Source organism: Schistocerca americana, chromosome 5 (assembly GCF_021461395.2).
Source record: "Schistocerca americana isolate TAMUIC-IGC-003095 chromosome 5, iqSchAmer2.1, whole genome shotgun sequence".
Lineage (NCBI taxonomy): Eukaryota > Metazoa > Arthropoda > Insecta > Orthoptera > Acrididae > Schistocerca > Schistocerca americana.
Genome location: NC_060123.1, coordinates 765,490,607 through 765,634,785, shown reverse-complemented (window position 1 = coordinate 765,634,785; position 144,179 = coordinate 765,490,607). Strand labels below are relative to the sequence as shown.

At 41.0% G+C, this 144,179-nt stretch overlaps 1 protein-coding gene across 1 annotated transcript; it reads right to left on the bottom strand.

Moving 5' to 3' along the window:
* Positions 1-22,625: 22,625 nt before the first annotated feature.
* LOC124616668 (molybdenum cofactor biosynthesis protein 1-like) lies at positions 22,626-135,225 on the bottom strand. The gene is made up of 7 exons (XM_047144997.1): positions 135,118-135,225; positions 82,516-82,735; positions 78,550-78,776; positions 64,613-64,837; positions 55,267-55,412; positions 44,977-45,062; positions 22,626-22,681 (listed from the first exon to the last, which is right to left on the bottom strand). Exons 1-7 carry the CDS (start codon positions 135,223-135,225, stop codon positions 22,626-22,628), a joined length of 1,068 nt encoding a protein of 355 aa, XP_047000953.1.
* Between the last annotated feature and the right edge of the window lie 8,954 nt (positions 135,226-144,179).

Genomic DNA, 144,179 nt, shown 5'->3' with positions numbered 1-144,179 from the left:
GTGAATCTTCTAATAGTTTGTGATTTGAGAGCTCCTGGGAGACCACTATTAAATTCCAATCCACCATTGCAGGTTTACTGTATCCCATGGACCGCCACATTCACCATGAAATTCAGAAATAGAATTGGGATTGAATACAAAGGGAACAATGCCGTCTTAAGTACAAGAATAGTGAATCTTCTAAGACTTTGTGCTTTGAGCGGCTCCTGGGAGACCAGTATTAGATTCTGATGCACCAGTGCAGGTTTACTGTAACCCTCAGACCTTCATATTGACCATGAAACACAGATATTGCAACGGGATTGAATACAAAAGGCACAATGCCGTCATAAGTACAAGAAGAGTTAATCTTCTAACAGTTTGTGCTTTGAGCGGCGCCTGGGAGACCAGTATTAGATTCCGATGCTCCAGTGCACGTTTACTGTATCCCTTGGACCTTCACATTGACCATGAAACACAGAAATCGCATCGGGATTGAATACAAAAGACACAATGCCGACTTGAGTACAAGAAGACCGAATCTTCTAAGGGTTTGTGCTTTGAGCGGCTCCTGGGAGACCAGTTTTAGATTCCGATGCACCAGTACAGGTTTACTGTATCCCTTGGACATTCACATTGACCATGAAACACAGATATTGCATGGGGACCAATACAAAAGAAACAATGTCGACTTAAGTCTAGAAGAGTGAATCTTCCAATAGTTTGTGATTTGAGCGGCTCCTGGGAGACCAGTATTAAATTCCGATGCACCAGTGCAGGTTTACTGTATCCCTTGGACCTTCAATTTGACTATGATATACAGAAATTGCATCGGGATTGGATACAAAACACACAATGCCAACTTAAGTACAAGATGAGTGAATCTTCGAAGAGTTTGTGCTTTGAACGCCTCGTGGGAGACCTGTATTAGATTCCGAAGCACCAGTGCACGATTACTGTATCCCTTTGACCTTCACATTGACAATGAAACACAGAAATTGCATCAGGATTGAATACAAAAGGGACAATGCCGACTTAAGTACAAGTAGTTGAATTTTCTAAGAGTTTGTGGTTTGCGCGGCTGCTGGGAGACCAGTATTGGATTCCGATGCACCAATGCAGGTTTTCTGTATCCCTTGGACCATCACATTGGCCATGAAACACAGAAATCGCATCGAGATTGAATACAAGAGGCACAATGCCGACTTAAGTACAAGAAGAGTGAATCTTCTAAGAGTTTGTGGTTTGAGCGGGACAAGGGAGGCCAGTATTCGATTCCGATGAACCAGTGCAGGTTTTCTGTATCCCTTGGACATTCTCATTGACCATATAAAATAGAGTTTGCTTCGGGATTGATTACAAAACGCACAATACCGACTTAAGTTCAAGAAGAGTGAATCTTCTAAGAATTTGTGCTTTGAGCGGCTCCTGGAAGCCCAGTATTAGATTCCGATGCACCAGTGCTGGTTGACTGTATCATTTGGACCTTCACATTGACCACGAAACACAGAAATTGCATCGGGATTGAATACAAAAGGGACAATGCTGACTTAAGTACAAGAAGAATGATTCTTCTAGGAGTTTGTGCTTTCAGCGGCTCCTGGGAGACCAGTATTAGATTCCGATGCACCAGTGCAGGTTTACTGTATCCCTTGGACCTTAAATTGAGCATGAAACACAGATATTGCACTGGGACCAATACAAAAGATACAATGTCGACTTAAGTACAAGAAGAGTGAATCTTCTAATAAATTGTGATTTGAGCGGCTCCTGGGAGACCAGTATTGAATTCCAATGCACCATTGCAAGTTTACTGTATCCCTTGGACCGCCACATTCACCATGAAATTCAGAAATCGAATCGGGATCGAATACAAAGGGAACAAAGCCGTCTTAAGTACAAGAGTAGTGAATCTTCTAAGACTTTGTGCTTTGAGCGGCTCCTGGAAGACCAGTATTATATTCTGATGCACCAGTGCAGGTTTACTGTAACCCTCGGACCTTCACATTGACCATGAAACACAGATATTGCATCGGGATTGAATACAAAAGGCACAATGCCGTCATAAGTACAAGAAGAGTTAATCTTCTAACAGTTTGTGATTAGAGCGGCGCCTGGGAGACCAGTATTAGATTCCGATGCTCCAGCGCACGTTTACTGTATCCCTTGGAACTTCACATTGACCATGAAACACAGATATTGCATCGGGATTGAATACAAAAGGGACTGCCGACGTAAGTACAAGAACAGTTAATCATCTAAGAGTTTGTATTTTGAGTGGCCCCTGGGAGACCAGTATTGGATTCCGATACACCAGTGCAGGTTTACTGCATACCTTGGCCCTTCACATTGACCATGAATCGCAGAAATTGCATCGGCATTAAATACAAAATGCACAATGCCGACTTAAGTACAAGAAAAGTGAATCTTCTAAGAGTTTGTGCTTTGAGCTGCTCCTGGGAGACCAGTATTAGGGTCCGATGTACCAGTACAGGTTTACTGTATCCCGTGGTCCTTCACATTGGCCATGAAACACAGACATTGTGTCGAGATTGAATACAAAAGAGACAATGACAACTTAAGTACAAGAAGAGTGAATCTCTTCAGAGTTTCTGCTTTGAGCGGCTCCTGGGAGGCCAGTATTGGAATCCGATGCTCCAGTGCAGGTGTACTGTATCTTTTCGACCTTCACATTGACAATGAAACGCAGAAATTGCATCGGGATTGAATTCAAAAGGGACAATGCCAACTTAAGTACAACAAGAGTAAATCTTACAAGAGTTTGAGCTTTTAGCGGCTCCTGGGTATCCAGTATTAGATTTCGATGCACCTGCGCAGGTTTACTGTATCCCTTGGACCTTCACATTGACCATGAAACACAGAAATTGCATCGGGATTGAATACAAAAGGGACAATAGCTACATAAGTACAAGAAGAGTGAATCTTCTAAGGGTTTGTGCATTGAGCGGCTCCTGGGAGACCAGTATTACATTCCGATGTACCAGTGTATCGGTACTGTATCCCTTGGACCTTCACATTGACCATGAAACACAGAAATTGCATCGGGATTGAATACAAAATGCACAATGCCAACTTAAGTGCAAAATGAGTGAATTTTCTAAAAGTTTGTGATTTGAGAGGCTCCTCGGAGACCAGTAATAGATTCCGATGCACCAGTGCAGGTTTACCGTATCCCTTGGACCTTCACATTGACCATGAAACACACAAATTGCATTCGGACCAATACAAAAGATACAATGTCGACTTAAGTACAAGAAGACTGAATCTTCTAATAGTTTGTGCTTTGAGTGGCTCATGGGAGACCAGTATAAGATTCCGATGCACCAGTACTGGTAAACTGTATCCCTTGGCCCTTCACATTGACCATGAAACACAGAAATTGCATCGGGATTAGAACATAAGGCACAGTGCTGTTTTAAGTACAAGAAGAGTGAATCTTCTAAGAGTTTCTGCTCTGAGCGGCCCCTGGAAGACCAGTATTAGATTCCGTTGCACCAGTGCAGGTTTCCTCTATCCCTTGGACCTTCACATTGACCATGAAACACAGAAACTGCATTGGGGGATGAATCCAAAAGGGACAATGCCGACCTAAGTACAATAAGAGTTTTTTTCTAAGAGTTTGTGGTTTGAGCGGCTCGTGGTGGGCCAGTGATAGATACCATGGCACCAGTGCAGGTTTACTATATCCCTTGGACCTTCACATTGACCATGAAACACAGAAATTGCATCGGGATTGAATACAAAAGGGACAATGCCGACTTAAGTACAAGATGGGTGATTCTTATAAGAGATTGTGCTTTGAGCGGCTCCTGGGAGACGAGTATAAAATTCCGATGCACAAGTACTAGTTAACTGTAGTCCTTGGACCTCCACATTGACCATGAAACACAGAAATTGCATCAGGATTGAATACAAAAGAGACAATGCCGACTTAAGCACAAGAAGCCTGAATCTTCTAACAGTTTGTGCTTTGAGCGGCTCCTGTGGGACCAGTATTAGGTTCCAAAGCACCGGTGAGGTTTTACCGTATCCCTTGGTCCTTCACATTGACGATGAAACACAGATATTGCATCGGGATTGAATACAAAAGGGACAATGCCGACGTAAGTTCAAGAAGAGTGAATCACTTCAGAGTTTGTGCTTTGAGCGGCCCCTGGGATACCAGTATTAGATTCCGATGCACAAGCGCAGGTTTACTGTATCCCTTGGAACTTCACATTGACCATGAAACACAGAAATTGCATCGGGATTTAATACAAAAAGGACTGCCGACTTAAGTACAAGAAGAGTTATTCATCTAAGAGTTTGTACTTTGAGCGGCTCTTGGGAGACCAGTATTAGATTCCGATGCACCAGTGCAGGTTTAGTGCATCCCTTGGCCCTCAACATTGACCATGTAACACAGAAATTGCATCGGGATTGAATACAAAATGCACAATGCCGATAAGTACAAGAAGAGTGAATCTTCTAATAGTTTGTGATTTGGGCGGCTCCTGGGAGACTAGTATTAAATTCCAATGCACCAGTGAAGGTTTACTGTATCCCTTGGACCGCCACATTCACCATGAAATTCAGAATTCGAATCAGGAATGAATACAAGGGGAACAATGCCGTCTTAAGTACTAGAAGAGTGAATCTTCTAAGAGTTTGTGATTTGCGCGGCTCCTGGGAGACCAGTATTAGATTCCGATGCACCAGTGCAGGTTTACTGTATCCCTCGGACCTTCACAATGACCATCAAACTCAGATATTGCATCGGGATAGAATACAAAAGGCACAATTCCGCCTTAAGTACAAGAGGAGTTAATCTTCTAACAGTTTGTGCTTTCAGCGGCGCCTGGGAGACCAGTATCAGATTCCGATGCTCCAGTGTAGGTTTACTGTATCCCTTGGACCTTCACATAGACCATGAAACACAGAAATTGCAACGGGATTAAATACAATAGGCACAATGCCGTCTTTAGTACAAGAAGAGTGAATCTTCTAAGATATTGTGCTTTGAGCGGCTCCTAGGAGACCTGTATTAGATTCCGATGCACCTGTGTTGATTTGTTGTATCCCTTGGACCCTCACATGGACCATCAAACACAGATATTGCATCGGGATTGAAAACAAAATGCACAATGCCCACTTAAGTATAAGAAGAGTGAATCTTGTAAGAGTTTGTGCTTTGAGCGGGTCCTGGGAGACCAGTATTAGATTCCGAAACACCAGTGCAGGTCTACTGTATCCCTTGAACCTTCACATTGACCATGAAAAACAGAAATTGCATCGGGATTGAATACAAAAGGGACAATGCCGACTTAAGTACAAGAAAAGTTAATCATCTAAGAGTTTGTGCTTTGAGCGGCTCCTGGGAGACCAGTATTAGATTCCGATGCTCCAGTGCAGGTGTACCGTATCCCTTGGACCTTCACATTGACCATGAAACGCAGAAATTGCATCGGGATTGAATACAAAATGCACAATGCCGACTTACGTACAAGAAGAGTAAATCATCTAAGAGTTTGTGCTTTGAGCGGCTCATGGGAGACCAGTATTAGATTCCGATGCACCAGGGCAGGTTTACTGTATCCCTTCAACATTCACATTGACCATGAAACACAGAAATTGCATCGGGATTGAATTCAAATGGGACAATGCCGACTTAAGTACAAGAAGAGTGAATCTTACAAGAGTTTAAGATTTGAGTGGCTCCTGGGTGTCCAGTATTAGATTTTGATGCACCTGTGCAGATTTACTGTATCCCTTACACCTTCACATTGACCATGAAACACAGCAATTGCATTGGGATTGAATACAAAGGGAACAATAACTACATAAGTACAAGAAGAGTGAATCTTGTAAGGGTTTGTGCTTTGAGCGGCTCCTGGGAGACCAGTATTACATTCCGATGTACCAGTGCAGGTTTACTGTATCCCTTGGACCTTCACATTGACCATGAAACACAGAAATTGCATCGGTATTGATTACAAAATGCACAATGCCGATTACGTACAAGAAGAGTAAATCTTCTAAGAGTTTGTGATTTGAGCGGCTCATGGGAGACCTGTATTAGATTCCGATGCACTAGTGCAGGTTTACCGTATCCTTTGGACCTTCACATTGACAATGAAACACCGAAATTGCTTCTTGAGGGAATACATAAGGGACAATGCCAACTCAAGTAGAAGAAGAGTGAATTTTTAAGAGTTTGTGCTTTGAGCGGCTCCTGGGAGACCAGTATTAAATTTCGATGCACCAGTGCAGGCTTACTGTATCCCTTGGAATTTCACATTGATCATGAAACACAGAAATTGCATCGGGATTGAATACAAAAGGCACAATGCCTACGTAAGGACAAGAAGAGTGAATCTTTTAAGAGTTTGTGATTTGAGCGGCTCCTGGGAGACCAGTATTAGATTCCGATGCACCAGCGCAGGTTTACTGTTTCCCTTGGACCTTCACATTGACCATGAAACACAGAAATTTCATCGGGATTGAGTACAAAATGGACAATGCCGACATAAGTACAGGTTGAGAGAATTTTCCAAGCGTTTGTGGTTTTAGCTGCTCCTGGGAGACCAGTAGTAGATTCCGTTGAACCAGTGCAGGTTTATTGTATCCCTTGACCTTCACATTGACTATGAAACACAGAAATCGCATCGGGATTGAATAAAAAACGCACAATGCCGACTTGAGTACAAGAAGAGTGAATCTTCTAAGAGTTGTGCTTTCAGCGGCTCCTGGGAGACCAGTATTAGATTCGGATGCACCAGTACAGGTTTAATGTATCCCTTGGACCTTCACATTGACCATGAAACACACAAATTGCATTCGGACCAATACAAAAGATACAATGTTGAATTAAGTACAAGAAGAGTGAATCTTCTAGTAATTTGTGAATTGAGCGGCTCCTGGGAGACCACTATTGAAGTCCGATGCACCAGTGCAGGTTTACTGTATTCCTTGATCATCCACATTGACCATGAAACACAGAAATCGAATCGGGATTGAATACAAAGGGAACAATGCTGACTTAAGTACAAGAAGAGTGAATCTTCTAAGAAATTGTGCTAATGAGTGGCTCCTGGGAGACCAGTATTAGATTCCGATGCACCAGTGCTGGTTTACTGTATCCCTTGGACCTTTACATTGCCCATGAAACACAGAAATTTCATCGGGATTGAATACAAAAGGGATAATGACGACTTAAGTACAGGATGAGTGAATCTTCTAACAGTTTGTGCTTTGAGCGGCTCCTGGGAGCCCAGTATTAGATTCTGATACACCAGTGCAAGTTTACTGTATCCCTTGGACTTTCATATTGACCATGAAATACAGAAATTGCATCGGGATTGAATACAAGACTGTCATTGCCGTTTTAAGTACAAGAAGAGTGAAGCTTCTAAGAGTTAGTGCTTTGAGCGGCTCCTGGGAGACCAGTTTCAGATTCCAATGCAGCAGCGTGGGTTTACTCTATCCCTTGGACTTTCACATTGACCATGAAACACTGAAATTGCACCAGGATGAATGCAAAAGGGACTGCCGACTAAAGTACAAGAGGAGTTAATCATCTAAGAGTTGTACCAGGATGAATGCAAAAGGGACTGCCGACTAAAGTACAAGAGGAGTTAATCATCTAAGAGTTTGTAATATGAGCTGCTCCTGGGAGACCTGTATTAGATTCCAATGCAGCAGCGTAGGTTTACTGTATCCCTTGGACTTTCTCATTGACCATGAAACACAGAAATTGCATCGGGATTGAATACTAAAGGGACTGCCGACTTAAGTGCAAGAAGAGTTAATCATCTAAGAGTTTGTGCTTTGAGCGGCTCATGGGAGACCAGTATTAGATTCTGATGCACCCGTGCAGGTTTACTGTATCCCTTCGACATTCACATTGACCATGAAACACAGAAATTGCATTGGGATTGAATTCAAATGGGACAACGCCGACGTAAGTACAAGAAGAGTGAATCTTACAAGTGTATAAGATTTGAGTGGCTCCTGGGTGTCCAGTATTAGATTTCGATGCACCTGTGAAGATTTACTGTATCCCTTAGACCTTCACATTGACCATGAAACACAGAAATTGCATTGGGATTGAATACAAAGGGAACAATAACTACATAAGTACAAGAAGAGTGAATCTTGTAAGGGTTTGTGCTTCGAGCGGCTCGTGGGAGACCAGTATTACATTCCAATGTACCAGTGCAGGTTTACTGTATCCCTTGGACCTTCACATTGACCATGAAACACAGATATTGCATCGGGATTGATTACAAAATGCACAATGCCGATTACGTACAAGAAGAGTAAATCTTCTAAGAGTTTGTGCTTTAGCGGCTCATGGGAGACCTGTATTAGATTCCGATGCACTAGTGCAGGTTTACCGTATCCTTTGGACCTTCACATTGACCATGAAACACCGAAATTGCTTCGGGAGGGAATACATAAGGGACAATGCCAACTCAAGTAGGAGAAAAGTGAATTTTTAAGAGTTTGTGCTTTGAGCGGCTCCTACGAGACCAGTATTATATTTCGATGTACCAGTGCAGGTTTACTGTATCCCTTGGACCTTCACATTGACCAAGAAACACAGAAATCGCATCGGCATTCAATACAAAATGGACAATGCCGACTTAAGAACAAGAAGAGTGACACTTCTATGAGTTTGTGCTTTGAGCGTCTCATGGGAGACCAGTATTAGATTCCCATGCACCAGTGCAGGTTTACTTTATCCCTTGGCCCACAACATTGACCATGAAACACAGATATTGCATCGGGATTGAATACAAAAAGGACAATGCCGACTTAAGTACAAGAATAGTGAATCACTTCAGAGTTTGTGCATTGAGCGGCTCCTGGGATACCAGTATTAGATTCCGATGCACCAGTGCTGGTTTACTGTATCCCTTGGACCTTCACATTGTCCATGAAACACAGAAATTTCATCGGGATTGAGTACAAAATGGACAATGCCGACATAAGTACAGGATGAGAGAATTTTCCAAGCGTTTGTGGTTTGAGCTGCTCCTGGGAGACCAGTAGTAGATTCCGTTGAACCAGTGCAGGTTTATTGTATCCCTTGACTTTCACATTGACCAATAAACACAGAAATCACATCGGGATTGAATAAAAAACTAACAATGCCGACTTGAGTACAAGAAGAGTGAATCTTCTAAGAGTTGTGCTTTCAGCGGCTCCTGGGAGACCAGTATTAGATTCGGATGCACCAGTACTGGTTTACTGTATCCCTTGGACCTTCACATTGACCATGAAACACACAAATTGCATCGGGATTGAATACAAAAGGCACAATGCCTACATAAGTACAAGGAGAGTGATTCTTCTAAGAGTTTGTGCTTTGAGCGGCTCATGGGAGACCAGTATTAGTTTCTGATGCACCAGTGCAGGTTTACTGTACCCCTTCGACATTCACATTGACCATGAAACACAGAAATTGCATCGGGATTGAATTCAAATGGGACAATGCCGACTTAAGTACAAGAAGAGTGAATTTTACAAGTGTATAAGATTTGTGTGGCTCCTGGGCGTCCAGTATTAGATTTCGATGCACCTGTGCAGATTTACTGTATCCCTTAGACCTTCACATTGACCATGAAACACAGAAATTGCATTGGGATTGAATACAAAGGGAACAATAACTACATAAGTACAAGAAGAGTGAATCTTGTAAGGGTTTGTGCTTCGAGCGGCTCGTGGGAGACCAGTATTACATTCCAATGTACCAGTGCAGGTTTACTGTATCCCGTGGACCTTCACATTGACCATGAAACACAGAAATTGCATCGGGATTGATTACAAAATGCACAATGCCCATTTACAAGAAGAGTAAATCTTCTAAGAGTTTGTGCTTTAGCGACTCATGGGAGACCTGTATTAGATTCCGATGCACTAGTGCAGGTTTACCGTATCCTTTGGACCTTCACATTGACCATGAAACACCGAAATTGCTTCGGGAGGGAATACATTAGGGACAATGCCAACTCAAGTAGAAGAAAAGTGAATTTTTAAGAGTTTGTGCTTTGAGCGGCTCCTAGGAGACCAGTATTAAATTTCGATGTACCAGTGCAGGTTTACTGTATCCCTTGGACCTTCACATTGACCAAGAAACACAGAAATTGCACCGGGATTGAATTCAAAACGGACAATGCCGACTTAAGTACAATAAGAGTGAATTTTCTAAGAGTTTGTGGTTTGAGCGGCACCTGCTAGACCAGTATTAGGTTCCGATGCACCAGTGCAGGTTTACTGTACCCCTTGGTCCTTCACATTGACCATGAAACACAGATATTGCATCGGGATTGAATACAAAAAGGACAATGCCGACTTAAGTACAAGAATAGTGAATCACTTCAGAGTTTGTGCTTTGAGCGGCTCCTGGGATACGAGTATTAGATTCCGATGCACCAGTGCAGGTTTACTGTATCCCTTGGAATTTCACATTGATCATGAAACACAGAAATTGCATCGGGATTGAATACAAAACGCACAATGCCTACGTAAATACAAGAAGAGTGAATCTTTTAAGAGTTTGTGATTTGAGCGGCTCCTGAAAGACCAGTATTAGATTCCGATGCACCAGCGCAGGTTTACTGTTTACCTTGGACCTTCACATTGTCCATGAAACACAGAAATTTCATAGGGATTGAGTACAAAATGGTCAATGCCGACATAAGTACAGGATGAGAGAATTTTCCAAGCGTTTGTGGTTTGAGCTGCTCCTGGGAGACCAGTAGTAGATTCTGTTGAACCAGTGCAGGTTTATTGTATCCCTTGACCTTCACATTGACCATGAAACACAGAAATCACATCGGGATTGAATAAAAAACGCACAATGCCGACTTGAGTACAAGAAGAGTGAATCTTCTAAGAGTTGTGCTTTCAGCGGCTCCTGGGAGGCCAGTATTAGATTGGGATGCACCAGTACAGGTTTACTGTATCCCTTGGACCTTCACATTGACCATGAAACACACAAATTGCCTTCGGACCAATACGAAAGATACAATGTCGACTTAAGTACAAGAAGAGTTAATCTTCTAGTAATTTGTGAATTGAGCGGCTCCTGGGAGACCAGTATTGAAGTCCGATGCACCAGTGCAGGTTTACTGTATCCCTTGGACATCCACATTGACCATGAAACACAGAAATCGAATCGGGATTGAATACAAAGGGAACAATGCTGACTTAAGTACAAGAAGAGTGAATCTTCTAAGAATTTTGGGCTTTGAGTGGCTCCTGGGAGACCAGTATTAGATTCCGATGCACCAGTGCTGGTTTACTGTATCCCTTGGACCTTTACATTGCCCATGAAACACAGAAATTTCATCGGGATTGAATACAAAAGGGACAATGTCGACTTAAGTACAAGAAGAGTGAATCTTCTAGTAATTTGTGAATTGAGTGGCTCCTGGGAGACCAGTATTGAAGTCCGATGCACCAGTGCAGGTTTACTGTATCCCTTGGACATCCACATTGACCATGAAACACAGAAATCGAATCGGGATTGAATACAAAGGGAACAATGCTGACTTAAGTACAAGAAGAGTGAATCTTCTAAGAATTTGTGCCTTGAGCGTTTCCTGGGAGACCTGTATGAGATTCCGATGCACCAGTGCACGTTTACTGTATCCCTTTGACCTTGACATTGGCCATGAAACACAGAAATTGCATCAGGATTGAATACAAAAGGGACAATGCCGACTTAAGTACAAGAAGGTGAATTTTCTAAGAGTTTGTGGTTTGGGCGGCTGCTGAGAGACCAGTATCAGATTCCGATGCACCAGTGCAGGTTTACTGTATCCCTTGGACCATCACATTGACCATGAAACACAGAAATCGCATCGGCATTGAATACAAGGGGCACAATGCCGACTTAAGAACAAGAGGAGTGAATCTTCTAAGAGTTTGTACTTTGAACGGCTTCAGAAAGTCCTGAATTAGTTTCCGATTCACCAGCGATGGTTTACTGTAACCCTTAGACCTTCACATTGAGCATGAAACAGAGATATTGCTTCGGGATTGAATACAAAAGGGACAATGTCGACCTAAGTACAAGAAGAGTGATTCATCTAAGAGTTTGTGCTTTGAACGGCACCTGGGGGCCAGTGTGAGATTCCGATGCCCCAGTGTAGGTTTGCTGTATCCCTTGGACCTTCACATTGACCATGAAACATAGAAATTACATCGGGATTGAATACAAAGGGACAAACCGAACTTAAGTACAAGAAGAGATAATCTTCTAACAGTTTGTGCTTTGAGCGGCTCCTGGGAGTCTAGTGTTAGATTCTGATGCACTAGTGCAGGATTACTGTATACCCTTGGACTTCCACATTGACCATGAATGACAGATATCGCATCGGGATTGAATACAAAAGGCACAATGCCGACTTAAGTACCAGAAGAGCGAATCTTCTAAGATTTTGTGCTTTGAGCAACTCCTGGGGGAACAGTATTAGATTCCAATGCACCAGTGCACGTTTACTATATCCCTTGGACCTTCACATTGACCCGGAAACACAGAAATTGCATCGACATTGTATACAAAAAGGACAATTCCGACTAATGTACAAGAACAGTGAGTTTTCTAAGAGATTGTGGTTTGAGCGGTACCTGCGAGACCAGTATTAGAATCCGATGCACCAGTGCAGGTTTACTGTATCCAATGGACATTCACATTGACCATGAAACGCAGAAATCGCATCGGGATTGGATACAAACGGTACAATTCCGACTTAAGTACCAGAAGTGCGAATCTTCTAAGAATTTAAGCGGCTCCTGGGAGATCAGTATTATATTCCGATGCACCTGTGCAGGTTTACTGTATCCCTTTTGTCCTTCACATTGACCATGAAACACAGAAATTGCATGGGGATTGAATACAAAAGGGACAATGCCGACTTAAGTATAAGAAGAGTGAATTTTCTAAGATATTGTGGTTTGAGCGGCTCCTGCGAGACCAGTATTAGAGTCCGATGCACCAGTGCAGGTTTACTGTATCCCTTGGACCTTCACATTGAACATGAAACACAGAAATCGCATCGGGATTGAATACTAAATGCACAATGCCGACTTAAGTACAAGAAGAGTGAATCTTCTAAGAGTTTGTGGTTTGAGCGGCTCATGGGAGACCAGTATTAGATTCCGATGAACCAGTGCCAGTTTACTGTATCCCTTGGACGATCATATTGACCATGAAACACAGAAATTTCATCGGGATTGAATACAAAATGGACAATGCCGACTGAAGTACAAGATGAGAGAATTTTCTAAGATTTTGCGGTTTGAGCTGCTCCTGGGAGACCAGTATTAGATTCCGATGCACCAGTGCAGGTTTACTGTATTCCTTGAACCTTCACATTGACCATGAACCACAGAAATGGCATCGGGGTGAATACAAAACTCACAATGCCATCTTTAGTACAAGAAGAGTGGATCTTCGAAGAGTTTGTGATTTGAGCGCCTCCTGGGAGACCAGTATTAGATTCCGATGCACCAGTGCACGTTTACTGTATCCCTTTTGACCTTCACATTGACCATGAAACACAGATATTGCATGGGGATTGAATACAAAAGGGACAATGCCGACTTAAGTATAAGAACAGTGAGTTTTCTAAGAGATTGTGGTTTGAGCGGCTCCTGCGAGACCAGTATTCGATTCCGATGCACCAGTGCAGGTTTACTGTATCCCTTGGACCTTCGCATTGACCATGAAACACAGAAATAGCATCGGGATTGAATACTAAATGCACAATGCCGACTTAAGTACAAGAAGAGTGAATCTTCTAAGAGTATGTGCTTTGAGCGGCTCCTGGGAGACCAGTATTAGATTCCAATTCACCAGTGCAGGTTTACTGTATCCCTTGGAGCTTCACATTGATCATGAAACACAGAATTGGCATCGGGATTGAATTCAAAAGGCACAATGACGACTTAAGTACAAGAAGAGTGATCGTCTACGAGTTTGTGTTTTGAACGGCACCTGGGGGCCAGTATGCGATTCCGATGCACCAGTGCAGGTACACTGTATCCCTTGGACCTTCACATTGACCATGAAACACAGAAATTTCATCGGGATTGAATACAAAAGGCACAAAGCCAAAGTAAGTACAAGAAGAGTGAATCTTAAAGAGTTTGTGGTTAGAGCGGCTCCTGGGCGACCAGTATTATATCCCGATGACCCAATGCGGGTTTACTGTATCCATCGGACCTTCACATGGACCATCAAACACAGAAATTGCATCGGGATTGAAAACAAAAACCACAATGCCGACTTAAGTACAAGAAGAGTGAATCTTCTAAGAGTTTGGGCTTTGAGCGATTCCTGGGAGACCAGTATTAGATTCCAATGCACCAGTGCAGGTTTACTGTATCCCTTGGACATTCACATTGACCATAAAACACAGAAATTGCATTGGGATTGAATAGAAAAGGGACTACCAACTTAAGTACAAGAAGAGTTAATCATCTAAGAAATTGATTTGAGCGGCTCCTTGGAGACCAGTATTGGATTCTGATGCTCCAGTGCAGGTGTACTGTATCCCTTGGACCTTCACATTGACCATGAAAGGCAGAAATTGGATCGGGATTGAATACCAAATGCACAATGCCGACTTACATACAAGAAGAGTAAATCTTCTAAGAGTTTGTTATTTGAGCGGCTCCTAGAAGACCAGTATTAGATTCCGATTCACCAGTGCAGGTTTACTGTATCTCTTGGACCTTCACATTGACCATGAAACACAGAAATCGCATCGGGATTGAATACTAAATGCACAATGCCGACTTAAGTACAAGAAGAGTGAATCTTCTAAGAGTTTGTGGTTTGAGCGGCTCATGGGAGACCAGTATTGGATTCCGATGAACCAGTGCAGGTTTACTGTATCCCTTGGAACTTCTCAATGACCATGAAACACAGAAATTGCATCGCGATTGAAATCAAATGCACAATGCCAACTTAAGTACAAGAAGAGTGAATCTTCTAAGAGTTTGTGCTTTGAGCGGCTCCTGGGAAACCAGTATTACATTCCCATTCACCAGTGCAGGTTGACTCTATCATTTGGACCTTCACATTGACCATGAAACACAGTAATTGCATCGGGATTAAATACAAAATGGACAATGCCAATTTAAGTACAAGAAGAATGAATCTTCTAGGAATTTGTGCTTTCAGCGGCTCCTGGGAGAATAGTATTAGATTCCGATGCACCAGTGTAAGTTTACTGTATCCCTTGGATCTCCACATTGACCATGAAACACAGAAATTGCATCGGGATTGTGTACAAAAGGCACAATGCTGACTTAAGTACAAGGAGAGTGAATCTTCTATGAGTTTGTGGTTTGAGCGGCTCCTGGGAGACCAGTATTAGATTCTGATGCACCAGTGCACGTTAAATGTATCCCTTTGACATTCACATTGACCATGAAACACAGAAATCGCATCGGGATTGAATACTTAATGCACAATGCTGACTTACGTACAAGAAGATTGAATCTTCTAAGAGTTTGTGCTTTGAGCGGCTCCTGGGAGACCAGTATTAGATTCCGATGTACCAGCGCAGGTTCACTGTATCCCTTCGACCTTCACATTGAAGATGAAACACAGAAATTGCATCGAGATTGAATAGAAACGGGACAAAGCCGACTTAAGTACAAGAAGAGTGAATTTTCTAAGCGGTTGTGGGTTGAGCAGCTCCATGGAGACCAGTATTATATTCTGATGCACCAGTACTGGTTTACTGTTTCCCTTGGACCTTTACATTGCCCATGAAACACAGAAATTTCATCGGGATTGAATACAAAAGGGACAATGCCGACTTAAGTACAAGAAGAGTGAATCTTCTAACTGTTTGTGTTTTGAGCGGCTCCTGGGAGACCAGTATTAGATTCCGATTCACCAGTGCAGGTTTACTGTATCCCTTGGACCTTCACATTGACCATGAAACACAGATATTGCATCAGGATTGAATACAAGAGGGACAATGCCGACTTAAGTACAAGAAGAGTGAATCTTCTAAGAGTTAGTGCTTTGAGCCGCGCTTGGGAGACCAGTATCAAATTCCAATGCAGCAGTGCGGGTTTACTGTATCCCTTGGATCTTCACATTACCATGAAACACAAAAATTGCACCGGGATTGAATACAAAAGGGACTGCCGACTTAAGTACAAGAAGAGTTAATCTTCTAAGAGTTTGTGCTTTGAGCGGCTCCTGGGAAACCAGTATTACATTCCCATTCACCAGTGCAGGTTGACTCTATCATTTGGACCTTCACATTGACCATGAAATACAGATATTGCATCGGGATTGAATGCAAATAGGACAATGATGACTTAAGTACAAGAAGAGTGAATCCTCTAGAAGTTCGTGCTTTCAGCGGCTCCTGGGAGACCAGTATTGGATTCGGATGCACCAGCGCAGGTTTACTGTATCCCTTGGACCTTCTCATTGACCATGAATCACAGAAATCGCAACGGGATTGAATACAAAAGGCACAATGACGACTTAAGTACAAGAAGAGTGATCGTCTAAGAGTTTGTGCTTTGAGCGGCTCCTGGGAGGCCGGTACTACATTCCGATGCACCAGTGCAAGTTTACTGTATCCCTTGGATCTTCACATTGACCATGAAACGCAGATATTGCATCGGGATTGTGTACAAAAGGCACAATGCCAACTTAAGTGCAAGGACAGTGAATCTTCTAAGAGTTTGTGGTTTGAGCGGCTCCTGGGAGACCAGTATTAGATTCTGATGCACCAGTGCACGTTAAATGTATCCCTTTGACCTTCACATTGACCATGAAACACAGAAATTGCATCGGGATTGAAACAAAAGGAACAATGCCGACTTAAGTACAAGAAGAGTGAATTTTCTAAGAGTTTGTGGTTTGAGCGGCTCCTGGGAGACCAGTATTAGTTTCCGATGCACCAGTGCAGGTTTACTGTATCCCTTGGTCCTTCACATTGACCATGAATCATAGAAATTGCATCGGGATTGAATACAAAAGGCACAATGCCAATTAAGTAAAAGAAGAGTGAATCTTCTAAGCGTTTGTGGTTTGAGCGGCTCCTGGGAGACCTGTATTAGATTCCGATGCACCAGTGAACGTTAAATGTATCCCTTTGACCTTCACATTGACCATGAAACACAGAAATCGCATCGGGATTGAATACTTAATGCACAATGCTGACTTACGTACAAGAAGATTGAATCTTCTAAGAGTTTGTGCTTTCAGCGGCTCCTATGAGACCAGTATTAGATTCCGATGCACCAGTGCTGGTTTACTGTATTACTTGGACCTTCACATTGACCATGAAACACAGTAATTGCATCGGGATTGAAAACAAAAACCACAATGCCGACTTAAGTACAAGAAGAGTGAATCTTCTAAGAGTTTGGGCTTTGAGCGATTCCTGGGAGACCAGTATTAGATTCCAATGCACCAGTGCAGGTTTACTGTATCCCTTGGACATTCACATTGACCATAAAACACAGAAATTGCATTGGGATTGAATAGAAAAGGGACTACCAACTTAAGTACAAGAAGAGTTAATCATCTAAGAAATTGATTTGAGCGGCTCCTTGGAGACCAGTATTGGATTCTGATGCTCCAGTGCAGGTGTACTGTATCCCTTGGACCTTCACATTGACCATGAAAGGCAGAAATTGGATCGGGATTGAATAACAAATGCACAATGCCGACTTACATACAAGAAGAGTAAATCTTCTAAGAGTTTGTTATTTGAGCGGCTCCTAGAAGACCAGTATTAGATTCCGATTCACCAGTGCAGGTTTACTGTATCTCTTGGACCTTCACATTGACCATGAAACACAGAAATCGCATCGGGATTGAATACTAAATGCACAATGCCGACTTAAGTACAAGAAGAGTGAATCTTCTAAGAGTTTGTGGTTTGAGCGGCTCATGGGAGACCAGTATTGGATTCCGATGAACCAGTGCAGGTTTACTGTATCCCTTGGAACTTCTCAATGACCATGAAACACAGAAATTGCATCGCGATTGAAATCAAATGCACAATGCCAACTTAAGTACAAGAAGAGTGAATCTTCTAAGAGTTTGTGCTTTGAGCGGCTCCTGGGAAACCAGTATTACATTCCCATTCACCAGTGCAGGTTGACTCTATCATTTGGACCTTCACATTGACCATGAAACACAGTAATTGCATCGGGATTAAATACAAAATGGACAATGCCAATTTAAGTACAAGAAGAATGAATCTTCTAGGAATTTGTGCTTTCAGCGGCTCCTGGGAGAATAGTATTAGATTCCGATGCACCAGTGTAAGTTTACTGTATCCCTTGGATCTCCACATTGACCGTGAAACACAGAAATTGCATCGGGATTGTGTACAAAAGGCACAATGCTGACTTAAGTACAAGGAGAGTGAATCTTCTATGAGTTTGTGGTTTGAGCGGCTCCTGGGAGACCAGTATTAGATTCTGATGCACCAGTGCACGTTAAATGTATCCCTTTGACCTTCACATTGACCATGAAACACAGAAATCGCATCGGGATTGAATACTTAATGCACAATGCTGACTTACGTACAAGAAGATTGAATCTTCTAAGAGTTTGTGCTTTGAGCGGCTCCTGGGAGACCAGTATTAGATTCCGATGTACCAGCGCAGGTTCACTGTATCCCTTCGACCTTCACATTGAAGATGAAACACAGAAATTGCATCGAGATTGAATAGAAACGGGACAAAGCCGACTTAAGTACAAGAAGAGTGAATTTTCTAAGCGGTTGTGGGTTGAGCAGCTCCATGGAGACCAGTATTATATTCTGATGCACCAGTACTGGTTTACTGTTTCCCTTGGACCTTTACATTGCCCATGAAACACAGAAATTTCATCGGGATTGAATACAAAAGGGACAATGCCGACTTAAGTACAAGAAGAGTGAATCTTCTAACTGTTTGTGTTTTGAGCGGCTCCTGGGAGACCAGTATTAGATTCCGATTCACCAGTGCAGGTTTACTGTATCCCTTGGACCTTCACATTGACCATGAAACACAGAAATTGCATCAGGATTGAATACAAGAGGGACAATGCCGACTTAAGTACAAGAAGAGTGAATCTTCTAAGAGTTAGTGCTTTGAGCCGCGCTTGGGAGACCAGTATCAAATTCCAATGCAGCAGTGCGGGTTTACTGTATCCCTTGGATCTTCACATTACCATGAAACACAAAAATTGCACCGGGATTGAATACAAAAGGGACTGCCGACTTAAGTACAAGAAGAGTTAATCTTCTAAGAGTTTGTGCTTTGAGCGGCTCCTGGGAAACCAGTATTACATTCCCATTCACCAGTGCAGGTTGACTCTATCATTTGGACCTTCACATTGACCATGAAATACAGATATTGCATCGGGATTGAATGCAAATAGGACAATGATGACTTAAGTACAAGAAGAGTGAATCCTCTAGGAGTTCGTGCTTTCAGCGGCTCCTGGGAGACCAGTATTGGATTCGGATGCACCAGCGCAGGTTTACTGTATCCCTTGGACCTTCTCATTGACCATGAATCACAGAAATCGCAACGGGATTGAATACAAAAGGCACAATGACGACTTAAGTACAAGAAGAGTGATCGTCTAAGAGTTTGTGCTTTGAGCGGCTCCTGGGAGGCCGGTACTACATTCCGATGCACCAGTGCAAGTTTACTGTATCCCTTGGATCTTCACATTGACCATGAAACGCAGATATTGCATCGGGATTGTGTACAAAAGGCACAATGCCAACTTAAGTGCAAGGAGAGTGAATCTTCTAAGAGTTTGTGGTTTGAGCGGCTCCTGGGAGACCAGTATTAGATTCTGATGCACCAGTGCACGTTAAATGTATCCCTTTGACCTTCACATTGACCATGAAACACAGAAATTGCATCGGGATTGAAACAAAAGGAACAATGCCGACTTAAGTACAAGAAGAGTGAATTTTCTAAGAGTTTGTGGTTTGAGCGGCTCCTGGGAGACCAGTATTAGTTTCCGATGCACCAGTGCAGGTTTACTGTATCCCTTGGTCCTTCACATTGACCATGAATCATAGAAATTGCATCGGGATTGAATACAAAAGGCACAATGCCAATTAAGTAAAAGAAGAGTGAATCTTCTAAGCGTTTGTGGTTTGAGCGGCTCCTGGGAGACCTGTATTAGATTCCGATGCACCAGTGAACGTTAAATGTATCCCTTTGACCTTCACATTGACCATGAAACACAGAAATCGCATCGGGATTGAATACTTAATGCACAATGCTGACTTACGTACAAGAAGATTGAATCTTCTAAGAGTTTGTGCTTTCAGCGGCTCCTATGAGACCAGTATTAGATTCCGATGCACCAGTGCTGGTTTACTGTATTACTTGGACCTTCACATTGACCATGAAACACAGTAATTGCATCGGGATTGAATACAAATGAGACAATGTAGCCTTAAGTACAAGAAGAGTGAATCTTCTTATAGTTTGTGCTTTCAGTGGCTCCTGGGAGACCGGTATTGGATTCTGATGCACCAGTGCAGGTTTTCTGTATCCCTTGGACCTTCACATTGACTATGAAACACAGAAATTGCATTGGGATTGAATACAAAAGTGACAATGCTGACTTAAGTACAAGAAGAGTGAATCTTCTAAGAGTTTGTGGTTTGAGAGGTTCCTGGGAGCTAACTCGTTACAATACACCCAGGAAGTGGAGAGGAACCCGCACTGGACACCTCAAAAGGCTGAACATTGGGAATAATTGTAGATGTAGCTAAATGGAATATCTGAAGGGAAGTAACAAAATAATGTGTACTAGGATATGACAAACCTGCCCAAGTCCTCTACAAAGGATACCAAGGGTCTAAATAATTTTTTGATAACATTTTGTATTTAAAAATATTTGTGTGTATAAATTGTTCATGTTGATGTAAATTTGACAATTTAAGAAATGGTCATGCTTAGGAACAATATAAGAAATAGGCGTTATGTAAAAGCCAGTGTGCTTTTGTTTGAAACGAAAATGGCTATGGAGAGTGGAAAAGGTTCGGAAGGCGAATTGGCGTGCTACCTTGAGCAAGTGCGGGAAGTAAGTCACACAGTCTGTAGGCAGCAGTGATTGAGGTAACTCCTTTGTGGAGCAGAAGCTTTGCCTGCAAATTTTCATAAAAATGCCTCGGTTGAAGACTGCAAACAGCTTGCAGCATAGCTGCGAGTTGTTGAGCTACTGTATGTAGAACTGAATGAAGCCAAGTAGAGAAATTGAGCCCATACAGCAAGAAACTTGCAGGCTGTTATGTGGGTAGTTTAGCCGTCATAACTGTTCGCCACACCCAAGCCTACAGCCCACAGATAAGATATTTTTCTATTTTTACCTTTGTAGGGCATGAACCATTAATTTAAACTGTGTTTTAATAATCATTCTTGAACTTTACGGAAACTGGTTCACCCTGTTATCTCATCCTAATCATACATCTGTATAGGGTTCCTTCCTGGTGTTTGATTAATCCGAGTGTCCTGTTTTACAGACTTATGAAGTTCCAAGTTAATATAAAGAGGCACCATTTAAATAGCTTTAGTGTAAATAATAAAAATGTTTTCTTAACTATTGCAAAGTGTTGTAGTTTGGTTACATAAAATTCAATCACAGTGAAGCCAAGTTACTAAAACCTGTTAGATGGCTATACAGAATTAGTTCAAAGAATAATAGCTTTTGAAAGTTAATTCCACCATGAAAGAGGTTTTCTTTAAGTGAAATGTTCAGTTAAAAAGTGTGTGCTTTAGTGTCTAAGTATTTAAGTTTCTTGATTATGGAAAGTGCTTTTCTAAAGGTTGTCCCCCCCACCCCGGCTAATTTTTTTTACCTTCCTCGAAGTTATCTACTGGGCTTTTTCTTTTTTAAAAACATAATGCATAAAGATGTAGCCCAAAATTGTTTAAGTGGGGTAATTTATTTGAAGAGCCAAACTAAACAGTAGCAAGAAAGTAGGCAAAATTCACATTTCTGCTTCTCCAATACTTCACTATTTCATTGCCAGGATAGGTTGGTGACCATTAAGTACATGTTTCATACCACTAAATGAACTTGGAAATGAGTTGTCCTAGCTTCAGTATATTATTATTCATACTGTGTTTCTATCTAGCCACTGGGTAAGATCTTAGGAAAAGAAGTGAATAGTCAAATTTTCTTATCCATTAGATGCAACACATGGTAAATCCTGTAAGAAGGATAACTCTATTGATTATCTTTTCCTATAAACAGGACTATCCTTCCATAGTGTATTTTATTTGGAAACTAAATTAAATTTTAGTAAGAGGGTTATACGTGGCAACATAGAGACAGGGTTTCTGTTATTTACGTAAAAGCATGCTAATATCATAATGGTAGTGTTATAAGGTCCTATTAATGTGTGGTCATGACATTTGTTAAATGTCTCACCACATTCCTATTGAAACTATTTACTCTTCTTGTAAATAACACCTATGACAATTTTATACAAAAGACCACTAAGACTTTGCTCGTCAACTTTCATTTAGGTAACAGCGATCTTTAGATGTATTTAAATCAGTACTGTTAAGAAATACTGACTAGCTTTATTTTCAAGAATCTCAAGTTTAAGTTATACATACTGTTATCCTCCAATAAGAATCATTGTCCGATTCTTCATCTTTGACAGGTTTAGCATGCCTGCAATGCAAAACATTATCTTTTGTATTAACAGATGAAATCCAACTTTTTAAATTTAATAAATGCTTATACAAACATAAAGTTTCTTCAAAAAATGTATTTCTGACAACTTCCTGTCACAGATAATTTTCACTGAATGTTGCAACCCAGTTATATTGCTGATGAGAAGCAAATGTTGATCTTTTCCCTCTCTTCCTTCACCATCTCCTGTTTTCAGAATGAGATTTTCACTCTGCAGCGGAAACGAGGTACTGGCAGAAGTAAAGCTGTGAGTACCGGACGTGAGTCGTGCTTTGGTAGAGCACTTGCCTGCGAAAGGCAAAGGTCCCGAGTTCGAGTCTCGGTCGGGCAAACAGTTTTAATCTGCCAGGAAGTTTCATCTCCTGTTTTGTTCACCTTGACATATTTCTACCAAAAAGACTACCCCAATGGATCCACTGCTTATATTTAACACACAGTAAATTCAGTTCAAATATTTCCTTAACACAGGATGTGCATTGACGAGCTTGAATTAATCAGAAAAATATAAACAGATACTAACCATTCCACAGCTCTTACAAAATACTTGCATTAAGTAATCATCAAAGCTACTTTTTGTACAGCAAGAGGACTAACAGTCAAAATGGTGCTACATGCTACAGGCAGTGCAATACAATTTATTTTACTCATTGCTACAGCAATAAATGTACTTATAAAAATATTCAGACTTAGACTATAATCAAATACAGAGAGAGAAAATATTCTAACTAAAGAGATATAGCAGCCATAGGCAGAAACAAATAAAAAAACTGATACTAATCTTAGCTTTGAGGACCAAAAGTTTCTTCATCTGGAAAATGTAAAAAGAGAAATGAGACTGTTCAAGAATTACGGATGAAAATTCAGGATCTTGAGTCAAGGAAGATGGATGGTTAAATGAATGAAAAAACTAGACTGGACATGATGAAATTGAGTTGCGAAAGAGCAGCAGATGATGTAATTTTAAATGCTGAGAAATAAGATCTCTTCAAGAGGAGCCACCAAAAGGTCAAATAAGTGAAAAACAAGCTGAAAATACCGGTAAATGGGCTAAAATGGCGGCAAATAGATAAACGAAACAGAAAGATAGTGCTGAAGAACAGGCAACCAAACAACCACAACAACAACAACAATAATAATAACAGCACATTGTAGCAATATATAATAGCAGTCCCACAACATCTGGAGGAAGATTTTCCACTAACAGAACAATAAATTCATGAAGCCATCAAATCATTCCAACACTTCAAAGCAACAAATGAAGACTCCACTACAGAAAAATTATTGAAATAGTCAGAAGACACAAATGATCTACGACTGCTGTTTGAGAACATTTGGAAAGCTGAAGAGATTATGGAAAGCATTAATCCACAGCTATGAAAAAAAGGGGACACACAAAATGTCAACAATTGCAGAGATGCCTCACTTCTGCCAGTGGTATACAAAATATTATCAAAAATTCTCTGGACAGAGTTGTAGAAACTTTAGACAAATAACTGGGAGAATCTCAAGGAGCTCTAGAAAGGGAAGACCCTGCACAGAGCAGATGTTTATTAGAAAATTGATAATTCTCCACATACTGTTAATCACCAAACCTATAATAGTATCATGTATTGGTTTCAAGAAAACATTTGATTTGGTAGGCAGAGAAATTATAGGTAAAATCATCAAAGAATTTTGTGTTAAAGCAAACATAATCCTCAAAACACTAGCAAATAGGATGGCAGAAGCTAAATTTATGGGAGAAGTATCTCAACCATTTGAAATAAAAACTGATGTTAGACAAGGGGACAGTTTATCACCTTTACTGTACACTGCATTCTAGAAAAAATAGAAAGTATCTGGAATTTGGAGAAAAAAAAATCACAAAATTGAACCAATAATTTTAGGATGAAAAACAAATGGAATTAAGGTAAACTGCCTGGCTTCTGCAGATGATTCTGATATACTTTCAAAAAATCTGGCAGACAGTTATTGAAAGAAATCTTTTGGAAGAAATAGCAAAGGGAGCTGGTCCCAAAATTTCAGCCGAAAAAACAACATTGATGACAATTTCAAACAATGCATCAACACTCTTAGAAAAACAAAAATGTAAAATAGCATTAGGAAGTAAATTTAAATATATTGGACAAACTGTACAACAAAATGGACTAGAAGAATTAACAGTAGATGCAAGAGTCAGAAAACTGGAGAGAGCAAATTGTTTGACAAAGGATATTTACAACAAGAAATGTACAACTAAAAAAACAAAACTAAGACACTATCCCACAGTGGTATGACCAGGATGTTTATATGGTTGAGGATGCCTAATGATGAACTATAAGCTGGACAGAACAGAGGTTCCTCAAAGGAGCATTATTAGAAAATAATGGTTGCAATACAAGCTACAGATGGCTGGAAAATGAGAAGTAATGAGGAGATCTACAAAAATTTTGAGAAAATATCAGAAGTAATGGCTAAAAGAAGATTAATCTTTTTTAGAGACCTCTACTGAATGAGTAGTTCTGGAAGAAGGAATCAATGATAGCATGGATTACAGAAATAAGAAAGAAACAACATCAAACAATCAGAAATAATAGAAAGAAACCTTTTTACAGATAAAATACTGAATTTAAAAGGATCATCACCTCTCCAAGATCAAAATTAATTTCATCCCTCTCAATAAGACCATGAAAACCGGAAATAAAATTCATAAATATGATATTGCGAAGCTCAAAATCAATCAAAACATATTGGAACAATGCCACCAGTAACTGACAGTTGAATCCCATAAATGGGCAGACATTGACTCCATGATCCAACAAGCAGCTAATACTAAAATCCTGACAGCTAAAAAGAGGAATCATACATGGTGGAATGAGGTTTGTGGTGAGGTGGTGGGCCAAACAGCAAGTGCATGGAAAAAGTGGAACTCTACCAGGAGACCTGATGATTTTGATGTATTCCATGAAGTTCGAAAATATGCAGCCAGAACTCTACGAAGGGCTAAGCAGTTGCATGAGAAACAGCAGTTATAACAGATCGATCAGCGTTTCCAGATAAACAATGTCAGAGACTTCTATCAGACGTTCAAATCGAATTTGAAAGGATAGCAAGCCCCTAGTTTTTGTTTTAGAGACGAAAATGGAAAGCTCAGTGTTGTGTACATAGTTCCACATATTCAGCGCGTACACAAATTTCCCACTAGAGTGAGCCCCGCTAAGCACAACAGCGCAGGCGCAGCACTCGTCCATCTCCGCACTACGAGATGGCGCTGCCACAGAGACGGACCAAATTCTGCTTCCGCCGATCCGCGTATTAATATGTAACACAGCCAATGAGATTGCTGCTAAGATAGAACACTTTCTCCTCGCGCATCACACTCGCGCAGTGATACATGAACGTGCGAGGTATTATAACGAGTGTAAAGACCTTCGACCAGTCAGTCTGCATTTGTCTGCACCAGTCTGCATTAGTCTGTACCAGTCTGCATAGTCTGTACCAGTCTGTACGAGTTCTACAATTGTCTGTACCAGTCCATAGTCAAGATTCAGTCTGCGCCTAATAAGATTACCATATTCCTGTACATTGCCATGAAGATAAATGTATAGACACTTTCGTCAAGTACCCGAGATATATGTGAGAATAAGATTAATGTATCAATACCAAAGGAACTTCAGATTGTCAATTGTAAATAGCATCCAGAACCAAGTTAAGTAATTTTTATATTTGTTATTATTTTAATAAATGTATGTGAAAATTAATCAAGTTCTGTTTAAAGTTGGTCACCGTCAATCTGCTACTCTCAGCGTGCAAGTGGCATTTCTATCGTCTGACCTAATGGCAGAAGATAAATACGCCATGATAAGACCACGAGACATATTGCTGACACTCGCTTACTTTGTTAGAGCAACAAGTCAAATAATCTGATGGTGTGTGCACTGAAGGTCTTACAGTACACACACCACACTCGGCCTGACCAACAAAAAAACTGCAAGATAATGTCTCGTTACTTTGAAAACCTACTTAATTGTGATGAACCGAAAGAAAGATTCCCTGTATGTGCCCCAATCCACAAACTACCCCTCATCTCCATCTAGTAAAGAGGAGACCAAAGAGATCATCAACAACTTTAAGAATAATAAGGCAGCTGGAGAGGATTCAATAGTCGTGGAACTACTAAAGCTGGCAAATAATGAAACTCTAGATATACTAGTCCAACTTTTTGAGGAGATCTGGAGAGCTAGGATGATACCAACTGAATGGCAGTCAGCTTTAATCCATCGTCTACACAAAAAAGGTGATAAATAGAATGTCAATAACTATAGGGGTACCTCTTTAGTATCTGTTCCATATAAGATTCTCTCGAAAGTGATACAGAATAGAATAGAAGATCATTGTAACCAACTGATTGGGGACTATCAAGCTGGTTTCCAAAAGGGTGATTCTTGCGCAGAACAGATCTTTAACCTGAAGAACATCATGAGGTACAAAAAAAAATTGGAAGAAATAACTATGTGGTCATGTTTGTTGATTTTCAGAAAGTATATGACTCCATCGACTGACATGCATTAATGAATATTTTGGAAAAGTTTGGGGTGGATAATACATCAAGAAAGCTGATCAAACAAACTCTTGCTAACACAGTGTCGAAAATTAAACTTATGGGTGAGGTATCTGAACCCTTTACAATCAGAACGGACATAAGACGAGGAGATGGACTATCCCTCTCCTTTTCAATTGTGTCTTGGAAAAGGTCATTCGAGAGTGGAGAAAGTTATTAGCCCAAGAAGAAACAAATGAAGAGTGGTTCAGACTTGGTCCTAAGAACAAAGGGGTGTGCATTGACTGCTTAGATTTTGCGGCTGACCTGGCCATTTTTGCTAACAACATAGAGTCAGCAATCAACAAGATAAATAGGCTGTCAGAAATTGATGAAAAAAGTTAGACTCCAGATCTCTATTCAAAAGACAAAATATATGACGAACATCTGTGACGGACCTGAATGGAAGATAACCAACCTGGGAAAAAATCGGATGAGTTAAGAATTTCAGGTATCTCGGTGAAGTCATCCACCAGGAGAATGGATTAAAAGAAGAAGCAATTGTCGGGATGAGGAAGTTAGACCAAGCATACCAACTGACAAAGAATACTTATAACAAAAAGTCTATGAGTATATGGGCCAAGTTCCAACATTATAATACAGTTGTACAACCTGAGGGCTTATAAGCATCCAAAACTTTGACCACGAATAGACAAGGTCAAGCTGAGTGGCTGGAAAAGCGTGAGTGTAGGATATTAAGGAAAATCCTAAGGTAATAGATGGGTCGATGGACAATGACGAATGAGAGCAAATGAGGACACGTGCAGTGAGACAGAACCTATCACAGCATCCATTACAAAGAAATGATTGTTATTTTATGGTCATCTCATGAAAATGGACGGTGATTGACTAACAAAAAGAATACGGAGTTTCATCCTATCTAAGAAAACGAGGCCGAGATGGTTCAAAGAATGTGAAAAAGATCTTAAGCAGATTGGTATCTCAGAGAGAAATTCCTGAAAGGAACAAATTTAGAAGATTGGTGACCAACTACCAAGGTTTTAACATGGCATCAACATCCGAAAGACAGTGAGGACCATTATCTGAAGAGCATAAAAAGGCACTTCTTGCAGGGGCTCAGAAGATACTGGCAGGAAGTCAAAGCTGGAGCAAGAACAAGACCTGGACACTAGAGTGAAGTCGGTTGTTACCACGCAGTCCGTAGAGACTCACCTCAATAAAAAAAATAAGTAAATAAAAATAAAAGGCTTTCAATGCAGAAGAAATAGGGGATTGAGAACAACACGAATAGAATAAAGGGGGAAAAACATGAGGAGGAGATGGACGAGTACTGGAAAAACAGGAGACGACAAGGGAAGAAGAAGAAGTGAAGTTATTACATGACGAGAGATGGTGATTGGATTTGATTTGATTCAGTTTTCATTACATACACCGAAAAAATGAGATGATTCTCGAGGGTGTGGAACATGTCAGAATGTATAACACAAAACATTTTAATATAATGAATACTTCCCTGATCATTTGTCACGAGATTGTCAAAATAGGTGAATACAATACAGTAAACTGGAAAAGCTAATATTTACAGAATTAATACACTGTCAGAATGAAACATTGTTATGCACTATTGATAAATTTATCATACACAAAATACTTAATATTGACTGTTGCAACCAAGTGCTGTCAAATCTTAAATCTAACATATTTTTACTTAAGCTGGCCTTTCAGTCTCTGTTAGGATATTCATCTATAGAGTAGAAGGCATTGCCTATCAAAAAGTCATTCAAACTCTGTTTAAACTGTGCTTTATCTGAAACCAAGTTTTTAATGGGTGCTGGTAATTTATTGAAAATGTGTGTTCCTGAATATTGGACCCCCTTTTGGACCAACATAAGTGATTTTAGGTCTTTATGTAGATTGTTCTTATTCCTAGTATTGATAATATGTATTGAGCTATTTGTTGGAAATATAGATATGTAACTTGCAACAAATTTCATTAAGGAGTAAGTATACTGAGAAGCAATGGTCGGAATTCAAAGTTCCTTGAATAGGTTCTACACAATGTTCTTCAAAGACTGGTCCCAGATACTCCATTGCACCATTCACCGAACCTGATAACCCCGAGCCGTCAGTAACAAAAATTAAGTCTTGCTTAAGAGATTTACAACACTACATGCACTTGTTACCAAAGCCTCATCTACTTTTAGAGCTATCTGTTCCACTTCCTTTTTGGCCCCACTTCTATCTGTCTTCACTATATCCCATACAGTTCTTATTTTGTTGATACAATTATCTTTTTCTCTTAATAAAGCTACTTCAATTTCTGGATTACTTGATTCAATATTTTGCAGTATTCTTTGCAATGCATTACAATTCTAATATCAGAAATGTTCCTAGATAGTAGATACAGTCTCCTTTTTCCCCACATGATATCTTTATTCCTTGTGTAATCCATGGTTTATCTTTTGACTTCTGTGTGATTTGAGTTACGTTTAGGGGAAAACAATTTTCAAAAGAGGAGGTAACTTTATTAATAAATGCTTTGTATTTTCCATTTGAGTCAGGTAAACATCTCTCCAGTTCATGTCTTTGAGCAATTTCCTGAATTCCTCAATTTCTGGCTTATTTATTATCCTCCTGTACTCAGATTTAATATTTTTTTTATCCTGACAAGTTTCAACATTTAACACAGGATGCTGCACGTTGTGATCAGATAGTCCATTTACTATTGGTTTTGTGATATGACTTTTTTCCCCTAGATTTGTTCATAAAGATATTATCAATAGCAGTCTCAGAGCATTTACATATCCTAGCTGCAAAGTTCACAATAGGAACTAAATTGAATGATAGTGTTAAAAACACCAGCAACCACTATTTCCTCTTTTTTTTTTTTTTTTTTTTTTTTTTTTTTTTTTTTTTTTTTTTTTTACACACACAAGCCATTCCTTTCGCTTTGTGAAATGAAGCACTGCCTAGTTCCAAAACACAGGACTACTATGACAAGGTGAAATGTTCTCAGAGTGCTACATGTATGATAGTAAATGTAATCAGCACTATAGTTGTTTTCTGAGTAGTTATGCTGTGTGTGTTTCATTCAATCAGATGAAATGGAATAAAATCATCTATTTATTTATTTGGGCTCTTTATCACCAAGATACATTCAATGTTGGTTGAGGTTTATCTTTTGAATTCACTCCAGTGTAGATTGTCAAAATTTTATCAGTTGTCAAAGTACTTGTAACACAGTTTTCGAATTTACTGCCATCCAGGAAAGTCTCGCACTCAAATTATTCTCAGAGACTGAGAGCTGGCTGAAACCCAGAGTTGAAAGCTCTGACATATTTAGTGATTAATGGAATATATATCGGAAAGGCAGGTTAGACACTGTAGGAGAGGGAGTGTCTATTGTCTCTATTGAGGTCAAAGCTGATTGTGACAGTGAAGTTATCTGGTTGCATATAACAAGTCTACGTGAAATCAAGTTAATTAATGAATGTTTTAATCAGCCACCCGGTTCTGCTATGACAGTTTTGGAGCCATTCACAGAAAGTCTACAGACAGTAGCACGTCAATACCTAGATCATGCAATACTAGTTGGAGGTTAATTTAGCCTACTGAGTATAGATGGTAGCCTATGGCTTCATTGCAGGGGGTGCAGTCAATCTTGTGAAGCACTTTTGAATGTGGTTTTCAAAAATTGTCTTGAGCACCTAGTTTGGCATGCCACATGCAATGGAAATATCTTAGACCTTGTAGTTACAAACAGGCCAGATATCATCAATGACTTCAGCATAGAAATGGGGATTAATAATCATGATAACATCATAATAACTAAGGTTACAAAAATTAATAAATCAGTCAAAAAGGCTAGGAAAACGTTCATGCCAGAAAGAGCAGATAAGCAGATGTTAGCATCTCACTTAGACAGAACTGACATCACTTAGTTCCATTAAGATGGACGTAGAGAGATTATGGTCAAAGCTTAAACAGATCGTGAATTGCACTCTCAACAAGTCTGTACCTAGTAAACGAATTAAGGATGCAAAAGAGCCACTGTGGTTTAACAATGAAATTCGGAAAATACTGAGGAAGGAAAAGCTACTGCACTCTTGGTTCAAAAGAGAATGCCAAATGGCAACAAGGAAAGGTTACTACCACTGTCATACCTCAGCAAAAGATCTGGCTGAGAAGCAGGGGAAATTATTGTCCTATGTAAAATCACTAAGTGAGTCAAAGGTTTCCATCATGTCACTTGACCAGTCTGGTGTGGCAGTAGGAGATAAATGTTTTAAATTTTACATTTAAGAAATAATTCATGCAAGAGAATCATATAAACATACCGTCATTTGACAATAGCACAAAGACACCTAACAACAATCACCTGTAAACATGTGCCATGTCAGTGCTCTTGGAAGAGAGCTGTGGCAGTGACACGGCTCTGTTGTTGTTCCTGTGTAGTGATCTGCAAAGACGGGGGGGGGGGGGGGGGGGGGGGGAGGGGGGGGGGGCGGGTAGAGATTCAAAGATTCAAGCAGTGATGAAGTACTTCATAAAGATAGGTATAAAAGCGAAGGACATTCATGCCGATTTCCAGAATACACCAGGGGCTCTGCTCCTTTGTCTTCAACTGTTGTCAAGTGGATAAATGAATTTAAATTTGGTCAGGAGAGCTTAGATGATGATCATCCATGAATAGGTCAGCCAAGATGTGTCACTACTCTAGAAATCATCGCAAAAGTGCGCATAATGATCAAGGAGGATAACCAATTTAGAGTGCATGAAATTGCTCACGCTTGCCAGATGTCATCTGAAAGGTATTCACAAGATGGGTGCCGCGACTCTTGATGCTGGGTCAAAAACACATGAGAATGGACATATCACAACAATGTTTGGCCTGTTTTAGGAGAAACAAACAAGAACTTTTGTGCTGGTTTGTGACCACGAGGAAACTTTGGTTTACTACTATACCCCAGAGACAAAGCAACAATCAAAGCATTGGAAACATGCTGAATCTCCGCCGCCAAACTCCTTCAGCGGGGAAGGACATGGCGTCAGTGTTCTGGGATGCGCCACCAAATTCCTTCAGCGGGGAAGATCATGGCATCAGTGTTCTGGGATGAGAAGGGGATTCTGTTTGTACTTTATCTCCCCACTGGGCAAACAATTACTGGAGAATACTATGCTAACCTTCTGGACAAATTGCAACAAAAGATATGAGAAAAAGGCCAGGTTTAATAAGGAAGAAAGTCATCTAGCATCAAGCCAATGCACGCTCGCACGCATGTGCCATCGCCATGGTAAAATTACACAAACTAAGGTATGAATTGTTGCCACACGTGCCTCTTCCCTAAACTGAAAATTTTTCTTTGTGGATGAAGATTCACTTAAATTAAGAATTGGTAGCCTGAGTTGACAACTATTTTGTAGGCCTGGAGGAAAATCATTGTCGAGATGGGATCAAGGTATTGGAACACTGTTGGACCAAGTGAATTAATCTACAAGCAGGGTACATTGAAAAACAAAAAAGTTTCAGTGACATAAGTACTTTTTTTCTATTCTGTTTCAAGAACTTTTCAAACCACCCTCGTAAGCATCCCTGACACCTGAAATAATTAAAAACAAATAAGTCACCAGTTGCAGATGGAATCTCAATTTGGTTTTACAAAGAGTGCTATATGGCACTAGACCCTTACTTAGCTTGTATTTATTGTGAATCTCTCACCCAGCAGAAAGACCTAAGCAACTGGGGAAAAAATACAGAGGCGTCTCCTGTATGTACGAAGGGCGAAAGAACAGACCCGCGAAATTACAGACCAATACCCGTAACATCAGTTTGCTGCAGAATTCTTGAACATATTCTGGGTTTGAATCTAATCAGTTTCACAGAGACCAATAAGTTTATGTCCACAAATCAGTACAAAGCATCACTCATGGGCAACTCAGCATGCCCTTTTGTCATACAATGTCTGTTCAAAAAATTCCAGAACTTTGTCCACAAAATTTTCTATGCTTATCTTTTAGTTACTATGGATTGTCTCCTTCAAAATACTCTACTCCAAAATTGATACACTGCTCCCAATATCATTTCCACTTCCAGGAGCAGTCTTGACACACATCTTGCTGGGTCGCATAAAGTGCCGTCTGCGAATTTTCTTTTATCTCATCTACCATTGCAAAACTTCATCCTTTTCACCTTTGGAAATAAAAAGAAGTCTGCAGGGGTCATACTATTCTCACAAGGAACATCTCAGTCTCATTTGTAAGATCCAAAAAGTTTTTTTGGTCTTGACTCATGAGTGTGGAATGAACTTGACGGCAACACAATGCATTCCAAGATGCTGTGTCATTTCATAACATGATCCAATTGAAATGTTACATTCTTCTACAATCTCTCGGACAGTGAATCTTCGACTGGCACACACAATTTCGTTGACGTTCCTGACACAAGCATCATCAGTGGACATCTAAGAGCGTCCTGAACAAGGATCATGTTTGACTTTTGTAAAGCCATTTTTAAAACGTGTGAATAATATGTAACACCGAGTATGGCTTAAGTACTCATCGCTGTAGGCTCCCAGCATCATTTGGTGTGTCTCTGTAAAGGTTTTCTTGAGTTTCACACAAAATTTAATGCAGATGCATTGCTCCTCTAACTTTGCCATCACAAAATTCACAAACCCAGATTCCATATTTCTTGATTTCCGAGAAGCATTTGACATAATGACTCAATGCAGACTTTTAACAAAGGTACAAGCACATGGAATACATTCCCAGACATGTGAGTGGCTCAAAGACTTCTGAAGTAATAGAACCCACTACATTATCCCGACGGTGAGTGTCCATCAGTGACTGGGGTATCATTAGGATCGTTCCAGGGATGTGTGATAGGAGCACTATTACTCATATTTTCTATGTGCATAACTGATTTGATGGACAAAGTGGACAGTAATCTATGGTTGTTTGCTGATGATGTTGTGGTGTATGGAAGGTGTCATCGTTGAGTGATTTAGGAGGATAAAAGATGACCTGGACAAAGTTCCCAGTTGGTGTGATAAATGACAGCTAACCCTAAATGTAGAAAAATATAAGTTACTGCAGAGGAGTTGGAAAAACAAATCCATAATGCCAGAATCCAGCATTAGTAGTGTCATGAATGAAGAAGTCACATTGTTTCAATATCTGGACGTAACATTGCAATGCGATATGAAATGGAACAAACGTGTGAGGGTCATGGTAGGGAAGGCGAATAATCATCTTTTGTTTGTTGGGTGGATTTTACTACAGTGTGGCTCAGCTGTGATGGACATCACATATAGGATGCTAGTGTGATCTCTTCTTGAGTACAGTTTGAGTGTCTGGTATCCGCAAGGGGTCGAATTAAAGCAGACATTGAGGTAATTCAGAGGCAGGATACTAGATTTGTTAACAGTAGGTTGAAACAACAACATACAAGTATTATGGAGATGTTTCTGGAACTCAAATGGGAATCCCTGGAGGGATTTTGAGGAACACTGTGCTGACTGCAGAACAATTCTGCTTGCACCAACATACATTATGCGTAAGGACCACAAAGATAAGAGACAACAAATTAGGACTCATAGAGAGGCATATAGACATTCACTTTTTCCTCACTCAATTGGCAGATGGAACGGGAAAGGAACTGACTACAGTTGAAATAAAATTACTTGATAGTTGGCACTTCAAACGCCAATAAGAGTAGTCAGCGTCATGCTTGAACTGTCTGCTGTTGCCAAACTCCACCAAAATTGGCCAGTCACTTCCAATTCCTGGTTCAGCATTCTTTCTTGATGTATTTGTATCCCGAATTACGAGCCCGACACTTTTATTATGTATTTCATGACACGCGATAGCTACACCAAAAACAACACACATTAACAATGCTAATGAAAGACACACATTTCATTCATAGCACTAACCAAACACTACTGAATAACTCAGCACAAGGTGTGATTCAGTATCATACATATAGTTATCATATTCACAGAGATCATCTTACATTAGATAAGCTTTTCACTACACTGCGTGAAACTGAAATTTTTAAGGTTGCAATTCATAGTTGCAACTGGGTCACTACATTCACATATATAAATACTTCATGCAGTGCTGTGGCATAGCACAATGGTTGGCAGATTAATCTAATATGTAGCATGTTGTAGGTTTGAATCTCATCAATGTAGCAAAATTTTTATTTTTAAATCTAACCAAAAGAGTGTGATTATTATTTTCATTCAATTAATTGGTTTAAATATATTTTTTTCTATTTTTAATAATTTGCTGCATCATTTTTCATCATTGTTTTGACTGTTCTATTTGGTCTTATTTTTCTTCCTGTCATTATTTCTTCATTTGGAATCTGCCTCAGTCATCTATAATCCACGACCAAGTGCCCACATGGACTGTTCACTGGTTTCTAACATGGCAGCATGTGCAGCTAGTGTAAGGATAGTTACAGGTAACAAATGACATGGAGAAATTTCAATTTGCTTTCAGCCCTGAAATTGAGTTTTTGTTGTCGTGCGTTTACCCTTAAGGGTTAGCTTTAATTGCCATGAACAAAGCGATCATGATATTAGTACTGCTGCAGACTGTTGACCACAATTTTCTCGGCTGGGTTAGGACACAAGTTTACAGTCAGGGATACAAAACGGGTCGTCTGCCCCAGTTCAGTCACTGGTCACTTTAAATCAATAGTCGACAGAGTATCCAACATTTCTGACATACCTTGCACCAGCCACTAGAAAAATTGCTCTGTGTTAAACATTTAACATAATTTGTGAAGTGAGCTGCTTGTTTGTTGTCACCTGTAACCAAACGGTAGCTGGTAGCCAATGTGGCAACATTGTTGCAGCAAGTGATTGATGTCAACTATCAAGTAATTTTATTTAGACTATTGTAGTGAGACAGGGTACCTTCTGCCATGCACCATATGGTGGCTAGTGGAGTATGTATGTAGATGTGGAATCACATCCCATCTGGAAAGTCAGCCCTTGATCTGCAGTTCTGGGTAACTTTCTCAAAATCTACCCTTTTTCCTAGACCTATCCTTCACCCCTCTTCCTTCAACTTCAACCCTTCTGCCTGAAGAATGAGCTACTGGCTCTGAAGCTCGCCTAATTATAATCTTCTTTTATGTGTGTGTTCTGCCGCCACTTAGCAAGTAGGTTGTTTATCTATCCAATTCAATTATCATGTAAACAAAAGCTGCATTTAACACACCAAGTCTCTTTTACCAATCACTTTTAATATGTCCTACAGAATGTACTGTCTATCCTGTCCTTTTTTGAGATTACTGTTTTGTTGTACTTTTCTACAGGCATCATCTTACTTATTAGGAGTCAGTTCCTTCATGTTGTTGTTGTTGTTGTGGTCTTCAGTCCTGAGACTGGTTTGATGCAGCTCTCCATGCTACTCTATCCTGTGCAAGCTTCTTCATCTCCCAGTACCTACTGCAACCTACATCCTTCTGAATCTGCTTAGTGTATTCATCTCTTGGTCTCCCTCTACGATTTTTACCCTCCACGCTGCCCTCCAATGCTAAATTTGTGATCCCTTGATGCCTCAAAACATGTCCTACCAACCGATCTCTTCTTCTAGTCAAGTTGAAGAGCTGCATGTCCTCGGGAAAAATTATGGCTGTAGTTTCCCCTTGCTTTCAGCCGTTCGCAGTACCAGCACAGCAAGGTGTTTTGGTTAATGTTACATGGCCAGATCAGTCAATCATCCAGACTGTTGCCCCTGCAACTACTGAAAAGGCTGCTGCCCCTCTTCAGGAACCACATGTTTATCTGGCCTCTCAACAGAAACCCCTCCGTTGTGGTTGCACCTACGGTACGGCCATCTGTATCGCTGAGGCACGCAAGCCTCCCCACCAACGGTAAGGTCCATGGTTCATGGGGGGAGTTCCTTCATAGTCAACAGTTAAGTAATGGGTGGCTGAATTCATATGTGGCATATGTCTCTGTAAGATGACTCATGAACTACTTCCTAGAATTACAATCAAATATGAAAATGCTGAGAAAGAACACAGTGTGATATTGCAAGATCAGTAATTAAAAAGATGTGCAAAACAGTTGATGCCGTGGCCATACCAGAAAGTGAGTGGCATGTCTGTTGAAGCCTGACTACAACCTAATGTGAAAAACAATTTGGGACAATCTGACACACAACTGATTCTATGCACCAATCTGTTCCCGTGGATGAAATGAAACAGCAGTTGCACAAAAATAGCCAAGGTGACTTAATCGGAGAGAAAGAGTGGTCATTGTTTTCTAGGATGCTAAAGGGATTGTATTTTAGATTAGCTTGCAAGACTGAAACAATACCTCACAAATACTATGCAAGTATTCTGACTCAACCGGATGAAAAAATATGGAGCCAAGACCCAGGGGGAAAAAAAAGTTTATCATCAGTGAAATGCATATGGTCACAAAGGCACTTTCACAATAGGAAAACTGGGAGTTTCAAGTGTGAAGTCTTCAAATATCTATTCCATTCTCCAATTTTTTCACATTCTGACTTTAGCTTCCTCTTCTTTTCTTTTTGTATGAATGATTCACTTAAGACTACATGCGTCACAGCTCAAAACCGCTTTGTGAGTCAACAACTGGATATGTTTTCACTGCTCTGTCTCTTGTAACTCCGTTGGACATGGAGGTAGCAAATGAGGATGCTGTGCTGTCAGAGTGACCTGAAGTCATATCCGATGCTGCCCCACACGCCCTCTCCCTATGTCGTTGTCATACTCACTGACAACTGTCATCGCGGGTCTTGTAGAATGTGACTCACTGCTGATCACATGACAGGTGCAGGTGTGAAAGGGTTACAATGTGCTCGGCGTACTTGCAGCAATTCTCCCATGGGCTCGTCAGACACGGTCAACCGGAAGCTTGCTGACAAGCAAACCGCCCTTACGTACCCAAGCAGTCCAACATGGGGACACTACCACATCTGAATGTCTCACAAATCTGCATACTGCATAATTCAATCAGCCTGGCAAATGGAGACACACAATTAGGCCCCTTCAAATTTTGTTACGTGCTGATAATGCTGACTCACAGAAGTACAGGGCATCTGTGTCCTTAACAGGGATCACTCGACATCTTACGCTCTTCACATCTCTTATAGCTCCTACCAGTCACGGTAACAATCCGAGACACAAACAAAGCTAATGCAATCTGGTGACCTTTTTATCCATTTCAGAGAGTTGCGACTCTCATAATTTACCACTGGTATGCACACTCGTGAAACTACGTTGCTTCAGGGAGCTTCCCTTTTTTTTCTTCAAGCAGTTTAGTTCTTTGAATCCATTTTTCTTGTAGCTCAGAATAATTATTTTATTGTGTAGCAAACTTACAGGCTAGCATTCTGGCCTGAGCTGTCTGAGTTGGTGGTCATGTGTGTGTGTGGTGTGCTTGCTTGTGTGAATGAATGGTGTGTATTTCTATTTCTTTTTCTGATGAAGGTTGTGGCCAAAAGCTTATGTGTAAGTGTCTTAACTGTGCCTGTCTGCATTTTAATGTGCCATCTTTATGGTAATTAGCACTCTATCTTTTCCTACACTGCTGATATTCCAACCTGTAGTTTCCATTGTTTGAACTTACGGTCTACTGTTTTATGTTGCAGTGCACTTCTACAAGTGTAATACACAAATGTTGCCTTAGGAAAGTGTCACAATAACATCCATGTCTACCGTTTGCTATTTTTTACGAAATAGCATGTCACACTCGAAATTTAACTTAGCCAATGAAATAAGTTTGAAGATTTATTGTGTGTAAGAGACACGAGGGCCCACTGTGTGGGAAATGTGGGAAGTTCTGTGCAGAGACGGAGTTATCCACAGACGCAGTAAGTCTTGGGAGCTATACAGGTGTTTAAACATCGCCACCTGCTGGGATGAGGGGCCACTTACTCTGAGGTGGCGCTGTGCCAGCAACGAGCTCGACCCATTGATTAGCACCACAGATGACAATGAGCAACCAGCTGCTTCTCTGTGCAGAGATATAAAATTTATCGATTTTGGACATCGGGTGACAATCTGTCACATGGAGAACAATGTTTACTCTGGCAATTTTAACACTAATCTAGTGTTCTGCAACATATTAATGTGAAATGTTGTCTATGATGTTGAAGAGTTTAAGTTAAACTGATATCTGAGAATTTGTTGTTTTTGTGGCACTATCCGGAAAATGGCCTCTCTTGCAGCTCCAAGCATAAATGTATAGTGAAGAAGAATAATTAGCACAGCACACTGGAACCGAGTAGGGATCCGGTTTACTGCTCGGCCATAAATTAGCATATTGTGAGTACACCAGAAGAGACGCTGTACACACTTGCATATACTACATGCACAAGTACAAGCATCGATCAAGCTACTGTGAAACTGCACTCTGTGTGACTCATCACTACATCAGAATACTGTAAATGTGGTGATTCCAATTTCGTAAGGTCTCTTCCTGTTTGTTTTCATCAGTTGGATCTTATTTTTCAAGTATGTGGGAATCCAATGAGCTGCCTGTTTGGATACATTCTTTCTGTATGTCCCACAAGTTGGATTCTTTGGAGACACATTGTAACAAGAGTTTTTAGGAATTTGCCTGGAGATTTCACACTGGGTTCTGTGTGATGTATTCCATCTTTTATTCTTGGACCTAAGATTTTTACTACAATTTTACATTCTTCTAATTCAGTTTGCTGTTTTCATGTCTTGTGTTGGACAAAGAGTCTCTCTCATGCATAAAGAAATTCTAATTTGATCACTGTTGTGCAATGTTAGATTTTAGAGTTCCAGGAAAAATACTTTTAGTTAACTGAGAGACAGTTTGTATTTTCTGAAGTCTGGATTCTATGCCTTCTTTTCATTATGATGTTCAGTGGTCTTTTTCACCTAATTATTTAAACTCTTTATCACCGAATACTATGTTGTTGCCTATATAAGTTCACCCAGTGCCATTTTGGTATCGTCCATTAATTTTTTATCCAGGTGAAATTATTAGTCCAATTTTCCTAGATTGCTCCCTTAATATTTCAATTTGCTTTAGCACATCAGTGATGTTTTTGTCAATTAGTATTATGTCATCGGTATAGGTTACACAATATAATTCTATCTTTAAGTTTACGTTCTAGTCAGTGTAATAGTGCACCTGCTCTTCTCCATTATCTTACAATTTTCTTAGGGGCATAGTTGAATAGCAATGTGTTATGCCATCCCATTTTCATATACTTATGTCTGTCTTAAATTACACTGCTTGAAAAAAAGTGAGACACTCAGAAGGTGGGGAGAAAACAAATTGAAACATAGCTAATTTAGAGGGTATGTGATGTTATTTCAGTGATAAGAAAACAGAGTCAAATTTACACAGAACTTATCAGTTTGAGCCCACTTATCAACACAGCAATGCACCCTGTCTGGCCTGGACAGTGCGGGAGGATGTCGTAAAGCTGCTGCATACCCTCCTGAGAAAGGTGATCCACAACTGTTGTAACTGGACATTGCAATCATGGATACAGGCAGTGGGATGGAGTTGACATCCATGTTGGTCCCATAATGTTCTATCGGGGACAGATATGGGGATTTTTCTGGCCACAGGAGTATATCAACATCACGCAGACAACTTAAAGAGACACACACTACATGTGGACAAGCACTGGCCTGTTGAAAAATAGCACCACAATACTATTACACACTGCTGTACCATCAGAGTTCCCTCGGCCATTACAAGCCGTGACCTGAAGTCATACCCAATGGCTCCCCACACCATGGGACTGCTTTGTGACCCCCCCCCCCCCCCCAAAATGTGGAAGAATGGGACCTCTCCCCATCTCCCCGGGTCACTGTCGAACTTCTCCACGATAGTCATTTGGAGCAGTGCAGGACTGGGACTCATTAGTGAACATAATGTGACACCATTCATTAGCAGTCCGTACTTCTCGATCATGGCACCACTTCGCATGCAGTCATTTGCTTGGGTGTTAATGGCAGCCTATGTGCAGGACGGCAATTCCATAGTCTGGCTGCTCCTAGCTGTATGACACAGCATGTTGCAAGGAGTCTATTACAGTGAACTCCTGTTTATCCTAAATGATCGGGACGGTGGCCGGTTCCGATAACAAAAATTTCAGATAAATCAAAGTCCCCCTGTTTTCACATGTGAACACTCCAAATTGCATCAATATTGCGAAATACGATCGTAAAACGTGCGTAGGGTATGTAAAACATTACTGATATGGTTGCAAATAACCCTGCACTTTTTTACTGAAAAAATTGTGTTGACATGTTAAAAAGGCACCAAACTATGATTGAAAACTCAAAGTTTTTAAGTGCTGTATAACAAAGCTCGTTTATTTTGCATTCTTACAGAAAAAATCTCCCTTATTTGGCAGCAGGAAATAACAGGAGTTTTAATATTATTACCTACTCTTTTGAGTAAAAAATAAACTACTGAACAAAATTATGAAACAAATCTAAAGATTACTCAAAGGAACAAAAAGTCTGTCTAGAGGAACTTTCAAGAAAATTAAAAAAAAAAAAAAACTTTTTAAGTTATGGACATAGAAGTTCTAGGATGCTTCATTAGAGTTTATTTTTTGGTAACGAAGTCACAAACGTCTTTTTTTTTGTTTTTTTGCTTGAGAAACTATTGCTGCAACAATACATCTCCAACGTTGAAATCAAACTATTTCAAGATAAATCGTCTCCGCCTGTTGGCTGATGTACTCCAGGGCAGTTTGGATCACTTCGTAACAGAATGTGTGAGGAATATTTTTCTCTGATTCATCATCAGAAACATAGTCTTCTGACACTTTATGATCGGTCACAATTTGGACGATTTCATCCTCAGTCACATGAAAAAATGCCATTTTCTATCCACTCTTCAATGTCTTCGAAGTGTGTGTCTTTACAACCAGCTTCTCCAGTAAATTCACCAAAATTATGTCAGCTTGAGTTTCGGTGTTGCCTCCTCCTTCCCACCACTTAGGTTGCCTTACGATCTAAGAGTTTTTTCCAAGACCTAACAAGAGGAACTGGAGGAATTAGATTCCAAGCTTCAGCAATCAATGAATGACACTTAAAACATCGATTTTTTTAAGAGCTTCCACAAAATCATCTGCAGCATCAATCACACCTATTAATTATTCCAGCATCTTGCGTCTGTAATGTTTTTCCATCGCCTCAAGAATACCTTGGTCCATTGGTTGACATAGAGATGTGACATTTTGTGGGAGAAATACAACTTTGATATCCCCATCTTGCAGGTCACCTGGGTGAGAAGGAGCATTGTCCACAAGAAGTAGCACTTTTCAAGGAAGTCCTTTTCCTTCCATGTAATTTACTACAGTTGGAACAAACTCTGCCTGGAACCACTCTCTGAAGATGGCACTGTTCATACATGCCTTAAGACTGACTCGTGTACCTCAGTGGCAAACTGGTTGGTTGGTGTCTAAATGCTCTTGGTGTTTTGGATTTGCCAATTAAAGTAAGACACAGTTTATGATTGCCAGTGGCATTACTGCAAGCAAGGACAGTAAATCTTTCTTGGATTTTTTTGTATCCTGAAGCCATTTCTTCTTCTTTAGAGGCAAGGGTTTTCATTGGCAGCATTTTGTAATTCAACCCAGTTTCATCACATTTGTAAAGTTGATTGCCAGTATAACCTCCTTTGTCAATGATTGTGTGCAGTTTCTTCTTAAAATCAGTGTAGCAGCTTCATCCCCAGATAATGATTTGGCACTGATGGCAATTTCATGAATGCCATGCTGCTTCTTGAAACGATCCTGCTGGCCATTACTTCCGAGCAATTCTTGCTTCTTTCCTTCAATCAGCTCATCAGCTCATTTTGACAAAGTAGAGGACCTGAAACTGACACACCTTTGGCTCTTATTTATTCGTGCCACAAAAATAATGCCTCTTCTAACTGAGGATGTGCACCTTTTCTCATTGCTTTTCAAGATTTCACTGCGCTGCCCAATGCTTGGATGGAACAAAATTTTTAAATTCCTGATCAATTTGTCTTCCAATCAGTAATTGTACTCCTACTCTGCAGCAACTTTTGTGGGTGGCTCACCAGCATCAATTCTCTGCAAAGTGTGAAGCTCTTTTTCCAACAAGATCGCATTCATTTTATGTTTCGTGCCTGTAGTCACGTTCAGTGTTCTTTCTACAGACACTCGACTGAGTCCTTTATGGTTTTTGGCCCCTTTTATCTCTGGACACTTTAAGGCACATAGTGGGAGCACGAAACCTCAAATCAGAAACACACAGATGCACAACTTGACAACACTCGAGATGCACTAGACAAACTTTTGACTTTTGAAACCAGGCTGTGGCAGCCATCAAATGAAAGCATTCGATACATCTATGCCATTTCCTCTGTTCTACCCAAGCCCACGTGGCAACACAACAGGGTGTTGTACATTCACTGTTAAACACTCAGCTTTGATGTACCGACAACAAGTGGAAAGTGTTAGGGGGCGCACTCTAATTGTCGGTTTTGACAGGGCTACGTTGCGCTGCATAGAACAATACTGTATGTACTGTACTACCAAGGAGTTCCAATAGATGGCAGTGGCATGAAACCATGCAATATGAATAAGAAACACACTAGAGCTTCAACCAACACACGCACGAATTGACGATACTTGGACTTTTGACACGCACCAGTGCACTGATTAGCAGTAGATTGCCAAAAAACACCAGCAAATGCTTGGCTCCAGGTGCACGCAAACTGAAACTTGTCAAGTGTCAATCTAGCTAGCCAAAAGTGTAGCTGCACGAGAGTTTACTGTACTTGTTCTCAGATGGCAGTCACAGATGTGAACAGGTTACAATGTACTCAGTACACTACACAGTGATGCTCCCTTGTAGTGGTCTCATGTAGTCAACTGGAACATTGATGATGAGTATGCCCTTACTTTCCAACATCAGGCCACTGTCAGATCCAAATACTCCAAAAATACAGATGTTGCAAGGTTTAACCAGGCGACCAAATGGACATCCACAATGAGGTTTCTTTCAAACTCTCATCAGATAATGCTGTCTCACACCAATATGCAGCACCTTCATATCCTCCAGAGTGATGATTCATCTGACGCTATTTGCATCCCTTATATACCACATGATGCTTGCTAAACAGCAATAAAAACAAAGAACACTAATGAATAATGAAGGAAAAGACAGACTGTTACTTACCATAAAGAAGATACCTTAGGCTGCAGATGGGCAGAATTAAAAGACACTTACATAAAGCTTTCAGCCACAGCCTTCACCAGTAAGTAGTAATCTGCCTTTTCCAATATTGTTGATATTCCTACTGGAGTTTCCATTGTTTCAAGGACACTGATGCTTTTCTGTGAGTGTTTGCTTTTTGATGTTTTCTGCATTTTAGCTTTTTTTTAAAAAAAGAAAAAAAAAGAAAGAAAGAAAGAAAAAAAAAGGATTTGTTGCTGGAAAACTTCTGAAGTCCAATAAAGGAGTTACAACAGCCATATATGGTTATCTGGTGGACCTTGCAGAACCAAATTCTAGGGCTGAAATATCTTGTTGACCAATGGGCATTAATCAGAATGAATACTAAATAAAAATTAAATCCAAGTTTACACAAAAAACACAGGTTCTATCACTGTTGTTTTTCGTTCTATTTTGCTCTTATGTTTGCTATGACTTGTTAAACAGAAATTTTCTTTCTATCTATAGAGTTACATTTGCTGTAATGTATCTTACCTCGATGTTGTTTCTTCCTTCTTCTCACTGCTGCCCCAATCATGGCAAGCAAGTCATCCTCACTGCATTTGCTTCGTATTGCATCTCTGAAACAACTGTTAAAACACCCGTTAAACAGTACCAGGCAATTACCACACAGTGAAATGTTGGTACACTAAAAAGGAAGAAAAACTTTGTAGAAATCTTCAACAGTAATCTTGTAGTCTGCAGTAGGCAACAGCAGGATAACAAACCCACTGGACAAGAATGGGAAAGTCATGATAGAAGTTACTTTTATTTTTATAAATAAACAGGTATCTTACACAAATGCTCAAGAGTGTACATAGGATCTTGGGCTGAAGAGGTGGAGCAGAAACTGACATTAGTTTTGTTGAAGAGGGAGTACTAGAACACAGCACAATTTCTTGCAAAATGAAGCCAAATTTATTGATAAACTCTTAATTAATTGCCAAGCTCACTAATGTGATCATTTTACGACAGGTACTTACTGCTTGGAGTATATGTGACTTTTCAGGCTTGCCTGATAGATCTGTTGCAAAAACACTTTGGGTTCCCCACCAGATAACATTATGCAAGTCCCTCCCTCAATATTTAAGTGACACAACGTTTTGGCATCTACAGGTGGTGGTGATTTCCACCATCACTGCTGCAAGATGCAACTGGCAATTTCCACATGACAGCTTTGAAATTTATCATGTGGATGACTATGACCATCATACACTCCGGGAAATGGAAAAAAGAACACATTGACACCGGTGTGTCAGACCCACCATACTTGCTCCGGACACTGCGAGAGGGCTGTACAAGCAATGATCACACGCACGGCACAGCGGACACACCAGGAACCGCGGTGTTGGCCGTCGAATGGCGCTAGCTGCGCAGCATTTGTGCACCGCCGCCGTCAGTGTCAGCCAGTTTGCCGTGGCATACGGAGCTCCATCGCAGTCTTTAACACTGGTAGCATGCCGCGACAGCGTGGACGTGAACCGTATGTGCAGTTGACGGACTTTGAGCGAGGGCGTATAGTGGGCATGTGGGAGGCCGGGTGGACGTACCGCCGAATTGCTCAACACGTGGGGCGTGAGGTCTCCACAGTACATCGATGTTGTCACCAGTGGTCGGCGGAATGTGCACGTGCCCGTCGACCTGGTACTGGACCGCAGCGACGCACGGATGCACGCCAAGACCGTAGGATCCTACGCAGTGCCGTAGGTAACCGCACCGCCACTTCCCAGCAAATTAGGGACACTGTTGCTCCTGGGGTATCGGCGAGGACCATTCGCAACCGTCTCCATGAAGCTGGGCTACGGTCCTGCACACCGTTAGGCCGTCTTCCGCTCACGCCCCAACATCGTGCAGCCCGCCTCCAGTGGTGTCGCGACAGGCGTGAATGGAGGGACGAATGGAGACGTGTCGTCTTCAGCGATGAGAGTCGCTTCTGCCTTGGTGCCAATGATGGTCGTATGCGTGTTTGGCGCCGTGCAGGTGAGCACCACAATCAGGACTGCATACGACCGAGGCACACAGGGCCAACACCCGGCATCGTGGTGTGGGGAGCGATCTCCTACACTGGCCGTACACCACTGGTGACCGTCGAGGGGACACTGAATAGTGCACGGTACATCCAAACCGTCATCGAACCCATCGTTCTACCATTCCTAGACCGGCAAGGTAACTTGCTGTTCCAACAGGACAATGCACGTCCGCATGTATCTCGTGCCACCCAACGTGCTCTAGAAGGTGTAAGTCAACTACCCTGGCCAGCAAGATCTCCGGATCTGTCCCCGATTGAGCATGTTTGGGACTGGATGAAGTGCCGTCTCACGCGGTCTGCACGTCCAGCACGAACGCTGGTCCAACTGAGGCGCCAGGTGGAAATGGCATGGCAAGCCGTTCCACAGGACTACATCCAGCATCTCTACGATCGTCTCCATGGGAGAATAGCAGCCTGCATTGCTGCGAAAGGTGGATATACACTGTACTAGTGCCGACATTGTGCATGCTCTGTTGCTTGTGTCTATGTGCCTGTGGTTCTGCCAGTGTGATCATGTGATGTATCTGACCCCAGGAATGTGTCCATAAAGTTTCCCCTTCCTGGGACAATGAATTCACGGTGTTCTTATTTCAATTTCCAGGAGTGTATTTAGAATTCAGAGGATTTCATAGAATACCTGAAGATGCTTAAACTAGAACTTTCAGATCTTTTAGTTAGCTCAAATGTTATATCATTACTTACAAAAGTGCCCCTGCAGCCCTCATTAGAGGTTATTAACAGCAAGTTTGAGAAAGAAATTGTGGTGCTGTTTAAACATGTGCATACCTCATCCTATTTCTTATGTAACACCAACTACTTTAATCAAGTGGACAGTGTTCCCATGGGAGATCCTCTATTTCCCTTAGTAAATATCCAACATTCCTCCTTCTGGCAGAATGCTGAAGAGACATTTGTGGTGTGGCCCACATAATACAGACACTACCTATGTCCCTGCAGCATTTGCACTCGCTCCATCTGAATATTCAGTTCACTGTGGAAGTACAAAAAGATAGCAGCTTACCATTCCTGGATGTCACAGTTAGAAGAAAAGCTGACAGAACACTGGGGCATAGTCTCTACTGCAAACTGATACACGCAGAGTTATATTTGCGGTCCAAAAGTTGCCATCACCCTGCACAATGTGGTAGTGTCTTACACTCCCTGGCACATAGAGCACACGTGATCTCAGATACCAACAGTCTGCCTGGTGAACTGTAAAACCTAATAACAGTGTTGCAGCAGAACGTTTATTCTTGTAAATAGATTTGCAATGTGTTCTGAGCAAAGCAAGTTCAGTGTAGGGATGTAAATGAAGATACTTAGACAAGCATTGCAAATGGCTTTCTTACCATATTTCAGTGGCATGTTTTCAAAAATAGAAAGAATCGCTAGGAGAAACAGAATCAAGTGTGTTTTTCGTCTACCAGCGAAACTAAGGAAGTGTTTGTGTTAAGTTAAAGACAATCTTGACCCTAGAAAACATAGATCATATATAAGATCTGATGCCATTATGGGAAATCTTATATAGGGCAGACACCTCACATTGTGCAAGAACACTGTGTTCAACAGCACTGACAAAAATGCCACCCAGTAAATTAGTGGTAGCAGAGCACTGCCTGAATACAGGGCACCACACGTTTCCCAAGAGGCCATACGGTGGGCAATCTTACCAACAGGAATATGGAATTTTGACTAAGCACTGCCCAGAATCCAGCACTGACTGCCATGAAATTAAAACAGTAGAAACCAGATCCTCCGATGTATGACCTGATGCAGCACCTTGCAGAGAGTTAATTCAGCTTTTAACCACACGAGTGTCCAGAAGTGCAGTCATTGCCCACAACACATAAGCAGAAGGCTACTATGAATGGCATTTCCATCCAACTGGGAGTGCCTGTCCACACATTCATACTCCTGCTTCTAGCCTGACAAATTTCAATTCTGCTGTGCGAATATCACCAGTCACATCTTGCAGCAGTGATGACAGGACCCACCACTACCTGAAGATGACGAACAGTTGTGTTGGTGAAATATTGCGAGGCTTGCACAAAGTTATTCAGTGGCCAATCTGAGAAGATTTGTATACATTATTTTTCTGTGACACAGGTATTGTGCAGCAAAATGTGATAACTTTCTGCATTTGCCTTTTTGTAAATTTCAAAATACCCCAAAAATTGGTGAGAAACACTGAACATATGACGTAACCAGATGACATACCCCACAGCATGTGCAGCAGTCGGGGTTGAGTGTAAAGGAATGATTGAGCAGTGCAATACTTTCATTTGAGAAAACAGAGCAAATTTCAAAACATTTTGTAAATATGATCTGTTGTAAATGTAGATGTTACAAAATTACTGTCCTTGCTGTAATCAAGCAAAAGCAGTTCTGATTTTGTGTTTTTTGCTTCTGTCACTTCTCTTTTTGTTTACAGACATTAGTTAGTAAAGAAAACAAAGGTCATTTAATGGCGATGATGCTATTCTGAAGTTTACACTCATCTACTTATGGTAGGTTTTCATTGTACTGTACTTTGCAAGAAATCAAGGAAACTGCAAGACCGGTAAATAAAATAATAAACTTCAATATAAATACATAATTGTTTAACACAATGAAAAAATACTGCCTGCCAGATGCAAGACGCAAATCCTGAACGCCATCACTAAAGTCGCACACATGTATCCGTAGCCACAACGATATGAATACTTGACTTGGGTTGGGATGATCAAGTGTGACAGACCAAGAGGCTCAACCACTGCAAGCATGGCAAGGTACATCATCTGGTGACATTTGTCATTCGCTTTTGACACATTTCCCAACATTTGTATCGTATCCAACATTTGTGATCCACTGTGTCTTGTATTAAATTACTTGTCTCAGGGTCATCTACAGTGCTTTGGAGGTTTTTAAATGTTAATACGCATCACCCTGTGTGTGTGTGTGTGTGTGTGTGTGTGTGTGTGTGTGTGTGTGTGAGTATGTGTGTGTATGTGTGTGTTTATATATATGAAACAAATACTAACAAAGAGATAGAGGGCCTGGTGAGTACTTACCTCAGCTCAGTACAGCCGATAGATACACAAAACAGAACAGAAAATTGACGTATCCTAGCTTTCGGAACTTCGTTCCTTCATCAGGGAGGACAGAGGGGAAAAAAGGGGAAGAAGGGAAAGTGGATTCAGTTATTCACAACCCAGGTTATGAAGCAACAGGGGAAAGGTAAACAGGGAGGGTAGCAAAGATGGAGGCATGGATGTCAGAGGGAAGCCAAAGATATTCTACTGTAATTACTGTGCCAGCTTCAAACCAAGGAGGATGAATACAGAAGTAAAGAGGTACATAGTATAAAGATAAACACAACTATGTAGGATAAAAAGATGCGTGAATGGCTAAAGTGGAAAGGGAAAGAGGAGAAGACTAAAGAGTAAATGGGAGTGAGGTTGGTTAACATAGGTTCAGTCCAGGGGGATGGCGGGATGAAAGGATGTGTTGGAGTGCAAGTTCCCATCTCCGCAGTTCCGAGGTACTGGTGTTGGGTGGGAGAAGCCAAATGGCACATATGGTGTAGCAGGTTCCTAGGTCCCTAGAATTATGCTGGAGGGCATGCTCCGCTACTGGGTATTGGACATCTCCTAGGTGGACAGTTCGTCTGTGCCCATTCATGCGCTCAGCCAGTTTAGTTGTCGTCATACCAATGTAAAAGGCTGTGCAGTGCAGGCATGTCAGCTGATAAATGACGTGCTGTCTCACATGTGGCCCTGCCTTGAGTTGTGTATGTTATACCAGTAGCGGGGCTGGAGTAGTTGGTTGTGGGGGGATGCATGGGGCAGGTTTTGCATCGGGGTCGGTTACAGGGGTAGGAACCGCTGGGTAGAGAAGGTGGTCTGGGAATATTGTAGGGTTTGACAAGGATGTTACGGAGGTTAGGGGGTCGGCAAAAGGCAACTCTGGGTGGTGTGGGGAGAATATTGTCAAGGGATGATCTCACTTCAGGGCTTGACTTGAGAAATTCATATCCGTGGCGGAGTAATTAGTTGATGTATTCGAGGCCAGGATAATATTTTGTGACAAGGGGGATGCTTCTGTGTGGTCTGGGGGTAGTAACATTGTTGTTGGGTGGGGAGGAATGTATTGTTTGGGAGATCTGTTTGTGGACAAGGTCTGCAGGATAGTTGTGGGAGAGGAAAGCACTGATATATAATATAATACAGGGAAACATTCCAAATGGGAAAAATATATCTAAAAACAAAGATGATGTAACTTACCAAACGAAAGCGTTGGTATGTTGATAGACACACAAACAAACACACACACAAAATTCAAGCTTTCGCAACCCACAGTTGCTTCATCAGGAAAGAGGGAAGGAGAGGGAAAGACGAAAGGATGTGGGTTTTAAGGGAGAGGGTAAGGTGTCATTCCAACCCTGGGAGTCGAAAGACTTACCTTAGGGGGGAAAAAGGACAGGTATACACTCGCACACACACACACACACACACACACACACACACACACATTTATCCATCCGCACATATACAGACACAAGCAGGGTATATGTGCGGATGGATATGTGTGTGTGTGTGTGTGTGTGTGTGTGTGTGTGTGTGCGAGTGTGTGTGTGTGTGTGTGTGTGTGTGTGTGTGGCATACTGGTCTGAACTATGCAGCCTTCAAATGGAAGTTTTTTGATCACTCCTTATTTTGCACCCTGCCACCTTGGCAATATGTACCGCAAATCATCAGACAGACGACCTTCCTGCATGCTTCGAGCATCCCCCGGTGCTGTTCCGAACCAATGCTAATCTTTGTAACTGTGACGAGCAGTGTGCAGATTGCATCTTTGTATCCCACAAAGAGGTGATAGTTCCCAGTGGCATGAATGGTTACTGTTTATTGACTGTCACTGAGTTGGTGAGTCATTTGCTACATTGTGGCCCACCTGTTCGCTGCTAAAGCCATGCTAGTCAGTGGTAACCCCTGTCAATGATATCCTGTTGCCCATAGCAGTTCACTCTGCTGATTGTGGTAGTATTTTCCTTGAATAAATCTGCTCACAGTACACCTTTGACACTGTGGTACAAGAAAGCCCAATGACTACACACCCATATAGAATAAGTGTCTCGAGCCATGGTTACCCACGATATGGCAGTGATAAAATCACCCTGTGATCAACCGTCACACTGCAGCTGTAAGCTGCACCTCCTTTTTCAGAATACTCAGGTTTATTAATTTGAAGTAAATCAGATCTTTTGCAGGAAGGTTTAACAAAAAGAGCACATCCACGAAAGGATGAAACCATGTCTAATTAACTGGAACACAAAATTAATAATTAGTGGTGGCAAAGATCCTCTGCAATAAAAAATAATGTCCACTTACTTCATGTATTAGTCTTCAAGTGACAGAATATATGTAACTGTGTCCTTCTTATTTACACTGATTAAACAATGGAAATTCCAGGTAGGAATATCAACAGTGCAGAGAAAGATAGATCACTATTTACCATAAAGAAAACAAAGTTGCACACAGGCACAACACACAAGCAAGCACTCCACGCGCGCACGCACGCACACACACACAGAGAAAAAAAAACTGCCAAGTCCAGCAGCTAGGGGCAAGCTACTGGAGTTGTCAGTCATATGTGTGTGACACGTGCTTGCCTGTGTGTATGAATGTGTGTGTTTCTCTGTATCTCTTTTGCTGACGAAGGCTGTGACCGAAAGCTTTGTGTAAGTGCCTTTTTAATTGTGCCTGTCTACAATGTAACATGTCTCCTTTACAGTAAGCAGCAATCTATGTTTTCCTATATTTTTCATTTACACAGATGTAATTAACAAATCAGAGTCTATTTATTCCAGAGAAGTGACAGTTTGTTCATGACAGTTCAGCACAAATCTGATTTTTTATATACAGCAAGGCTACCTATAAATTATTCTGTGTGCCAGTGTTCATGCTGACTATAGGGATTCACACGGATCATGTGTAATTTGACATCTGGTCCTGTAAACTTACTTCTGCTCAACGTGAAAAATTCTCCAATCCACATTTTATAATTAACCTTAGCATATCAAATAATGCACCCTTCGATATAACTGCTTATTGTCCACTTCCCATCACTCTATTCCCAATGTCAACCCAGTTGACCTCTTCTTCTAATCCAAAAACCATGGTTGACTCAATGTTTGCTATTGCAAGCTATTGCTATTGCAGCACAAAAGTGCCAGAGGCACCAGTAATGATATATAATTAAAAATACTAGAAAGTAAGGCTCACTGGTCCGTACATGCTAAGACAAACACTACAAGTGTGTAAGACACCGCGCTCTCACACAACAAGTACAAGGTCTGAATACATTCCATTTACGATACACTAAACTGTTTCATTCACGGTGCAATATACATACTCTCTCCCCAATAAACAGAATAGTTATAACTCAATTGTTCACAAGTGTATATTATGACTCTTGCCACAGCTATGCAGTCAGTATGCCACAGGGGTGCCATAGAAAGGGATCAGGTTCAATTCCTTGTAGAGCCGGGAAATTCTGCTCGGTGGACGGACTGGAATAGGGTACACTCTGCTTGTAGTTCCAGCTGAGGAGCTACTCAAGTGAGAAGCAGTGTCTTCAACTTCTGGAAGTTGATAACAGCCTGGAGAGTTGTATACTGACCCCCTAACTCTCCATAGATACGATATAGTAGAGGACATCTCTCGAAGGGCATTGCGTGGTCTTCTGGGCCCAATGCAGAGTTCCTTTATCAATGTATATTGTATATCACCACTTGTACACACTCATCAGCACAGTACTATATTGTCTCTTCGCGTGGCAAATTTTTATTCCCTTGTTTCCAGATCAAGATTTTTCCTCTTCCTCCTCTTCTTCTTCTTCTTCTTCTTCTTCTTTTTTTTTTTTTTTTTTTTTTTTTTTTTTTTTTTTTTTTTTTTTTTTTTTTTTTTTACCACACATATTCCACACGGTTTATGCTCACTCCTTCAATGATACTTCCTATCCTCCTCTAGTGTCCGAGTTGTCCCTGCTTTCCTGCGTGTTTGTTGGTTTAAACACCCTTGTTTCAAAAGAGAGTGACAGCTTCGATACAGTCTTGTCAACATTTTGTATTTTTATTTAGCAATTATTGTTTGAGCCTTATAGGCGAATGTCACAAGATATTGTCAACCACTGCATTCACTAGATTGGAATGGGGTTCATGGTAACTTATCAATTCATTTTTTAAGTTGCTGTTATCTTTTTCATCTTATCTTGGACTAGCTTTTCCATACTCCCACTCTATTTTACGTAGTCAAACAGTTATCTGCCCTTGCAAACTTGCTCCTTTACTACCAAGTTAACTAATACTGGGCAGCCTAACAGAAGTTCCAATATCCAGTCTTTCACCACAATTCACCTACACACACTTTTCACTCACTGATTTTCTTTTTTCAATGTCATAAATATTTTGCTTTCACAGACTGCTGTGCTATGAACATAAAATTGTAGGAACATCTGCCTCACAGGTCATTTTTTTTTTTTTATTAAAGAATATGTTCCTTGCTTATTCCTATTTGCTTCTGATACATTTCCATTCTCACTTTTATTTTGTTTTGATCCATTTCTTTTTTCTTTGATAGACAAGTCAAACAACAATGGCAATATGTTGCAGCCCCTTGTGTTTCACCCTACTTACTATGAACTTACTTTTCTTAGCTTCCAATTTTATTAGTCATTTGGTTTTTAAGATACTTAAATTAATTGTTTGTCCCTGTATTTTTATATCTTATTTTACCTTCGGTTGATAAAGGATTTCTGGTATGCTCACAAAGAGAGAGCTGATTCTTCCCACCCCTCACCCCCCTTACCTTGTCCTGAAGCAAACTTATCGCCAAGTATCTTGCAGTTTTTTTCCTATTATTAATCTCTTAGTCTAGTCATCAATTTAAAAGTGTCAGTTGATGGTCCCATTGTCTAATAATTTGTACATTTATACACATGAAGTTCCAATTTTTATTTGGAACATATAGACTCTGATAATCATGAATCACAGTTCAAATGGCTCTGGGCACTATAGGACTTAACATCTGAGCCAAGGCAGGATTCAAACCTGCGACCGTAGCAGTCACGCAGTTCTGGACTGAAGCGCCTAGAACCGCTCGGCAACAGTGGCTGACGAATCATAGTTACCATCACATGGACAGAAATATTGTGTTAACTTTATTACAACATAGGGACATAACTAAAAATGTCTTTACATAATTTCCAGTTCTGATTACTTTCCTTTAATTTAATCTCACAAATAGGTTAGTGTAACATGATGTTGACAGAGGCAAATTATATATACTCACAAATTATTTAGCTAGAGGTATCTGGTTTGTATGTCTGGGAGGGAGGAGGGTGCAAGCTGAAAACTTCAAGAAAAGATTACTCATTTCATACCTGCTGGATTTAACTGCAGTTTATCTCTTCCATATACCAACCACATACCTAATGTGCATGGCAAACAGTTTGAAAGTATTATTCTATACTCAGCATTTGGAACTATCAGTTCCTTAATGAGAGAGGAAAGAGGGATAAGTTTCTGAAGGTCTCAAAGGTCACTCGGACTCCATGACTAATGTGAGGACAAGAGGAACAAATGTGTCTATAAGAAGTTTTGGAATTTCACCTCCTGGAGGTAAAATACTGATCAGTCTGTCAGTCTTCTAGTAATTTTATGGTTTCCTCACATGAATTTTCACTTGGACACGATTATTCTATGTTTCATCACTCACCTGAGAGATATCTCTGAATTCCCAAAGAGACACACCTTCAAATTGCCATCAGCTGTTATCCGTAAACGGTTGCACGTGCCACAGAAGTGTTCACTCATTGAGGTAATAAATCCCACATGTCCCTTGAAGCCCGGCACATGGTATGCCTGCAAAAAGAAATTGTAAGAAAATAGCTACTGCTGTTGTGAAAATACTATAAATGTGTTGCTCACCAAGTGGAGGAAGGAGAAAATGTGCATTAAGGGGAGTTTGAACGCCATATCCTGACAATGTTAAATTTAGTGACTTAACTTCCCCGTATTTCAGGAACAACTGTAGCCATTGACAAGAAACTTTTACAGGACATTAAACTATATGTTCTGAGTCTTACAATAATTGCATTTCAGCCACTGCTTTTGGAAATACAATTTTTTAATTACACAGTTAAAATTTTGTGTACTTTTTTGTATGTTATTCTAAATAATTTTATTTATACATAACATTATGTTCTTCTTTTAGTTCAGAAGGCTCAGGATACATACTGAAAATTTGAATTCGCTATTCGAATTAGTTACTGAGATTTAGGGAAAAATGCAAGACAAAATGTAAATTTTCAGGAAGAGTTTTTAAAGTTTTAATAGACTGTAACTCAATATATGCTTAACATTTTATTTTTAGTCACTCAGAAGCACCCTGCACCATACTGTATATCATCCTCTTGATCTTTTTTAAGTTTTTTCTTGTTTTCTTCTTTCTGGACTCTGTAGTGGCCAACTGTGCTGCATACTCTGCTATACCAGTGCAAACCTTGTCCATCCATTCAAATTCTCTGATGCAGTTTGCTCCAGAATTAATTCCCATATGTTGTAGCACTTTCACGCTACCAATGTTGCCATCAGTAAAAGCAATAACAGCATGACTGACCCCCACTTTAGTGTCTTCATTACAAGAAAAACATTTTTTGGTCTACATCTACATCCATACTCCTCAAGCCACCTGATGGTGTAGGGTACCTTGAGTACCTCTATTGGTTCTCCCTTCTATTCCAGTCTCGTATTGTTCGTGGAAAGAAGCATTGTCGGTATGCCTATGTGCGGGCTCTAATCTCTCTCATTTTATCCTCATGGTCTCTTTGCGAGATATACGTAGGAGGGAGCAATATACTGCTTGACTCCTCGGTGAAAGTATGTTCTTGAAACTTCAACAAAAGCCCGTACCGAGCTACTGAGCGTCCCCCCTGCAGAGTCTTCCACTGGAGTTTATCTAACACCTCTGTAACTCTTTCCCGATTACTAAATGATCCTATAACGAAGCATGCTGCTCTCTGTTGGATCTTCTCTATCTCTTCTATCAACCCTATCTGGTACGGATCCCACACTGCTGAGCAGTATTCAAACAGTGGGCGAACAAGTGTACTGTAACCTAATTCCTTTGTTTTCGGATTGCATTTCCTTAGGATTCTTCCAATGAATCTCAGTCTGGCATCTGATTTACCCACGATCAACTTTATATGATCATTCCATTTTAAATCACTCCTAATGCATACTCCCAGATAATTTATGGAATTAACTGCTTCCAATTGCTGACCTGCTATATTGTAGCTAAATGATATGGGATCTTTCTTTCTATGTATTCGCAGCACATTACACTTGTCTACATTGAGATTCAATTGCCATTCCCTAAACCATGCATCAATTCGCTGCAGATCATCCTGCATTTCAGTACCATTTTCCATTGTTGCAACCTCTCGATATACCACAGCATCATCCGCAAAAAGCCTCAGTGAACTTCCGATGTCATTCACAAGGTCATTTATGTATATTGTGAATAGCAACGGTCCTACGACACTCCCCTGCAGCACACCTGAAATCACTCTTACTTCGGAAGACTTCTCTCCATTGAGAATGACATGCTACGTTCTGTTATCTAGCAACTCTTCAATCCAATCACATAATTGGTCTGATAGTCCATATGCTTTTATTTTGTTCATTAAACGATTGCGGAGAACTGTATCGAACGCCTTGCGGAAGTCAAGAAACACAGCATCTACCTGGGAACCCGTGTCCATGGCCCTCTGATTCTCGTGGACGAATAGCGCGAGCTGGGTTTCACACGATCGTCTTTTTCGAAACCCATGCTGATTCCTACAGAGTAGATTTCTAGTTTACAGAAAAGTCATAATATTCAAACATAATACATGTTCTAAAATTCTACAACTGATCGATGTTAGAGATATAGGTCTACAGTTCTGCACATCTGTTCGACGTCCCTTCTTGAAAACGGGGATGACCTGTGCCCTTTTCCAATTCTTTGGAACGCTACACTCTTGTAGAGACCTACGGCACATTACTGCAAGAAGGGGGGCAAGTTCCTTCACATACTCTGTGTAAACCTGAACTGGTATCCCATCAGGTCCAGCGGCCTTTCCTCTTTTGAGTGATTTTAATTGTTTCTCTATCCCTCAATTTCAATATCTACCATTTTGTCATCTGTGCGACAATCTAGAGAAGGAACTACAGTGCAGTCTTCCTCTGTGAAACAGCTTTGGAAAAAGACATTTAGTATTTCGGCTTTAGTCCACCATCCTCTGTTTCAGTACCTTTTTGGTCACAGAGTGTCTGGACATTTTGTTTTGATCCACCTACCGCTTTGACATAGGAGCAAAATTTCTTAGGATTTTCTGCCAAGTCAGTACATAGAACTTTACTTTCGAATTCATTTAACGCCTCTCGCATGGCCCTCCTCACATTACATTTCGCTTTGCGTAATTTTTGTTTGTCTGCAAGGTGTTGGCTATGTTTATGTTTGCTGTGAAGTTCCCTTTGCTTCCTCAGCAGTTTTCTAACTCGGTTGTTGTACCACGCTGGCTCTTTTCCATCTCTTATGAGCTTGATTGGCATATACTCATCTAACGCATATTGTACGATGGTTTTGAACTTTGTCCACTGATCCTCAACACTATCTGTACTTAAAACAAAACTTTTGTGTTGAGCCATCAGGTACTCTGAAATCAGATTTTTGTCACTTTTGCTAACCAGAAAGATTTTCGTACCTTTTTTAATATTTCTATTTATGGCTGAAATCATCGATGCAGTAACCGCTTTATGATCACTGATTCCCTGTTCTGCGTTAACCGTTTCAAATAGTTCGGGTCTGTTTGTCACTAATATGTTATCGCCATGCATCAGTTCTCTGTTTAACTGCTCAAGGTAGTTTTCAGATAAAGCTCTTAAAAAATTTCACTGGATTCTTTGTCCCTGCCACCCATTATGAAAGTTTGAGTCTCCCAGTCTATATCCGGCAAATTAAAATCTCCACCCAGAACTATAACATGGTGGGCAAATCTACTCGAAATATTTTCCAAATTATCCTTCAGGTGCTCAGCCACAACAGCTGCTGAGCCAGGGGGCCTATAGAGACATCCCATTACCATGTCTGAGCCTGCTTTAACCGTGACCTTCACCCAAATTATTTCACATTTCGGATCTCCGTCAATTTCCTTCGATACTATTGCACTTCTTATTGCTTTAAACATGCCTCCCCCTTCACTGTCCAGCCTGTCTCTGCGGTATACACTCCAATCTGAGTTTAGAATTTCATTACTGTTTACATCTGGTTTCAGCCAACTTTCTGTCCCTAGTACTATGTGGGCATTGTGACCGTTTATTAATGAGAGCAGTTCTGGGACCTTTCTATAGACGCTCCTGCAGTTTACTATTAGCACATTAATATTGTTATTCCCTGTTGCATTTTGTCTACTCCTACCTTGCCGCATCTCAGGAGGTGTCTTGTCGGGCCTAGGGAGGGAATTCTCTAACCTAAAAAACCCACATGTGCACTCCACACATACTCCGCTACACTTGTAGCCACTTCCTGCATGTAGTGCACGCGTGACCTATTCAGGGGGACCCTACATTTCTCCACCCGATAGCGGATGTCGAGAAATTTGCACCCCAGATCTCCGCAGAATCGTCTGAGCCCCTGGTTTAAGCCTTCCACTCGGCTCCAAACCAGAGGACCACTATCGGTTCTCGGAACGATACTACAAATAGCTAGCTCAGATTCCACCCCGCGAGGCTTTCCGCCTTCACCAACTCCACTAACCGCCTGTATGAACTGAGGATGACCTCTGAACCCAGACGGCAGGAGTCATTGGTGCCGACATGAGCAACAATTTGCAGTCGGGTGCACCCAGTGCTCTCTATCACTGCCGGCACGGCCTCCTCCACATCTCGGATGAGACCCCCGGCAAGCAGACAGAGTGAACACTGTCCTTCTTCCCCGACCTTTCCGCTATTTCCCTAAGGTGCTCCATCACCCGCCTAACGTTGGAGCTCCCAATAACTAATAAACCCCTCCCCCCATGTGCCTGCTCAGACCTTGCTGAAGGAGTGGCCACATGTCCACTCACAGGCAGAACAGGCGATGCCACACAGCCAGCCTCCACACTGACCCTCCGCCTCGTGCGCCGCGAATGCTGCTGAACCCGCCACTCCCCTTGGGAAGAGGGTGGCCCAACCGCGCCCGGTACCCGCAAAGATGTGTCGACAGAAGGGTCAGTGGGTGAAGCATGTATCACCTGGGGTGTACCATGCAAAGCACCAGACTCCCCACTGCCGCTACACTCCAAGGCAGCAGCCTGAAGATGGGTAACCGCGGCCATCAACACGTTCAGCTGTTCGCGAACAGTGGCCAGCTCCACCTGTGTCCATACACAGCAGTCACACATCCTATCCATCCTAAGAAATCAATTTACTGTAGAGAGTTAATCAACTTATAACTAGACTGCTAATTCACTAAAGGTGGCTGATAGTTGACTAAACTGTGGTTACTAGACACTTCCTGTAGAAAACAATGAAAATAGCCCTACCTGTCTCTGGACTGTATTGAAAACAAACACTAGCACTACTGGCACTATGGCTTACTAAACGGACTCTCTCTGACTGTATTCAAAACAAACACAAAATCTATGGAACACTATTACTAGCACTCGACAATAAAAAGCTTCCTAAAAGCAAAAACACATGGAAGAAGAAGTGACAAGTAAGAAAAATAGAGTTAATACTTAAATTAGCGTAGCTCGCTGCACAGCAGACATGACGCAGACGGCAGTTACGACAACACTGACACTATAAGATTATTGAACGACTCATTGGGATTTTGAGTCTGACAATGCAGACACTTCTTCAATAATTCCAGATTGCCAGGTCTCTGTAAACAGGTTTTATGATATCCACAACTGCTGCTGGGATAGAATGTTTATGGCTGTATGACCTGTTTAAGTACTGGGCATTGGGGTAATTGCACCATGAACCAGATCCAGGAGGGCAAAGATGGTGTACTGGTTTATCATCAGCTGACAGTCTCTGGAAGAAGGTAGCCCGTACTGCCTGCTTCAATTTCAACAAATCCTCAGTATTATTTCTAATGGCAATCTCATAATACTGTTGTAATTGATCAATCATTTTGTCTGTCAGCCTGCTTCTTATGGTCTTACCACCTGAAAGTTTCTTGTCTCTCAAACTTTGTTTCAACTTCCTCAATCTGGTACCCATCCTCTTCTGGACATGACCAACACATTCCAGTTCTGTGATAGGCTTCTCACCATAAGGCTGAGTGGCTACTACACTGTTATATGCATTTGAGTCTGCATAACCTAAGAACTTAGTGTAACACACTCGCCTTTAGTTTACAGATCGATTATAAATTTCAACAGCTGCACAGGCCTCCGTACGACTAGTTGTCCTTCATAATTTCTGTCACAGATATGCCCTTCTTCATGCCCTGATTTATACTTATAACAATGTTTGGTTAAAATCTGGAAATCTATTAGCTTTCCAGTATCCACACTGGTCACTGTAGCAACAGAATTCTTAGAAATGCAGCTGCGCTTCTACCAAGTGCCCCAAAAGCTACGGATATGTCAATCATACCATCGTTTATTTCAGCAGCTTCATTTGCAGCACACTTAATTGACTCACATGCAGCAGATTTCACAGCAGCTCCAATAAATCCTGCATACTTGTCCATTTTACAAAGTGGGCGTGGCATATACATCATGACACACATTGTTTCTGCTGCAGTGTAACCTTTGCCAATAGCTCTCAATCCATAAAACCACCTAACATTTATTTCAAAATAATTATCTTTACACTTATCAGAATTCCAAAATGAATGAGTATATTTACAACTGGCAGAATTAATGATACGTTTCCTGGCTAGTCCATTTGATACCTCAATGTCTTCATGTAAACTAACTGGCCCTCCACATACATACAGCACGCACATTCACATAACACCCCTGTTAGGTTGTGTAAATGTATCAGAATATAACCTAACCTACCGTTTACATGAGTTTTGTTTTGAGATAACTGTGTTATCACTATGTTTCATTTTAATCTTCGAAGCACTAATGGGTGTTTCGCTAGATACTCATGAGTTTGCCAGTATTTCGTTGTCTGTAACTTCACACACCACATGCTGAACGCAAAGTTTCTCTTTATACAAAAATTTATTACCATGAAACCCACATTTCTTAAAAACACTTCATTTTGGAGTCATACTTTTTGAGAGATTTACCAGTCTATTCGTCACTTTTCCTCGGAAGAACGTTAGCACTTCGATATACAAAGCATGTTTATACTATGAAAAGATACGATACTATTTTTGACAGTGCTACCAATACAAACACATAATTTAACATTTGTAACACAGTAATCCACAGCATTCTACAGGGTGGTCCATTGATAGTGACCGGGCCAAATATCTCACGAAATAAGCATCAAATGAAAAAACTACAAAGAATGAAATTCGTCTAGCTTGAAGGGAGAAACCAGATGGCGCTATGGTTGGCCTGCTAGATGGCACTGCCATAGGTCAAACTCATATCAACTGCATTTTTTTAAAATAGGAACCCCCATTTTTTATTACATACTCATGTAGTACGTAAAGAAATATGAATGTTTTAGCTGGACCACTTTTTTCGCTTTGTGATAGATGGGGCTGTAATAGTCAAAAATGGTTCAAATGGCTCTGAGCACTATGGGACTTAACTTCTGAGGTCATCAGTCCCCTAGAACTTAGAACTACTTAAACCTAACTAACCTAAGGACATCACACACATCCATGCCCGAGGCAGGATTCGAACCTGCGAACGTAGCGGTCGCACGTTTCCAGACTGTAGCGCCTAGCACCGCTCGGCAACTCCGGCCAGCTGCTGTAATAGTCACAAACATATAAGTATGTGGTATCACATAACATTCCGCCAGTGCGGACGGTATTTGCTTCATGATACATTACCCGTTTTAAAATGGACCGTTTACCAATTGCGGAAAAGGTCGATATCATGTTGATGTATGGCTATTGTGATCAAAATGCCCAAGGGGCATGTGCTATGTTTGCTGCTCGGTATCCTGGACGACATCATCGAAGTGTCCGAACCATTCGCCGGATAGTTACATTATTTAAGGAAACAGGAAGTGTCCAGCCACATGTGGAACACCAACCACAACCTGCAACAAATGATGATGCCCTAGTAGATGTCTTAGCTGCTGGGGCAGCTAATCCTCACATCAGTAGCAGACAAATTGCGCGAGAATTGGGAATCTCAAGAACGTCGGTGTTGAGAATGCTACATCAACATCGATTGCACCCGTACCATATTTCTATGCACTATGAATTGCATGATGATGACTTTGAACGTCATGTACAGTTCTGCCACAGGGCACAAGAGAAATTACGGGACGATGAAAGATTTTTTGCATACGTTCTATTTAGCGATGAAGCATCATTCACCAACAGCGGTAACCTAAACCGCCATAATATGCACTATTGGGCAACGGAAAATCTACGATGGCAGCGACAAGTGGAACAGCAGCGACCTTGGCAGGTTAATGTATGGTGTGGCATTAAGAGAGGAAGGATAATTGGCCCCCATTTTATCGATGGCAATCTAAATGGTGCAATGTATGCTGATTTTCTGCGTAATGTTCTACCAATGTTACTACAAGATGTTTCACTGCATGACAGAATGGCGATGTACTTCCAACATGATGGATGTCCGGCACATAGTTTGCGTGCGGTTGAAGCAGTATTGAATAGCATATTTCATGAAAGGTGGATTGGTCGTCAAAGCACCATACCATGGCCCGCACGTTCACTGGATCTGACATCCCCGGATTTCTTTCTGTGGGGAAAGTTGAAGGATATTTGATATCGTGATCCACCGACAATGCCTGACAACATGCGTCAGTGCATTGTCAATGCATGTGCGAACATTACGGAAGGCGAGCTACTCACTGTTGAGAGGAATGTCATTACACGTATTGCCAAAGGCATTGAGGTTGACAGAAATCATTTTGAGCATTTATTGCATTAATGTGGTATTCACAGGTAATCACGCCATAACAGCATGCGTTCTCAGAAATGATAAGTTCACAAAGGTACATGTATCACATTGGAACAACCGAAATAAAATGTTCAAATGTACCTACATTCTGTATTTTAATTTAAAAAACCTACCTGTTACCAACTGTTCGTCTAAAATTATGAAACATATGTTTGTGACTATTACAGCGACATCTATCACAAAGCGAAGAAAGTGGTCCAACTAAAACATTCATATTTCTTTACGTATTACACGAATATGTAATAAAAAATGGGGTTCCTATTTAAAAAAAAACACAGATGATATCAGTTTGAGCTATGGCAGCGCCTTATAGCAGGCCAACCATTGCGCCAGCTGGTTTCCCCCTTCGAGCTAGACAAATTTCTTTCTTTGTAGTTTTTTCGTTTGACACTTATTTCGTGAGATATTTGGCCCGGTCACAATCAATGGACTACCCTGTATATAAAAAATTACCGATTTTATTAGGTCTTGACGTAATGCATGTAAAAATTTTAACATTTTCAACTGGTGTAGATTATATTTTAGAAAATAAAATAAAATACTTCCCACACAAGTTTATAAGTAATATACATATCATTTTAGTTGGAGAATTGCAAATTTTATAATCAGATAAAAACCCAAAAAAGTGAAAAAGAATGTTTTCCCCTTCTAACTCCCCTTAAAGTTATGGAAATGTGCAAGCTTTTGGAGTCAGTGGCTTCTTCTTCTGGCAGAAACAATGAAGGGGAAGGAAAAGGGAAGAAATAAAAGGATTGTCAAGGTTTAGGAAATGGGGAGAGTTGCAAAGAAGCTGCAGAGAAACCCAGGCCAGGACAGACTTACTGAATGGGATGAGAAATATGTAACTAAACCAGTCCATCTCTCATACCACCAGCAGATGTGAAGTATTCTTGTGATCGGTAGTAAGTCATAAACATTAAATTATTTTCAATGTATGTTCATATGTAATACTGCACGTACCTTTGAGGTATCATTGGGCCCATTGGGAAGAGGATCAAAATCAGGCCACTGCTTTCTAATTATTTGGAGCATTTCACTAAAGGAGACCATTATCCCATCATTCCATTTGTTGCCGCTGAAAGGCATGTACTCGATAAATCTTACATCAACATTTTTCTCTTTTGTTAACTCCACAAAACTGCACACTTCATCTTCATTAAAACCTTGCATTACAACACAAATTATCTGTGGAAGAAAGACACCATTAAAAACTTGGTATCAGATAAAGCATGGTTTAAACAGAGTTTGAAAGACTTTTTGATAGGCAACTCATCCTACTCTATACATGAATATCTTAACAGTGGCTGTTAGGCCAGCTTAAATAAGAATGTCTGTTAGATTTCAGTTCTGAGAGCACTTTGTCATAACAGTCAAGATTATGTACTTTTTGTTTGATAAATTTATGAATAGTGCATAACAATGTTTCGGTCTGACAGCGTATCAATTCTGAAAATATTAGCTGTTACAGTTTGTATTGTATTCACCTAGTTTGACAATCTCCTGACAAATGATCAGGGTATTCAAATGTTTTATATTTTTTATGTTATACTTTCTGGCATGTTACTCACCCATGAGAATCATCTCATGTTTTGGGTCTTGGAACAAAAGCTGAATCTAATCTAATCTAACCTACAAAATAATGGTTCTACAAGTCTGTTGTTATATTTGTATACCTCACTGATTCTGTTAAATTAATCTTTTTCTCTCTTTTTAGAGAATGTGGGAATTTATCTTAGCATGCCAAACTGTTAACCTTCTTAACAATTTAAGAAAATTAAACTACATACGTCTCCAATCCTTTTTCCCACTCCAACGCACACATCTTTTGCTGAAGGTATTATTTTAACTATTACATTAAATTATGAAGCTTTCTTGAAACTGTGCTGCCATTTGTGAAACAAAGTTAAAAGTGTTCTCAAGATAAAAGGTCTTCACAAAAGGAGCATTTAGTATCTGTGCAGGTAGTAACACTGACAACCTTCATATAAACAAGCCCATATGGTAGAACATCCTGCTTGACACATACACGCAATGGCAGAAAAAAGGAAAAGAGCACACCTTTCATTCAAGCATTGAATATATAAACTGATGAGACAAAACACTATGACATCCTGTTTGATAATGTGTTTGTCCACTGTTGGAACACAATACAGCAGTGATTTTGTGTGGGACAAGTTCAATAAATTTCAGGTATGTTCCCAACATTATGTGAGGTATGTTCCCAGCATTATGCAGCACCGCATGTCTAAGCACAGGTCATGTAATTCCCATAAATTGGAGATCAGTGGTTTCTGGGTGCAGAACTGGTATCTGATATCATCGCAGATGTATTCCATCAGATTCAGAAGGGGTGAATTTGATTCTGGCCTCGTGACACTGAAAGTCATATTGTTGAAACATGTCACCTTCATTAGGGACAGAGTGCGGACAGTGCACAATAATGTTCACACAGAACAAAGCTGTTATGGAGCCTTCAGTTCCTACCACAGGACCCATAGAAGACCAGGTGAATGTCCTCCATAGCATAATATTGCTCCCACTGGCCTAAGTCTGTAGCAAAGTGCACCTTTCAAGCACCAATTCACTCTGTTGACAGTGTATGTGCACAAAACCGTCAAGCAGGTGTAATGCGAAACACGAATGATTCAACCAGATGACACATTTCTATTGATTCACTGCCCAATCTCAATGCTCCTGAGCCACAGAAATTGTAATTCAACAGTGTTGTCAACATGGGAACATACAGGGGTTGTCTACAGCAGAGCCCTATGTTTAACAATGTGCAATGATTGGTGTGCTCTGAAATACTCGTGCTTCCACCAGCACTGTGTCATCAGACCTGCCACAGAAATTAGCTTCCTCAACCGAATGTCATCTTTTTCAAAGGAACCATCCCAGCATTTGCCTTAAATCAATTAGGGAAATCAAGGGAAACCCAAATTTTGGTGGCCCGATGGGTCTCGGGTCCGTTGTTCTCTCGAAGGCAAGTCCACTGTCTGACCACTGTGGTGGCATGACCTAGTCTTAATTAAGCCAGAAAATCCTGGGAAATGCTGACATACTTATTGATTTAAGATATAACAATTTAAAACAATCCTTTCATGAATTTCACTACAATTTTCTGCTCTTTTGAAAAAAAATTTCTTTTGACTGTTTTGATGTTGTTTAGTATGTTTAAATAATGATGGCAGTCTCTATAAAAGGGCAGTTTGACTTTTAAGTTTAGTTATACTGTTTTAAACTACATCCTTCATCTATTTGTCCACCCAGAAGTGCTATAGGATATAACTTGAAGACTATGGTGAGATGGTGGGGGACAGTCATGTGTTGAGAAGGAGGTGCTGCCAGAAACGAAGTGTGTGAGGTGACGTTATTGACACTGCATACAGGGAGAATAAAAATACTCTATTCCATATTCATTTACAATCTACGTCTGGCCCCCATATGGTTTTACTTTTCTCCAATAAGAAAAAAAGAAATTGTCAGTAACTGTCTTTATAAGGTATTAAAAGGAAACAAACAATAGAAAATCTAGGCTGGAATAATGACCATATTATAAAAAAGATACATTGCTATTCACTGTATACAGGAAATGTTAGGTCACAGACAAGCACAACAAAAAGACTACTAAACAAGTAAGCTTTCGATCAGAAAGTCTTCTTCCAAAGTGGACAACACACACACACACACACACACACACACACACACACACACACACACACACACACACACACACACACCATGACCGTTGTTTCTCCCATTATGCGCAGTTGCTCCCAGTCTGGCCCTAGCAGCCAGAGACAGTGGTCATGTATGTGTGATCTGCATTTGCGCGTGTGTGTGTGTGTGTGTGTGTGTGTGTGTGTGTGTGTGTGTGTGTGTGTGGGAATGGGGGGGGGGCGTTTACACCAAAAGCTTACGTGTTTAATAGGTGGTGTTTCCCCCCCCCCCCCCCCCCCCCCCCCTGCCAGCAACACAACATCTACACTATACAGTGAGTGCCAATCTATCCTTTTCATAATACTGTCGTTACCACCTTGCCAAGAGGCATATTGTGGAGTAATCCGAAGGGCTCTACTAATTTGTACAAGAGGAAGGAGAGCACAATCTCAATGTAAGTTTTTAGAAAACTGGTATGTGCGTTACTTCTCCAAACCTTTCAGAAAAGACACGGTATGCTCTTCATTCAGCAAGATGCGTAATAAACAATATTAGCAATACTGCATCAAACTTGTTCACTTTCATCTTTGGATTAAACATTCGATTTCAGAGAGTACAGAATTTGGCAGAATCAAATTTTGGGGATATGTGGAACTGGGACAATGGCAAATTTTTTACCCATTCAACAAACTAAGCACTGCTGATTGCTACTTTTATTGTGTCTGCTGCTGCAATGCATATATGAAACTGTAAGTGCAGCATCTATGATGGAATAAAATGTTATACAAATGAAACAAACAGGCACAGTGAAATAGAGTAGTATGGCTCATCATTTCGGTCTCACAGATTAGCAGGTGTTGACTTGAAAGATAATACTTAAGAAGTATTTACTCAAATCCAAGCCGCACTTTTTTTCCGGTTTTTGTAATCCAAAAAACCGCCTGCGGCTTAGAATCGAGTGCAAAGCAAGTGGAAGTTCTGAAAAATGTCAGTAGGTGCTGAAACAACTAACTTCTGCCGTCGAATATATGTAGCGCTACACAGGCATGCTTCATAGGCACAAAGATAAATACTGGCGCCAAAACCTCTGCGTCAGTAAATAAATTAAAAAAAAAAAGGTGGAAGACAATTTTCATACATTATCCAAAGAAGTAAATACAAATTCCGTATTGTTCATCTTCGAATGTAGCAGAACTTCAATGTATTACGAAAATCCGACTGGCAAGACTGTTTGGGATGTTTGTCAATATGGCCAACTCTACGTTCTGAATGTTTTCCTACCTGTGAGAAGAGATGGTTGCTAATAGGAACCTGATGAAATGTGAATCACATGCAGTATTCTCTTCATCATAAGAGTAATACGAATATAAACATTTTGCCACATATTCTTTCGTGTTTGCTGCTATCTTATTTAAATCCTGTCTGCCTAATAAACTACGAAACTAGAGTGAGACAACAGCAAATGCGGAAGAATATACGTATCGTGTCATGTTTATATTCGTATTATTCTTATGCCTAATAGTGATACAGTCAGAAATGAAGCATGGCAACTGACTAGATTTTTATATCTAAGATGACTCTAATTTCTGTTCAGAATTTGATGTACTAAAGAAGCGGCCGCAAAGATTTTCAAATGGAGAAAAATTTTCGCCTAACTCTCGTTCAGAACATGTTCTATCATACGCAGTCTATTATTTGGTTCTTGTTGACCATTATCAAAGAAAGCAGCAGTGTAAGTAACAAGAAATAGTAGTCTCTTGCCATTGTTCTGCTAATGAGACAATTTCTCTCTCTCATTGTTTTTTAAAAAAATTGTAAGCGGCGGTAGCGTGCACAAAAGCAAGCCATGCCGCGAGCGACGAAAGGCTGCAAACACGCACTATCAGAATGCGACAAACAATGCATGACACAGTACAGTAATGCATTTTCAGCTTAGAGTGACATAAACGCCTATAACAAGGAAAATGGCACTTATCAGATCAAAGCAAAATAAGCAATCGATTCAAACCAGATGAAGCACGTGAAAAAGGAAGGGTACCAGTATAAATACGGACGGAGCGCCTGACGCATAGCAATGGCTACCTGGTAAAGCTTAAGTGCTACGCTTACGACTCGAACCAAACTACTGTAGCTGTATCGTCATTCACTCGAACTAAATTGTGTCTCATATTACAATGGACTGACTTTGTTTCGATTTGGGGGTGCGGCCTAAAACTTTTCTCTCCCCTTCAACTTCGAGTCTCAAATTTCAGGTGCGGCTTAGATTCGGGAAATTTTTTTTTTCCTTCCTTTATTTCGAGTCTCATTTTTCAGGTTTGAGTGCGGCTTAGATTTGAGTAAATACGATAGGTGGTATTTCAACTAATTCTGACTATGAGATAAAACAAAGTACAGCAGGGAGCTCTGACGAATTAAAGAGCAGCGATGAAGATTCTGATGAATAGTAAAGTATGAGTTAAGAAATAAGATGCTACTGAGATCATAAATTTTTCTTGTGTTGATGAATCTGTTAACAAACATATTCAAAAATGCACTGAAACATTGGCACATGTAGTGTTGGGAGGTGATAAACTGTCATTACTGTTAGAGGAGCTACGTATTTCTTGCTGTTCTACTCCTACATGACACTGTATCTGAAGGTATAGAATGAATCTTCACTGGCTAGAGAAATGGGTAACACAATTTTACAAGTCTCTGCTGTCATGTAATCTCGTCAGGGAAATCATGACTGTACTACGATTCGGTTTGTGGTTGACAAGGTCAGAGTCATTAAGAAATGCAAGGCAGCTACCATATCAGTCCTAGAAGAAAGAGACGTAGCAAACTGTCAAAGCATGTACATCCCTGGTCCTTATGTTTGTGGTGATGTACTAACCAAGTAATACTGAAGTGTGATCCAAGTCGCACAAATATGGCTTTAATAATAACCTCCGAACTATATGCCTCTAAGGACTCAACAAGACACAGAACGCTGATGTGCACATTACAAACTAGAATCACACAGAGAGTCAGTCAGCACTGTTCCACACTTACATATGTGCAAGTCGCCAGCAGATGGCATGGCAGGGACCACACGGCACGCTTGGCTCCCAGAGACGGCCTCCAGCAGCCAGCCTGCAATGATCAGTCGGTGACCAATTTAAAGACGCAAGTACGGCAACACCACTCTCGGTGCACTCACACAGACACGTACTAGTAGCACGATACAGCAGTGATGAGCAGTAGTACCCCTCCTGTCTTGCGCGCCTTTTATCTGGCCCTACAATTTACTTTCCTAGACCCACACAAATGCCTGATCCTCCTAATTCAATTTGCTCTGCAGACTATTTAAAATTCATAAAGAAAAAGGAGCCACAATTGCACTTTGTGTGCCAGTTACTTTCCAATACATTGGCACCAGCTGATCTTATTTAAGAATACTCAACTTTCGTAGCCATACTTACAGCACATCCTTTGCTTCCTGGTCTAAATCCAAGTTAACTCCCAGCCCCCTCCCCCCCCCCCCCCCCCCCACACACACACGCCCCTCCCCCCCCCTCTCCCCCCCCCTCGCAATCAGCTAGTTGTGTGCTGTTATCTCACGTCACACCCTAGTCTATGAGTACCCAGCTGTCTGTCACCTGACCCCTCTACCTGCACCCCTAGCTAGCCCACAGATGGCTCCCCACTCTCCCACGAGCCACTAAATGCTTCCCTCCAAACCCCTCCCATCTCTCTCCATCCCTCACATTGCCTCAACCCACCCCATCCTACCCCACTCTAAAGCCCCACCTCACTCCAGAACACTCACTGTGGGCCAGTAAAGAGCTGGCAGTTGAGCGACCACAAAATAAGGAGACGTGCATGCGCATGTGAGTGTGTGTGTGTGTGAGTGTGTGTGTGTGTGTGTGTGTGTGTGTGTGTGAAAGTGTGCTCGTGCTCATGTTTTCCCTACAGCTAGAAAAAGAAAGTGCATTCTGGAAGCTCGCCAAGCAACGTACCTTTTAGTTTGGAAGGTAGAAGACGAGGTACTGGTGGAAGTAAAGCTGTGAGTACGGGTTGTGAGTCGTGCATGGATAGCTCAGATGGTAGAGCACTTGCGCATGAAAGGCAAAGGTCCCAAGTTCGACTCTTGGTCCGGCACACAGTTTTAATCTGCCAGGAAATTTTCATATCAGTGCACACTCCACCGCACAGTGAAAATCTCATTCTACATACCTTTTGTTCATGTGCCTATCGATGAGACAGTGCTTCTGCCTTTTGGTGAGCCATCTCCTTTATTCCTAAATAATTCGTAATTTTCAACAGAAACTTTCCGTACGTTATTATTGTATCCTACATTACAATATGCAATTTCCACAATATGTGGTCCTCTGTGAATATAATGGGGGTAACAACTGTAGGAGACCAAAAACTGACTGCAGTAAGCAAGTTCAAGTTATTGTACGCTGCAGTAGTTATGCAGAGGTGAAGAGGGTCACACAGGATAGGCTAGCATGGTCAACTCCATGAAACCAATCTTCAGATGGAAGATCACAACAATAAAAACATTTGATTCAGCATACACCAGACTCCAAACAGCGTACACAACCTGTATGCTCAGAAACACAGAAAATCATATTGGTTCCATCAGCAGGAAACTTCAGCCCGTAATTGTTATGGAACACTGTGGCGATTTTGTTCATTAATAAAACCCAAAACTGGGGAGTAATAAGAGAGGATTGTTGTAACTTCTTATCAACCTGGTTACCAAAATACATATTAAGAACACTGGTAAAGTGTTATTTTAAAGGGGTCACTCCAAAGCGCCACGAAAGTATTTGAGCAATGTATAAAATTAGAGAATCAGTGCACAATATTGAAAGCCTATCTACATAATCTATATCTGCATGACTAGTCTGTAATTCACAATTAAATGCTGGCAGAGGGTTCAGAGAACCACCCTCAACCTATTTATCTACCATTCCACTCCCCTACAGCATTTGAGGAAAAACAAACACTTCAATATTTCCGTACAAGCTCTGATTTCTCTATTTTATTACAATGATCATTTCTCCCTATGTAAGAGGGCTCTAACAAAATATTTTCACATTCGGAGGAGAAAGTTGATGATTGAAATTTTAAGAACCTGCTCCAGCAAATTGCTTTTGCTTTAATGACTGCTACCCCAATTCACATGTGATATCTGTGGCATGCACTTTCCTGTTTGCCAATAATACAAAATGAGCTGCCCTTCTTTGAACTTTTAAATGATGTCCCCTGTCAGTCCTATCTGGTAAGGATCCCACACCATGCAGAATACTCCAAAAGAGGACAGACAAGTATAGTTGTAGATAGTCTCTTTAGTAATCCTAATCTTCTAAATGTTTTACTATTAAATCACAGTCTTTTGTTTGCTTTCCCACCGCATTATCTATGTGAGCATTCCAATTTAAGTTATTTGTAAATGTAATTCCTAAGTATTCAGTAGACTTCACAGCCTTTAGATCTGCGTGAATTATCACGTAACCAAAATTTAGTAGATGCCTTTTACTACTCATGCGGATGACATAACAATTTTTATTATTTAAGGTCAGTTACCACTTTTTGCATCATATGGATACGTAGCCTAAATCATTTTGCAGTTCATTTTGATCATCTGATCACTTTACAAGACAGTAAATGATTTGCAAGACTGTAAATGATAGCATCATCTAAGAGGACTGCTCAGATTCTCTCTTAAATTGTTAATGTAGATCGGCAACAGCAGGTGGTCTATAACACTTCCTTGAGGAATTTCAGATATCACTTCTGTTTTACTTGATGATTTTCCTTCAACTACTATGAACTGTGACCTTTCTGACAGGAAACCACACATCCAGTTGCACAACTGAGACAATACGCCATAGGCACACAATATGATTAGAAAATGCTTGTGAGGAACTGTTTCAAAAAGTCTTCTGGAAATCTACAAATATGGAATAAATTTGAGATCCCCAGACGACAGCACTTATTACTTTGTGTGACTAAAGAGCTAGCTGTGTTTTAAAAGGTCGATATTTCTGAATCTATCTTGGCTATTTATCAATGAATCATTATCTTTGAGATAATTCATAATATTCAAACACAATATATGTTCCAAAATCCTAATGCAAATCAACATTAGTGATATGAGTCTGTTATTTAATAGATTACTCCTCTTTTCTTTCTTGAGCATTGGTGTGACCTGTGCAACTTTTCAGTCTCTAGGTATGGATCTTTATCAAATGAGCAGCTATATATGATTTCTAAAGGAGCTATTGTATCAGCATTCTCTGAAAGAAACATAACCGCTTTATTACACTGAGGAGAGCTACTACTAAGTTACTCACAGTTGCAGTTGTTCTTGATTTGAATACTGCAATATTTACTTTGTTGTCTTTGGTGAAGAAATTTCAGAAATCCGTGTTTAGTAACCCTGCTTTAGTAGCACTGTCATCAGTAACATTACCACAGCTATTGAGCAGTGAAGGTATTGGTTGTGTCTTGCCATTGGTGTACTACACATGCAACCAGAACCTCTTTGGATTTTCTTCCAGATTTCAAAATGAAGTTTCACTATGGGAACTATTAAACACATCTTGCACTGAAACCCACCCTAAGTTTCGAGCTTCAGTAAAACATCGCTAATCTTGGAGATTTTGCATTCTTTTAAATTTTGACATGCTTTTTTTCATTGCTTCTGCAGCTGAGTTTTGACATATTTTGTGCACCACCCTTTTAATTTATTTGGTATCCTTTCAATTGCACAAACAGAATGTGCAAAGTAAGTGGAAATTACTCGTCTCTTCCCTGATTACAGTGCAATAGAAGATACTACAAGATGTTGACAGATTGCCATATCTCGGTAGCTTTATATGTAATAATGAGGTCACAGATGCAGAAATCACCAGCAGAACTGGAAAATCAGTCCATATGGTAATTAGGTCTGTAATATGTCAACAAAGCTTTGACTGTACTCCTTTATCATTTATATGTGTGAGACTTGGAAAATATCAGTAAAATCAGCACACAGTCTCCATATTTTTCACCAACAATGCTAGAGACGAATTCTGAAGATGTTAACCCAACCAAGTTACAAACGATGAAGTGCTGAGAATACGAGGTCTACACAGCCTGCACGTAATTATTGTTGAAAGAAGACTGAAGATTGCAGGTTATGTTCTACGCATGTAAGGTGGAAGAATCCCAAAATCAACACTGTTGTGGAAATCAATGGACAGATACAGATGTACAGGAAGACCTTTTAACATCTGGAACTTTTGCAATGAATCTTCAATGCATGGACACAAACTTGGAGGAAGGTGAGAACTTGGCAGCTGATCGAGTGAACTCTGTGAAACCAGTTCCTTGTATGGTACACAGCAAATCTGAGTAAGTTAGTAAGTAAGTAAGTAAGTAAGTAAAGTAAGTACAACTGGGGATTTTGCAAAACTGCTGAATGATCGATATTATTGTCTAGATTTGTCACTGTTGGACTTCTACCTTTTCCTTGATGTGTATTCTTCAGATTGTGAGTTTTATGAGAAAGCTGATAGGTACTTACCAATCAACCTTCCCTCACATGAACTGACATTGTCTCTTTATAAATTCTACTGTGCTAACAATTATCTACTGAGAATCCTCAACTAGGTCTCCGCAGCTCAAATGAGCCAGTTTCTTTTAAATTTCTGTCTTTGGCTATAATTGTCTTCCAAGTATGGTGACACAACATCCTGTCATGAAACTTTTGCCTTTACATTTGTTTACTTTTCTGGACACTGCCTTTTTCTGCACTGTGCACCAAATACACTATGTGAGTAACGCCCAATCTCCAACAACCAATCGTGAACTGTAATCAGTTGTGAACTCTACCAGGGCACATAACAAACAATTAACATTTGCGTTTTAGTGTTCTAAGCTGTGAAGTCATCAGCGGACAAATAATTTAGTACCTATTCCTGGACAGCCGGAGTGGCCGTGTGGTTCTAGGCGCTACAGTCTGGAACTGAGTGACCGCTACGTTCGCAGGTTCGAATCCTGCCTCGGGCATGGATGTGTGTGATGTCCTTAGGTTAGTTAGGTTTAATTAGTTCTAAGTTCTAGGTGACTGATGACCTCAGAAGTCGCAAAGTGCTCAGAGCCATTTCAACCTATTTCTGACATGCTGTTGTTTGGAACAACAACTGACATGATCCAAAATATTACTTTTTTTTATTATAGCTTCACTTTTATTTTGTCTAATGATTACTAATTTCAGTATCAAATTCCATCATCAAGCCACTATATGATTGGAAAGCAAAGTGTATCGTTAAAATATTGTTTATTAAACAGATTACCATTATATCATCATTCCTTAAAGTAATGTCCAAAGTGGAAGGACAGATGATTGATTTTGAGTATATACAAAAGTCAGAGTACTGAACCGGATATGAAAGAAGGAAAACCAGAAGGGCAGTGAGAGACGGGTGCCTTCTATCACCTTACTTCCTTAATATTTTCATCAAGGAAGTAATAGCAACAACAAAGAAAAGATGACAAGAATCAAAAGGTAATTTCTGGAATACTCCAAGGAAATGTGATAGGACCGTTACATTTACAATGAATATAAATGATCCAGTAGAAAGTGTCAGAGGCTCCTTAATATTGTTCACAGGTACTCTCACTTGTCCATCAGAAAGTAGCAACAACAGAAGGCAGTATCAATTTGCACAATGACCTGCAGAGGATTGGTGAATGATGCAGGCTCTGGCAGTTGACCCTGCACATAAATAAATGTAACATATCACTCACACACACACACACACACACACACACACACACACACACACACAGGAAAAGAAATCCAATACTGTACAACTACACTATTAATGACAAATTGCTGGAAACAGAATCTACCATAAAATATCTAGAAGTAACTATCCAGAGCAACCTTAAAGTGGAATGACCACATACAACTGCAATAGAAAAGCAGATGCCAGACTAACATCCACAGGAAGAATCTTAAGTGAATGTAAATTACCCCTGTGTCCTTACCCAGTAGGACTGACAGAAGAGAGAAAGAAGATCCAACGAAGTGCGGAGTGTTTTGTCGCAGGATCATTTAGTCACTGTGAGATCATTACAGAGATGCTCAGCAACTCCAGTGGTAGATGCCATAAGAGAGCAGTTGTGCATCACGGAAAGATTTACTACCCAAATTTCGAGAGAGTAGTTTCCGAGAAGAGTCTGACAACATAATAGTTTCTCTCATATACAATTCACGAAATGATCACGTGAAGAAAATTTGAGAAGTTAGAGATAATACAGAAGTGTACTGACAGTCACTCTTCTCAGGCACTGTTCACAAGTGGAACAAGGCAGAGGGGATCAGTTGGTGGCATGAGACGTACCCCCTGCCACACACAGTTAGGTGGTTTTTGGAGCATGATGTCGATATGGAAACTTAATTGCATGCATATACACTGCAGATTGATGACATCACAATAGTAAATCAAAGTAGGAACTAAATAAAATGTTTCAGGCCTTAACTCTAGAAATGGTAAAACTAAAGCTAAAAATGAATACAAAGAAGACAAAAGTTATGGCTACAGACAAGAAAGGAGGTGGAGGTAGGACTGACACAAGAACAGGCAATGAGCAACTCAAGAAAGCAACTGAAATTCAATATCTCAGTAGCTTTTTGAAAGAAAACAATCAATATTTCAAGACATTCAAGAAAAGAATAGCACAGGTGAAGAATTCCTTCCAAAATAAGAAGAAGCTGCAACTGAATAACCATATCAGCTTCCACATTAACAAAATATTTGTAAAGACCTTTGTGTGGAGTGTTCTGACACACAGATGCAAAATCTGTACATTAGAAAAGCCAAAGGAAGCTCGCCTCAAACCTGCTGAAATGTGGTTCTGGAGGAGAAGTACAAGAACTAGCTGCATTGACAGAAAAATTAAAGGAAATAGGAGAGAAGAAAAAACCACTGAAAGTTATAGGCCAGGGCAAAGCAAAATACACTGGACACTTAACTGGAGACGATAATCTTTTAAAAAACATTTCTGAAGGCAAGATCGTAGGTAAGAAAACAAGGGGATGACTGAGAACATCCTACTTAAACAATGTGATCAATGAATGGGATTTTCTTCACACATGGAGATGAAGACAACTGCTGAAGAGAGGAAGCTGTGGCTGCAGAGACAAGGTTTAACCTTTTGGAAGAGTAAGGACAAACAAATACGAAAAAAGTGAGTCTACATGGTAGCTACATACGGAATAAATGACAACTTCTTGTGTGCAGTCATCAAGTCACTTACCCCAGTAGGTGTCTTATCTACTAAAAGTAAAGGTCACTGTTGTGCTTTCAATAGATGTGAACTGCACCCTGAAAATGGTATGTCTAGTTTGTAGTTGTACAGAAGCTTTTTATTTTGCAAAATGGTTCAAATGGCTCTAAGCACTATGGGACTTAACATCTGAGGTCATCAGTCCCCCAAATTTAGAACTACTTAAACCTAACTAACCTAAGGACATCCCTGCCTGAGGCAGGATTCGAACCTGCGACCGTAGCAGCAGCACGGTTCCGGACTGAAGTGCCTAGAACCGCTTGGCCACAGTGGTCAGCTTTTATTTTGCAAAGAAATTTTTGATAATAAGATGAACTGATGCTGGTACTTGCTACTGAAACCAGTAGTACTTAGATACAACAAAAGTGTGACTATAGAATTAAGAATAATTTTTCCAAACAATCGAGTATTTTTTTCAAAATGGCACCACAATAGTGGATACTTATTTTAAACTAAAGACACAAAAGAAAAAAAGAGAAACTGTAAAGATCTTGAGTTTCATAATGCTCCCTTGGGAGGAAAATATAAGATACCAATTACAAATTATTTGTTTCAGTTGCTTTAGAATAATTTCCTGTTTCACAGGTGCCTTGAAGAAAATAAAGATCTCAAAAGTGTCTTAATGACAACCGATGGCCTCATGTTGACAATAATTGGTAAACTTGCAAGCCATACTTTTTTATGTTGTATAAACTACGAAACTGTTAGCATCGTCAGCTAAAATTTACTTCTTCTGTCTTAATATACCTTCCTTCACTTACAGCTGCAGTGTGGAGACAGCGGTGAGGGTGGGAGCGGGGATGGGGGTGAGGGTGAGGGCGTACTGCTTTAAAATGGTGATTCTTGTATTGATATTCTTAACAACAGATTTATATCTTTTGTTTATGAAAGTCTGCATGCGATGACAGCTGCACTAGTAATACCTTCACAGGTTCGTATTCAAGTTGCAAGGCTAGATCTATGCCAGCCATGACACGCTCCCAGCCTTTCCTCCTCATGATCTGGTTGTAGCGTTGGGACTGCAGGGTGTCTAAGCTGATGTTCAGACCGTCAAGCCCTGCCCTCTGCAAGGCAACCAGCTGTCTTGTCAACATGAGGCCATCGGGTGTCATTAAGACACTTTCGAGATCTTTTATTTTCTTCAAGGCACCTGTGAAACAGCAAATTATTCTAAAGAAACTGAAACAAATAATTTGTAACATTGTTGCTGCATATGAAACAAAACTCCAGTTGATAAATTGAAAATACAAATTCCTTAAAAGTTAACTGTACATTTGCCCTAATACAAAGAGATAAGAAGGGTTAATAAACTGAACTGGAGAATGCAAGTTAAGATAGCAATGAAAAAATAATTAGAGGCATAAGATCACCTACTGCAACAGGGAAATGGGAATCAATATGAACCATTACCCAGCTACTGTCAACTGATTCCATGTCTCCATGCACACTGTATAAACCACTGTGGGTTTGTCCGACAAAGTACATTGTTGTACCACACATTATGGCTTATCCTCATTCAATGCTCATGTGGAGTGTGGGAAGAATGATTCTTTAAATGGTTCTGTGCATGCTGTAATTAATCTTGCCTTCATGGTCCCTATAGGAGTGATACATATGTAGTTATTGTATAATCCCTAAATACCTCGCTTAATACAGGTTCCTGAAATTTCATAAGTTGGGTTTTGTCATATATTTGGCGTCTATCTTCACTTGTCTGGCATTTCCAATTTTTAGTAGCTTCTTGATGCTCTCCCATGCATCAAATAAATCTATGATCAATCATGCTACACTATTTTGTATACATTCAATGTCTGCCATTAGCCTTATTTGTTATGGGTCGTACTTAAGCAATATTCTAGAATGGGCCACACAAGTATTTTGTAAGCAATGTCCTCTATAGACTGTTTGCATTTTCCAGTATCTTACCAATGAATTGAAGTCTGCATTCTGCTTTGCCTACAAGTGAGTCTATGTCACCATTTCATTTCATCCAGATATTTGTATGAGTTGACCAATTAAAACTGTGATTATTTGATAATGTAGTCATACAATACTGTCTTTTATTTGTTTTGTGATGTGCTCCAATGTACATTTCTGAAAACTTAAACTCAGTTGCCTATCTTTGGAGCAATTTGAAATGTTATGATCTGACTCAAATTTGTGCAGATTTTTTTCAGGCAATAATTCATTATAGACAACTCTATCATCCAGGAAAAGTATGACGTTCCTTATAATATCATCTTCCAGAACATTAAGGTACAACATTAATGTAATAGTATAAATTACTATAACTGTATAAATAAGTTTATAAGTGTGTAAAATACATTGAACTATTTGTTACAACAAAACATTGTACTGGTATACTCAGCAAGATGTTAAATCAGCAGATAGCTACATTTTATGTTCAACATTTTGTGTACAGCATATATGCTGGAAAGGATTTATACCCAAATTAAATAAATCTGAAGAAATGGTAGTGTGTCTCTGGAAAAATAATCCATAAAAACTTGTACAGTCCAATTTGCTATTATGTCACTGTTGCTGAAATATAATACAAAGTAACTGAATTCGATGAACATTCTCAGAGTGCAATATGCCTCAGAGTGAAATGCACAGTAATGTCAACATTATTTTTCAAGGCTATGTTTGTGAAAATGGATGAAAGCAAACCACACATTTTGTTCTCAATCTGCGGAAGCATTATGCACTGTGAAACACTGTACTGCTGTTATACATAAAAGCTGTCTCATTGTCAACATCTTTCCCCTGCTGGCTGTTCTACACTTCTCATCATTGATTCAACACATTGTAAGATATTTTATGCTGTATGACACCACAGTCCAGTCTGGTTAGGACAGCATAAAAATAATATATGAATTTCAGTATTGAAACTGGAACAGCAGAACAGCTCTCATCACACTGGATATTAAATCGAGGTTGGATTACAGCCGTGGGTACATCATTTCATGCTACTCAACTGTATGTCATATGTCAGAGTTCTTCAACTGTAGTAGCTGGTGACTGGTGGCTGGCGACTGGTGGCATACCCATCTCTTGGCATCCTGTGAACAGACGTTCTCCACAGGTGACAGATTTGAAGGAAATGCTGGATACGGCAACAGTGGAACACTCTCTGTATCGAGGTAGCTCAGTACAGATCAGGTGATGTAAAGTCTTGCATTATCCTGTTAAAAGATAACATCACGGAGCCCTTGAAAATAGGGTACAGCGATAGGCCTTAACAAAACACAAATGCAATGGCTGCTGTCCAAATTACTGGCTATGTGAACCAGAGGTTGTGACATGTATCCAGTTGCACCCCAAACCATCACATCACATGCTGGACCTGCATGTGAATGACAGGTACAATCTGGCCAGGTCTGTTGGCATCAGAGCCTCCACACACAAGTACATCAATTGTGACGATGTTGCAGAACCGAGACTCATCTGATACAATGACACAGTGAAATTCCTGTGTCTGGCATTGTTGTCAGTTGCACCGCTGTCAGTTCAACTCTCTCTAGAGCTGCATTAATGGCTTGACAGTCTGTGCTGCTCCAGATGCCATCACATTGTATGTGTGGATACTTGTCTCACTGTATACAAGCCCACTTCCTGACTAAATGTACACAACTTCACTGCAGGATCATGTACGCATGAGCGAACACTTGTCTGCCCTCTCAGGTGCTAGTTGGATGGCACTACGGAGACCCTGCAAGGCATTTAGCATGGCCCTCCTGAACCTACCAATTCTATGTTCACACAAAATGAGATTCTGAGCAATGCAAGCAGCAATATAGTGAAACAATAAACCAGAGTCTCACCAGACCATGAGCCTGCCACTGCCAAATCTGGAATGCTGATAAACATTTCTCCTTCTTCCATTATGCTTAACACGGTCTTTGTGTACACAACCAACACTGAAATAGAATTTCTGAATGAGAAACCTGCTTTCTTGCATACAGAATATGCATGGGAGTGCTGAAAAGTAATGCCTCTGAATTTTTTATTCTGTTCTCAATATCGGTCGAGGTATGACACGTCACGCATATTACTTGGTCAACTTTCCCACTTCACTGACTCGTGGCACACCCCCCTCCCGCTAACAGATGGAGTCGCAATAGGCAGCCCACTCTGACCAGAGATTGTGAATATGTTTACGGTGCACTTCAAGGAAGAGGCCCTGATGTCATCCAAATGGAAATCCATCTTCTTCTTCTTCTTCTGTTATGTGGATAACACACTTGTCATCTGGCCTCATGGAAGAGACAAACTTCTTGACTTCTTTGTACATCTGAACTCCACACGCCACAAAATCAAATTCACTATGGAGACCAAAGAAGAAGGAAGACTACCATTCCTGGACATCATAGTCAGGAGAATAACAGACAGCACCCTGTGCCACAGTGTGTATCTGACTCTATAAAACACATAAACTCAGTTCTCCCTATGGCACTGTGAATAATTTCAATAACAAAAACTGAGATGAATGTTGCAGCGTACATTTAATTTCCACTTTGGCTTTGCATTCAAGATCAGTCTTACCTGAGAGTGCAACATTACATCTTTGTTTAATTTAATTATATGTTCATTAGATTTTGTTTGTAAGGCACGTTTTGCTTCCTAATGTTTCATCTCCAAATGCTGGAAACAATCCATGGAGGAAGAGGAGTATGTAAGACATTGGTGGACCAGGTTGGAAGTATCTGTGAATTTCAATACTCTGTAGAAGAGCTCAATCATTTGAAAATAACTTTCAGACCTTGTGGCTATTCTAACAGATATACATAGGGCACTACATTCTAAAATATTTGCATCTTTCAGTGACAAAACAAGCAACAAGATTAAAAGTTCTCTTGCCACTTGTAAAAACAGTCGCAGATCGCGACCTCTGAGTGCTATAAAGACTTGCATGCCAACAACAACACCATCTATCCAATCTGTTTTTATTTCACTTTCATGTAAAGCTTTCTCCACAAAGGATATCATCTGCCATGTAGGCAGTGCAAGAGGAAATTCCACACTCACATTTGGGTAACCAAGTGGATTCTGTGTCTTGTCAGAACCAAGTACAATCAACCCAATTTCATCTTTACCACTGGTAAATATCTGGAAACATATTAAATGGTAAAAATAAGTTTTGTTTATAACAAGTTGTATACCAATAAAAACAGCACACACAGGTACTCTTTATAAAATCATTTAATTCGATAGATAAAAAATCTACTCACCAAGCAATGGCAGAACACACACATAAAACACTGTTGTGATAGGCAAGCGTTTGGAGCCAGTGACTCCTTCTTCAGGCTGAAGGGTTGCAGGGGAAGCAAGAAGGGTGAAGGAAAAGGACTGGAGAGGTCTAAAAAAAGGGGTAGATTTTGGTAAAGTTACCCAGAAACATGGGTCATGGGTGACTTACCGTACAGGATGAGAAGGAGAGACTAATTGTTGGGGAGTGCATCGGGCAAGATTCGGAAACCTGAGAGCTTAAAGGTGGAAGACAGGGTAATATGCAAGACAGAGATTACTACTAAAACTGTACATGAGTTAATAAGAGTGAGAAGCTAAGTGTATTGTATGCAACAGCTGTGGGAGGGGGCAGTGAAAACAGACGGGAAAGACAATGAAAGATGTAGAAAGCTAAAACGGAGTGAAGCAAAGAGTAATTACAGTGAAGAATAGCTGAGACAGGAGAAATTAACGTAAATTAAGGCGAGGTGGGTGGTGAGAACCAAGGACATGTTTTAGTGCTAGTTCCCACCTGCGGAGTTCTGAGAAACTGGTGTCTGGCGGAAGAATACAGGTGGCATGTGTGGTGAAACAAGTGCTGAGGTCACGTATGCCATGTTGAAGAGCATGCTCTGCAACAGGATATTGCGAGTTCCCAGTATATACACTACGCCTATGCCCATTTATCCTAACTGATAATTTGGTGGTAGTCATGCAGATGTAGAAAGCTGAACAGTGTTTACATAATAGCTGGTATATGACATGTGTCGTTTCTATTTCTCGCCTGATCCGCAGTTCTGTGTGACTTTCCCAAAATCTACACCTTTTCATGGAACTCTCCAGGCCTTTTCCTTTACCCTTCTTCCTTCCCCTTCAACGCTTCTGTCTGGAAGAGCCACTGTCTTTTATGTGTATGTTCTGCTGCCGCTTGGTGAGTAGATTTTTTATCTATTCAATTAAATAAATGTATCAATAATTTATTGTTTTTGTTGTTATAGTTACTCTTTATAACCTACTTAAAATACATCACGTACCCTCCTCTCCACAATTCTTCGAACACATAGTTTTGCCTTTTGTAAAAAATCACTGCGTTTCTGTATAACATACTTGGAGTCAAAGCGTCCAACATCTATTACAATTATAAACAGATGAAAGAAAGTCATTGTATTTATTGGCAGTATTACGCAATCAAATATTTTGAAAGAGTTCCAGTGGTATAAATTTACAATATCCTACAAATAAATATATACGTTTATTCTTTAAATCAATTCTTAGCAATAATATAATAGTATAAATTGCAGAATCAATATAGCCAATTTTAATGTAATGACTGCAATACTAATACAAAATAACAGCGGTAAGTTATTACAAATGAGAGGGAGAGAGAGAGAGAGAGAGAGAGAGAGAGAGAGAGAGAGAGAGAGAGAGAGAGAGAGAGGCATTTAGACAATGTTTCATTACAGTGTGAAACTTATTAGAATTAAAATGAAGCCATAGTGAATTATTACATTCCAAAAATAATAATTATTGTGTTCTTTCACATCAAAATAATACATTCATTAGGCAATGTATACTTTTAATTTCAGAAATTTTTATAACAGCTCTGAACTTCACTGTTTTGATGAATTTATTACATGTGTCAATGAATGAGGGTTGATAACATTGCTTTAGTCATTCATTGCTTTGTTCATCATGTGATATGCACAATGTTCTTAATAACTTCTTATGTAAAGTTCTATCATCAAAAAGATAATCTACGTAAGTTTTAAAAGTCGCGAATCTTTAAACAACAACTTGAAAATGGGTATATCAGTATTTTGTATACATTCTAGCATTGCTAGATTTACTTTTAAATTTTAAAGTATATGAGCAGATTGAGCGACTTTCCATCCAGAAAATTTGCTGTTGGCAAGACCTCACTACAAAGAAAAATGGTCTTTCCGGAGTCAAATGCTAAAAAATTCATAAATACCAGCATTGTAAGTTATACAAACAGGTATTAAGCAATGGGCATAAATATCGTTCTGCTTGACTTGAAAAAAAGTAGGTAGATGAAAGAGTAAATTGGGTGCAAGGATTGAACATAAACTCACCCAAATTGCAAAGGTTTTAAAAAAAAAAAAAAAAAAAAAAAAAAAAAAAAAAAAAAAAAAAAAAAAAAAAAAAAAAAAAAAGGACCAAGAGGGTCACTGCTCAAGAATTGAGAACAGCCCCCCCCCCCCCCTTCCCTTTCTTTTACAGGCATGCTTTCACTTTTCAGATGAGACCATGTCCCCCATATGTGAAGAAAATAGCCAATACGTAAAGAGAATTACAGATAAAGCTTTTTCTAGAATGAGATTTTCACTCTGCAGCATAGTGTGCACTGATATGAAACTTCCTGGCAGATTAAAACTGTGTGCTGGACCAAGACTCTAACTTGGTGATCTTAACCCCAGATCTGTGTTGCCGATTTGGGAGGTAGATCTCGTATCTGGAAAGAGGAGATGACAGTTAGGGTACTATGGGTGAGCAGCTGCCATCAATTTTTGATGGTGCAGAACCCACAATAGTGGAACTGCTCCCTAGTCCAAAGGCACCTGTTACCAGTCTTACCCCACAATAGTGTATCGAATCCAGACGTAATGTCGAAGCTGATGAAAAGTCATATGAGAGATTCCTGTAATCTAGGTGTGACTTCACCAATGCTGCATACAGCCATATCAAAGTAGAGTGGGCCACACCGTGGTCAGTGTCGCTGAGGCATAGAAGAGCATTCAGGTGCAACCTACATGTCTACTTTAGTTGACAAAGACGGGGAACCCATGTCAACTAGGCATCTAAGACCGGTCCTAAAAAACACAATGACAGAAATGCATAACATAGGTCATGGCAGGCAAAAAATGGATGCTATGAGTGAAAGCCCAGGATTGTGCTTGGTGTATTGCTCCCTGCATTCTGCCTCCAGCAATAGCCGTCGTGGATGAACAGGAAAGATGGGGACACCATATGCCATGCAGCTGCCACCAGATCATTGATAGCCACAAAAAGGAGAGTGGCACTCAAAACAGAACCTTGTGCAAGCCCCTTCTCCTGCAGGGGGGGATGCTACAGGAGGCACCAACCTGTACCCAAAAAGTGTGACATGGAAGAAAGTTCTGGATAAAAATCAGGAGTGGGCCATGGAGGCCCCACTCCTTTAAGGTGGCAAGGACGTTATGGCACCATGTGGTATCATAAGATATACACGCAGATCAATGAAAACTGCAACAAGGAACTGATGCTGAGCAAAAGCTGTTCAGCTAGCACACTTCAAGTGGACTAAATTATCTTCAGTAGAGCACCCTTGGCGAAAAGCACCCTGGATCGAAGCCAAAAGATCCGGGGATTCAAGGACACAATACAGCCTTCGACTAACCATATGTTCAAGTAACTTGCAGGACACTGAGTAAACAATCTGGACGACAGCTGTCCGTTTGAAGAGGCAATTTATCTGATTTAAAAACTGGAAAAACGGCATTTTCTCGCTACTGGGAAGAGAATTCTGCATTGCACCAGGGATGGTTAAAGAAAGGCCAGGTACTCTGACGGAAAAATTTGCAACACCCAAAAATAATTAATGTAGAGTAATGAAATACCAGGAATATATTTGTTGAGACAATGTATGTAAAGTGATTAACGTTGCAGGATCAGAGATCAATGTGAGTGTGAGATAAGCCACTGCAAATGTAAATGTAAATGCTGATACGCTGTTGTACATGTGTCATGTGTGTGTGTTTGTGGGATGTAGTTCCATGCCTGTTGCACTTGGTTGGCCAATATAAGGACAGTTAATGATGTTTGTGGATGGGTTGAAGCTGTCATCAGATGATGTCCAATATGTGCTCGATTGGAGGTAGAGCTGGTTATCGAGCAAGCCAAGGCAATATGTTGACACACTATAGCATGTTGGCTTACAACAGCAGTATGTGAGCAAGTGTTATCCTGTACGAAAACACCTCCTGGAATGCTGTTTGTGAATGGCAGCACAACAGGTCAAATAACCAGACGGACATACAAATTTGCAGTCAGCGTTCGTGGGATTCATACAGACAGTTTTGTCAGTGGAAAAGCGAAAGCCATTGTTGATGCTCCAGGAGTAAAGACAATCAAGACATTGCTGAAGATGCCACTAAGTGAGACAGGTTCATAGAGAACTGCAATAGAAGGCAAAATCGTCAAAAAAAAGGGAGCCGGAGATGCCCAGTGGGAGACATGCCATTATAGGGTTAATGGTGATAGCAAAGAGAATGACACTCAGAATGGAACCCTGAGACACACCATTTTCCTGGATAAAGGTGTCCGACAAGGCAGACCTTTCATGAACCTCGAAAACTCGGTCTTTTAAAAATGTCTGAAGGAAACAGGGTAGGTGGCCATGGAAGCCCCACATGTGAAGAGTATGGAGGGTACTAGCTCTCTAGCAGGTGTCATAGGCCTTCTCACAAATCAAAAAACACAGCGACAATCTGGGATTTCTGCAGAAAACCATTCATGACATGGATGGGCAAAATAATGAGACGGTCCACTGCAGAATGCCGTGTTGAAAGCCACACTGTGCATTCATCAAAAATTGTGAGACTCGAGCCACCATATCATCCGGGCATGAATCATATGTCCCATCACCTTGCGAACACACTGGTAAGAGAGATGGAGTGGTAGCTAGTAGGAAGAGTGTGTGTGTGTGTGTGTGTTTTTGTGTGTGTGTGTCAGAGAGAGAGAGAGAGAGAGAGAGAGAGAGAGAGAGTGAGAGAGAGAGAGACAGAGACCTAATTTCGGCAAGAGCTGGATTTCAATCAATAAACTGAGTTGAAGTCTGCTGTTGTGGTCTTCATCCAGCTACTGGTTTGGTGCATCTCACCAGCCTATTCCAGCCTTTGTAAGCCTCTTCATCTGCATAGTATTTCAACCTAAATCCACTTAGAATGGAGAACCACCATTCAGAGAATAACTTTTTAACAACACAGTTCGACTTCTCTAAAGGCTTCTATACTGAGAATCCAACATAATATCTCACAAATTCAATTCCAGTAGAATTAAATAGTGGAAATTAACCCCTCTGTCATCTTTCCAAAGCCTTTGACTGTTTAGATTAAAAAATTCTGTGAGGGGAAGCTAAAATAGTATGGCATTAAAAGTCTTCCCCTTGCATGGACTGAGTTGTACTTTAACTACAGAAAATGGAAGGTCACATTAACAAATGATAAGACAGGAAGTGGGCGCCATGTGTAGAGAGTACAAACGATACTAGTCCCCAACAAATGTCGTAGGCTTTCTCCAAATTGAAAAACACAGCCAGTCTGGGATTTCCACAGAAAACCATTCATGACATGGGTAAACAAAGTGGGTGATAGCCAGAAGGAAGTTGTTTGTCCTTACCGGGCTTAGGTGTGGGTATAACAGTGGCTTCACAACAGTGGCTTAATAACATGCCCTCTGCCCAGGTCCGGTTGTACGTATTAAGCAAAAAGTGCTTGCCCACAAGAGAAAGGTGCTGCAACATTTGAAAATTAACAGTGTCTGGTCCAGGGCAGAGGATTGAGATAAAGTGAGAACGTGAGCTAGCTTCCTCATAGTAAAGGCAGCACAGTAACACACACGATTCTGAGAAGAGAAGGGTATTGCCTGAGTCTTCTCTGCCCATTTCCAATAGAGGTAGGCAGGATGATAGTGGGAGGAGCTCAAAATTTCTGCAAAATGGCGACCCAAGGTGTTGGAGATAGCAATATGGTACACGATGATACTGTCTGCTACTGTCAGGATGAAAATTGGGGAATGGATCTTGCTCCCAGAGAACCATCGGAAGTTGGTGCACACGATGGAAGAGGGGGGTGAAACTGTTAAAAGAACTAGTGAACGAAGTTCAGCTACCTTTTTGGTTATCCTGAAGAATGCGAATTCCATCGCAGCAGGCTTCAGTCCACCAAAGGATTGGGACACAGCATGGTAAAGAGGAAGTGTGAGGAATGGAATGTTCTGCGACGGTAAGGATAATGTTTGTAAGAAATTCCACCTGTGACAACTGTGGAAATCATGTTCGTTGAAGGTCGCCAGGGCGGGGTAAAGTCTCCAGTCAGCCTTAGTGTGCTGCCATTTCGATGTGCACGGAGGTGGGGTAGGAGTCAGCAAATGGATAGCACACAGGAAATGGTCGCTCGAGTAGGTGTCAGAAAGAACGGACCGTTCAAGATGATGTGCAGGACGGGCAGTGAAGAAGGAAAGGTCCAAATGGGAATGGGAGTGCGACGAGTCTGAAAGCAACATGGGTGCTTCTGTGTTAAAGATGAAAAGGTTAAGTTGATTAAGAATGGCAGCGAAGAGGGCACCTCTCGGATAGGTTCTGGAAGAGCCCCAAATGGGATGGTGTGCATTAAAGTCCCCAAGCAGCAGAAATCGCCGAGGAAGCTGTCCAATAAGCTGGAGGAAGTCGAACCTGGTGACATCAAATGATTGAGGGATGTAAATGGTAGAAAGGGAAAAGTTCAAGTGAGGAAGGAAAAGACAGACTGCAACAGCTTGATGACAGGTAGTCAGGGAGATGGATGGGTTGACTATGAATGTCATCCCATATGAGCAGCATGACTCCTTCATGAGACAGAATGCCAACCTCGAGCGGAAGGTCAAAACAGACCAGGAAGAAATACAAAAGCTCAAAGCAGTCGCGAGGATGCAATTTTGTTTCCTGAAGGCAGAGTACAAGTAGAAGCTGCGATTCTAAAAGCAGTCATAAATCCTCTTTGTTGGATCAAAGTCTGCAAAAGTTCCATTGGAGGACAGTCACGATGAGGACAATAGGAAGGGGTGTCACCTCGGCAGCTGCCAAGTGTCAGTCTGCGAAAACTCACTGCTACAGGGCACAGAGGCAAGAGGATCCTGCTCCATGAGGTCCTACAGAAGTGTCGGCTTTCTTCTGCTGTCGACATGAGGAATTCAGGGCATGTTGTCTGTAGTTCAACAATGCCTAGATGATCCTTACTGCAGTTTGATTGCATCTGCATTATTACACTTTGCCAAGAAGGGCTCTCAGCAAGGGTAGTGTCCAGACATCGTGGAGTGAACCATGGCAATGTTGTTCGGACATGGAAGAGATAGAGAGGGACAGGAACTATCAGTGACATACCTTGCTCAGGCCACCCGAGGGCTACTACTGCAGTGGGTGCCTGCTACCAACAGATTATGGCTCTGAGGAAGCCTGACAGCAATGCCAATGTGTCGAATAATGCTTTTCGTGCAGCCACCGGACGTCTTAGGCTTGTTGCTCTTCCATTCATTGAAACTACAAAATTCCTGAAGCTCCTGCTTTATACAAAACTATCTTGGTCCTCCGACTTCATGCTCCCTGCAGCTTTTTCGATGGGTGTGAACCCTTCACCATCTTGGCTTCATGCGGCAGCCCATCTTCACCTTGACCTTCAGGCTCGCCTTCAGTTTCACGACCTATGCATGGATTTTTGCAACAGTATCTTTGTGTACACTGATGGCTCTTGGACTGACCATGGTGTCAGGTGTGCCTTCAACGTCAACCAACATTTTTTGGTACTGACTTCCGGCACATTCTCAGTATTTACAGCAGAGCTCTTCACCCTGTATCAGATCATGGAGTACATCTGGTGACATACTCTTTTCAACTGTGTCACTGCTCAGACTCTCTCAGCACCCTTCAAAGCCTCTGTGCACTGTAGACTGTCCATCCCTTAGTGCACCGGTTCCAGGAAAGCTTCCACTTGCTCACTTTTTATGGAGCCACTGTGATGTTTACGTCGGTTCCAGGTCATATTGGTCCAAGAGGTTGCTGACACTGCTGCCAAAGCTGCATTCCTCGTACTTCAGCCCAATAATTCTTGCATTCCCTCTGATGACCTCTTGTTGCTTTCTGTCAGGAGGTGGTGTCACTTTGGCATCGCCACTGGTCCTCCATTCATAGGAATAAGCTCTGGGTTATTAAGCCTCTTCCAGTGGCTTGGACAACCTCCTCTCAGTCGTCCTGGGGCGAGGAGGTCATTTTAACTAGGTTGCATATTGGGCACTGCCTTTTTAGCCATCACCATTTGTTAAGTGGTGCTCCCCCACTACTTTGTGTACATTGCACCCAACTTTTAACTGTCTGCTGTTTCCTCAGAGGGTGCCCTTTTTTTTTACCGTTTACGTTCCCGTTTGGGTTTGCCATCTGAGTTATTGGCCATTTTAGTGAACAATGCGTGGGCTGTCGACCGTGTTTTACTTCTTATCAGTTGTAGCAATATGGTGAAGGCCATTTAACTTTTAGTTCTGGGCCTCCATTTACCTATTGCGTACTTCATAGACCTTTCTCCACATCCCTGATTGTAGCTGTCCTCTCTCCTGTCATTAAACGTTGACATGTAATCATTTTTAACTCCTCTCCTCACCTTTGTGTTTCACAGTTTTGGCATGGACACATATGACCCTAGTTGTTTTTGCGCCCTAAAACAAAATGGGGGAGAAATACAAAGCCCTTACATTCTTTTGTCGACTTATGTCTTTACCTCCCCTTGAGACCTCAAAATTTGTCGGGGAAAAATTCTAAAATGTGTCTGTGGAATCAGAGATATCAGGGAATTTCACTTGGAGAAACTTGTGGCAGCCCTGATTTTAGGTTTTTATATATGGAAATTATTTTTGCTTCTAGTATTGCAGTTCTGAATTGCTGAGTTCATGCTAAACTCACACGTGAGTGGTATCTGCATACCCAGGAACTTAGAACACGGGAGCCTAATTGCCCATTTATCCCTACTTTTGATATTCGTATCTGTAAGTCACTTTCATTTCTTTAGAACTGCACAATACAAGTTTTTAGGCATTAAGCTGGTACCTGTGGATCAGTACACGCCTGTTCTGTTATTCTCCTGGATGTTTCTGGTATGGATGAGTTTAGATCTTGCATCAATAAGTTTGTGGCACTGCAAAACATTAGAGTTTTTCCTAAGCCCTCCAGTGCCGGAAGTAAATCATTTTTGTGAACTTGGCAGCAAACACTGTGTGCCACATCATATTTTATGTTCTCCCTTTTTGAGTTTAATCTTATTCCTGTCTTATCATTTGTTAATGTGACCTTCCATTTTCTGTAGTTAAAGTACAACTCAATCCATGCAAGGGGAAGACTTTTAATGCCATACTATTTTAGCTTCCCCTCACAGAATTTTTTAATCTAAACAGTCAAAGGCTTTGGCAAGATTACAGAGGGGATAATTTCCACTATTTAATTCTACTGGAATTGAATTTGTGAGATATTATGTTTGATTCTCAGTATAGAAACCTTTACAGAAGTCAAACTGTGTTGTTAAAAAGTTATCCTCTGAATGGTGGTTCACCATTCTAAGTGGATTTAGGTTGAAATACTATGCAGAGATGAAGAGGCTTACAAAGGCTGGAATAGGCTGGTGAGATGCACCAAACCAGTAGTTGGATGAAGACCACAACAGCAGACTTCAACTCAATTTATTGATGGAAATCCAGCTCTTGCCGAAATTAGCTTCTAGCTACCACTCCATCTCTCTTACCAGTGTGTTCGCAAGGTGATGGGACATATGATTCATGCCCGGATGATATGGTGGCTCGAGTCTCACAATTTTTGATGAATGCACAGTGTGGCTTTCAACACGGCATTCTGCAGTGGACCGTCTCATTATTTTGCCCACCCAAGTCATGAATGGATTTCTGCAGAAATCCCAGATTGTCGCCATGTTTTTCGATTTGGAGAAGGCCTATGACACCTGCTAGAGAGCTAGTACCCTCCATACTCTTCACATGTGGGGCTTCCATGGCCACCTACCCTGTTTCCTTCAGACATTTTTAAAAGACTGAGTTTTCGAGGTGCATGAAGGGTCTGCCTTGTCGGACACCTTTATCCAGGAAAATGGTGTGTCTCAGGGTTCCATTCTGAGTGTCATTCTCTTTGCTATCGCCATTAACCCTATAATGGCCTGTCTCCCACTGGGCATCTCCGGCTCCCTTTTTTTTGACGATTTTGCCTTCTATTGCAGTTCTCTATGAACCTGTCTCACTTAGTGGCACCTTCAGCAATGTCTTGATTGTCTTTACTCCTGGAGCATCAACAATGGCTTTTGCTTTTCCACTGACAAAACTGTCTGTATGAATCCCACGAATGCTGACAGCATTCCAGGAGGTGTTTTCCTATAGGATAACACTTGCTCACATACTGCTGTTGTAAGCCAACATGCTATAGTGTGTCAACATATTGCCTTTGCTTGCTTGATAACCAGCTCTACCTCCAATCGAGCACATATTGGACATCATCTGATGACAGCTTCAACCCATCCACAAACATCATTAACTGTCCTTATATTGGCCAACCAAGTGCAACAGGCATGGAACTCCATCCCACAAACTGACACATGACAAGTGTACAACGGCGTACCAGCATTTGCATTTACATTTGCAGTGGCTTATCTCACACTCACATTGATCTCTGATCCTGCAACGTTAATCACTTTACATACGTTGACTCAACAAATATATTCTGTTGTGTGTAGACAAGACAGCCTAGACACAATAAGAGGAAGCCGAAAGGCATGCGCTACGCTCACGCAGATGGGCGTGAGGTCTGAAACAGGATACGTAATGAATGCTATACAGAAAAGTACATAGCTTCTGTAATACTTAACTTTAATCCATCCTTTTGGTACATCTGGGGAATGTGGTGATACAAGTGAGACTCTTTAGATACATGCAATGTTACTAATGGCGCCTTGCTAGGTCGTAGCCATTGACTTAGCTGAAGGCTATTCTAACTATCGGCTCGACAAAGGAGCGAGGCTTCGTCAGTATAGTCGCTAGCTATGTCGTCCGTACAACTGGGGCGAGTGCTAGTCCGTATCTCGATACCTGCCTTGTGGTGGTGCTCGGTCTGCAATCCCTGACAGTGGCGACACGCGGGTCCGACATGTACTAATGGACCGCGGCCGATTTAAAGCTACCACCTAGCAAGTGTGGTGTCTGGCGGTGACACCACATTCCTCCCCCGCAAATCGGCGAACAGTCGTGTTATAAGGCTTCCGCCCGCCGTGGGGAGGACCCCATGTTGACATATGCGATGAGGTGGGGAAACTAACAACAGGCGAGGCTGTGCCACCCGCACCCAGCCATTCGGTGCGAGGGGATCTAGGAAACGCCTGAAAACCTAGTCCAGGGTGCACGTCAACATGCGGTGTATGTGCCCGTAAAGAGACAGGAGGTGCCGAAGGGTCAACCGCGAAGACGCCATGTGGTCCGGAGCGGGCAAGAGCTCCATGGTGGAGGACAGCTGGTCACGGGAAGCGATCGGTGGCGCGTGACCCAGGGAGGCGCTTGGCGGCTGCAGCGAAGCGTCCACTGTGGGCGGCGCCGGCTGGAGGACAGGCGGCGGCGGCGGAAGCGGCAGCGGCGCGTCGCCATGGGGCAAAATGGAATTCATCGTCGGTAACACCTGGGGATGAGGCGAGCCAGTAGATGGGTCCCCAGGGCGCTGACCGGACGGCACCGTCGCTGAAAGCAGACGGGGAGCGGCAGAACCCGTGCGACGACAGAGGCGCAGCTGATTGAGATGCCAACGCACCTCACCAGAGGCCCCCAAAACCAAATACATCACGCGGCCGAGGCAGCGAAGAATGCGCCCTGCGAGCCAACGCCGTGAACCTCGATAGTTGCGATAAAATACAACGTCGCCTGGAGCAAAAGCAGAAGTCTGCCGCTGCACAGGAACCTGATGCGGCGGGTGCAGCAAAGACATCAAGGTTCGATGAGGACGACCGTGGAGCAACTCAGCCGGCGAGCGACCATCTCGGGGCTGAGAGCAATACGAAGACAAAAAGAGCAACAACGCGTCCTCCCGAGAATGCGACTCTTTCAACTTCAACATCTGTGACTTGAAAGTCCGGACCAATCGTTCAGCGTCACCGTTTGACTGAGGCGAAAACGGCGCGGATGTCAGATGTTGAATACCATTGGCCTGGCAGAATGACTGAAATTCTGCGGACATGAATTGTGGGCCATTGTCAGAAACAATAGTCTGCGGAAGACCTTCAATGCAAAAGATAGCAGACAACGCTTGGATGGTGGCAGTTGACGTCGTGGAAGACATCCGGACAACAAAAGGAAAATTACTGAAGGCATCTACCAGAACAAACCACCGAGCATTCCAGAATGGACCAGCAAAATCGATGTGCAAGCGTTGCCAAGGGGAAGTGGCTTTTGGCCATGCAAATATTTTCCGCGGCGGTGCTGATTGTTGTTCGGCACACGCCATGCAAGAAGAACACATATTCGTAATCGCAGCATCGATGCCGAACCAAGTACAGTGCTGACGAGCAAGTTGTTTCGTTCGCACTATACCCCAATGTCCTTGGTGAAGAAGCCGTAAAACAGAGGACTGTAACGAACGTGGGACCACGACTCTGGACTGATCATTATCAGAACGCAACAACAAAACACCACGTCGAACAAAAAGTCTCTCCTTGTGAGCAAAAAATCGGCGAACCAACGGATCCTCGATCCGAGACTTTGACAAAGGCCATTGCGTAGCAACAAAACGCAAAACGGTAGCAAGGACCGGGTCAGCAGCTGTGGCTGTAGCTACACGACGAAAATCAATCGGAAACGATTTGACCACGTCATCGGTTTCCGAATCAATGAGCATACAAGCAAGTTCGGAAGAGTCGAATGCTCTATCCTCAGCAACAGGCAAACGGGACAACGCATCGGCGTTTCCGTGCTTAGCAGTGGACCGATAAAAGATATCGTAGCGGTAATGCGAGAGGAAAATAGACCAGCGAATGAATTTCTGCGCTGTACACGGAGGTACAGGCTGGTTCACTGATAGGTCCTGATTTACTATAGACATGTTAAACAACTGAAATAAATCTAAACCAAACAAGTTCACTGCAGTAGAAGAACGAAGAACGTAAAATGACACAAGTTTTGTTTGTCCCTTGTATGTTGCAAGAAGGGTGCACTGTCCTAACACAGGGATATTCTGACCTGAATAACTATTTAACTTAACATTTGCGGCACGCAACAGAGGTTTGCCCAGTTGTTTGTACGTGTCATGATTGAGCAATGAAACTGCAGCTCCGGTATCAAGCTGGAATGGTATGACCTTGCCATTTAAGTCCAAATCTACAAAAAGTTTATTGTCCTGGTGACGACAAGAGCGACTGTCTCATGCAATTTGAACTGACACTGGTACAGAAGCACTTGCGACTTGACGCGAGTTCCGGCAACGTCGACGCACAGCATTTGTGGAACAAACACAGTCACTGTTAGAGACAGTGGCACTGGACGAAGTGGAATTAACTACATGAATGTCCATGGGCGAAGGTGCACGAGCCTGAGTATTCTTGGTTCGATTCCGGAGCGAAGCAAAGGGCTTGGAATGATTAAGAGTGTCTGATCTGAGCTTTTTCTGGCAAACACTTTGAACATGTCCTTTCTTATTACAGTAAAAACAAATAGCTTGGCGTGACGGGCAATTTTCACGCAAATGTCTAGTAGCACACCGCGGGCATGATTTCACTGCAGTTGTATGCTGTCACGGCACACCTGGTTTAGAGCGAGGCGGCAGCTGCGCGGACGCGTGCGAGGGCAGTTTACTGGGCCGTGCAGTGCGCCCGGCGGACGGGGTAAATACTTTTCGAAGTTGGACCTAGCAGATGCGTACTTGCAAATCCCAGTGGACGCCGAATCCCAGCGCGTCTTGGTGGTTAACACGCATCTTGGCTTGTACCGATTCAAAAGACTGCCATTCGGGTGTGCATCCACCCCTGCATTGTTTCAGCAATATTTACAAACTGTTTGTGCGTCGGTGATGATGGTAAAGTGACGACCATACAAGAAATCATGGAACTTAGTAACACCAAACACGAGAGCCAAAGCTTCTTAATGTGGTATCACCGCCAGACACCACACTTGCTAGTCCCTAGCTGGGGCGAGTGCTAGTCCGCATCTCGAGACCTGCCTTGTGGTGGCGCTCGGTCTGCGATCCCTGACAGTGGCAACACGCGGGTCCGACATGTACTAATGGACCACGGCCGATTTAAAGCTACCACCTAGCAAGTGTGGTGTCTGGCGGTGACACCACATATTCCTGGTATTTCATTACTCTACATAAATTATTATTTGGTGTTGCAAATTTTTCCATCAGTGTACCTGGCCTTTCTTTAACCATCCCTGGTGCAATGCAGAACTCTCTTCCCAGTAGCGAGAAAATGCCGATATTCCAATTTTGAAATCAGATAATTGCCTCTTCAAACGGACAGCTATCGTCCAGATTGTTTACTCAGTGTCCTGCAAGTTACTTGAACATATGGTTAGTCGAAGGCTGTATTGTGTCCTTGAATCCCCGGATCTTTTGGCTTCGATCCAGGGTGCTTTTCGCCAAGGGCGAAGATAATTTAGTCCACTTGAAGTGTGCTATCTGAACAGCTTTTGCTCAGCATCAGTTCCTTGTTGCAGTTTTCATTGATCTGCATATATATCTTATGATACAACATGGTGCCATAACATCCTTGACACCTTAAAGGAGTGGGGCCTCCATGGCCCACTACTGATTTTTATCCAGAACTTTCTTCCATGTCACACTTTTTGGGTACAGGTTGGTGCCTCCTGTAGCATCCCCCCCCCCCCCCCCCCCTGCAGGAGAAGGGGCTTTCACAAGGTTCTGTTTTGAGTGTCACTCTCCTTTTTGTGGCTATCAATGATCTGGCGGCAGCTGCATGACATATGGTGTCCCCATCTTTTCTGTTCGTCCGCGACGGCTATTGCTGGAGGCAGAATGCAGCTAGCAATACACCAAGCACAATCCTGGGCTTTCACTCATAGCATCCATTTCTTGGCTGCCATGACCTACGTTATGCATTTCTGTCATTGTGTTTTTTAGGACCGGTCTTTGATGCCTAGTTGACATGGCTTCCCCGTCTATGTCAACTAAAGCAGACATGTATGTCACACCTGAATGCTCTTCTATGCCTCAGCAACACCGACCACGGTGTGGTCCACTCTACTTTGATATGGCTGTATGCAGCACTGGTGCAGTCACACCTAGATTACAGGAATCTCTCATATGACTTTTTATCAGCTTCGACATTACATCTGGATTCGATACACTATTGTGGGGTAAGACTGGTAACAGGTGCCTTTGGACTAGGCAGCAGTTCCACTATTGTGGGTTCTGCACCATCAAAAATTGATGGCAGCTTGTCACCCATAGTACCCTAACTGTCATCTCCTCTTTCCAGATATGAGATCTACCTCCCAAAATGGCAACACAGGTCTGTGTTTACGATCACCATGTTTGACTCTTGGTCCAGCACACAGTTTCAATCTGCCAGGAAGTTTCAAATCAGTGCACACTATGCTGCAGAGTGAAAATCTCATTCTAGAAAACGCTTTATCTGTAATTCTCTTTACATATTGGCTATTTTCTTCACATATGGGGGACATGGTCTCATCTGAAAAGTGAAAGCAAGCCTGTAAAAGAAAAGGGGGGGGGGGGGGGGGGGGCAGTTCTCAATTCTTGAGCAGTGACCCCCTTGTTTTTTTTTTTTTTTTTTTTTTTTTTTTAACCTTTGCAATTTGGGTGAGTTTATGTTCAATCCTTCACCCAATTTACTCTTTCATCTACCTACTTTTTTTCTCGCCAAGCAGAACGATATTTATGCACAGTGCTTAATACCTGTTTGTATCACTTACAATGCTGGTATTTACGAATTTTTTAGCATTTGACTCCGGAAAGACCATTCTTCTTTGTAGTGAGGTCTTGCCAACAGCAAATTTTCTGGATGGAAAGTCGCTCAATCTGCTCATATACTTTAAAATTTAAAAGTAAATCAAGCAATGCTAGAATGTATACAAAATTCTGATATACCCATTTTCAAGTTGTTGTTTAAAGATTCGCGACTTTTAAAACTTACGTAGATTATCTTTTTGATGATAGAACTTTACATAAGAAGTTATTAAGAACATTGCGAATATCACATGATGAACAATTGAATGACTAAAGCAATGTTATCAACCCTCATTCATTGACACATGTAATAAATTCATCGAAACAGTGAAGTTCAGAGCTGTTGTAAAAATTTCTGAAATTAAAAGTATACATTGCCTAATGAATGTATTATTTTGGGGTGAAAGAACACAATAATTATTATTTTTGGAATGTAATAATTCACTATGGCTTCATTTTAATTCTAATAAGTTTCACACTGTAATGAAACATTGTCTAAATGCCTCATTCTCTCTCTCTCTCTCTCTCTCTCTCATTTGTTATAACTTACCGCTGTTATTTTGTATTTGTATTGCAGTCATTACATTAAAATTGGCTATATTGATTCTGCAATTTATACTATTATATTATTGCTAAGAATTGATATAAAGAATAAACGTATATATTTAATTGTAAGATATTGTAAATTTATACCACTGGAACTCTTTCAAAATATTTGATTGCGTAATACTGCCAATAAATACAATGACTTTCTTTCATCTGTTTGTAATTGTAATCGATGTTGGACACTTTGACTCCAAGTATGTTATACAGAAACGCAGTGATTTTTTACAAAAGGCAAAACTATGTGTTCGAAGAATTGTGGAGAGGAGGGTATGTGATGTATTTTAAGTAGGTTATAAAGAGTAACTATAACAACAAAAACAATAAATTATTGATACATTTATTTAATTGAATAGATAAAAAATCTACTCACCAAGCGGCAGCAGAACATACACATAAAAGACAGTGGCTCTTCCAGACAGAAGCGTTGAAGGGGAAGGAAGAAGGGTAAAGGAAAAGGCCTGGAGAGTTCCATGAAAAGGTGTAGATTTTGGGAAAGTCACACAGAACTGCGGATCAGGCGAGAAATAGAAACGACACATGTCATATACCAGCTATTATGTAAACACTGTTCAGCTTTCTACATCTGCATGACTACCACCAAATTATCAGTTAGGATAAATTGGCGTAGTCATAGTGTATATACTGGGAACTCGCAATATCCTGTTGCAGAGCATGCTCTACAACATGGCATACATGACTTTGGCACTTGTTTCACCACACATGCCACCTGTATTCTTCCGCCAGACACCAGTTTCTCAGAACTCCGCAGGTGGGAACTAGCACTACAATGTGTCCTTGGTTCTCACCACCCACCTCGCCTCAATTTACGTTAATTTCTCCTGTCTCAGCTTTTCTTCACTGTAATTACTCTTTGCTTCACTCCGTTTTAGCTTTCTACATCTTTCATTGTCTTTCCCGTCTATTTTCACTGCCCCCTCCCACAACTGTTGCATACAATACACTTACCTTCTCACTCTTATTAACCATATACAGTTTTAGTAGTAATCTCTGTCTTGCATATTACCCTGTCTTCCACCTTTAAGCTCTCAGGTTTCCGAATCTTGCCTGATGCAGTCTCCAACAATTAGTCTTTCCTTCTCATCCTGTACGGTAAGTCACCCATGAGCCATGGTTCTGGGTAACTTTCCCAAAATCTAACCCTTTTCTTAGACCTCTCCAGTCCTTTTCCTTCACCCTTCTTGCTTCCCCTGCAACCATTCAGCCTGAAGAAGGAGTCACTGGTTCCAAACGCTTGCCTATCACAACAGTCTTTTATGTGTGTGTTCTGCCACTGCTTGGTGAGTAGATTTTTTATCTATCCAATTAAATAATTTTATAAAGAGTATCTGTGTGTGATGTTTCTATTGGTATACAACTTGTTATAAACAAAACTTATTTTTACCATTTAATATGTTTCCAGATATTTACCAGTGGTAAAGATGAAATTGGGTTGATTGTACTTGGTTCTGACAAGACACAGAATCCACTTGATTACCCAAATGTGAGTGTGGAATTTCCTCTTGCACTGCCTACATGGCAGATGACATCCTTTGTGGAGAAATCTTAACATGAAAGTGAAATAAAAACAGATTGGATAGATGGTGTTGTTGTTGGCATGCAAGTCTTGAAAGATGAGCTAGAGTAAGTATTTAAAGCTGTCTGTTTCATGACATTCCTGGAACATGTTCCAGAATGTGTGTTACACAAATCACAGTGACATAGTTGTGACTCTATAAACTTGAATCAATATGTTTTTGTAATGAAAAAGAAACAGAAGGCACAATACCTGCGGAAATAGGAAATTTTTTTGTGCGATTTTACTGTATGAATGTTTTTTACAGTTTTTCAGCTCAATAATTAAGGAGGTATTGATACAAGGCTTTGCCAAAAATCCATCTGTCACCTACAAATCCAGCCCAGTCACTGGCATTCCCTACCCCACAATATGACTGGGCCACAATGAAAGCAGCCACATCATTGTCAAATTCACTGAAACTACTGCATAGCAATTTGCTTGAGTATGGCTGCTGTTGTGGTCTTCAGTTTGGTTTAAGCACTGTGTCAATACCTTCTCTTCATAGCACACGGAGGTCGTTAACTGCGACAGTTTTTACAAATGGCAACAGAACTTTTCCTCTAGTTGCTTGTTTCTCACTGAAAGATGCAAATATTTTAGAATGTAGTGCCCTATGTATATCTGTTAGAATAGCCACAAGGTCTGAAAGTTATTTTCAAATGATTGAGCTCTTCTACAGAGTATTGAAATTCACAGATTCTTCCAACCTGGTCCACCAATGTCTTACATACTCCTCTTCCTCCATGGATTGTTTCCAGTATTTGGAGATGAAACATTAGGCAGCAAAACGTGCCTTATAACCAAAATCTAATGAACATATAATTAAATTAACCAAAGATGTAATGTTGCACTCTCAGGTAAGACTGATCTTGAATGCAAAGACAAAGTGGAAATTAAATGTACACTGCAACATTCATCTCACTTTTTGTTATTGAAATTATTCACAGTGACATAGGGAGAACTGCGTTTATGTGTTTTATAGAGTCAGATACAAGCTGTGGCACAAGGTGCTATCCGTTATTCTCCTGACTATGATGTCCAGGAATGGTAGTCTTCCCTCTTCTTTGGTCTCCATTGTGAATTTGATTTTGTGGCGTGTGGAGTTCAGATGTACAAAGAAGTCAAGAAGTTTGTCTCTTCCATGAGGCCAGATGACAAGTGTGTTATCCACATAACAGAAGAAGAAGAAGAAGATGGATTTCCATTTGGATGACATCAGGGCCTCTTCTTCGAAGCGCACCATAAACATATTCACAATCTCTGGTCAGAGTGGGCTGCCTATTGCGACACCATCTGTTTGCGGAAGGGAGGTGTGCCACAAGTCAGTGAAGTGGGAAAGTTGACCAAGTAATATGCGTGATGTGTCATACCTCGACCGATATTGAGAACAGAATAAAAAATTCAGAGGCATTACTTTTCAGCACTCCCATGCATATTCTGTATGCAAGAAAAGCTTATAGAGCAGGTTTCTCATTCAGAAATTCTATTTCAGTGTTGGTTGTTTACACGATGACCGTGTTAAGCATAATGGAAGAAGGAGAAATGTTTATCAGCATTCCAGATTTGGCAGTTGCAGGCTCATGGTCTGCTGAGACTCTGGTTTATTGTTTCACTATATTGCTGCTTGCATTGCTCAGAATCTCAATTTGTGTGAACATAGAATTGGTAGGTTCAGGAGGGCCATGCTAAATGCCTTGCAGGGCCTCCGTAGTGCCATCCAACTAGCACCTGAGAGGGCAGACAGGTGTTCGCTCATGCGTACATGATCCTGCAGTGAAGTTGTGTACATTTAGTCAGGAAGTGGGCTTGTATACAGTGAGACAAGTATCCACACATACAATGTGATGGCATCTGGAGCAGCACAGATTGTCAAGCCATTAATGCAGCTCTAGAGAGAGTTGAACTGACAGCAGTGCAACTGACAACAATGCCAGACACAGGAATGGCACTGTGTCATCGTATCAGATGAGTCTCGGTTCTGCAACATCGTCACAATTGATGTACTTGTGTGTGGAGGCTCTGATGCTAACAGACCTGGCCAGATTGTACCTGTCATTCTCATGCGGGTCCAGCATGTGATGTGATGGTATGGGGTGCAACTGGATACATGTCACAACCTCTGGTTCACATAGCCAGTAATTTGGACAGCAGCCATTGCATTTGTGTTTTGTTAAGGCCTATCGCTGTGCCCTATTTTCAAGGGCTCCGTGATGTTATCTTTTAACAAGATAATGCAAGACTACACATCACCTGAGCTGTACTGAGCTACCTCGATACAGAGAGTGTTCCACTGTTGCCGCATCCAGCATTTTCTTCAAATCTGTCACCTGTGGAGAACGTCTGTTCACAGGATGCCAAGAGATGGGTATGCCACCAGTCGCCAGCCACCAGCCGCCAGCCACTACAGTTGAAGAACTCTGACATATGACATACAGTTGAGTAGCATGAAATGATGTACCCATGGCTGTAATCCAACCTCGATTTGATATCCAGTGTGATGAGAACTGTTCTGCTGTTCCAGTTTCAATACTGAAATTCATATATTATTTTTATGCTGTCCTAACCAGACTGGACTGTGGTGTCATACAGCATAAAATATCTTACAACGTGTTGAATCAATGATGAGAAGTGTAGAACAGCCAGCAGGGGAAAGATGTTGGCAATGAGACAGCTTTTATGTAGAGCAGCAGTACAGTGTTTCACAGTGCATAATGCTTCCGCAGATTGAGAACAAAATGTGTGGTTTGCTTTCATCCATTTTCACAAACATAGCCTTGAAAAATAATGTTGACATTACTGTGCATTTCACTCTGAGGCATATTGCACTCTGAGAATGTTCATCAAATTCAGTTACTTTGTATTATATTTCAGTAACAGTGACATAATAGCAAATTGGACTGTATGAGTTTTTACGGATTTTTTTTCCAGACACACACTACCATTTCTTCAGATTTATTTAATTTGGGTATAAATAATTTCCAGCATATATGCTGTACACAAAATGTTGAACATAAAATGTAGCTATCTGCTGATTTAACATCTTGCTGAGTATACCGGTACAATATTTTGTTGTAACAAATAGTTCAATGTATTTTACACACTTATAAACTTATTTATACAATTATAGTAATTTATACCATTACATTTATGTTGTACCTTAATGTTCTGGAAGACGATATTATAAGGAACCTCATACTTTTCCTGGATGATAGAGTTGTCTATAATGAATTATTGCCTGAAAAAAATCTGCACAAATTTGAGTCAGATCATAACATTTCAATTTGGTCCAAAGATAGGCAACTGAGTTTAAGTTTTCAGAAATGTAATTTGGAGCACATCACAAAACAAAAAAAAGACAGTATTGTATGACTACATTATCAAATAATCACAGTTTTAATTGGTCAACTAATACAAATATCTGGATGAAATGAAATGGTGACGTAGACTCACTTGTAGGCAAAGCAGAATGCAGATTTCAATTCATTGGTAAGATACTGGAAAATGCAATCAGTCTATAGAGGACATTGCTTACAAAATACTTGTGTGGCCCATTCTAGAATATTGCTTAAGTACGACCCATAACAAATAAGGCTAATGGCAGACATTGAATGTATACAAAATAGTGTAGCATGATTGATCATAGATTTATTTGATGCATGGGAGAGCATCAAGAAGCTACTAAAAATTGGAAATGCCAGACAAGTGAAGATAGATGCCAAATATATGACAAAACCTAACTTATGAAATTTCAGGAACCTGTATTAAGTGAGGTATTTAGGGATTATACAATAACCGCATATGTATCACTCCTATAGGGACCATGAAGGCAAGATTAATTACAGCATGCACAGAACCATTTAAAGAATCATTCTTCCCACACTCCACATGAGCATTGAATGGGGAAAAACCGTAATGTGTGGTACAACAATGTACTTTGTTGTACAACCCACAGTGGTTTATACAGTGTGCATGGAGACATGGAATGAGTTGACAGTAGATGGGTAATGGTTCATATTGATTCCCATTTCCCTGTTGCAGTAGGTGATCTTATGCCTCTAATTATTTTTTCGTTGCTATCTTAACTTGCATTCTTCACTTCAGTTTATTTACCCTTCATATCTCTTGGTATTAGGGCAAATGTACAGTTAACTTTTAAGGAATTTGTATTTTCAATTTATCAACTGGAGTTTTGTTTCATATGCAGCAGCAATGTTACAAATTATTTGTTTCAGTTTCTTTAGAATAATTTGCTGTTTCACAGGTGCCTTGAAGGAAATGAAAGATCTCAAAAGTGTCTTAATGACAAACGATGGCCTCATGTTGACAAGACAGCTGGTTGCCTTGCAGAGGGCAGGGCTTGACGGTCTGAACATCAGCTTAGACACCCTGCAGACCCGACGCTACAACCAGATCATGAGGAGGAAAGGCTGGGAGCGTGTCATGGCTGGCATAGATCTAGCCTTGCAACTTGAATACAACCCTGTGAAGGTATTACTAGTGCAGCTGTCATCGCATGCAGACTTTCATAAGCAAAAGATATAAATCTGTTGTTAAGAATATCAATACAATAATCACCATTTTAAAGCAGTACGCCCTCACCCTCACCCCCATCCCTGCTCCCACCCTCACCCCTGCCTCCACACTGCAGCTGTAAGTGAAGGAAGGTATATTAAGACAGAAGAAGTAAATTTTAGCTGACGATGCTAACAGTTTCATAGTTTATACAACATAAAAAAGTATGCCTTGCAAGTTTACCAATTAAATATCTTATATTTTCCTCCCAGGAGAGTCTTATGAGACTCAAGATCTTTACAGTTTCTCTTTTTTGCTTTTGTGTCTTTAGTTTAAAATAAGTTTCCTCTATTGTGGTGTTGATTTGAAAAAAATACTCCATAGTTTGGAAAAATTATTCTTAATTCTGTAGTCACATTTTTGTTGTGTCTAAGTACTACTGGTTTCAGTAGCGAGTACCAGCATCAGTTCATCTTATTATCAAAAATTTCTTTGCAAAATAAAAGCTGACCACTGTGGCCACGCGGTTCTAGGCACTTCAGTCCGGAACCGTGCTGCTGCTACGGTCGCGGGTTCGAATCCTAACTCAGGCAGGGATGTCCTTAGGTTAGTTAGGTTTAAGTAGTTCTACGTCTGGGGGACTGATGACCTCAGATGTTAAGTCCCATAGTGCTTAGAGCCATTTGAACCATTTTGCAAAATAAAAAGCTTCTGTACAACTGCAAACTAGACATACCATTTTCAGGGTGCAGTTCACATCTATTGAAAGCACAACAGTGACCTTTACTTTTAGTAGATAAGACACCTACTGGGGTAAGAGACTAGATGACTGCACACAAGAAGTTGTCATTTATTCCATATGTAGCTACCATGCAGACTCATATTTTGTATTAGTTTGTCCTTACTCTTCCAAAAGGTTTAACCTTGTCTCTGCAGCCACAGCTTCCTCTCTCCAGCAGTTGTCTTCATCTCCATGCGTGATGAAAATACCATTCATTGATCATATTGTTTAAGTAGGATGTTCTCAGTCATCCCCTTGTTTTCTTACCTACAATCTTGCCTTCAGAAATGTTTGTTAAAAGATTATCATCTCCAGTTAAGTGTCCAGTGTATTTTGCTTTGCCCTGGATTATAACATTCTTCTCTCCTATTTCCTTTGATTTTTCTGTCAATGCAGCTAGTTCTTGTATTTCTCCTCCAGAACCACATTTCAGCAGGTTTGAGGCGAGCTTCCTTTGGCTTTTCTATTGTACAGATTTTGCATCTGTGTGTCAGAACACTCCACACAAAGGTCTTTACAAATATTTTCTTAATGTGGAAGCTGATATGTTTATTCAGTTGCAGCTTCTTCTTATTTTGGAAGGAACTCTTCACCTGTGCTATTCTTTTCTTGAATGCTTTGAAATATTGATTGTTTTCTTGCAAAATGCTACTGAGATACTGAATTTCAGTTCCTTTCTTGAGTTGCTCATTGCCTGTTCTTGTGTCAGTTCTACCTCCACCTCCTTTCTTGTCCGTAGCCATAACTTTTGTCTTCTTTGTATTCATTTTTAGCTTTAGTTTTACCACTTCTTGATTTAAGGCCTGAAACATTTTATTTAGTTCCTACTTTGATTTACTATTGTGATGTCATCAATCTGCAGTGTATATGCATGCAATTAAATTTCCATATCGACATCATGCTCCAAAAACCACCTAACTGTGTGTGGCAGGGGGTACGTCTCATGCCACCAACTGATCCCCTCTGCCTTGTTCCACTTGTGAACAGTGCTTGGGAAGAATGACTGTCAGTACGCTTCTGTATTATCTCTAACTTCTCATATTTTCTTCTCGTGATCATTTCGTGAATTGTATATGAGAGAAACTATTATGTTGTCAGACTCTTCTCAGAAACTACTCTCTCAAAATTTGGGTAGTAAATCTTTCCGTGATGCACAACTGCTCTCTTATGGCATCTACCACTGGAGTTTGCTGAGCATCTCTGTAATGATCTCACAGTGACTAAATGATCCTGTGACAAAACACTCCGCACTTCATTGGATCTTCTTTCTCTCTTCTGTCAGTCCTACTGGGTAAGGACATGGGGGTAATTTACATTCACTTAAGATTCTTCCTGAGAATCTTAGTCTGGCATCTGCTTTTCTATTGCTGTTTTATGTCGTCATTCCACTTTAAGGTTGCTCTGGATAGTTACTTCTAGATATTTTATGGTAGATTCTGTTTCCAGCAATTTGTCATTAATAGTGTAGTTGTACAGTATTGGATTTCTTTTCCTGTGTGTGTGTGTGTGTGTGTGTGTGTGATATGTTACATTTATTTATGTGCAGGGTCAACTGCCAGAGCCTGCATCATTCACCAATCCTCTGCAGGTCATTGTGCTAATTGATACTGCCATCTGTTGTTGCTACTTTCTGATGGACAAGTGTAGTACCTGTGAACAATATTAAGGAGCCTCTGACACTTTCTACTGGATCATTTATATACATTGTAAATGTAATGATCCTATCACATTTCCTTGGCGTATTCCAGAAATTACCTTTTGATTCTGGTCATCTTTTCTTTGTTGTTGTTATTACTTCCTTGATGAACATATTAAGGAAGTAAGGTGATAGAAGGCACCCGTCTCTCACTGCCCTTCTGGTTTTCCTTCTTTCATATCCGGTTCAGTACTCTGACTTTTGTATATACTCAAAATTAATCATCTGTCCTTCCACTTTGGACATTATTTTAAGGAATGATGATATAATGGTAATCTGTTTATTAAACAATATTTTAACGATACACTATGCTTTCTGATCATATAGTGGCTTGATGATGGAATTTGATACTGAAATTAGTAATCATTAGACAAAATAAAAGTGAAGCTATAATAAAAGAAAGTAATATTTTGGATCATGTCAGTTGTTGTTCCAAACAACAGCACGTCAGGAATAGGTTCGAATGCCTCTGAGCACTATGCGACTTCTGAGGTAATCAGTCGCCTAGAACTTAGAACTAATTAAACCTAACTAACCTAAGGACATCACACACATCCATGCCCGAGGCAGGATTCAAACCTGCGAACGTAGTGGTCACTCGGTTCCAGACTGTAGCGCCTAGAACCGCACGGCCACTATGGCTGTCCAGGAATAAGTACTAAATTATTTGTCCACTGATGACCTCACAGCTTAGAACACTAAAACACAAATGTTAATTGTTTGTTATGTGCCCTGGTAGAGTTTACAACTGTTTACAGTTCACGATTGGTTGTTGGAGATTGGGCGTTACTCACATAGTGTATTTAGTGCACAGTGCAGAAAAAGGCAGTGTCCAGAAAAGTAAAAAAGTGTAAAGCCAAATGTTTCATGACAGGATGTTGTGTCACCATACTTGGAAGACAATTATAGCCAAAGACAGATATTTAAAAGAAACTGGCTCATTTGAGCTGCGGAGACCTAGTCGAGGATTCTCAGTGGATGATTGTTAGCACAGTAGAATTTATAAAGAGACAATGTCAGTTCATGTGAGGGAAGGTTGGTTGGTAAGTACCTATCAGCTTTCTGATAAAACTCACAATTTGAAGAATACACATCAAGGAAAAGGTAGAAGTCCAACAGTGACAAATCTAGACAATAATATCGATCATTCAGCAGTTTTGCAAAATCCCCAGTTGTACTTACTTTACTTACTTACTTACTTACTTACTAACTTACTCAGATTTGCTGTGTACCATACAAGGAACTGGTTTCACAGAGTTCACTCGATCAGCTGCCAAGTTCTCACCTTCCTCCAAGTTTGTGTCCATGCATTGAAGATTCATTGCAAAAGTTCCAGATGTTAAAAGGTCTTCCTGTACATCTGTATCTGTCCATTGATTTCCACAACAGTGTTGATTTTGGGATTCTTCCACCTTACATGCGTAGAACATAACCTGCAATCTTCAGTCTTCTTTCAACAATAATTACGTGCAGGCTGTGTAGACCTCGTATTCTCAGCACTTCATCGTTTGTAACTTGGTTGGGTTAACATCTTCAGAATTCATCTATAGCATTGTTGGTGAAAAATATGGAGACTGTGTGCTGATTTTACTGACATTTTCCAAGTCTCACACATATAAACGATAAAGGAGTACAGTCAAAGCTTTGTTGACATATTACAGACCTAATTGCCATATGGACCGATTTTCCAGTTCTGCTGGTGATTTCTGCATCTGTGACCTCATTATTACATATAAAGCTACCGAGATATGGCAATCTGTCAACATCTTGTAATATCTTCTATTGCACTGTAATCGGGGAAGAGACGAGTAATTTCCACTTACTTTGCACATTCTGTTTGCCTTATCTCTATTAATTTCCAGCCCTACACAATAAGGCATTTAATGAGAAAGCAGATAAAAATTAACTTGATGCCTTCCAAGAAGACGGTCTCTACTAAGTCTCTACTCCTTCAAGTCTGACTATGTAAGTGTAGACCAGAGATGGTTTAAATTCAGAGAAATAGTATCGACATCAATTAAGAGATATATACCAAATAAATTGAAAGGATACCAAATAAATTAAAAGGGTGGTGCACAAAATATGTCAAAACTCAGCTGCAGAAGCAATGAAAAACAGCATGTCAAAATTTAAAAGAATGCAAAATCTCCAAGATTAGCAATGTTTTACTGAAGCTCGAAACTTAGGGTGGGTTTCAGTGCAAGATGTGTTTAATAGTTCCCATAGTGAAACTTCGTTTTGAAATCTGGAAGAAAATCCAAAGAGGTTCACGTTGAATGTGTAGTACACCAATGTCAAGACACAACCAATACCATCACTGTGCAATAGCTGTGGTAATGTTACTGATGGCAGTGCTACTAAAGCAGGGTTACTAAACACGGATTTCTGAAATTTCTTCACCAAAGACAACAAAGTAAATATTGCAGTATTCAAATCAAGAACAACTGCAACTGTGAGTAACTTAGTAGTAGCTCTCCTCAGTGTCATAAAGCAATTATGTTTCTTTCAGAGAATGCTGATACAATAGCTCCATTAGAAATCATATATAGCCGCTCATTTGATAAAGATCCATACCTAGAGACTGAAAAGTTGCTCAGGTCACACCAATGCTCAAGAAAGAAAAGAGGAGTAATCTACTAAATAACAGACTCATATCACTAATGTTGATTTGCATTAGGATTTTGGAACATATATTGTGTTTGAATATTTTGAATTATCTCAAAGATAATGATTCATTGATAAATAGCCAAGATAGATTCAGAAATATCGACCTTTTAAAGCACAGCTAGCTCTTTAGTCACACAAAGTAATAAGTGCTGTCGACTGGGGATCTCAAATTGATTCCATATTTGTAGATTTCCAGAAGACTTTTTGAAACAGTTCCTCACAAGCATTTTCTAATCATATTGTGTGCCTATGGTGTATTGTCTCAGTTGTGCAACTGGATGAGTGGTTTCCTGTCAGAAAGGTCACAGTTCATATTAATTGATGGAAAATCGTCAAGTAAAACAGAAGTGATATCTGACATTCCTCAAGGAAGTGTTATAGACCACCTGCTGTTGCTGATATTCATTAACAATTTAAGAGAGAATCTGAGCAGTCCTCTTAGATGATGCTATCATTTACAGTCTTGCAAATCATTTACTGTCTTGTAAAGCGATCAGATGATCAAAATGAACTGCAAAATGATTTAGGCTACCTATCCATATGATGCAAAAAGTGGTAACTGACCTTAAATAATAAAAATTGTTATGTCATCCGCATGAGTAGTAAAAGGCATCTACTAAATTTTGGTTACACGATAATTCACGCAGATCTAAAGGCTGTGAAGTCTACTGAATACTTAGGAATTACATTTACAAATAACTTAAATTGGAATGCTCACATAGATAATGCGGTGGGAAAGCAAACAAAAGACTGTGATTTAATAGTAAAACATTTAGAAGATTAGGATTACTAAAGAGACTATCTACAACTATACTTGTCAGTCCTCTTTTGGAGTATTCTGCATGGTGTGGGATCCTTACCAGATAGGACTGACAGAGGACATCATTTAAAAGTTCAAAGAAGGGCAGCTCATTTTGTATTATTAGCAAACAGGAAAGTGCATGCCACAGATATCGCATGTGAATTAGGGTGGCAGTCAATAAAGCAAAAGCATTTTGCTGGAGCAGGTTCTTAAAATTTCAATCATCAACTTTCTTTGTTTGGCACGGCACTTGGAGGGCGACGGTTCAGTCTTCACCCATCTGTCTCTTTTGTCCCATGTCCTGATTATTTTCTCCTCATGCCTCACTCCTGTCTTTACTTTGAACAGTTCATAGATCTCTCCCATGAACTTCACTTTCGATATTGCATTTTTCATGTTTCTTGTCATATTAACATCAAAGATAATGATAATGTGCAAGAATAATGTAAGGCTAGCATCTTTTTAGTCACATATTTCTGCTGATACAGCTTATATTGTACACCTGGAAATACAATGTCAATTTTGTTCCGATGACAACGTATGTCACCTGGGAGTAGTAGATGTACTGGCAATGGTTTCAGTGTCATCCGCCAACAGATAGTGTAATGGCATAGCTATCAGAGTGCTATATGTGTCTACCCTTTAATAGGAAATGCTCACAGCCAGTGTGATGCAGACATGTGAAGCAAGCAGGCAACCATGCCAGGAAGGCACACTCGTGATTCTTATAGCCAACGAGTCAGTTTAAAAAGGGGTAAAATTGTGGGCTTCCGAGTGGCAGGATGGTGCTTTCGGGGGAATTTCCACACAAGTTGGATGTGCTGCATCAGTTATGCAACGCTGCTAGTATCAGTAGTCACGTAAACATTCTCACACACGTAATCGAGGTTCTGGACATCCACACAGCACAGATGCTCACTAGGATTGTTGTACTGAAAGGGCAGCAGTTGCAGATCGTACGGCTACCACAGCACAGATAAAAGGTCTTGTGAGCCCCAGATGTGTCAACACAAACTGTTGCGAAGCAGTTATTGCCAGTTGCGTTACGGACGTGCACACATCTATCCTGTCTTCCAATCGTGCCTCAGCACTGACATGCATGGTTCGAGTGGTGCCATTAGAGGATCTCTTTGAGGATGGCATGGCACGCCATGGTTGTAAGTGATGAAAGCAGATTCCGCTCACACACAAGTGATGGTCGTATCAGCAAATGACATAAATCTGGTGAGCACTCTCTTGTAGAGTGCATTTGCCCAAGATACAGTGGCCCCACCCCAGGCCTTATGGTCTGTGGTGCGATAAACTACAACTCTCATTCATCTGTGGTGTTTCTGCACTTGGTACATGCAGAATGATGTTACACCTGTTATTTTTGCATTCTTGTAACTGGAAGGTAATGTACTGTTCCAACAGTATAGTGAGGACCCACACGCTGCCCATGAAACTCAGTGTTCTCAGAAAGATGAGCAGTGACTTCCCGGGCCAGCATGTTCTACGAGTTTGTCTCCAACTGAGCACATGTGGGAACATGGGATGAGAAGTGACTCATGCAACTTGTCAACCAACAACTCTTACATAACTATCTGAACAGATTGAGCATGTGTGACATAATTTATCTCAGGACAGTTTTTGCCATCTGTACTATCGACTGAATGCCGTAGTCAGTGCCTGCATTGTCACCAGTGAGGGCTACACCACGTACTAATGTGTGTGTTTTGGCACGGGTCGATACATGCTAGCTGAGAAGCATTTGCAGTATTGATCTGTAAATGTGATCATTTCATGTACTCCATATGCACTGTTGCAACATTAAATCTAGAGTGAATTTTCTTCTGGCAGTGGGCACAGACTTTTACCTCACAACTTTGATACATTTTACTTTTTCTTTTTCTTAGTCTTTATCCCCTGCTATCACAGTCTCAGCATGTTAATGCGGATTTGGCAGTATTAGTGGTAAATTGTGGCCAGATGCCCTTTCCATGCCACCTCCCCCCCCCCTCCCCCCCCTTCCAACCCACACCAGAGTGAAAGTTATGTACCCTGTATCTGTATGTATCTAATATTATCGTGTGTGAAAGTGTGAGAATGTTTTCAAAATGTTTGAGGATCATGTAACTGATGTGGGGTGTGCATACCAGTCTGCTATTCATCTAGTCGGATGTGGACAACAGCCTAAAAACCATGTCCACACTGGCTCTAGCTGCATGCTAACGTTGGCATCTACCCAGGAGTATTACAATTTCGATAGAGTACAGTAGAGTTTTAATGATTTATACAATACTTTTATGTCATGAATTTTAGAGAATTGATTGAAGATGTCTTTCTGCTGTTGTTTAATTTATGATATAGCCGCAACAGAAAATCCAACAGAATATGTTAATTATTCTGGTCTTGTTCATTTCCGTATTTGTTCTGTGTTAAAGTAATTGTTCAGATGCATACAACATAAAAGTAAAAGTAAGGTCTATGATGACAGGCAGTGACTGGGCTGTTGTCCTGACAGCAGGTAGGGTGCAGCCTTTGTTCACTGTGGCACTAGGAGGGAGAGGGTTAATGGCCTATCACCCCAGCTTCCTTTTACCCCTGGGAAATATCCCCAGGAGTCACCTGATAGCAGGTTGGCGTCACCTGGGGGCCATCCTGCAGTCACTGGAACAAGGAAAATTCCCCACCTTTTATGTTTTATGGGGAATCGAGCCCAGGACCTCCTGATTGGAGTCTAGTGCGCTACCCACTAGACCTCCACAACCACCGTGCTTATGGGATATGAAATGTCTGCATCTATATGACTACTCTGCATTTCACAGCTCAGTGCCTGACAGAGGATTTATCAAACCACTTCCATACTGTTTCTCTACCGTTCCACTCTTGAACAATGTGTGGGGAAAAGTAACACTTAAATCGCTCTGTGTGATCTCTGATTTCTTGTGTTTTATTATAACGATCATTTTTCCCTATGAAGGTGAGTGCTATGAAAATTAAAATGTTTTTGCATTTGGAGGATGAAGTTGGAGACTGGAATTTTGTGAAAAGATCTTGCCACAGCAAAAAAGTATTTCTTTTTGTGATTACCATCTCAACTCGCATATCATGTCTGTGACTCTCTCTCTCCTAATATTTTACAATAATACAGACTGAGCTGCCCTCATTTTGACTTTGATTTCCTCCATCATTCGTATCCCATGGTGTACTTGTGCATTGTCATCTTGAAACACAACCAATGATCATCCAAATGTCGACTATATGACAGGACAGTAGGTTCGAGGATCCTATCATCATATTGCACAGCCCTCAAATAGCCTTATTAGAAATGAGATGTGTCAGACATCTGTATACCATACTGGCCCAAAACATGACCGATCCATCTGCCTGCTAAACTTAAAAGACTGGACTGCAGGTCTGAAACACATTTTTCACTGGAGCGGACACAAATGAACAAGAATTATCTATGGCTCTGAACAGTAGCTGAGCACAAGCAGACACCATTCTGTTGCATTTGGTTAGCATTCACAGGTGTTCACTCATGTTCTGCCCATTATCAGTCCTTTGATGAACTGTCAAACGAAGTCTCCATCATCTCTGCATTGGTGAGAGCAGGAGAGAAAGAGCTAAATTCTGGTGTTTCATCAGTGAACTTTTGTCTTCAACTCAAGATCTTTGAGCAGCAGAATGGTCTGAAGAGAATGTAATGTTTCTGATAACAGAATAGATGCTCGTGAATTCCAAGATGTCCACGCCATAAATGCCAAATAAAAAGAAATACAATTGACAGAGAGTTTCTGAGGTACTGGGAACATGAGAAAGATGATAATTACATTAGATACTTTCATCAGCCAGGAATGGAGTGAATAAGCACGAGCTTTGTATTTGTTTTTATTAAAAAAAGAACAGCACAACAAAGTTCCTTGAAAGTAAACATGTACAAAAATGTATCTATCATGCTGATTAAAATTATGTACATACCCCACACGAGCTTTGTATTTGTTTTTATTAAAAAAGAACAGCACAACAAAGTTCCTTGAAAGTAAACATGTACAAAAATGTATCTATCATGCTGATTAAAATTACGTACATACCCCACAAGCCACCTTAGTAATTTCTTGTCCTGTTCCACTGACAAATAGTGCTAGGAAAAGCAATAGTCTATATGCCTCTGTACAAGCCCTAATTTCTCTTGTCCTTGTGGCCTTTACATTAATTGTAAATTGGTGGCTGTAGGATCATCCTGCAGTCAACCTCAAGTACGAGGTACCTAAATAGTTAAATAGTGTTTTGTGAAATGAATATCATCTTCCCTCCAGGGGTTCCTATTTGAGTTCATGAAGCATCTCTATAATACTTATGTGCTGATCAAACTTACTGGTGATAAATCTCTGAATTGGTTCAATGTCTTCCTTTAATCCAATGTCATGCAGATCCCAAACACTCAAGCGATGCTAAAGAATGGGTCACACTAGTGTTGTGTCCTTTACAGATAAGCTACACTTTCCTAAAATTCTTGCAATAAACCTATTTGGCCATTTGCCTTCCCTACAACCAATTTTGCTTGTTTCATGTCTTACTGCTTTGCAACATTATGCCTAGGTATTTAATTGACGTGACTGTCAAGCAGCATACTACTGATGCTGTATTCAAACATCATGGGATTTTTTTTCCTTCTCATCTGCATTAACCTACATTTTTTTTATATTTACAGTAAGCTTCCATTCATCTCACCAATCACAAATTTTGTCTAAGTCATCTTATATCCTCCTATAGTCACTCAATGGCGACATTTGCTCATACACAATAGCGTCATCAGCAAACAGCCTCATAGTGCTGGCCACATTGGCTGTCAGATCCTTAATGTACACTTATTAGCCAAAACATTATGACCACTGCCCACTGCAAGTTGGATGCTGCCTGGTGGCATTGCGGGCATGTGATGCGGTAACAAAAATATGTAAATAGAGCAGAGGGGGGTGGGGGCTCACTTAGGTAAGATATGGGCTGCAAATGGGGAAATCAGTTGAGATAAGTGATTTTGATATATGGCAGATTATTATTATGCTAAGCCTGTGACACACATCTCAAAAGCGGCAATGCTGGTCAAATGTTCATGTGCTATCTATCACTAGGTGCTAAATGGTTAGACATCCATGACTCTTCACAGTACTTGGGGTTTGGCGGCATGTCTGGCTGCAATGTAGGATAGACGGTGATTTGTAGCAACTCTGCTGAAAGAGCACAATGCTAGTGCACGCACAAGTGTTCCATAGCACACTGTTCATTGTAAATTCTGGAACACGGATCTCCGCAGCAGACCACTCCTACATGTTCACATGTCTACCCAACAACATCATCAGTTGTGATTGCAGTGGGCACAGGACCATTCGGATTAAACCATCAATCAATGGAAATGTTGGCTCTTTGGGTGAATCCCATTTTTGCTACACTAGGTTGATAGGTGTCTCCACAAAAACCATCATTGAGGTGAATGGCAGCTCCAAATGTGCAGCACACCACGGATGCTGGCTGGTGGGAGCAGCATTATGCTTGGGAGACATTCTCCTGCACTTGCATGTAGTAATCAAAGACATGCCGACAGCTGTGAATCACCTGTGTCCCTTCATGCTTGATGTCTTCCCCGACAGCGATGTCATCTTTCAGCAGTGTAATACTGCCTGCACCAGTCGAGCCAGGAAGACGAAAGTTTGAAGGTCAGGTTGACAAAACAGATTTTTAATACTCTTGGTAACAACCTTTAAGTTTCTGACGTAGTTCAGGGGAATGACAAAGGGATCTTTGACAGGCTGGATTAAATCTGGGCGGCGTCTCAGACCGACCAGAGTTACAACTTTAAAGGCTTCTACACTGAGCAAATACAACGGGCTGTTGGAGGAAGAATGCAAAGGCAGCTTCTAGTAATGTGCAATTGCTATTCTGCATGGTCTTTAATGGCCATTATCAAATTTTAAAAAATTAAGAATAACAATAACACAGTACACAACAGGAAGGGTACAGCAGACTTTCCCTGATGGTTCCTTACATTATCTTTCCTTGATTTTTTTTTTTTTAATGATAATGTTTCTAAGTCTTTCCTGGTCTCCATTGAAAGGTTTGGATTGTTTCAAAGATTAATTTACACATTTTTTAATATTTTAATGTATTCTAGGACAGGAACTCAAAGAGCACAAGTATAAAAAAACTGCATGTAGGACATTCATGTAAAGCTTCCCATTTTTAACTGCAAGGTAATGGCAATCTATTTTGTTACAAGAAAATGAATTGGGACTTAGTTCTCCAGAGCTGATACTATTATAAGGAGTTGTGATGGAAGAACATGAGTTCCAAACAATGGATGCCTTGGATCTGTTTGCTGCTGCTTCTTTTTAATCTCTGCTGCTAATCCCATGAGTGAAAGATCTCTACCAATGAAAAAGTAGATTTGAATGACATTAAGTTTCTTCTCTTGTCAATAGTTGTTTCTACTGAAGAGAAATGAGTCTGGTCATCTTTGTCCATTTGCAGTAATTCAAAGGTGTCGTAGCACCTGACATGTATGCTTGAAAATAACAAACGATCAAAAATGTAATTAACAGAAGTATTGACAGCAGTAAGCTGTATTTATCACATTCAAAAAGTTTGTAATAGCTGTGGACCCTTGTTTTATCATGTCAATCCATTTGTGCCAATGGCTAACAGAGTACCATTCACCATCATGTCAAGTGGCAATAACAGTTTGCTTGCATCATAAATATTGAGTGTCAAAAGATAATTCTAACAATATGAAATAGGACAGATTGCTACTCACCAGTTAGAGCAGGCAGTGGGCAGCAGACAAGCATACTGAAAAAAAAAAGAAACTGTCAGGTACTATATACTCAAAAAAACACTTAGGTACTGAAGGAATTATCGAAATACCAAATAGGGCTGAAATCAGTAAATGTGACATACATGTGAAGACAGAAAAATAATTACAGTTTCAGAAAAAACTGGATGATTTATTCAAGAGAAAGAACATCACAAATTGGATGAGATGGTCCACCTCTGGCCCTTATACAAGCTTGGCTCTGGCTGATAGAGTTGTTGGCTGTCCAACAGAGGGACATCATGAAAAATTCTATTCAAATGTCACTGTAGATAGTCAAAATCCCGAGGTGGTCTAACGGCCCTGCCCATAATGCTCCTTACATTCTCAATTGGGGAGAGATCCAGCAACTTTGCTGGCCAAGGTAGGGTTTGGCAAGCATGAGGACAAGCTGTGTGCAGACAGGCATTATCTTGCTGAAATGTAAGCAATGTATGGCTTGCCAAGAAGGGAAACAAAATAGGATGTACAGTATTGTCAACAGACAACTATGCTGTAGGGGTGACATCCATGTCACCCTTACAGCATAGTTGTCTGTTGACCAAAAGTGATCTGTTACGAAAAGAAATCGCACCCCAGATCATCAGTCCTGGTAGTTGGACCATATGGGATGTGGCATTCACGGTGGTATCCCACCGTCTGGGGCGTCTTCAGACGCATCTGTGATGATCATTGAGGCTCAGTTCATAGTGGGACTCATCACTGAAGCCAATTATATTCCAGTCAATGCAATTCCAGACCAGGGACGTGCCTGGGGACACACCAGATAGCAGTGCGATACCAACCCGGCTGCTGGCTGCCATACAGCCAAACGAGGACTGATGGTCTACTGTGCCATTTCTTTTCATAACAGGACCTCTTTGGTTGTCATCTGTGTCACCATTACAACACAGACATCTGTTGACGATATTATAAACCCCATTTTGTTTCTCGTCATAACAAGCCATCATTTGCTTACATTTCAGCAAGATAATGCCTGCCCACACACAATTTGTCTTCATACTTGCCACACCTTATCTTCGCCAGCTAGGTCACGGGATCTCTCCCCAACTGAGTATGTCTGCGGCATTATGGGCAGGGCCACCCAACCAGCTCATGATTTAGACAATACAATGTGCCACTTGGATAGAATTTGGCTTGATGTCCCTCAGTAGGACATCCAACAAATCTATCAATGACAAACTTGCTCAAGAGTCAGAGGTGGACCAACTTGCTCAATTTGTGAAGCTCTTTCTCTTGAATAAATCATTCAATTTTTCTGACATTGTAATTTTTATTTTATTTATTTATTTATTTATTTATTTTTTTTTTGTCTGTGCACGTACATCACATCTACATATTTCCATCCCACACAGATAATTCTTTCATGCTGCATAATGTTTATTTTCATCTTACGAGTGTAATCTAATGGACAGAGCCCACCTCAGCATAGGGAGTCTCTGCTGGTTGGGAGTGTGGAGGTGGACAGACAGAGAGAAGTGTACTACGGGGACGTAATAGTGTGTGAGGTTGGAATGGGAGCAGGGGAGGGCATTGAGGTGTGGGGCCACAGGAACGAAGCCTAGAAACTCTAGCTGCGACATATTCTTCACTCCTGTAAACCCCGTTACCTAAACCTTTGCTAGTCTCTCTGTCTCACATATCTAGGCCTTTACCTGCTCCCACCCCGGCCTCACACCACCACACCTGCTAGATGAGGACTGTCCCATACTTTCTAATATCTAAAAATCTTCCTTCAATGTGCCAGTCTGCCACTCAGTGTCTCCTCTAGGTGGGGAGCAGAAAGCTATCCTATTCCATATTATTGTTATTCCATCCCAGATATCCCAATGCTTAAAAATTAATTTTAGGCTTGCCGTAAAGTATTACACAAACACTAATTGGTTATTTTTTCTGATATTCAAATTATATTTTGCTCTCATTTTTGTCCCTTTATCTAATCAACTTTGCATTGTGACATTTCTGACGAAAGTATGAGTTATTCAGAAATTAGGTAAAAAGTAGTGAATTCTTCCTTTGAATCACTCTCACTTTGTCTCAGGCACGAGCAAATGTGTGTACCTGTATATGCATTTAGCTGTATCAAATTATCTTCCCCAACACACAAAATGGGGGTCATTATTCAATTTATCTTGAAAGTATGTGTGAAATGCACTTTCCACAAAAATGCTCAGATGCATAACTCTCAAAATATGTGTTTGAACAATAGGTCTGGAATTTTTAAAGACAAGGTGAAGAAACCATTGGATTGTATAATTTTTTTATTAATCACAAAGAAACAACATGATTCAAAGACATCAACAATAGCAATGGAAGTTCAAGTGAATTGTCTGCCTCCAATTCTGATCACAGAGAAACACTCCAATAGGAAAGAGGGCACAACATCCTGCTCCATTTTCAAAAGCTGCAATGTCAAATATTACAACCTGTAACAGAAAAAGGTCACGTGATAAATATTGTTTACATATCGATTACAGTAACAGAGGCATATATGGTCTAATAGGAAGGGTGAACACAAGGGCAGGACATGGGGAACAATGAACAGATGAGATGTGAAACCACGGTAAGTTAATAGTGGTGATAATGCCAGTTAATTACATGGGTGGGAAAAGCAACCACTCTTGCAACTCAGAGCTACTCTTGTTTCTGCAACTGATCTTCCGTTCCTTCATTGTTCCTATTTTTCTCATATTAATAATTCTAGTTATAGAAGGTTTTCTAACTAAAAGCTTATTAGCATTTTGTAATGAAACCGATAAACAATACAGTCTCATTCTCTAATGGAAGAACACAGTACATCGCGTTCGTAAATAACTTGATCCAACAAAACAGTGGACATTCATTACATGACATTTAATTTTAAGTATCAATACAAACACTTACATAAAACATTATTTACACTCAAAACCCATTATTCAAAACTGATGTCCATATGTGTAACTGTTTACAGTAGCAATTATTAATATAGTTACTATTGCTAGCTTTAATATGGATTGTTAAAAAGTTTAGAAATGTTAACTTAAAAATGAACTGTAAGCAAAATCTTTTCTGTTAAAAAGTTAATGTTGAAACCACTGGAGAAACATTATAATGTATTATTGTAGTCATCATGTACACTGAAAAAAAAAAAAAAAAATTTGCAACACCAAAAAGTAATTAACGTAGAGTAATGAAATTTCAGGAACATATATGTCTAAGTAACTTATTTAAGTGATTAACATTGCAAGATCACAGGATAATATAAGTGCGAGATACACCATTGCAAATGTGATACACTAATGCATTGAAATCCAGTGTAACTGCCCGAATGTAAGCATGCAAACGTGCATGCATTGTGCTGGTTATGAGTTTGTGGGATGAAGTTCCATGCCTGTTTCACATTGTCATCAAAACAGGGATGGTTAATGCTGTTTTTGGGAGACACTGGAGTTGTTCGATGATGTCCCGTGTGCACTAAATTGGAGCCAGACCTGGTTATCAAACAGGTCAAGGCAACATGTTGACATACTGTAGAGTATACACCCATGCCTCCATCTTTGCTACCCTCCCTGTTTACCTCTACCCTGTTGCTTCATAACCTGGGTTGTGAGTAACTGAATCCACTTTCTCTTCTTCCCCTTCTTTCCCCTCTCTCCTCCCTGACGAAGGAACAAAGTTCCAAAAGCTAGGATACGTAAATTTTCTGTTATGTTTTGTGTATCTATTGGCTGTACTGGCCAGCCCCTCTATCTCTTTGTTAGTATTTGTTTCACGTCTTTATATGAGATTTTCCATCATCACAGTAATGTTAGTTTATAATTTACGGACAGCCTAATCCATTATTTCCTGTCAAGGTTTGAAACTTTAGAAAATCATAAATTTTGTCTTGGTAAAATAAAGGTGATTAGATGTTTCCCTTATGCACATGTAAAAGACTGTCAGTTCACATCTACGTTTATAATCTGCAATCCACCAGGAGGTGCATGGTACAGGGTAAGTCCCATTGTACCAGTTATCAGGGTTTCTTGCTGTTTCATTCATGTATGGAGCATGGAAGAATGATTGTCTGAATTTGTCTGAATGCCTCCGTGTGAGCAGTAATCATTCTAATCTTATCTTCACGACCCCTGTGAGAGCAATATGTGGTGGCGGGGGGTGGGGGGGGGGGGGGGGGGGGTTGTGGTATATCCCTAGAGTAATCATTTAAAGACAGTTCTTGAAACTTTGCTAATACACTTTCTTGGGATAGTTTACACCTGTCTTCAACAGTCTGCATTTCAGTTCCTTCAGTATCTCTGTGACACTCTCCCATGGATTAAGCAAACCTGTGACCATGCTGCCTTTCTTTGTATACATTCAATGTCTCCTGCTAGTCTCATCTGGTACAAGTCCCACACACTTTAGCAATAGTCTAGGGGGGGTGGGAGGGGGGGGGGGGTCACACGAATGACTTGTAAGCATCTCTTTAGTAGACTGATTGCACTTCCCCATTATTATACCAATACACCAAGGTCTACAACCTGCTTTACCCACAACTGAACCTATGTGATCATGCCATTTCATATTCCTACAAAGTGTTACACACAGGTATTTGTACGAGTTGGCAGATTCCGACAGTGACTCACCAATATTATAGTCACAGGATACTAAGTTTATACATTTCTAAACATTCAGAGCAAGTTGCCAATCACTGCACCATGTTGCAATCTCATCAAGATCTGACTGAATATTTATGCAGCTTCTCTGAAATAGCACTTCATTACAGATAGCTGCATCATCTGCAAAAATCCTGATTTACAGCAAGGTCATTAATGGACAAGAACTGCAAGGTCCCCAACACACTTCCCTGGGGCACACCTGAAGTTACTTCTACATCTGATGATGACTCTCCATCCAAGGTAACATGCTGTGTCCTTCTTATCAAAAAGTCCTCAATCCAGTCACGTATTTCACTTGATACCCCATATGATCGTACTTTTCACAGTAAGTGTAGGTGTGGAACAGAATCAAATACTGTTAGGAAATCAAGAAACACAATCTACCTGTTGCCTTGATCCAACGCTTTCAGCAAGTTATGTGAGAAAAGTGAGAGTTGGATTACATATCATCTATATTTTTGAAAACCATGCTGGTTGATTCGAGAAGGTAGTTCCGTTCGAGATACCTCATTATGTTTGAGCTCAAAATATTTTCTAAGAATCTACAACAAATTGATGTCATGGCTACTGGATGGTAGTTTTGTCACACCTACAACCCTTCTGGTAGACGGGTGTGATCTGTAACTTTTTCCAAAAACTAGGTAAGGTTTTCTGGATAGATTACAGTGAGAAGAGAGGATAACTCAGCCACAAATTCAATATAGAATCTGACTGTGATTCCATCGGGGTCTGGAGCTTTGTTTAATGATTTCAACTGTTTCTCAACACAACTGACACTAATACCTATTTCGTTCATTTTTTCAGTGTACGAGGATTGAATTGGGGCAGTTCTCCTGGGTTTTTATTTGCAAAGGAACATTTGAAAATCGAGTTCAGAATTTCAGCTTTTACTTTGCTACCCTCAATTTCAGTTCCTGTCTCACTTGCTAGGGACTGGACACTAACTTTTTTGCCACTAACAGCCCTTACATACGACCAGAATTTATTTGGATTTTGTGAAATGTCATTTGACAATATTCTGCTACAGTAGTCATTGAAGGCTTCATGCATTGCTCTCTTGACAGCCAAACATGTTTCATCCAGCGTCTCTCAATCTATAATCCTACACTTTGTTTTACACCTATTATGCAGTAATCTCTGTTCCTTTAGAAGTTTTCTTTACAGTGACTGTATACCACGGAGGTTCCATCCCATTATGAACTGTTCTACTAGGAACCTATCTACTCAGTGCGTGGTCAACTGTTCTTTTCAAGTAGAGGAAGAGCACCTCTACATGCTCCTGACCTGTGCTGAAAGTTTCAAGTTCCTCACTGAGATAAGATATTACTGATTTCTACTTAGTTAACTGAACGCATAATAAGAGGGAAACATTCCATGCAGGAAAATATATCTAAAAACAAAAATGATGTGACTTACCATACGAAAGCACTGGCAGGTCGATAGACACACAAACAAACACAATCATACACACAAAATTCTAGCTTTCGCAACCAACGGTTGCTTCATCAGGAAAGAGGGAAAGACGAAAGGATGTGGGTTTTAAGGGAGAGGGTAAGGAGTCATTCCAATCCCGGGAGCGGAAAGACTTACCTTAGGGGGAAAAAAGAACAGGTATACACTTGCACACACACCCATATCCAACCACACATACACAGACACAAGCAGACATTTGTAAAGGCAAAGAGATTCGGCAGAGACGTCAGTCGAGGCAGAAGTACAGAGGCAAAGATGTTGTTGAAAGACAGGTGAGCTATGAGCAGCGGCAACTTGAAATTAGCAGAGGTTGAGGCCTGGCGGATAACGAGAAGAGAGGATATACTGAAGGGCAAGTTCCCATCTCCGGAGTTCTGCCAACGCAGAAAATCTTTTTGGTTTCAATGCCTTTCGCGTTTTTGGGTTCTCCATAGTTGACTCTGTCAATATTGTCTCTGACGCTATTCCTTATGCTCAACTGGATTCCTTGTCGACTACATTTTCGTCCCTTTTTTCTCCCCGTTTAGGCTGTGCGAACGACTTTGAAGCTCATATCATGCTCAAACCCACGGCTCGGCCTAAGTTTTTTCAGGCTCTGCCCATTCCTGTGGCCCTTCGAGATCGGGTAAAACGGGAGTTGGATCGTCTCACTGCGTCAGGGGTCTTACTTCCTGTCACTTCCAGTGAGTGGTCCTCCCCTGTTGTTGTAGTTGCTAAGGCCAATGGTGATATTTGTCTCTGTGGCGATTTCAAAGCCACTGTAAATGCTCAATGCCTCATTGACACTTACCCTATGCCCCGTCCTGAAGAACTGTTCACTAAACTCGCTGGAGGACAGTATTTTTCTAAAATTGACCTGTCAGAAGCTTATCATCAACTTCCTCTCGATGCTGCTTCCTGGCAGTTTCTGGTCCTTAACATGCCTTTCGGCCTCTATCAATACCAACGCTTGCCATTCGGGGTTGCTAGTGCCCCTGCTCTCTTTCAGCGATTCTTGGAACAATTATTGCTCCCTGTCCCTGGGTGTATCAATTACATGGACGACATTGTTGTCACTGCCTCCACCACTGACGAACATCTTCAAAATCTCTGCACACTTTTTAATGTCTTACAGACTGCCAGTCTTAAATGTAATCTTCAGAAATCACAATTTTTTCAGGCATCTATAACGTACTTTGGGTTCCAACTCTCTCGCGATGGTATTCAACTGTTTCAACACACTGTCGCTGTGATCGATGCCCTTCCTCGCCCTACATCTGTTAAGGAACTGCAGGCCTTCTTGGGGAAAGTAGCATACTATCACAAGTTTTTACCATCTGCGGCGTCGGTGGCTCAGCCGTTGCATCCCCTGTTGCATAAAAACGTGCCTTTTCACTGGTCCGCGTCATGTGACGCGGCTTTCCAGAAATTAAAGACTATGCCTGGCTACTTATTGACCTGGCCAACATCTTGTTCTTGCCACAGATGCCTCTCAATACGGGGTTGGTGCAGTCCTTGCACACCATTTTTCTGACGGTTCAGAACAACCCATCGCTTATGCCTCCAAAACGCTCACGGATGCCCAACAAAGGTATTCCCAAATTGAGAAAGAAGCTTTGGCCATTATTTATGCTCTTCATAAGTTTGGTGTTTTTCTCTATGGCTCAAAATTTCATCTTGTTACGGATCACAAACCACTTGTTTCCTTGTTCCATCCATCAACGTCACTTCCCGACAAGGCTGCACACCGCCTCCAGCGTTGGGCTCTTTACTTGTCCCGTTTCAATTATGAGATTCATTTCTGGCCAATGGCTCAACATGCGAATGCTGATGCTTTGTCTCGCCTTCCCATGGGTCCTGATCAGGCATTCAATAGGGACGAACTTTTGTGTTTCCACCTGGATGTTGCCGAGCAGCGGGTTGTGGACGGGTTCCCCATCACTGGGGACAGGCTGGCAGCTGCTACGGGTTCTGACCCTACCCTCTCCCGGGTTTTACACCGTATTCAGGAGGGTTGGCCAGATCGCCCGTCCGCTAAGACTTCTGATCCGTTGCGGAACTACTACACTTTGCGCTACCGCCTTACGGCTAGGGATGGTATTATCCTCCTCTCCACTGACAATGCTTCACCGCGTGTAGTGGTACCTGCATCTATGCGTGTTGCGGTCTTGCGCCTCCTTCACCAGGGGCACTGGGGTGTGTCTCGCACAAAATCTCTGGCGCACCGTCATGTGTACTGGCCTGGCGCTGACTCTGAAATTGCACACATGGTGGCTGCCTGCGGCCCTTGTGCGTCACAGGCCGCTGCCCCGAAGTCATCTTTGTCACCGTGGCCTTCACCTGAGAAGCCCTGGGAGTGCATTCATGCTGACTTTGTGGGACCTTTTTTAGGTACTTATTGGCTCCTTGTAATTGACGCCTACCCTAACTTTCCTTTCATTGTCCGTTGCACGTCACCTACCACCGCGGCAATCACTAGTGCTCTCACCCGCATTTTTTCTTTGGAAGGCCTCCCCTCTACTCTTGTTACTGATAATGGTCCGCAATTTGCCTCTTCCGACTTTGCAGATTTTTGTGCTCGTCACGGCGTTACTCATGTCACGGCCCCGCCGTTCCATCCACAATCCAACGGTGAGGCTGAACGGCTGGTCCGCACATTTAAGGCTCAGATGCGGAAACTTCTGACTTCTTCTGCTGATGATGATGCGCTTCTCCAGTTCCTGGCGTCTTACCGTTTCACCCCCATGGGCGATCACAGCCTGGCTGAGCTCTTACATGGTGACAGCCCCGCACGCTACTTCATCTTCTGCGGCCTCCCTCCTCATGGCCGCGGGTGCCTTCCCTTGGCCGGTTCACCGCCGCCGACCTCGTCTGGGTACGCGGATATGGCAGGCGGCCAAAAAGGAGCCCGGGCCGCATCTTACGACACCGTGGTAGACGCCTGTATGAAATCCAGATGGACACGGGTGTTGCAGTGCGTCATTCGGACCAGCTTCGGCCTCGGGTGCCAGCAACGCCTGTTCCGAATGCTGCCACACCACTTTTGGCTCTACCTGATGCCCGGGATCTTGGCATCTCTCAATACTCACAACGCAGCCCTCTCACCGTCATCGCGATGCCAGCACCAGAACGGACGCCACCAGGAGACGTGCCCATGCAGGAACCGGAGGATCATCCTCTGTCAGAGTACATCTACTCGCCTCCTCCTTCAATGGATGCCGACACATCACCCACGTCTCCTGTCATCTCGACCCGTTATCATCGGGGACACTTCCGTCCGTACGGGAAGCCTCCTCCTCGAGACTTTACATTAGCCATCTCCAGGACACCTCCATCAAGACCAGTGCAACAATTTCAAAGGGGGGAAAAATGTTGTGACTCGCCGATTATTCAAAGTGCTGCCGCGCAATTACACGCGTCCTCTACATGCGGCGCTGTCTGCCAGCCATGCAGCAGCTGCGCCACCTAAGCGGCCAGCCGAGCAGCGGCCGCTAGACTGAGACTCAGTGTTGAATCGAATGCCGACTTGTACACAGGTCAACTTACTCAGTGACTTATATGTGTTGTTGTGTTGTTCCTAAATATATGTGTTAAACTTGAAGTTCTAACACTTCTCTTTGGCAGTAATCTTTTATACAATTCTATTCTACTAGAATGATCCTGCAGTTAATGAGGTCCCAAATGTTTCATTGTATCCTCAATTGACTGCTCTCTTTCTTGATTTTAGTTTCAATATTACATTTCTCCCCCCCCCCCCCCCCCCCCCCCCCACCCCTCTACCCCTCTCCACCCTCACTCCATCATTTTCTATGCCGATCACTTCTGCTTTGCAGTCAATATTAGAGGCGAAACTGGTGACAGAAGACATGCAGAAAATGCAAGTCTTTATGTCTGTCAGTTTCAATATTTTACAATAAAATACGAGCCTAAAGTATGCTTTGTGAGAAAAAGCTATCAGAAACATAATAGTATGTAAAATAACTACCTCTATGTTATTTATATGAAATCAAATAACAACACCAAAACATTTGATGATGAGCACTGTAAACAGAAATTGTAAATGGAAACCACTGAAATTGTAAGGTACCAAAAATGTTGTCTTACACTTGGGACTAAGAGAACTATGTCTACTCTAAGTGACGTTAAAAGGGCAATATCACAGCCCTTGACAATTTGGTACCTCAAAGATTTCCAGTTCTTTGCCCACATTCTCTGCCAACTGAGAACATGAAGGGTGGATTTCACTTCATGGTCTTCTTTCCTGCATTTAGCTTCCAAACATCAACTCTCACATATAATTTCAAATCAACAGTACAGGATGTCAACAGCATAGAAACAAAACCAAATACACACAATTATAATGTTGTTTCCAGACTTAGGCCTGTAAGTTCAATATTATATTCTCTTACTTTTTTGTTCTTTTCGAGGGTTTTGAATGGATTTAAGAACACTAGAAACACACGATTCTATGCCTTTAGCAAACTCAAGTGGTCCACTTTTAACTAAATTTGAGTTTTCTTTTACACTGAATAAGATGCTGCACATTGTTCCCAATTTATTTCTTGGGTTGGTAATAAAATATTTAACCAATGGTGGTCCAAAATTTCTATACAGTTATTTTCTAGTTTCTGTTTTTAGGACTTTTCCAATTTAGGAACACAATAAGGATCTGTTGAACCACATGCTGAAAACTATAAATTTCTACATCAATTCTTTAAGTCTGAAGACAACATAACCATACCATTAAACAGAGACTCACATTACACAGGACTGAAAGAATATGCACATAAAAACACACATCACTAAAAATAAAAATAAAATTATATTTATACACAGGTACTACTCAGGACAGTAAAATGTTATCATAAATGAATCAACCAAAAAGAAGACATCAGGGGTAACATGAGAAACTAAAAAGGTTTTCAGCTAGTGAAGGAGGCAAGTTGAAAGTATATTTTACAACAACAAGCATTTTTGGTTACATTCAAAACATTAGTGGTACATTCAAAACATAAATAAATAATGAAGCTAGTTGTTTATCTCACCATTTTTTCAAGTTGTGTGAAAATTGCACAAAAGTAGGGAACACCATTTGTGCCGTAACAAAGAGCAGAACAGCATTAAATGAAATATAAAATAATCCATTCACTGTTCAATAAAAGATATTAGATATTTATGGCAACTGAGTTTAAATTCACACTAACCACAAAAGCAAATCAGAGTAGTTAGAAACAGGATAAGTTTAAGGAAGAAAAGTTGAAGTACAAGATGGAGGAAAGGAAACATGAACAAGCTTTAATATCTGGTAGAGTGAGATGTACCCTCTGTCATACTCTTCATAGTGGTTTGCAGAGTGTGGATGAACATGTAGATAGCATCATCAAGAACGCAATCAACGTGTATCTGAAACTTGAGCTTCTCCTAGTGTGTAGTGTCACAAACGTTTTGACATTATTATACATACTTCTGCCACTGGGGCAATCATAGGTAATGACTAATTTGGCAGTAATATGCAGTGCTAGATTTGTTAAAAGAAAAAAAATAGACTTCTTAACATTTATTTATGGTAAGTAGCACTCTATCATTTCCTATATTTCTAAGTTCCTACCGAGAGTTTCCATAGTTTGATTTAGACTTCTGAAAAAGTTATAACACTTTTCTGAGCTTTTTAACAGTGTGAATACAACATTTGTATCTTACCGCTTCAACTAGAGCAAAAGTTCTATTGTATCACATCTCAAAATCTTTGGGTCTAATTTTTTTCGTCATCAGCGGTATACTGTCACAAATCAAGCCTTGGTTATGTGTATTGTTAGATTTTGTTTATTTTTATTTATGTGGGGTGTATGAGCAATGCAGCTGACTGGGATTCACCTGCTGCAAGTCATAGACTGACCGCTGCTGTGTTCACTGCCTGGGTCAAAGGTGCTGAAAGGATGTGCTCATTGATGCTATGGAGACACTGTTCTGTGTTTTATTTTAATGACAATTATTGTCAGTTTCTTCTTGTTTTGTTTATAAGAAAGGAATGAGGACATCATTAGATCTTTTGAAGAGTACACTACATAAATCACAAAATGTTATTTCTGTATTAGCAAAAAATTGGACTACATTGTATGATAGAGATGAAAAAGAAACCGTGATTAAATTCTTTCTGTGTTAGATTCCTGAACCTGCTGATCTTTGAGAGAGAGAGAGAGAGAGAGAGAGAGAGTGAGAGAGAGAGAGAGAGAGAGGGGGGGGGGGGGGGATGGGATTTAATTGTATCTCCCCATGCAGCTGTAGCATTTTGGCATGTCGTACATTGGTCAGATCATCAGTAGCTTGGAGGACTCGTATGTAGGGCATAAGCAACACACACACACACACACACACACACACACACGCACACACACTTAATAATAGTCAAGAAAATTTGCAACCGCAAAATATTGCCTCGGTACAGGTCATAGAATCTAATATACAACACAGATATTTCAATATGCATATCCAGTTACTGGAATAGTGTTATTAAGAAAGCTGTTGAGAGACAGAAGTTTTTGCTTAAATTCTTATAATTTACACCAGATGATGTACAAAATAAACTCCAAATTACTGTAACAACGTAGTGCACAAAGCACACATTCATTTTCTAATTACAACAATCATACCCCAAACTATAAAAATTAAAATATTGAAGACCAGAATCAAAGTTTAGCTGCTACAAAATTATGTCACAGGTAACAATTATTTAATTCACTTCTTAAACATAACAATTTAATTTAAAAAAGACAACAAATAACATTTTTAAGTACAATATTCAAGTTTAGGTGCTGCAAAGATGCATAACAATCATCTATGTTTCAACATTCTTATAAAAAATACAACATAAAAAGGAAGACCTGATTGTAGATCATGGGTGGGCTATGTAAAATAAATGACAAAAATCAGCAGCTGTAAAAGGCAGATTTTTTTCCAACTACAACCAATTCCTCCATTTTACAACAGCATAAATGAATGCAGCTCTTTTTCCCCAAATTTGCTGCTTCAGATTATTAGTGTCATAATGAAGTCTTTTAAGAATTAGAGGCACAAACAGATTAATAAATACAAACAAAAGCAGGAATATTCAATTTGCTCGAGGCTACCAAATGAAAGAAGAAAGGGGGCTAGGGAGGAAAAAACAAGATCACGTAAGAAAGAAATAAACTGCTGATTGTTTGCATCATTCCTAGACTCAAAACCCTAAGCAAAAGAAACAGTGATGATAGCATTGATTTAAAATCATGTCAGAAAAGACGACAGCTAATTCTAGGTGATCCTCCATAAAGCCATGGTCTCACGTTGTCAAACCCCTGCAGGATTGTTTGAGGGACAATGATTTGACATTGATTGTTAAGTCAAAAAAGCAATGCATCTTTGACTGAAGAAACAATCAAAAATATATTCTTTTAATGGAATATTTACATTGCAGTGTACTGATCTGAGAAACATACTGAAAAGAAACATGACTATGTTGAGAAATTTTCATTTTGTATTTTCTTATATTTGTAACCGCAGTACATGAAAAAAGTGACACTCGACATTTGAGTTAACTGAAAGATGAAAGATTAGGGTTTCATGCCCTGCCGATCATTGTCCCCAAACGGGGACAGCCCGCAAACAGAATTCTACCAACCAGCTTGGACTGAAAACATAACACACAAGAATCGTGCCCGTGAGTGTAGATGACACTCGGAATATCACGCAACACGGATACCCGAGGATGGTGTCTGTCAGAGCAGATTGCAGATGAAGCACGAAGGCAGAGGGAACAAATTACAGACCTGCTCCATCTGACGGTCAGTCTCAAGTAGCACTTTGTAAAAGCAACAACTAATGTCACCGAAATATGCGAGGAAGACAATGATGTCCGACTGTGCAAAGGACAACTCAGGAATTTCAGCAAACTTCTGGAAAAACCTGAAGAATTAAATTGACAGAAACCTGTTCTGGATTGGTAACTTACAAAATAAAACATTTTCAATCTCTGGACTAGTCACACACAAGAAAGATAATAGGCCTTTAAAAAAGAGGATACCATACAGTGTAAAGCTGAAACATGTAAATTAGTCTGGCCAATATGCTCTACACCTGAGCAAAAGTATCAATGAAGTGGTGCACCTTTTAGGAACTGTTAAAAAAGTGTCATTTTACATCAATGAACACAGCAATGACAACCTGATCCTAGGAGAAAAGAGCCGATACACACTATTTATTTAAGAATGAACACTTCACCTCAACTTTTCACAGCACGGGATCATCAAAAATTGAAACAATAGAGCAACACAGAGGACACTACCACACAGCTGGGGGAGGGCACAGAGAGAGAGAGAGAGAGTTTAATGACCTACTTACTCACTTTTTACTGGCAACAAGATAAGAGTGCAGGTGGTGTCATATCAAAATTGTAGAGAACATGCACGAGAAAAAGTTTTAACAATAGCAAATTAACGTACTTGCTAGTGCTTATTTTTTGTTTTAAATATCTCTCTCAAACTGATCAGGTATTGGAAAAAGAAAGATAAATATTTTGAATTAAGACTTAAAACAGGATGGAAACGGGTACCATATTGGCCTGAATATAAGATACACCATTTCTACAAAAAATCTCCCATAAAAACTGGGACTTTTATGAATCATAGAAACCTCAACTGTAGTGCTTTTTCTTAAGTTTGAAATGAAACAAAAATATCACTACAGTTTGTAAATCAATTGTTGTGTATGAGGTAGCAATGCAAACATTCTCTTTGTTGCTATCCCATTTAGGTAGTGACTACAGAGGGATCCAGAAAAATGTAGACATTCTCTGATAGTTATTACCTTTGGAACAAAGTGTTATATGGCTGCAATTTTGAGTAGTAGTATAAACCACTGTTTTCCCAACAGATCTTGTCGTGTGGGTTTCCAGCAGATGACAATGCAGCACTGGATGAAGTACAACTATTGTTTGAGCAATGCAAGGCTGTACTGAAACAACAATTTATTGTATTTGGTATAAATTTTAAGCCGACAATGCTGTTTAAAATGTGCACAAGGAAAGGTCCTCTGAACAACAACATCAACCTCCAGGTTCCAGCACTGCTGTATTGCAACATTTTTCTAGATCATCTCAAAAATCTATGAAGCATTGTGTATGGGGAAGTGGGATAAGCTGATCAAGTGCATGATAAATTCTGAAGACTGCAAAGTGGAAAGTGTACATTCCAAGATTGTTTCACACTATGAATGAGGACAACTCGAATCGAAGGATGGAGCACTTCGAGTGGTCTGAAGGCATGCTTCACGAAGATGAATGGTTTGCAGGGAAGGTTATCTGGCCTAATGAGGCACAATTCAACCTGAATGGTAATGTAAACTGTCATAGCTGCGTGTATTGGGCTGCTGAAAATCCTCATGTTCACATGGACAAACATGTTACTTCACTTGGTGATAATGTGTGGTGTGGTCCATCATAGTATTGTTTCTCTGACCCATTCTTCTTTGAAGGTACATAACTGGTGAGGTGTATCATATACTGCAAACATTGATTTTATTAGCCATCCAAGTGGTGTTTGGAAACAAAAGATTTTTACCTACAAGACTGTACTCCGCCTCACCACCACAGAGATATCAGATTCTACTTAGATGAAAATATACCTGGACGACAGATAAGACGAAGAGGAACTGTCAAGTGCCCACCAAGTTCATGGGACCTTACAATTCTCGACTTCTACCAATGGGGGACCTCGACAAACAAAGTTTACCAACAGAACCCAGCTACACTGAATGAGATATGAGAAACCATCAAGACATCCTGTGCAGCTACCACACTGGCAACATTGACAGCTGTACTTCAGTCAACAATTCAGCAACATTGATGTTGCTTGGCTGCTAACAGGTGTCACTTTGAACACACAAAATGATCTTCCTCCCATGCAAGAATTTTGACACTATGCCATTTTGTTCCATCAATATTGACTATCAAAGAGAGTCTACATTTTTCTGGACCCCTCTGTATTCCCATTCTCACAGTTTCACTATTTTAGACAGTGGAACAGGCACAGTTTTTCTCTAACTAAAGAATATAATTTATTCTTCACCAATGAAGCACAACATTGAGAGAAAATTTTGGAATTCGGTACAGTTATGTTGCAAATTTCAAACTCACAGTTATTCATCTAACAGATGTGCTTTTTAAAGGTACGGTTCAAGAAATGCTGCACATGCAATGCCCGGGATTGTAGCGACGCCACTGTACTTTGGGAGGAGAGTGACAAAAATACTGACAGTGGCAAAACAATGAATGTTAGTGAAGTTAAGAGTGTCTTACATGAAAACTGCAACTGAAAGCTTTGTTTTTGTGTGTAATTTATCTATAGTGTACTACAAAAAAACTGGTTAAGGGTAAATCACATTTTGAAAAGCTTTTGTAAATGGGCAACTTGACAAATTATTTTTAATTAAGTTTCTCTCTTTTTCGAAATTAAAGGTGCAACTTATATTCAGGCCAATTCGATGTGTATATAATTTATGATAACTATGAACAGACTTTGAAATTTGCCTACATCACACCAGGTATACTTAACTTATTTCACTGCCCCACACAGATGCTCATGTCCGGTGGAAGTCTCCTCTAGTTCCCCCACTTTTGGCCAGAAGCATTATTTCAGATATCAAAATGTCATGACTCACAGCTTTGCACATATCGTACACTGTTAAGGCAGACACCGATACAGCAGCGAGAACTTCCATCTCCATGCCCGTCTGCCCTCTACACTTTGCCGTGCCAGTTATAATCACACAGTTGAGAGCAGAGTAAAGTTCAATGTCCACAGCCACAGAGGATAAAGATATGTTATGACACAGAGGGATAAGGCTGGACGTCTGCTTGGACCCCACAATTCCCGCCAGGCGAGCAACGCTAAGTACCTTCAGGCCATTTTCTCGTATGAGTTTCATCAGTTCGGGTCCCACAAAAACCTTTGCTCGTGCTGTAGCAGTCCGTTCTGTCACCAGCTTCGAACCCACGTTGACCATTTTCGCCCTGCCAGACCGGTCAACATGAGTCCGACTTTCGGACTGTGCTCCCAAACTGCAGAAACGGCAAGAGAAGACAGAGGGCTGTGCTCTGTGTGTTTGTTTTGTTAGGAGTCCTGCATTGCACATAATGCTTGGGGCACAGGGAAGCAAAAGAAACTGTTTTCTAGATTCAGTCACTACACTCAAATTACGTGACAACAACTGAGACATCTGTGTATCCGACACAAACAGGGGCGAAATATTGGTATCTGAGAAGAAGTACTTTTGAAAATCTTGTTTCTGAAGGTTTAACAACTTCCGACTTTGTGCCTTCACGACATCACTACAGCCATCAAGTTCAGGGCCACCTGGAACAAAAATACAAGCTGTAACAAACAACTCTTCATAATCTGAAAATAAGTTAACTACAAAAGAATTTTTAAGCATTCGTGTTGAAACACCCCCGATTAATTCCTTTACTGGATTTTGGGTAATTTACCGAAGACACCAAACAGTTAATTATTGTGATATATGACCATGTGCTTAATGGATGAAAGGCTATTGGTTGTTCTGCTGTGGTTTCAGGAGTATTTCAACCGAATGCGGCTGTTCTGGGACGGAATAGCTAATGATTGAACGTTTGTCTATTGTTAAGAATCACAAAGGTTGTGATGTACAACTGATGTATATTTCCTACTAACACACAAATTCTGAGGCAGTTGCTACCTTTGCCTTACACGTCTAATTGTGGTTATCTCTTTTTATTGATTGCTGATTTTCAGTACTTTGTCACACGCAATGCTGATGGTTAACATTCACAACAATCCTCACTGCAATCCATGGTTGTTGCTGGCCGACACGGTTGACGTGAAACACGTAATTCGGCACTTGTCACTTTCTGTTTCTTATCACTTGCGAATCGGCATTAGTGAGAGTCAACCCCACGACGATCAGGGGGACGTGCTCACTCGTCATACTCCAGTGAATTTTACCGTTTACAACTCACTCGACCACCATTCTTCCCCATCTTTCCTGCTCTACTGCTCACTTGACACTCTACCATACTACTGCGCACTCAGCACTAGTCTCACTGCCTACTGCAGCGCTCGACAATCTACTCCTGTCCACTATCGACCTGGGCGTCAGATACTAGCATCTTTGTTTGTGGGATCAGGGATCCCTTACAGTGTTCAAGACAAGTTCTTTGAACCTTAATGATCTGTGATGATTCTTTTCTTTCCTAAGCTAAGGTCGAAAATCTGTTTTGTCTGCAGAAGTGTGCAATATGAATATTACACAAAGTTGATAGGAACATCTCACATAAATCTCCTCAGTGGCTGTAGTTTTCACAATCTTGCAGGAGTGGATATAAGGGGAGGTCGTGGCAATGGTGAAAACTACCACCCACTTCCCAAACAACATATTATACTGGGGTGCACTTAAGAAGGCAGCAGTGTGGTGCATTCTGTGCAGAAAGAGATGGGGAATGCTTTATGGTGCTGTCTGTGTGTTCTCTCTCTCTCTCTCTTTCTCTTTGTCCCACGACTCACATTTCAGCCACTTCCAACCCTCGTATCTGGCACAGGCCACTGTGTCTGCTTCTGACTCTGCCTAGTAGAATTTATGCGGTCGGAAAGCTATCGCTGTTGCTTTCTAATGTAATACTTGTCATGTTTCCTTTATGCCAGCCATTGTGAACATTAATGGCTAAGTAACCTCATCATACCTAAATGCCTTGTATCGTACACGCACCCCAAAATGCACACTACAGACAGATGTGGCAGAATGACACGATGTCTTTATATTTTTTACTTCACCAATTTCCAAATGCACACATAACTTTTGGAGAAGGAGGTAGCATGGAAACAGAAGTGTGTCAAAAATGCCAAGTTCTTCCAGCAATGACAAGCTACATGTAATAAAGGACACTTTTCAGATGCTCGTGCTAGGGTCTGCCCACAAGGACATGCTTTTGGTCTGATTGACAACATTCCAGCCGGGTAAAGCTGCACACCACTGGGTTGAACATACCAGCTGTCAACAGATCCGATACAACAACAACAGAAAGAATGACTTCCCGAACACAGTTGGAAATCACTGATAGAAACAGTATTCCCCTCATTCACATGTGTTTGCAGACCTCTGTTCAGTCATAACGTTTATTGAAATAATGATGGTGAGCACACACTCTGACAGAGTTCAACTTCGTTGTTACATGGTTGTTCAGCTTTTTCCTTCTTTCCTCCTCCCTTTTCTCTTCCCAAAATCTTTTCATTCTTTGACTGTGTTCCTGTTTCCTTTGATATGTACATATTTTCTCTGTTTTCTTCCTTCCCTTTACTTCAAGTTTTATGTTCATAATTTTGATTCTGAATTTGTCTCTTTCATTCATCATTTCCATTCAGATTCCTGCTCGTTTTGGCATTCTTCTATCTCTTTAAACCAACTGGTTTTTTTGATTAAGGCATTTACTACATCCTAAATCCCTTTGTGAATCTGTCGCTGTTCATTGTGTGTATGTGTCCACAGAATGTTAGTCGGTGTTTTCTGATTGTGACTGAATCTGCCTCTGTGTTCTTATAATTCTCTGGTTGATCTCTTCATCCATATGCCATCTCTGTGCACTGCTCCAAAAAATTTTCTGAGGATTTTGCATTGTATTCTTTCTGCTTTGTGGTGCCTGGTCCACAGATTGTGGTCATTTCTGATGCGAAGAGTGCTTCTGATACTATAACTGTATTATAGCGCATGTGTTTGCCTTGTACTGAAATGTTTCTTTTATTACAGTGTGTCCATGTCAGTTTGTACACTTTATGAAGTTCTTTTGTTTGTTCTACGTTTTCTTCCTTCTTTGATCCACCTATTTGTATTGTTACTATTATATTGAATAATTTAATATATTTTTGTGTGTTTATTATTGTTATTAAAATTGTAGATGTCTGTCGTATGCTAACAGCGACGTTGCTAGCGAGTTGCATTTTTGAGGGAAGCTGGGTGAGGGGGGGCGGAAACAATAACAAACTGTCACTCCCCCCCCCAAATAACCCAACCCTGGATGCCAATACATTTGCTCTGTATAGGTGTTTGTGTCCAGAAGTATGAGTCAATTTAGCAAAAAAAAGCAAAGGAAAGCTTCATGTTCTGGCCCACATAAAAACCAGATGACCAACCACAGTGTAATCCTCTGCAATGGCATCACTGAAAGCAGTATGGTGGGAGGGGGAGGGGGGGGAGTCAGCACACCCTGTTCTGGTCACTGCCAGCTTTCTTGACCTCAGAGTCACTACGTCTCACTCCAACAGTTCCTCAATGGGCATCACAAGGCTTGGTGCACCTCGTTCCAGTCCTCCCACCAAGGAAAACCTCGGGCAGTACTACGGGTGAGTCGCAGCTGAGCAGCTGCCTTCCCCCTGTACCTGCAGTAGCTGCGAGAGGATATTTGTGTTACACATACGCTAAAACTGGTGTAAATGCCACAGGACACTCTTTGGAGTGTCACCTACAAGCACACGCTGCTACACACTTGACAGTGCTAGGTGGCCATGAGTTCTGGCTCAAAGTTCCTGCAACTGTGGTTGGAACTTCCCCAGTGTGACTCTCCCATTCTTTAATAGGGTATTTGAGTGTCCGGGGCACGTTCACATTGGACAACACTGTCTAGTACAGGCTGCTGTCTTCCACCCGTGCTCTCTTGCACTGAGCATTGCATCTTGCACAAGTGAGTCATAAGGACTCCCCTCTTCTGTATGTACACTAAAAAAGCAAAATTGTCTTTTCAGACGAAAAAGTAAAATTGTCTCATATCCACATTCTATCCTTAAAAGTATCCTTATGTCTGGGAGACGCAGATCCACCGAGCAGATCCCACCCGACGACCCGTAGCAAGACTGCAGCACAAGAGGCAGGAGTGCCATCTGTTCCCTTTGACGTTTCTGTCTTACTTTGCCACCTATCAGTAAGTGATGAACCAGCTAAATCTGGACTCTGCTGCCACAAATCAAGAAGCAATGGCTCGGAGACAGCATGAGCTCATTGTCCAACTGACGGGTGGAAGCAACGCAACAGCAACAGCAACACCAACACCAGTCACACCACCAGTGAATATACTAGAGAGGCCCTCAATACCACCGCAGTAGTCCTCGAGCTGGAAGTGACAGCTCCGTGGAACAAAGATGGACCTTCGAAGCTGGTGGGTCCAAAATGCAATCAGCAGCAACATACACGAACAACTGAGCCTACTGACTCACACGGCAAATGCAGCGTGCTTTTACCAACACCAGTTCTGAGCATCGGTAATATGAGGGACCATACAAACAATTCTGCAGCACCTCAACTACACAACACTACCCCAGCCGCTACGCAGAACACTACACCGACTGGCTTCCCACTGGTCATAATACACAATTACACTTGCCTCGGCAAGCTAAATAAGACATTTGTAGAATGTCACTCCCCACAATATACCAAACACAAAACTCACAAGGGACCATGTATCACTGTATGTATGCAACAAAACAGATTGCACAAATCTCCTGAAAATCGTCAAAGCTGGGGGAATTGAGTATCATAAATATAACACCCAAGGGGGGAAAACTCGAATGTACATCATGAAAGGAGTTGACACCACAACCCTCAATGACATTCTTCATGGTATAATCACAGCTCTCAGCTGGGACTGTGAGAGCATGAGATGAATTCTTGGATTCGTGACACACAGATTGCAGCCAAACTATTTAGTGGAGTTCGATGACACAGCTTACTCCTGCAACTTTCTGACGCAGATGCTCCTGCTTCACATGGTCGTAGTAGAAATATACACACTTCCGTGTGTCCCCCAACAGTGCCACCACTGCCAGCAGTTTGGCCATGCGGCACCCGATGTGATCTGGCACACGGTGCCGCAAATGCACTGGTAACCGTGTAGCACGACACTTTAAACTTGGTACAACTATCAAATGTACCAAATGTGGAGGGGTCCATGTGCAAACTACAGATGGTGTGCAGCATACAAAGAAGCTCTAAGGTGCAAAAGTGCCAAAGACAGACAAGTGGTAACCAGAACAGCTCCAAGACACTCCCCACCCCCCAGCCAGTAAGGTGTGGAACCTCTTTTACTGGCATTGTCAGTGGAAGTGGATGAACTGAGGATGCACAGAGCTCCACAAACTCACGGCACACTCCCACAACAACAGAACCACAACCCACACCTGCAATGCTAGAAACTGCCCCTGTACTGATGACAATACTGCCGGTCCCAGACAACACCAAGTCAACTCTGTCTAGGCCAGATTGTGACACTTGTGATATCACAGAAGACACACCCAAACTAGGGCAACCACAAACACACGAAATAAAACAGAGGTACCCAAAAAACAAAAGAGGGGACACTATCACACCACAACAAATACACCAACAACAGACCAGACAAACATAGGAACACATTAAAAGGAACAATGTAACTGTAACTCACACTCTTGCCCCCCTCACCACAGCAATAACACAGGTGACCCCAGATGAAATACGAACCATGAATAACACACAAGCCAGCCCATCCAGTACACCAACATAAGGACCACCAGCCACCAACACCACCGCCAGCACCTTGGCTGACATAACAAACATTCTCACCACAATCAGAGGCATAGTGGAGACACTATACCCCACTCACATGGCTTAAGATCCTCTTGAGGCTCTTCATCGTAACACATGCACAAACTCATGACAGCTACACACAGCCAGTGCATGGCTGCTATACAAACTGCTATCACCACACTGCCCACACACTTCCATAGGTAATACACCACAAAACACAAACAACAGTACTTTGACCTAGATGCTGTTCTGGAATGCAGATGGGATTGGCAACAAAAGGGCAGAGCTAGCTGCATTTATGGAGGAGAAGGGAATCTGGAATGCTCTCATGAACGAAGCTGAGCTCCAGTCACACAAACAACTACTCTTCTCAAGATATTACATCTACTGTACTGACCACCTGAAGGCACAACTGTGGATGGAACAGCAATCTTCATATATTGAGACAAAGAATACACAAATATTAAGATCCCTGAACCTGAAAGACTAGAAGCCACAGCTGTTAGGGTCAAGTCAATTGAGTGAACACTACATTGATATCGATATACAATTGATCTGGTAATATCATAACAAGCGATATCAGCACAATACTCAACATAGCATAGTGACTAATAGCCACTGGTGATCTTAATGCTAAACACTCTGCTTGGAACTAACAAAGATCAAACACCAATAGCAAAAAAACTATGCGAACATGCACTGCGCCCAAACTACATTACACTAGTGCCAGCTGAGGTGACACTTAAAACAGTGAACAGAGACTAAATGTGATAGACATTAGATGTGATAGGCATTATAGTCACAATCAACATTGAAATTATACATGATTTGGCCTCATCAAACACCTGTAATACTTTACTCGCAAGAAACACAGCAGTATGATGAATCTCACAGGATACTGAGCTACAAGCGTGTGAATTGGGCATTGTTCAAGGAAATGCTTGAAAAGTCGTATCCCACAAATTCCCAAAATTACACAAAGCAGGAAACTTGTTGAAGCTGTCAAAGCCCTTACCACCGCAGTTCAGGATGCAATAGCAGGTACCATTACAGTACTTATACCACAAGAATGCTCAATGGCCCTGCTCCCAGAAATACAGGGGCCAATGTCAATGAGAGATCATCTCGGGAGATACTGGATGTACAAACAGTATATTAGCAGGCTCCAGGGGATCATACAGGCTAAATTAAAACTTTTAAAACTACAAACTGGGACAATAGACTCGCAGGGCTGCACACCACATGACCTGGAGTGTGGCAAATAGCTGTCCACTCCACCAAGAAGAAATACTACACACCAAGTTTACAAATACCTTACAGACCAGCATACTCCATGGAGGGGAAGCATGAGCTGATGACCAGAACACTAGCAACATCATTCACACTGAATCTGGCTCCTTCCAATCCAGCACTGCTACTTGAAATGGACCAGGAGGTTACATGGCCTGTAACCCAGCCCAAGTGCAATGTAACAATACATACTGCTACACATGAAATTACACAGGTTATTAAGCACAAAACAACTAGAAAAGCTCCTGGTCCCAATCACTTTCAAAACCATGTCACCCAGGAGTTCACGAATAAAGCTATAGAGCATCTCGCACATATGATGAATACCATTCTACAACATCAACACTTCCCTGTCCTGATGTTCAGGAAGCCAGGGAAATACCACTCCCTACCACAAAATTATGGAGCCATCAGCCTGCTGAGCTCCCTGAATAAGATTGTTGAGAAGATGATTCTCAAACATCTTACTATGCACTGCAACACCAATCACTCGCTGAGACTGGAGCAATTTGGATTCAGCAATCACCACTCCACAACACAACAACTCCTCCGTGTAGTAGAACATATTACACACACCCCCAACACCATAAAGCTACAGGAGCACTGTTCCTGGTCTTCAGTCATTTACGGAACAATCGTCTCATTCGCAAACTCTGCACTGCTAGTCTCTCCGACGAGCTCGTACACCTTACACACTCATATCTCACTCACAGAAGCTTCAACACCGACATTCAGGGCAAACAGTCAACACAACACAGTATACAAGTGAGAGTACTCCAAGGCAGCATCCAAGGGCCCCTCTTGTTTAATCTCTACGTCAATGACTTTCCAACTGAACAAAACACAATGGCAACCATCTACGCAGATGACACTACCATCCTAGTGCAAGACTGGAAACCATCAGGCATAATTCGCAACTGCAAACAAAACTGCCTAGCTGGAACGACAGTGTGTTAAAGCAAATGCTGACAAGTGTGAAGCAGTTCTGTTCACTGACAGACCATAACAACTGCACAATCATTAAGTGTTCTGGCATACCCACAAGCACTGGAATGAAAATTAAGATCGCAAGAGCAAAGAAGGCAGTGAACACACCGTCAGCGAATAGCCCACTGGCAAGGACCACACCACAATGGGACCAGGCCCCTAGACAAAGAGAATATAAGTGCCACTCCTGCCAGCCTCGGCCACTCAGTATTTGGACAGGATTAGGACAGTATACGGACAGGCCTAGCGCAGAATGCTACAATAACAGTTATTAGTGATCCACAAGCTGTGTGTGAAACTTGCACGAACATTGTATATAGCAAAGGACTCGGATTTATACTGCATGTCGCCTATTGCTTGCGACACCATTGTAAATTCCAGGTCAAGCATTGTCAAGCTTCTTATTTGTAATAAAAACTATTAATGTTGTTTGCTTGAATTGTTGTATAGCATTTTGAGAATGCAGCATCCTTTAGGCACCCTATATGAGATGAGTGGGTAGGACCCCACATTAAGACTGCAGACAAATAACACTACACACACGCCCAATACGTTTCAGTGTGAAAGTCAAATACTTCAGTGACAGGCCAACTGAGCAAATGCAAGGCTCAAACAGTGTTACTCTAAGCTCAACAGGTAAAGCACACTGAATAGGAGGATATCGAGGTCCGTGTACATGATACTGATTAGACCCATGATGATACATGCAGCTGCAGTCTGGGGTTACGTGGCTCTGACCGCCTGTGCCGCCTACAGGTGATACACAACGAAGTGCACCACAGTCCACACACACTGTCGACCTTCACAGAGAATACTGCCTTGAGACTCACACACAGATATTCAAAAAACTCACCACACTACTGTACAGGAACTTGAGACACTCTGACAATCACTTCATTCTTAACCTGGGAAACTACGACCACAACCACGGGTGAAAACACAACTGCTGAAAAACACTTCTATCTAGGGACAATTAATCACCTGTGGACAGCACAAACTCACAGACAAAATAAACACTGGTGAATCCCTGCATTACAGCAAAACTAAATGGCATTGCCAGCTGCAAATATCTAGCTGACCAACTGGCAATACAGGAAAGCAGT

Bases quoted from the DNA above. Each gene is read 5' to 3' on its own strand.
- LOC124616668 (XM_047144997.1), bottom strand. From the start codon at position 135,225: ATGGTCAACGTGGGTTCGAAGCTGGTGACAGAACGGACTGCTACAGCA. The intron at 82,736-135,117 runs GTACTTAGCGTT...ATATGTTTCCAG, and splicing joins TACGAGAAAATGGCCTGAAG to ATATTTACCAGTGGTAAAGA. The intron at 78,777-82,515 runs GTCGCGATCTGC...GCTGTTTCACAG, and splicing joins AGTCTTTATAGCACTCAGAG to GTGCCTTGAAGAAAATAAAA.